This window comes from Sceloporus occidentalis, unplaced genomic scaffold (genome assembly GCF_023333645.1).
Source record: "Sceloporus occidentalis isolate IW3139 unplaced genomic scaffold, rSceOcc1.0.p SCAF_4, whole genome shotgun sequence".
Lineage (NCBI taxonomy): Eukaryota > Metazoa > Chordata > Lepidosauria > Squamata > Phrynosomatidae > Sceloporus > Sceloporus occidentalis.
Genome location: NW_028316984.1, coordinates 131,870,335 through 132,001,680, shown reverse-complemented (window position 1 = coordinate 132,001,680; position 131,346 = coordinate 131,870,335). Strand labels below are relative to the sequence as shown.

At 40.7% G+C, this 131,346-nt stretch overlaps 1 protein-coding gene across 4 annotated transcripts; it reads right to left on the bottom strand.

The window, feature by feature from the left end:
• Positions 1-16,607: 16,607 nt before the first annotated feature.
• On the bottom strand, positions 16,608-97,789 carry LOC149314623 (zinc finger protein 862-like). Of its 4 annotated transcripts, XM_089521499.1 has the most exons (8): positions 97,403-97,789; positions 72,500-72,597; positions 71,932-72,035; positions 64,243-64,505; positions 63,811-63,878; positions 46,685-46,872; positions 27,820-28,464; positions 16,608-27,157 (listed from the first exon to the last, which is right to left on the bottom strand). In XM_089521499.1, exons 1-8 carry the CDS (start codon positions 97,631-97,633, stop codon positions 24,996-24,998), a joined length of 3,759 nt encoding a protein of 1,252 aa, XP_089377625.1. In that variant the 5' UTR covers positions 97,634-97,789; the 3' UTR covers positions 16,608-24,995. The 4 variants fall into 4 exon arrangements, with proteins under 4 accessions (XP_089377625.1, XP_089377627.1, XP_089377626.1 ...); XM_089521501.1 differs by lacking the exon at positions 27,820-28,464; XM_089521500.1 differs by lacking the exons at positions 72,500-72,597; positions 97,403-97,789 and adding an exon at positions 66,403-66,479 and having other exon boundaries at positions 71,932-71,999.
• Positions 97,790-131,346: the final 33,557 nt, after the last annotated feature.

The following is a 131,346-nucleotide window of genomic DNA, read 5'->3' as shown; positions in this document are numbered from 1 at the left end:
TGATCTTGCAGCAGGACAACAATGAACAGAAAAACAACATCAGTTAAAACACTCGTCAATTTAAAACGACAAATTACATATATACATATTAAAATGATCCATGCTTAAAATTAATCATTTAAAATAGATAATTTAAAAATCAACTGGATGGATAAGCCTGCCAAAAGCGACTGGTCTTCAATTCTGTTTTAAATTCAGGCAGCATATTTAGCTGCCAAATCTCTCCTGGCAAGGTCATTCTACCATCTGCGGGTGGCTGAAGAAAATGTCCTTTGGCTGCCAGTTGCCAATCTAGTCGTGGCTGACTGGAATAAATGTCCTCTAGAGGACCTGAGCAAACAGGGCAGATGATATGGGAGGAGGCGATCCTGCAGGTACCCTGGACCCAAACCATGTAGGGGTTTAAAGGTAATAACCCACACTTTGTACCTTGCCTGGAAACTAACTGGCAGCCAGTGGAGTGATTTTAATATTGGTGTAATATGATTGCTCCTGGATGTCCCAGCAATCAATCTGGCTGGCATGTTTTGAATTAGCTGAAGTTTCTGGACTTGGTACAGAGGTAGCCCATGTATTGCACAGTGCAGAAGTCAAGCCTTGAGGTTATCAATGGATATGCTACTACCTTTAGGTCCTCCAGCTGTAGGTAGAGGCACAGCTGGCATATCAGCAAAAGCTGATAGTAAGCACTCCTGGCCAGCACATCTATATGAGCTAATATTTGGAGAAACAGATCCAGAAGCACTCCCAAGTGCAAAAACAGTCTTTCGGGGGAGTGTAACCCCATCCAGGACTGGTCAACACACTTCCAAACCTAGGTTAGGACCTTTGACAGTAAGCATCACTGTCTTGTCTGAATTTGTTTTTCCTCATCCAGGCCATTACCTAGAATCATAGAATCATAGAATCGTAGAGTTGAAAGAGACCTCAAGGGCCATCCAGTCCAACCCCCTGCCATGCAGGAAATCCCAATCAAAGCATACACAACAGATGGCCATCCAGCTTCTGCTTAAAGACCTCCAAAGAAGGAGACTCCATTACACTCCGAGGGAATGTGTTCCAATGTCAAACAGCCCTTACTGTCAGGAAGTTCCTCCTAATGTTGAGGTGGAATCACTTTTCCTGCAGCTTGCATCCATTGATCCGGGCCCTGTTCTCTGGAGCAGCAGAAAACAAGCTTGCTCCCTCCTCAATATGACATCCCTTCAAATATTTAAACAGGGCTATCATATCACCTTTTAACCTTCTTTTTTCCAGGCTAAACATCCCCAGTTCCCTAAGTCATTCCTCATAGGGCATGGTTTCCAGACCCTTCATCATTTTGGTCGCCCTCCTTTGGACACGTTCCAGTTTCTCAATGTCCTTTTTGAATTGTGGTGCCCAGAACTGGACACAATATTCCAGGTGGGGCCTGACCAAAGCAGAATATAGTGGCACTATTACTTCTCTTGATCTAGACACTATACTTTTATTGATGCAGCCTAAAATTGCATTGGCCTTTTTAGCTGCCACATCACACTGTTGACTCATGTTCAACTTGTGGTCTACATGGACTCCTAGATCCCTTTCACATGTAGTCTCATTCAGCCAGGTGTCCCCCATCCCATATCTGTGCATTTCATTTTTCTGCCCTAAGTGCAGTATTTTACATTTCTCCGTGTTGAATTTCATTTTGTTAGTTTTGGCCCAGCTTTCTAGTCTATTCAGGTCATTTTGAATTTTGATCCTGTCCTCTGGAGGATTAGCTATTCCTCCTAATTTGGTCTCATCTGCAAATTTGATGAGTATGCCCCCAATTCTGTCATCCAAGTCATTGATAAAGATGTTGAACAGCACTGGCCCCGGGACAGATGCCTGTGGGACCCCACTGGTCACTTCTCTCCAGGATGAAAGGAGCCATTGTTGAGCACCATTTGGCTTCAGCCAGTCAACCAATTACAAATCCATGTAACAGTTTCCTTGTCTAGCCCACATTTTACAAGCTTGTTTGCAAGAATGTCATGGGAAACCTTGTCAAAGGCCTTACTGAAATCAAGATATACTATATCCACAGCATTCCCTTCATCTACCAAGCTGGTAATTTTAACAAAGAAAGAGATAAGGTTTGTCTGGCATGATGTGTTTCTCTGAAACCCATGTTGACTTTTTGTGAATATGGCATTGCTTTCTAGATGTTCACAGACTCTCTGTTTAATGATCTGCTCTAGAATCTTTTGTGGTATTTAGGTAAGACTAACTGGACAATAATTGTTGGGGTCCTCTTTTTTCCCCTTTTGAAGATGGGGACAACGTTCGCCCTCCTCCAGTCTGCTGGGATTTCTCCTGTTTTCCAGGAGTTTTCAAAGATTATTGCCAATTGCTCCGATATTACATTTGCCAGTTCTTTTAATACCCTTGGATGTAGTTCATCTGGTCCTGGAGACTTAAATTCATTTAGATTAACAAGGTATTCCTGTACTATCTCTTTACTTATTCTGTGCTGAAATTCCCCTTTTCTGTCCTCTGCTCCATTATCCTCAGGTTGAGCACCCTTTTCCTTTTCTGAGAAGACTGAGGCAAAGAAGGTGTTGAGTAATTCTGCCTTTTCTCTGTCCCCTGTTAGCATTTTGCCATCTTCTCCACGTAGTGGCTCTACCTTCTTCTTCCTTTTGCTGCAGACATATCCAAAAAAGCCCTTTTTGTTGTTCTTAACCTCTCTAGCAAGCCTGAGTTCATTCTGTGCTTTACCTTTTCTGACTTTACCCCTACACATGCCTGCTATTTCTTTGAATTCCTTTTTTGTGATTTCCCCAGTTTTCCATTTCTTATACATGTTCCATTTAAAACTTAGCTCAGTTGAAAGTTCCTTAGTCATCCATCCTGGTTTCTTGAGACACTTCCCATTTTTCTTTCTCATTGGAACTCTTTGAAATTGTGCCTTTAGTATCTCCCTTTTGAGAAAGTCCCATCCATCTTGAACTCCCTTATCTTTTAGTATTTCTGACCACGGGATCACCCTCAATATTTCTCTAAGTTTACTGAATTCTGCTCTGCTAAAGTCTAGAATGCGTGTCTGACTATGCCTGGCTTCTCCTTTCCACAGTATAACAAACTCCAGGAGAACATGGTCACTTCCACCTAATGATCCCACCACTTGCACTCCATTAAGAAAGTCATCCTTGTTGGTTAGGATCAGATCTAAAATAGCTGAACTCCTTGTTGCGTCTTCCACCTTTTGGACAATGAAATTATCTTCGAGGCAAGAGAGGAATTTGCTAGACCTTGAGGATTTGGCTGAGTTTGAATTCCAGCAAATATTAGGATAGTTGAAGTCACCCATCACTACTACATCTCTCCTTTCTGAGTGTATGATCATCTGTTCTAGAAAGACATCATCCAATGCCTCCATCTGACTTCCGGGTCTGTAGCAGACTCCCACTATAACATCCTTGTTCTTTCCCTCCCCTTTAATTTTTATCCAGATGCTCTCCACCTGGCTGCCAGTATTGATGTCTTGGATCTCTTCACTGGTGTAAATATCTCTGACATATAGTGCTATTCCTCCTCCTTTCCTGTTTGTCCTTTTCCTCTTAAAAAGGTTATACCCCTCTATTTCTACATTCCAATTATGAGACTCATCCCACCAGGTTTCAGTGATGCCTATTATATCATATTTGCCTTGTTGTACTAGGAGTTCGAGTTCATCTTGCTTATTTCCCATGCTCTGTGCATTATTGTAGAGACATTGCAGACCATGGGTCCCCTTTACTTGCTGCCTGTGCAAGTTTTTTTTGCCTCCCACTATTGGGTCCTTGTGCTTTTTGTCTTGTTTCCTCTATGTCAGTTTGACTATTTTCTCCATCCCTTTCGCCTTCTTTAATATTGTCTCCCTCCCCCACGAAACTCAGTTTAAAGCCCTCCTGATCAAATTCTTGAGACTGTTGGCAAAAACATTTCTTCCAACTGGCGTGAGATGCAACCCGTCTGTTGCAAGAAATCTCTTCTCATGGAACTGCAGCCCATGATCGAAGAATCCAAATTGTTCTCGGCAGCACCATCTGCGGAGCCAGTTGTTCACATCTGCTCTTTTCCTCTCCCTTCCTGGACTGTGCCCTTCAACTGGCAGAAGAGACGAGATGACAACTTGTGCATCCATTTCTTTCAGCTTCCTCCCAAGCGCCTCGTAATCCCTTTTTGATGTTCTGAAGGCTGTGTCTTGCAGGATCACTGGTTCCCACATGGACCAAAAGGAAGGGGTATTGGTCAGTAGGTTGATGACCAGTCCTGTCAACATCTCTGTCACATCACGGATCTTTGCCCTGAGGAGACAACACATCTCTTGAGACATCTTGTCAGGCCTACAAATCACTGCTTCTGTACCCCTCAGCAAGGAGTCCCCCACTACAACCACACGCCTCCTCCAAGGCTTAGCAGCAGCTGTTCCCTTTGGTGGAACTCTCAGGCTCCCCTGCTCTGTCCCTGAAGTCTGTCCATGCTGCTCTTCCTCACCCTCCTTGATAAGGGAAAGAGCTTCGAATCGATTCTCTAGCTGCAAGCTCCCAGAACAATCCCTTCTTGGCCTACCTCTCTGTGTGACATTCTTCCAGCTGTCAGCCTCCTGTGTATGTGAAGTGACATCCTCCGCCCCAGCAACTTCCTCTGTGTGGTACTCGTCCAAAACCGTTGGTTCCATTCTGTCCAGGAAATCCTCTTGCTCCCTAATATGCTGAAGTGTAGCTACTCTGGACTTTAGCTGCTGGACATTCTCCTCCAGGAGTGCTACCAACTTGCACTTGGTGCATGTGAAGTTCTCCACTTCTGTAGGCAAGAAATCAAACATCCCACAAGTGTTGCAGGTGACTGCAGCAGTTCCCTCAGTGTCCATACTGAGAGGTCTTTAGTAATCACTGAAACAGGACTGTGGGCTTCCTCCTCAAAAAAATCCTCTGGTAAACACCAATGTTAAGGGCCCTGATGACCTGGCCTTTTCACCAGTCTCTGGCAGCAAACTCAATCTACTGGGAATATAACTTTATAGGAATGTCCTGGCTGCTAGCTTACACTTAAAGGCAAGGTTCTGACTCAAGTTTTGCTCCTAACCCAATGCCACTGGTGTAGATTTGTTTGGATTAAAAAAAATCAAAAATGAAAAATTGCGTGCCTAACGGCGCGTGGCTCTGGGAGGAGTTATATAGTGCTAGTCTGTTAACTTCGTCCCCTAGTGACTCACAGATGTATTCATCTTCCAGGTATTCATTCAGAGGAGACACGCTGTCCTTAGCTGAGGCTGTTTTTGAAGGCTTGGAGAAATATATTTGGGTGTCATCATGATACACCCTACCCCATGCCTCTGGATGATCTTTCCCAGTGATTTCATGTAGACATTGAATATCATTGGGGATAGGATGGCACCTTGTGGTATGCCATATAACAGCTCCTTTTTTGAGGAGCACTATCTCCAAGCATCACAATCTGGAACCTGCCTGAGAGATAGGACCAGAACCACTGAAGCACAGTGTCTCTGATTCCCAGCCCCCCAGGCTTTCCAGAAGGATTGACCATAGTATCAAATGCCACTGAGAAGTCCAAAATCACCAACAGGGACACATTCCCCCTGTCAATGCTCAGGCGAAGATCATCCATTAAGATGACCATAGCAGTCTCAACTCCGTATCCTGCTCTGAAGCTGGTTTGAAATGGATCTAGTTAATTTGTATCATCCAAGACTGTCTGGAGCTGGAAGGCAACTGCTCTCTTAATCACCTTATTCCCACCTTCTCCCATGTTCCCACCAGACGTGCCAATGAAAGTAGTAAGACTGAGAGAAGGCCTCAAGCCCAGGCAGATTACAGCTCCCACTGAGGCATGGATCACAGTAGTTGGAGGGAAAATCTTCTGGTTTCCATGTCACAACATGGTGTAGGTGGTGCATCCACTCTGGGTTTTAATCTGAACTTTAAAATAAGCTATCCAAGGTGCCAAATCCTGTCAGCCCCACCCCCCCCCCCCCCCAAATAGGTTGAGCTATTTAAAATTCAGAGTTACAACTAAATCCCAGAGCAGATTCATCATCCAACTGACATGGGAACCCCTCAACATCACATCTTTTTGAGCAATGATACTGCATAAGGCATATACAGTTGTGATCTAGCTACTGGATGAGCACTGCAGTTTGATACACCATCTTTCCTGTGTAAGCTCATCCTGTGAGACCTTCGTACTGCATTAATTCTTCATCTAAATATTTGCATAGCAATATACTGACAATTGCTTTTCCTATTGCTTTAGCTGGGAGCACTAAGATGGGAGATTAATTGGCATCATTATGTTTGCTTCAAAAGAAAATAGAGAGAAGAGCTCTGGAAATCCAATTGCTAGAGTCATTCCCTGAAAAAAGATAGGTGCAATACAGAGGCAGAGAGACCTTCATTTACTTCTTCATGTTTCAGTTTTTAATTCCTATGAAGAACAAGTAAATAACAGATACATCTTCTAAATGAATCACTGTGATGTAGAAGCTGTTAGTATCAGACCTAGAATATATGAATCTGCTGAATAGATTACAGTTGGCCCTCCATTTTTGCGGGGGATCCATTCCAGACCCCTCCTGCGACAATGAAGGCTCACACTTATTCAATCCCGACAGGCTTGAATGGAGCATGCCCATGGGCGCATGCGCCATTGCATATAGTGGAGGTCATATCTGCACATTAGGAGGGGTGACTGTATTATAAGCATGATTACTTCTAAAGGTGCAAATTGATTGGGGATTTTTGAGGGGGGTAGTCACAAAGGGAAACGAAAAGGCTGTCCTTCCATTAAAAAAAGAAATGCAATTGTCCAACATGCCCGGAAAGACCACCTGCTGGGGGACATGTGTGCAGACCTCATCCAAATTATTATTTCTATTCTTTGAAATGACAGATTGTTTTACTGCCAGTCTTTCTTGTGGAGCAATTCAGTTGTTGTGACCGTAACTGCCAGACAGTGTGGCTGAAACAGAAATTCATTCTGGGCAAGACAAAAATATAGATGTACACCCTCTTTTGTACTCTATATAACACTTTTCCACATTAATAATGTACCATACTGAAAATGAAGCAGTAACAATACACAGGAGCACTGATGCTTGGATCAGATCAAAGCACAAAGGCATAGATTTTTCATGCCAAATTGTATTTATACATTGCATGATAGGTGTAAGCACTTGGGTAAAATTAACTAACTACAAGGTGGTTTCATTTTGGCAGAACATGTGTCTGTAGCCTTCCAACACTGTCGTAAGTCAAGCACTTTTTTCTACATTAATTGGTTCTTTCTATTCTTGTTGGCTACAGTGAATCATAGCCAGCATTGTGGTGTGGCTCCCATTAAATTTAGTTCATCAAAACACCTGCCCATACTAGATTCACTTGAACTTACCAGTGTTTTGTATAATGACTTGTCTTAGTTTTGTTCTACAACAAGTTCATCTGCCATTTGTAAAAGTAAGTGCACAATTATGATGTAACACTAGCAATGGAGAGGTGGAGAACAGTTGTCAGCAGGAGAGGAGGAAAAGACCATGTTGGTCATATTTACCAGCTCATTTTCACTATATAAGGGCAACAAGGTGATTTGGCTTTGCCTTGTATGTGCAATTTTGAAGATCAGTTTAAGAGATGTCTGAATAGATCTTATTTCAGAAATATGCACATGCACACACACAGTTTCAAAGGTTTTCTCTGACATATATAAATGACTGTAAATAACACATAATCCTCAGCATTCATATCGGCCGAGAGAGAGACAGATCCCATTGATTAAATCTTTCAAATTGTATATTTATTGTAAAAAACAACAACAAATATTTGTTGTTGTCATTGTATTCTCTGTCCAAAGCACAAGATAAAAAAAGCATGAGACTTGGTATCCAATTTTATAGCACAAGAAAATCAATAAAGTTCAGCCATGAATAAGTCATACCCCAGTGGAATCGATGTGTTGTTCTGTTTATTTGGATGTTGTCTCAGCTTTCCCCAACACCACTGCAATACATGTAGTTGAAAGACTACATTTTAAATTATTCTTTTAATGAGTGGTTGAAAATCATCATTAATGTTTGATTATACAACCAGAGAACATTGCATCAATGATAATAAAAAAAACATAAACACAAGCAATACACAGAAGGACTCTTATAACAATAACAAAAATTTGTGATAGAACTGAAGAATTTTCTCAGGAAACTCTTCTGTGTGGATACTTAAGAGTTTATATTCTGACAGAAGAGAAGATTGACAAACCCTTACTCCATAGAACATTCCTGACAGGCTTTCTCTCCTATGATTCTCATCTCAAAGGAGGACAATGAAGACCATGTTGCTATCTGGAAATTACTGTAGTTCTCATCAGTGTTTTAGTTTAGTCAGAGAGATCCTAACAAAAGCTGATTTCTAGTAAGCTATCTATTTAATTCCCACTGTGTTCCAGTGAACATCAAAGAAGGAACAGGAAATCGAAGGACACAGGTATAATAAGAAATCATGACTTAAGGATGTATCCGCACTATAGAAGTAAAGCAGTTTAATACCACTTTAACTGTTATGGATTCATCTTGTGGAATCCTGGGATCTATAGTTTGGTGAGATACTCAGCCTGATCTGTCAGAGAACTCTGGTGCTTCACCAAACTACAAATCTCAGATTTCTGTAGGAGAGAGTCATGGCAGTTAAAGTGTGTTTCTGTAGAGTGGATACACTAAGGTTGCAGCCACCCTGTACAAATAATGCAGTTCGACACCACTTTAAATAGTGTAGCTCCCTCCCATAGAATCATTGGATTTGTAGTTGTACAAGGTCTTCAACCTTGTCTAACAGTCTTGTTGCCTCAAAACTACAAATCGCAGGATTATGTAGGATGGAGGCTTGGCAGTTAAAATGATGTCAAGCTGCAGTTTTATACAGTGTAGGTGCACTCAGCGTAAGAGGGGTGCTCCAAAGAAGAGATACAAGGACTCCCTGAAACAACACCTCAGGCTTGGCCAAATTGATCACCAACAATGGCCTGCCCTGGCCTCGCATCGGGAGGCATGAAGACGCACTATCTACGATGCTGCAGCCTTTTTTTAAAACTCATGCCGAATGAGTCTTGAAGAGAAACAACAACACAGAAAGAACCACAACTTGGAAACATCACCCAAGGAGACAGTCTGCTGTTTTTTCTGCAACCGGACTTGTTTATCTCAGATTGGCCTTTTCAGTCATCAATGCGCTTGTAGAAAGTGGGATGAGTCCTTCCTGAATCTTCATTTGCAAAGAAAAGCCAGAGAGAGAGAGAGAGAGCACTCTTAAGATTCATTCTACACATTCTAGAGTTCCTTTTGAAAAAAGCTTTCGGTAATGTAACTCTCTTAGATCCTATAATAGCATGCTGACTAGTTTCTATATTATGATTTAAATTAAATTTTCATATATATATATATATATATATATATATATGAGAAGTTCAAGCAGGCCTTACAGTGGGTATTATAGCATCCATCAAGGTAAGGAAGAGTCAATGTGATGTAATGGTTTGAATGCTGGACGAAGACTCTAAGAAACCAGGAAGTGAATCCCAGCTCAGCCCTGGGAATCCACTGGATGACCTTGGGCAAGTTACATTCTCTCAGCTCCAGAGGAAGGCAATGGTAAACCTCCTCTGAATAAACATTGCTAAGAAAATACTACAGTAGGGTTGCCATACATCAGAATTGAAGGCATATAACAATCAGGCTAGGGAACAATTTCATTTTTTACAGTAGACATGAAATATCTTTATGGGAGCCAGCATGGTAAGGGAAATCCCTAATTTCACTTTTTACCACCATCCAGAAACTTGCAAGGTGGCCTCAGCAACCCCCTATCAGGAATATATGGCTGAAAATACTGAACTGCTTCGTTAGATTGTTGCAAGAGTTGCTCACAACATATGTGAAAGCCCTGAACACTCAAAGCTTAGCTTGCTGACTAGAGATCTTCAAGCAGAGACTGGGCAGCTACATGTTGGAGCCAGTCTACCTCTGGATGTCCTGCATGAAGTAGGGAAGTTGGCTTAGAGGACCTACAAGATCCCTCACAAATTTTGATTATATAGCTCTAAGACTATTATTACTGTTGCTGCTACTGCACCAGTATATTAGTACAAAACAAAACATCCGTTTAGGTATATTTAAAAGTGAACTTGCTTTGCTCCAGGCCACCCTCAGAGGAATCCCCATGAAATATGTGGCACAAACATACATTTTTGCAACTGAAAGAGATCCAGAAGTTGGACAACTCCTATGTACAAGTTCCAATTTGACCAAAGTCATATTTTTTGTGTGTGCCTTCAAGTCTTCTCTAATTTATGGCAATCCTAAGGCAAACCTATCATGGAATTTTATCGGCAAGATTTGTTCAGAGGGGATTTGTCTTTGCTCCTTCGGAAACTGAGTGTGTGACTTTCCTAAGGTCACCCAGTGGGTTTCCTTTGCCAAATGAGGATTTGAACCCTGGTCTGCAGAGTCATATTCCAGTGCTCAAACCACGATACTACACTGGCTCGCTAACCAAAGTTAAACCATCTTAAATTCAAGTGACTCCAAAGGAGAAATTCAAGCATTTTCTTAATATCAGTGAGTCTGAAAAGTCCTTAAAGTAGGTTGTGACAAGGAGGAGTCTACATTTCCAACCCTGATGGAAATGGCTGTCCCATTGACTGTAGTACATTTAATTCCTCTTCCTGTTGACAAAGCATATTTAGTGGATTTGTCACAAAATCCTGACAGGAAACTGTTATATCATTTCAAAATAAATAAAGAAACATCCTGGTGTGCAGTGCCAGCCTGCAAAAAATGTCTGTAGGTGGCATGCAGTCTACAGGCTCACTTTGCCCATACTTGGCATAAACTAACAAGACTGGTCCTTCAAGTCATGTCATTTACAGAATATTACACAGCCTGGATGCTATGATCGCCTGAGAGAGTTAGGAATCGGGGGCACTGCGCTCCAGTGGTTCCGTTCCTACCTCTCGGGTAGGTTCCAGATGGTGCAGCTGGGAGACATGTGCTCTGATAAGAGGGCACTTACATCTGGTGTCCCTCAAGGAGCCATTCTGTCTCCCATGCTATTCAACATTTACATGAAACCGCTAGGAGAGATCATCCGGAGACACGGGGCGCGGTGTTATCAATATGCTGATGACACTCAAATATATTTCTCTGTGTCTCTGACTGATGCAGTGACCAGGGATGGCACCTCTCCTCTAGATGCCTGTCTGGAGTCAGTAATGGGCTGGATGAGGGAAAACAAACTCAGACTGAATCCAGAGAAAACGGAAGTACTTGTGATAGGTTCCCTGGGTCCGGGTTTGGAGATTTGTTCACCTGTCCTAGACGGGGTCACGCTTCCCCTGAAGGACTCTGTTCACAGTCTGGGGGTGCTCCTGGACTCGTCGCTCCAACTTACATCTCAGGTGGATGCGACGGTCAGGAGCGCCTGTTATCAGCTTCGGTTGATACGCCAGCTGTGACCCTTCCTGGGCCGGGGGGACCTTGAAACAGCGGTACATGCTCTGGTAACCTCTCGTTTGGATTTCTGTAATGCGCTTTACATGGGGCAACCCTTGTACCAAACCCGGAAGCTGAAATTGGTTCAGAATATGGCAGCAAAACTGGTCACTGGATCTTCCAGGGCCAGCCATATAACACCGGTACTTAAAGATCTACACTGGCTGCCTATTCGCTTCCGGGTGCAATACAAGGTGTTGGTTGTTACCTATAAAGCCCTAAATGGCTTGGGCCCAGGGTACTTAGAGGACCGTCTCTCTCCATACAATCCGCCCCGCACTCTCAGATCGGGTGAAAGACATCTTCTAAGAGTTCCAGATGCGAGACGAGCCATCACTACACAAAGGGCCTTCTCCACCTTGGCCCCTAAGCTCTGGAACTCGCTCCCCGACGAGCTCCGCTCGACCCCCTCCCTAGACCAATTTAAAAGAAGGCTGAAAACACATCTTTTCCAACAGGCATACCCCCAATAGCCCTGTTGTGATTCCTCTCCCCCTCACTGTTGTTATAACTGTTGTTATATTGATATTACATCCTGCTAGCTTGGAATTGTTATTGTTATAGGCATTTTTATACTATGTATTTGTGATTTTGTGATTAACGTTTTTATTGTAATTTGTGTGTTGTTGGATTGTAAAATTCACCACTGTAACCCGCCTTGATCTCTGGAAAGGCGGGCTAGAAATAAAGCTTTTATTATTTATTATTATTATTATGACCCTGAATCTGCAAAAATTGCACAGGGATATTGGAGATGTCTCATTCATAACGTCACCATAAGTCAAGACTATGACAGTGGAGACCAGATTTTGAATCCTTACTCAGCCATGGAACTCCACTGGCTGATTTTGGGCAAATCATGCTCAGCCTCAGAGGAAGGAAAAGGCAAAATCTCCTATGCACAAATCATGTCAAGAAAGTCCTGTGATACGTTCATTAGGGATACCATAAGTCAGAAATGGTTTGAAGGCACACAATAATACATGATTTACAGAACTTTAAAGTAGACACTAAAGATAATAAAGACATTGAGACAAAGATTTCCTGTAGTCAAAGATTTCAGTCATTAATCAAAATAGAGGGTGCAGTCAAGAAATCAGAAGAAGGCTAGGACTTGGAAGGACATCTATGAAGAAAATAGAGAAGATTCTGATGTGTAAAGATATATAATTGAATGAAAAATTTTTGAATAATTGAATACCGAGGTCAAGATTGTTCATGCCATTGTATTCTCAATTTCAACGTATGGTTGTGAAAGCTGGACAGTAAAGAAAACTGAGGAGGAAATAAACTAATTTGAAATGTGGTGCTGGAGGAGAATTCTGTGGATACCCTGAGATACTAAAAGGACAAATAAATGGATCTAGGAGCATACTGAGTCTGAGCAATCTCTGGAAGCCAAGATGACTAAATTGTCTGTCATACTTTGGACACATCAAGAGAAGGCATGACTCACTAGAAAAGACAATAATTTTTGGCAAGGTGGAAGGCAGTAGGAAAAGAGGAAGACCACATTAAATATTGATAGACTCAATAAGGAATTGAGTTTGCAAGACCTGAATGGGTTGTTAATGTCAGGGTGACTTGGAGATCTCTCATTCATAGGGTCACCATAGATCAAAGTCAATTTGATGGTAACAACAAATACATTTATATACAAACAAGTATGGATGGTGGATTTTATTTTTTTTATTATGGCTGAGGAATATTTAAATGGATTTAATATCAGTTAAAGAATAATTATCAATTACATTCAGCAAATTTTTAACCTATATTACCAATGTATTGCTAATTATTAATATTATGTGTAAATTTACAGCTCTATATAACTATAGCTTGATAATAATAATAATAATAATAATATGCATTTTCTTAAACTAGAAAAAAAAATTAATCCCCCTCTCAGAACAAATCAAAGTGCATTCTGCAAGCTCTTTGTTGTTGTTATTTGCCACCAGGTCAGCTTCAACTTATAATGGCTCTATGAATGAGCAACCTTCAGTCTGTCACCAAGAGCCCTGCTCTGGCCTTGCAGCTTCCATTCATTGATAATGGGGTCATCCCCCTTTTCTACTGCCTTCCATTTTACTGAGTATTGCCATCTTTTGCACTGAGTCACTTCATCTCATATCTTCAGTTTAGTCCTTTTGGCTTCTAATCAAGCTTCATTTATTCATATACTCATTTATTTGTCTTTATGGGAGTCTACGGTATCTGTAGAACTCTCCTTCAGCTCCATATTTTCAAATGAGCAGATGCTGTCAGTTTTTTTCACTGACCACCTTTCACAACCAACCATTCCTTACATGTTGTTTTATTAAATACCTTTGTACTATTTCACAGATATCTATCTATCTATCTATCTATCTATCTATCTATCTATCTATCATCTATCTATCCATCTATCTAATCTATTCAGTATCCAACAATTTCACAAAAAAGGTTGATGAAAAAAGCAGGTGTGTCAAAAAGCAGTGATAATGCTATTTTATATGCATATACTTCTTTTCCTAGCAGGAACAGTCATCACTGAAAGAGATCATCACCAGAGGATAAACTGCTTGTCTGATTTCGCAAGCTTCTTTTCTGTTCTCCCTTTCCACCTTAGACAGACACAGTGTTACTTTGATAGAATGTTTTATTCTTTAGTGGAATAGGACCCTTCAAGGCAGTTTGAGAGAGAAACAATTTAATCATAGAGAGTGCTGTACATTAAGAACTGTGCAAAGAAAAACTAGATTTAATGTAACAGTCTTTGCTGCAATATCTTAGTGACTAAATGTATTGATGGAATAAAGGATTGTGTCAGTAAGAGATTGAGTAGATGAAATACTATTGTATTTTTAACTCCAGAAGCACAAATAGATTCCAATCAGGAGGATTATGGAGAACCAAAAAGGTAAAAACAGACTTCTGCTGGTGAAAAAAAAAAAATTGGTGGTTCAATTTCGTATAGGTCTAAGTGCTGATCTGAAGGTCTTCCTACTGTCAAAAAAAAAAAGTGTTTGATTTTAAGAAATGTGCTTTCTGGATATATAGAGACTACAAGTGAAAATCCTTTTCCATCCCCGCAGCCCAAAATTGCAAGGAAATCTTTTTCCAAAATTCTCCTACACATTCATAAAATCTAGTTAGACATGCATACACATGATTTTCCCCTGGGATGCATGGATCTGCGGGTGCCATGGGGGGTTCAGCCCTGGCATGGGTAGATCAATGTGTACCATGGGGGATTCTCCCCTGAGGTGCATAGCAACAGCTGATGTGCATGGCCACACCTCCGAAACCTTGTGTAACCAGAAACATGCATATGTGCATCATATGATTGACATTTTTTTTAAAAAAAAGTACCAGGATGGTTCAAATACGTTCAAGATTGAGAATCCATTTTGTTCCATGGCAAAAGTAAGTGTGAATGTAAATCGTGTTAAATAGACATGGTCACATGGAAGCATTCTATAATGGAAAATGTAGTGTGAACTTTGTTTTAGTTCAAATTGATTCTGTGATCCCAGATCTATTCGACTCAAAAACTGGGTTAAATGTAAGTGTGAATGGCCCCTAATACAATAGGCTTTCTGCAGCCAGTGTCATTCAAAGGATTTGGAGCACAACTGCTATCATCCCCAGCCAACACTGGTCAAGTTGGTTGGACATGATATGTGTTAGAATCATAGAATCACAGAGTTGGAGGAGACCACAAGGGCCAACCAGTCAGGCCCCTGCCATGCAAGGAGACACAATCAAGGTACTGTTGACAGATGACCATCCAGACTCTGTTTAAAAACCTCCAAAGGATATTTCACCACTCTCCGAGGCAGTATGTTCCACTGTGAAACAGCTCTTACTGTCAGGAAGTTCTTCCTTGGCTGTATCCACACTGCAGAAATAATTTAGTTTGACACCACTTTAACTGTCATGGCTCAATGCTATGGAATTCTTGGAATTGTACTTTTGTGAGAGATTTAGCCTTCTCTGTCAGAGAAGTCCTTGGTGGACTGGGAACAAATTTTTCAAGGACATCTTTCACCCCTTTACAGCCACAATTTTTCAGGGGAAACAAGCAAAGAGCCACATGATACCACTCTTACATTGTATCACTGAATTCCCACAATATCACAGATCCATTATTGAGAGGACAGTATCACCACTCTGAATGGTTTGAGAAATACTACGTGTGGAAAGTGGGATATAGATTGTAAAATAAGTAGAAGCCTTTGCCCAGAGGACGGCTATGTCTTTTCCCACTCACATCTGTAGCCTTCATAATGAAAAATTGGGAAGCCTACAGTGTTGTGGTCCTTTTCCATTACAGCACTTGTAACTTGCTTGACCGGGAAACTAGAAAACAGTGTCCCTAATCATTGTGAAAAAGTCTGTTCTGTGCTACAAAAATACTCAAAAACCCCTGTTCTCACTGTTGTAGATAGTCTGCACATGCAATGAGAACAGGAAAGATTGTAGAATGCTCAAGTGAAAACAAAGTTCTTCTTACTTGTTTTTGTTGGTAGGGTCCTTCAAGTTGTTCCTGACTTTTGGTGACCCTAAGGCAAACCTATCATGGGGCTTTCTTGGCAAGATTTGTTGAGAGGTTTGCCACTGCCTTCCCCTGAGGCTAAGAGCATGTGACTTACCCAAGCTCACCCAGTAGGTTTCGTGGCAAAGCTAGGAATTGAACCCTGGTCTCCAGAGTCATTGTCCAACATTCAAAAGCACTATGCCATGCTGACTATCCTTACTTGGTGGTAACAAAAAGGAAGCACAGTTGTTTTGGCTGCTGACATGGATAATAATTTGCCAAAAATGCTAACAAGGTGAGGAAGGAAGTAAAGTCTCATGTGAGAGGATGGACAGTTTATGCTTGCATATGGGACTGCACATGACTGAGATGAATGAACTGCTCAGAGGGAAAATTAAGAATGCACTCTGTTGATGTTGTTCAGCAGGTCTCTCCAGCAGAATTTGAAGCTTCCCTGTTAATGTAATGGAAGATCTTTGATATAAAGCCACACTTTAGCCATCTTGATAAACTGAAGATTTTTTTATTAATAATCATCTTACAAGTATAATATATGACAAAGCAAAGTTTTTGTGTACATACTATGATATATCAACATAGCTCTATTCGTATCCAGTGTCCTAGCCCCTCTCACACAGGTACTATAAAGCATAGTCCGCAAATTAATAACATTTTAAAACATTGTCAGAAAAAGTGTGATATTAACATTTTAATACATATGTAATAATAGATTTCTAAATTGTTCCTCCCCTCCCCTCCTTTACATGTGTGCATGGTCAAACTAACTGTTTGAGACTGGGCTTGTGAAGGGAAGAGGTGGCGGGAAGGCAAAACATGAGGAGGTATTTTCACCCCCTTGTACTTGTAAAGTGAGTTATGTGAGGATGCCTGAAGAGGAGAAATCCAGCAGTCCTCCTTGTTGCATTTATACAATTACAGTTTGTGTGATGTGCCTCCCCAGTGTTGGCTGGGAAGGCTTTCTATACATGAGGTGCAGTGCTTGAGGGATTTCAGTACAGCGTGAGAGTGCTTTGTTGGCAGCATGCGGGCCAGAGAAGAATCCAGTAGCCATGAGAAGGAAACTGTTCATGAGGTTTAGTCCTGAGGAAAACATTTTCTAGGTAGCTGTTCTTGTATGGATTGACACTCTACAGTCCTGAAGCATATGGGGTTTCAGGTAGGCCGGGTTTGTAACTGAGGTGGGTTTCCAGAGTTGTGTGGTGGCAACGCCCTGATGTATCACAAGAGGATAAACAAACCTCTGTCACCAGAGGTGTGTGGCACAAGTTTGCTCAACATAAAGCTGCACAACACTAGTGCAGTAGTCGCTTGATTGAAGGAAAACTATGTCCACATTTTCCGCTCCAATCCCCCAAATAATTATAGTTATCATAACAACAACAAAAATTGCATAAGGTATAACATAGTGCCTGGATGATGGAAGTCCAAATATTTTATTCCCTCCTTCCCGCTCCGAAGCATCTCATGCAATGCAAATTTTAGGGTACCTGCCATACCAACAGAAAAAAAATGTTCAGCTGCAGAATTAAAATGGCTTTGTCCAAATCTGAGCAAAGAAAGGGAAAGTTCAGTTCAAAGACCTCCTAGCATGAATTGCACAAAAGCTTGATCAGTGAAAACTGTGGTTGGATCTGGAACAAATGTGTGATTCTACTAGTCATATTTTAAAGGATAATATTACATTAACAGCATTTTGCCAGAGTGGTTCAGTTGTGATGCCTCAAGCCAGAACAACTGAAAACAATTCAGCATTCAGGGTAGTGTTCTCTGATGACAGAAGCCCTCTGTTCATTCTAAAAACCATTTAAAGGGTCAGTCAATAACAATGAAAAGGTAGCTGAGTTTTCTTAAGAAAATGTAACCAAACAGGATGCCAGTATAGAACCAAACAGCAATGCAATTTGCACATACACAGAATGTCTGCATCATGATTCCCCAGTTAAATACATTCACCTTTTAACATTGCACTCAGAATTTTCTTCTTATGCTATATCCGCTCTCCAGATACTATTCTCTCCCTCATTTTTGAGTCTCATTATCTTTTACAAATAAATACTGTATTCCTATCCTAGTTGCACAAACATAAGTGTCACTGAAGTCAATGGGACTTGGCCATGTGCAACTGACAACTGTATTCCACTCAAATGTATCCTACCTTTCAGTTTGCTAAATACAAGGCAATACCCATTACGGGGAACACAAGCTGTATTTTCATTTGCAGTTGGTAAGTAAAGACAGAAAGTGCACAAGTGGATCAGAAAGATATAAGCTAAAGTGAGAACATAGGCATCTACAGCCTATGTTGCACCAAAAGGTACATGTTCACTGTCATACATCACAAGATGTCCCCAGTACTGCTACACTGGCATTATTTAAAACATTGACAATCGTGCCAGTATCCTTTTTATACATATACCAAAATATTTTCTTTCGATAGGCAGACATTGGAGTAAGACTAAAAGCCACACCTTTAGTTGTCTGTGCTGTATGCCTCTCACATAAACACAGAACCATCCTTTACACCAGTTCTCTAAATCTATTTATATCTATTGATCACATAGAAATATATAAACATACTGTATAATATTATTGTATATAGTGACAGACAGCCATGTGAATTAATTTTACATGGTGTGGTCTACTGTATATGAATTGTTACATGGGACATACCATACATAGGCTATAGGCATAGTCTAGCCAAAGTTTAAGTCTTTCCTCCCACTGATTTCAATGGCAGAACAGAGCATGTGCTCAAGACTCTTCCTCTAAAATCATTGGAGCCCTAAAGTGCTCAGCCTTGGCCAAATCATGCCCAGTGAGGGGACAATCCAGAGAAAGTTGGGTGAGCTGAATACCAGCTGAAAGCAATAGGATTTTAAAGCTCAAGCCCCATTGACTTCTTTAGATTGCACGTTATGGGAGAAAGTATTACATATATACAGTACACCAATTTCAAGCAGATACATTCTACCTGCCTGCAAAGGGAAACAGGAATTGCATAGATATTACTGGCATTGAAGTATTACTGAAGTGAAAGTACAATAGTTGAGGAGCAGAGTTATGTGTTTCTATGGGACACTTTTGTGGTTTGAGTTGAGGATGGAGTCTGTTGTTTTGTCATTTGAACTGAGGAACAACAATAGTCATGATGGCTGGGAGATTCTGGGAATTGTCATCCCAAAAAAGTAACTTCCAAGACCTGCAGTAACCATAGGGAAAATGGGTGCCAACTCTTTGCTACACAAACACCAGTCCTATCATACTAGTAGAAACCATGATAAGTAAAAACATAATCAGAAAGTCGAAGGCTTTCATGGCCGGCATCCATAGTTTTTTGTGGTTTTTTCGGGCTATGTGGCCAAGAAACTTTTCTGGAACATGGCCACATAGCCCAAAAAACCCACAAAAAACTATAATCTGAAAGATTTCTTCTCAGTCATGTTTGTGCTGTGGGATCAAAATGTCTGAATAGTCTCTGAGAGCCCATTCCAGTAAAGGTGCAAGCAGCAGGCATAATCAACACAAAAATCAGTTTTGAAGCAGTGTCCAAACTAGCCCTCTATAAGAGGACTTACTTGCCTTTTCCATGCATGTGTCCTCACTGTGCTTTTGCAAATGTAGGAAAAAACACTTTGGTTTCCTGTTTTGTTATGATACTCCCTGTTGTGTTTGGCTTTTGGCCATAAGAATTTGATCTCATGCTTTACTGGTAGGCTGCCTGTATGGTGATATCTGTATGTCTTTAGTATGTTTTGTCCAGATGCATACATACCACTGTGGAAGAGCCTGAGTTAAAAGACGCTCGAGAAATCTGCAATCAGTCCTCAATAAGATAAAAGTCTCAGTAAGGAGTCAAGGTTTACAGAGTGATATGCACAAATTAGTCAGTTAGGTGCTGAACACAATAGAAACACTTGATTATAAATGGTATCTTTTTATCATTTAGAAATATAAGAGCTCACACATTCTTAACAATATCTTCCCTGAACATAATAGACTGATTCATCTGGTTTCTGAAGATGGACCCTTTTATCTCCTCCTGACTGCAAAAAAAAAAAAAAAAAAAAAAAAAAAACCTATATAAGATATTTTGATTAAGAACCATGTAGGCCATTACCAGCTGAAAAATTAATGTTCTCTCGTGCTCTTGTGCCACCCTAGACATCTATGAATACTTTAACAGCTGATGCCCTCTAGTGTACTTTATTTTTACTGCATTTTTCAACCTGTCTTTAGCTTGGTCTGATTTAACCTGCAACCAAATAGTTAGAGCATAACAACTGAGCTTAAACAAATATTTGATCCAATATGACTACTGAAAGCTATACCCCTCCAAAAGGCAATGAAATCCTGTTTTGCCCAGCAACACAATGATTTCACTCTAATCCTTACTTACCCAGCATCTCCACACAGCTGGCTATCAACTTCCATATCAAAGGAACTCTTTATCTGATCCAGCATTGCTGACATGTCTCTCACATAACAGATCAAGTTTGACCACACAATTAAGTCTGTATGTTAGCCATTTGATAACTGACGAATCCCACCCCCCCACTGCAAAGGGGCAAGAAGAAAATTGATACTACAGTATTTTATACAAGACTGTGGGTTAGATTCTTGGGTCAGGATGCAATCTTAAGAGCTAGTATACGTCCACTAGCATAACAAGAATTTCTCCACTCCTTCCTTCTGTTTCCCCCTTCCTTAGTGCTGCCCCAAATCTGCCAAAATCAAGGGCAGCTCCCAGCCCTTGAAAGCAAATTTTGAATGTGTCACATGGGGTGGAGGTGAGGGAGCTTTATATTGACTCAAATGATGGCTTCACTGGTGTGATGATGATGTGCATAGAACTGATTTCAATGGACCCAGAGTTTTACTTTAGGAATCTATCTTTTGTGCTCCACTAAAACAAGCAATACTTGACCACCAAGTATAACATGTTTTGAAATGACAATTTTGGAACCCAGCTGTGGAAACTCATCATCTGTCCAAAAGAAAGACAATTTTTGTAACCTTGCTAAGACAAGCCTGTAAATGTAAACAGACTCCAAAAAGAGCTGTGTAGTTTTGACCCAAGTTATATTAACTATTTCCACATGGACAAGTAATACTTATTAAAAATTGCAGTGCCAGAAAACATAGAATACTGTATGATATAGCCAAAGTTAGACAAGATTGGTTTCAATGAGAGTAAATTAAGCACATGATTGCTTCTTTCACTTAAACTAAGGAGACTTGAAATTGGTTAACTTTGGCTGGATTATGCCCTGATTTAGTTACAGCACAGACAATTTTTTAAAATGTGGACTGCTCTGAAACTCATGGAAATGGGAACAGAAGAAGATTGCAGTGAATTACTTTTCTCTTCTTACCAAGTCTTTCATTTTATTATTCTTTCACACAGACAATACTCTACAAATCATTTAATTTTGTGCCTTCTGCAACCCATTAAGCCTTGGGCCTTAATCAGAGTACAAGAATGTGTACCATTAGTGTCCTTTACTAATTACCAATGATAAATAATTACTACAGTTTTCATGAATATTAACTGAGTAGTATCTTACTCTCCTGTCATAAGCCAACAACTTGTGCTCTAATTTTTTTCTCTTGTTCAGACTAATGAATAGCCAAAGTGAAGTGCAGATTAGTTAGTGCTTGTCATGTTTGGGAGGAATGGAACAATGTTTTAAAAACTATGCAGTTTATTTTGAAATAATAACTTGCTTCTTAATATAAATCACAATTTTGTCTTCTTTACCTAGTCTACCATAACACTAGCACTTACAGGAAGGGAGCCCGGCAAAGTATAAGCCATATATATAATTATCTTTAAATATTTTTGACTAGAAGCTCTGTTATTTATCTGAACCCTTTCAAAGTCAGCCAGAGAAAATAATTCTTTTAACCATATCATGTGTGTATGGTTGGACTGTACATAATTTATAGGGCCCATAAAATGCTGAAACATTGGCAGTAAGGAAATAGGGGAAGTATTCATCCTTTTCATAGGTTGTTATATAATCAAATCAGCCAACTGTTGTGCCCTTTTTGAGTAACTAACAACTACCTTTGAGTTAATATTGCTGATGAAAAAATACTAAGCTGACTGGACTTTTCTCTGTGGACTAAATTATTACTGGCAATGCTTTTTGCTCACTGCCTGTAATATGCAGTTGCCTCTGACCATATCAGTGCTCTTCAAATAACTACAGTTAACAACACTCACAACTATGTCGCATTTGTATTCCCTGATCAATCTTCTCTCCTCGTCAGTCTCTCTTTCTACCAACACCCCAAAGGAAATAGTGGAGAATGACATTTTGAAGTCCAGCTCAAACTATTGCTTGTGAAGTTGAAGGAGAGAGACACTACTAGAAAGCAGACCAGGGGCCAACCTCTGGGCTTCTTCTCCATGAAGGTGGGGAATGGTGTGAGAAGGCAGTGCATGATTCCTGGCCAGGTAAATGGATTTTTCAACTATAAATTGTTGCAATCTGCTCCAGGTACATTTTTTTATAGAAGTTGTTGCAATCTATACTTCATGATATTTGCTCCCTGTCTTTGCTTGCCTCAGCTTATATTCTATCTCCTGTCACTCCCCCACAACCTATCCCGGTATGCCAGTCAGTATCACATGACAGAAGCAGAAACATTTGTTTTGTCCAGTTAGGTTGGACAAATATTTGCCACATCCCATGTTCCAACTTCCACAACCTTTACTTTTCCTTTACCTCTTATTTTCCCTTTACAATCCTTACGCTGATGTACACTTGTTACAGACAACTCACTAAGGTCTAATCTGCACTGCAGAAATAATGCAGTTTCACACTGCTTTAACTGTCATGACTCAATGCTATGGAATTCTGGAATTTGTAGTTTTGTGAGCTATTTAGTCAAAGAGCTCTGGTGCCTCAATAAACTATAAACCCCAGAATTGCAAAGCAGTGAGCCATGGCAAGTAAAGTGGTGTCAAGCTGCATTATTTCTGAAGTATATGCAAGTCTAGAGTTGTAGGTTTTCTCTTTTTTAGAGCGGGAGACAACAGTACATATTTTATAATCTCATGGAAATGGCATGAAGGCACTGTGCCCTCTATCCCTACTTCTTTTATATACCATATCAACGTTCTTCTATGCTTTCTTAAAAAAAAATGATGAGTCTCGAGTCCTGAAAACAAGAACCACATATGTAAGGGGACAATGCTAAATTATTACTAGAACAACGAGGGACAAGAAGAATAAAAATAGATGCAGCAAAGGACACCGGTGCAGATATACTGTAAGAGAGACTGCTTTAACAACATGCTACATAATCACTGAAAACATACTGTTTAAAAAATAAAATTATATATCTATATAAATGAAAAGTGATCATCTAGCAGCAATGGTTCCAGAGATACCTTAGCACCAAGACCAACAGGAAGGGAGTGGGAGAGATGGGGGTGTTGGGAAGGAATACAGAAAGGTACAGTGTAACTGACATCATTGTGGTAGGTATATCCAAAACAATGCAGACTGGCATGAGGTTAATCCCTCTGGAAACATGCCATCCTAGTAGTTCTTTGGGGCAAAAGGATTCTGCTCATTCCTGTGACCATTTAGCGCTATTATGGTAGTGCTCCATGGCATAGTTAGCATGACATGGTACAAACAGCTGTGGAGATTTTGTGCTCATCTGGGCTTATTTGACCTGAAGCAATGGAGTTAAAAAAGGATATCTCCACAAATGTTTTTATCATTTCACCTGGAAATCTTATTTTTGTGCACCTGCCCAAATGTGCAACCTTAAAAGAAACCATTCACAGGAATATACCATCTTTCATTTTCCTTTTGCCAATGGAAAATCAAATCTTAGTCAAATGAGGATATGTGAACCTCTCAAAGGACCTTGCCATGTGATAACAACCAAAGTTGGTTCTTGCATTGATACTCCCTGCCACAAAATATAGCAGGCATTTCTTTCATTAAAAAAACCAAACAGAAGACACAATTCATTTATGATTATAAAGACCGAGGATAAATAACATAAAATTAGCATACATATATTTTAAGCCAGTGAGTCTCTACCCTATTATGGCATTAGATTCACTGGCTATTTAGCTTCCACAGCAGCCCAGGTTTTCAGTAAAGAGTTTCAATTACTTTTCTTATCCCCCTACTATATAAAAATATAAATGCAAAAATAATCCCTCCCCCCAGATTTCCCATCATCTGCATTATGTTATTTTCATCTGAACATGCTATCAATATTGTAAGGTATATGCCTTGTTACTAGAATTGTCACAGGAGATCTGCTTTAAGCTGAAAATGCCCACTGGAGTGTAATACCAAAAGGGGGCATCACAAGCTAATTGACAGAAATAAGCAACAAAAAAGTTAACCAGATCATCGGAAGAATGAGTAAGGAACCACTCTAATCTAGATAAAGTTAAGGAGTTGGAAAGAAGCTCCAAGGCTTACACAAAGGGCTCAGAAATCCCAGTGATCATAAGCAAAGGCATGAAATGGCTCAACAAGTGACTAACAACAGGGAAAAGGCAGGTAGAAAACAGACACACACACACAAAATTACAGTGAGAAGTAGAGTGACATTGGCCTGTGAAGTTTAGCTTATAAAATGAATCAGTTTGAAAATGTAGCCTATGGCCTCAGCACATGTTTCTGAAGAATGAAATGTTGCCACCTACATTGCAGCTGCCATGGTTGAAAATGTCAATAAATGTTAAGTGTTGTCTTATTCTTTAAAAAATTCCTCTTAGCTTTCATCTGATAAGTTTAAATTTTCAGTGTGGCGTTTACATACATACATACATATATATATAATATATATTTCATATAACATATCAAAGCTTAGAGTATTGATTTTTTAAAAAAATTCAACAGCTTTCTAAATGAGAGGCGTTCATTGCTAAATATCAGGATAAAATTCTGATCCATGGTCCATGCTCTGCAACATTGGTTTTTGATCCAGGGAGGACATCCTGCTAAGCATTTCTGCAGACAGTGCATAACTATTGCTAGATTTCTCCTCAAACCAACTATCTAATGCTCTCTTGGCTTCAAAGTTGGCAATAGGTGGTCCATTAACGGCAATTGTCAAAAGGTCACTGAGCTGCTCTAGGGTAAGACGAGAACGATTGTTTTTGCGCACTCGCTGAAGGGCATTGCGTCCCTTTTCACAGCAGGCTGTTGAAGTGGGAAGGACTTTGAGGATCTGGATTATTTTATTTAAAAAAGGAAATCTCTGCCTATATTTACAAATGTGACTGATTAAATCTTTAAAGCCATTTTTGGTATAATAATCCACCTTGAGTTCTCGCCATTCCATCAGCAAACTCCCTCTGGTGTCCATGCCTTCTCTGATGATGTCAGTGGAAAAGGTTGGCACTGCTTCCAGATGTTCAAATATTTGCACCATATCTTCCCTACCATAGCCCATAAGCTCCTCTGCATTTCTTGGCCAAGCTGTAAGGTCAAACACCTGGCATGCTTTCACAAATGCCCTGGTGCGGGGCTCAAACCTTTGAGCAAGAATGACCTGGGTCTTCTGGCATATCTTTTCTCGAATTGACTGGAATTTGGCTTCAGCCACCCGTAAGTTTTTCACAGCAACACCATTAAAGCTTTCACGGAAGTTCTCCTCAAATTCCTGTAAATACTCACCAGGGGAATCTGCCAGCCTGCTGATCTCTTGGATAGCCTCCTCTATTTTATCATCCACTTGTGACACAAGGAGGTATTCACCTTGGAAGACAAAGGCAAGTCGTGAAAGCACAGCAATTACATCTAGCAAAAAATATATCAGCTTAATTGACTGGTAGTCCATAAGGAACTGTAGGAGAGCCAAGGCAATGGCAGATGCATCTGCTCTTTGTGTTTGCCCACTGACATCTTTGAGATGGGCCACCACTTCCAGGTAATCCTTGATCAGAGCATTGAGGACATTTTGCTCCCCAATGATCCATTTGACTGCTCTAATGTCTCCCAAGAATTCAGTTTCCTCACAGAGAGTAGCTGCAGTGATCCTCAGTTCACACATCAACCTTGGGGAGTAACGGTAAAAACTGAGTAATTGCTTCAGGTTGTTCTCCAGCTCCTCCAAACATGGAAGTTCTTTCCCACTAATTGCATCCAATACCTCCAAGTGTGGCTTGTGTACCATAAGGGGTAAACAAAGCAACCAAGGCAGAGTTTTTCTGATTGTCATGTACATGTTAGCTCTCAGGCTAGCAGTAATATTAGCACCATCTACTCCCAAACCAACACTTGGCCTTTCATCCTGAAGCCTTATTCCCAAGGAGGAGAAAGCCCTATCTAATGCTTGAATGTAACTATCTGTTGCAGAAAAACCCAGCTCTTGTAGAGAGAGAAATTCAGTGGCTGGTGGGCCATCACTGCTGATATACTGTACATAAACTGCAACTGTGTCAGCAAGTAGATCGTCACTCTGCCCATCCAAAATGATGCTGAGGAAGGGAGACTGCCTGACCCGTTCAACTAGATCCTCTCTTAGAGCTCGAGCAATATGATGGATTAGGATTTGACAGTCGCCCTCATTCATATACTGATCCACCACTTTGAGTTCACACTTCCTCAGTAGTTCTGCAAGAGGTCGAAAATCACAATAGGGCCGGCCTTCCATAGCTAAATGATAGGCTGTGTTGAAGAGCAAAGTCATATTGCGGCACATCTCTTCTGTTTTCTCGGGGTGCATCCTGAGCCTGTAGAGCTGCAGGCACTTCTTGTGGAGGTTGCTCTGGCTATGAAGTTTTATAGTGTGTATCTTAAATTGCTTAGAGCCAATGATGAAGGCTGAAGTCCGAGAAGATTGCACCGTGTACTGCCGGCAGACGTGGCACCACATTTCATTCAAGGTAGGGGAGTACCTCAGAAACCAAAACTTTTTTAACCATTCTTGTTTGAAGCGTCGAATCCTCCTGGTGACGGCAGACATCTTGGAGGGCTCATCTGTGGCTGTTATCATGTCATTTGAAACTGATTCATCAGCTGAATCTACCTCCTGGTCATCATCCTCCATGATGGTGGGAACAGACATGATGGTTTCTGAAGCTGCACAAGCATAACAAACAAACAAAAGAGAACAGGAAAATGTTTAAGGTAGAGTTCAAAAACAAAACAAAACAAACCACCCATCCACAAAACAGCAGGACAGCTACTACCCCACTTAATATGTATCCTTGGCTACATATGGTTTTCAGCAAAACGGAACCTATTACTAGAACAAAGTTTGGTTTATAAACATTTTGAGACCTTTTGATTTTTAATATCACAATTTCAAATACTTCAAATACAGGGCAGCAAACCCCAGTCTCATTCTGGCTACTTTCATGTTCGCAAAAGGCATCAAGAAGATACACAATGAAAGAAAATTATAAAGTTCTTCAAAAATAAAGATACACTGAGATTAAGACAGCAGATTAAAGAAAAGATTCCTTTAGGAAACAGAAAAGGGGGAGAAACCCATTATATATTTCAGACACATCATGAGCCATTATATTTCACACTTAGTTCAGAAAGCCAGTCATACATCCTAAAGAACAGCATGCTATTCTTTCTCCTGTAAGGGAAAGCATCAAGAATACAGCAAACAAATTCGCTGCAATGGAATTTTTTTTATTGAAAATGCACAGATTACAGTAAAAATACATAATTGACAAAAAAGACTTTCCTTATATAGTGCTTGCAGAATACTTTTATTGTGTGTAACTCACCTGCAGGGTATGAAAATGCTTGGTACTCAGGTACCTGAGGAGGTAGCAAAGATGGTTCCACTAATTTGCCAGATCTCAACATATTTAGTTCAGCCTGCAACTCACGAATCTTCTTCTTTAACCGTACACAGTTAGGACATAATGAAGTTGTTGGCATACCGAGGGCATCATCATCTATTGATGCCAGAGAGAAATCAGTGGAACTGTTCATTTTAAAGGATAAGGGTTCTTCATCTTCCAGCAGGCCAGTTTCTTTGGACACAGAGAAAGAGGAGCCACGGGAGACCTTCCACTCACCCTCATTTCTGCTTCCACTGTGTTTTGGAGAGCTTTGTTGAATATCTGTTCCACAATTCTCTGAGGCATGTTGTGCTTGGAATCTGGAAGACTTTCTAGTGGAAGGAGTAGAATTCCTCGTGACCTTGTGCTCTTCCATCTTTGTTGACTCTAGAGAAGCCTCTAGGACATCTTTAAAGATGAGATCTATTTTCTTTTTCTTTGCTTGAGGTTGGGATATACCTTCTTCAAAGCTGCGTTTGTAGGGACTCTTCCCTTGCTTTGATGTGGTGAGCTCAAGGGGATAGCTCATATCCTCTTGATTTTCTGTATTTCTTTCAGCTCTTTCCCGTAGTGATTTTTTATCCCCTAGAAAGACAAATCAGGAGTTGGGGTTATCAGTGGGATTTGTGCAACATTCCATATCCTAAAGGTAAAGCAAAAAGGGGAGGGCCAATTTTTGTATTTTCATCCAAATAAATAATTACGATTAAGGAAACTTACTAGAATAAAAGTTCAAAAAACCTAAAAGTGCAGAAGATCTTTTAAAAGTCAAACAATGTCTAGACAGACATAGAGAAGTCAGCCTTAGATACTTGGAACAGAAAACAGACTATATACAGTTTGTTTAACATAACAGACAGCCAACTTGTGCAGGAATAAGACTAAAATGTTCAGTCTGTTGGCTCGAGAAAAGTGTAATAGTATCTTTGACTTGGTAAAAGGTATCAGGTAAATGGTACATGACACTTGAGATCCATAGATTCCAATGTGAAACAAGTACACTTGAAAGACCTTTTCACTCTTGTTCAAAGAGACATGAGAAAACAAGGAGATTATAATCTCATTTCCTATATTGCTTATTAGCAAATTGAGATACAACATGGTGAATTCCAAGACTGGGGCCTACAGCAAGTTACAGAAGATTGCTAAACATTATGTCCTTTAGCCAAAATTCATCAGAAAGCAGAAACTTTATGCATACTAGCAGTAACATAAAACAATGGGAATAGCCATATATCCTTACCTGGAAATACAAAAGATGATGTGTTTGGCTCAATTTCCATCTTTCTTCTGTCTTGTAAATTACTCCAAGAATCAAGAGCCATGGTTGCTTTCCAAACAAGATGTTGTTTTTATATTGTTATATGCAAATATTTCATTTTAAAACACTTTTGTGCTTTTGCAACCACAGTACAATAAATGTGATATTTCACAAGTTGGCGCCATAATTCTGAACAATTTCAACAATGGCCTGGTACAGACCGGCTTTGCGGCAGCCTGGGGCCAAGATTAGGACTGGGGAATGTGGATTGTCTGCACGCTCCACGCTCTCCCGGCACCATTTTGGACGCACATGTGTCCACATGCTGTGCCTGCCAATGACGTGTCTTGTGTTCTGTGTCCAAATGGGGAGGCGCACAAGAGACGTCACCACACCGCTCCGGGGAGCTAATGGCGCCTTGGCCGCAGCATGGAAAGGAGCTGCTTTTCACAGCTCCTTTTTGGGGTGGATCATCGCTGCACCCGTGCGGTTGGTGCAGCAACAATTTGGGGCAGAAAGGGGCGGCGTCTCGGCGCTCCTTTCTGCCCGTCTGTATCCCCCCAGTGTCTTCTGTTTGAAATCTAGACTAAAAGAAAAGAATTGTGTCTCCACAATAGCTCCAAGATTGCAAAATGTAGATTCCTGAAATTTGGCAAGCAAACTAAAGAGATCCAAGGGAATGCATTTCCTGGTTATTTAGGTCATGAAATTGGTTAATTTTAATTAATTTAGCCTGCCATGCCATTTTCATAATGATGACAGAATTCTTAACCAGCCGAGAGAAAGCTGCAGTCTGGCCTTGCATATTCATTTCTTCACAGGGCCTCTAGACAGGGAAAACACCATGCCAGCTATGACTGATGCTTCTCCCAACCTTTTAGAAAGGGTTGTGAAAGAGATAAGATTCTGGATCCTGGTAAACGAGAGGAAGAGAAGAGTGAGCAGAGGGAAAGGATGAATGAACACCATGGGAAACAAAGACTATCAAGAAAGAAAAGATGTAAAAGAGAAAGAACAGAAAAAAATTGTACTGGAGCAGAGGGGATGAAGGAAGAGAAAGAATATCAGCATGAGTAAGGAGAAAGAAAGAACACTGTGCTTCATAGGAGAACACCAAGGTAGCTGAGTAGAGAGGAAGACCACCTGGCTGTGTGGCTGAGGGGAGCGAAACAGCTCCTGGCGGGTGGAAGGGAAAGAGCTCTGGGATTTGTGACACTGTGCTGGTATAGCTACACAATCTCATTATAAACATTTATCTCTATATGATGGCAAATATTGAAATCCTGTTATAGAAATGTAAATGGTGGCATGGTGGTTAAATGCCGATACTGCAGCCACGAGGTTGTGAGTTCGATCCCAGGGCTCCAAGGCTGACTTTTTCCATCCTTTCATAGTTCGGTAAAATGAGTACCCAGCTTGTTGGGGGGAAATGAGCTTACAGATGGTAAACCATTTAGAGAGTGCTGAGTTCACTGATAAGCAGTATACAAATGTACATGCTATTGTAATTGCTATTGCTAAAAAAATGCAACATTTGAGTCAGGTCCCATACCTTTAACTAACCTTTGGGGGATAAGACCTAGACTGAAGTCATCAATTTGGACTGGAAAGATTTTCCCCATTCCTATTATAGCTTAATGTTCTTAGAAGACCCAATAGAGTAGTTAACAAATGGGATTCTATTCCCATGCTAAACATGGAAAGTAGTGTACATAAATCTTTAATTTCACACCATCACATAATTTGCTGCCAGATATTGAACTCATCAATCTGAATACCATAACTTTTATTTAAACAGAATTTCCAGCATCTGTGGGAGTTAAAAATACATGGGAACATTTAGGGCCATTGCTTGATGAAAAAAGTGAAAGGTGGGCCATGGGGCATAGCAAGATTTCTAACAGGCAGTGGTGATGCGTATGGCTTTCACTATGGCTATAGCAGCCAAACAAACAGAATTGGGGGTATACTTATCACATTTGCAGATGACACCTAATTAGGAGGAGTAGCTAATACCCCAGAGGACAGGATCAAAATTCAAAATGATCTGAACAGACAAGAAAGCTGGGCCAAAGCTAACAAAATGAATTTCAACACGGAAAAATGCAAGGTACTGAACTTAGGGTGGAAAAATAAAATGCACAGATATAGGATGGGTGACACCTGGGTGAACAAGACTACATGTGAAAGGGATCTAGGAGTCCAAGTAGACCACAAGTTGAACATGAGTCAGTAGTGCAATGCGGCAGCTAACTAGGCCAATGCAATTTTAGGCTGCATCACTAGAAGTATAGTGTCTAGATCAAGGGAAGTAATAGTGTCACTCTATTCTGCTCTGGTCAGGCCCCACCTGGAATATTGTGTCCAATTCTGGGCACCAAATTTAAAAAGGATGTTGAGGAACTGGAGTGTGTCCAAAGGAGGGCGACCAAAATGGAGAAGGGTCTGGAAACCAGGCCCTATGAGGAACGCCTTAGGGACCTGGGGATATTTAGCCTGTAGAAGAGAAGGTCAAGAGGTGATATGATAGCCCTGTTTAAATACTTGAAGGGATGTCATATGAGGAGGGAGCTAACTTGTTTTCTGCTGCTCCAGAGACTAGGACCCGGAGCAATGGATGCAAGCTACAGGAAAAGAGATTCCACCTCAACATTAGGAGGAACTTCCTGACAGTAAGGGGTGTTCGACAGTGGAACAAACTCCCTCGGAGTGTAGTGGAGTCTCCTTCCTTAGAGGTCTTTAAACAGAGTCTGGATGGCCATTTGTCAGGGATGCTTTGATTTAGATCTGCATGGCAGGGGTTTGGACTGGATGGTCCTTGCGGTTTCTTTCAACTCTATGATTCTATGAAATGAAGGGAAATATCTAAAAGGACAGAATCCAGTCTTCTCCCTTTACTGACAGAATTATTAGCAGAAACCAGGAGGGGCCCCCACTACACATACATGCACATACATGCACATACATGCACACGTGTGCCTTCAAACCTTTCCCTAGAATGCTGGGAAACTCCCTGAAATAGGTCTTAGGATAACACAGAATGCTACTCTACCTGGGGGATGGAGGAGAAAGAAAGTCTTATGATATTAAGGAATAAGTAATTATGTGCAAATGTTCTCCATCTGCATGAATTACAGAAAAACTGTCAACTTGACTAAAGGTTTTCTTTGATCAATCAATCAATCATATATACATTTATATATGGAAAAAGTACTATTTCTGAAGGAAAGGAAAGCACCCTTTCTTTGTTTTTTAGATCATGCTTCCTGTTCTGGAGCCCTCCAGGTATTCAGGAGTATTACAAAATACCAGCCCTGATGTCTGTGATAGTTGGGAACTGTAGTCCAACATGTCAGCAGGGTGTGGGGTACTGAAAGATTGTTTTAGTTCATACAAGCACTTTCTGCAGCACCTTAGAAATGCTATTTCCTCATTTTGTGATCAAGATGAAGGAATGACTTTTCTACAGTGATTGCAAACACCTAGAATTTTAGTATGTTCTTCTATACATTGTTTTATGGATTACTCTGCCATGAGATGCACATAGGTCTCATTCCCAGAGTTTTTTTTAAGTGGGCATTAAAGACCGAGATGTTCTATTTTTAAAAGACTCAGTAACGACTGGAACAATTTGGACTTTAAGGGCAATTTAAAAACATTTAAAATGAATTTATGATCAGTTTTATTTTATACCTTGGGGATTTTTACTGCTACTTTTACTTTAAATTTTTAATGCTATCATTCTTAATATTTTGAAAAGTGGGCGCTTGGTATCTACTGGGGTTTGGTCCCAGGACCCCTTTGGATACCAAAATCCATGGATGCTCAAGTCCCATTGTGTATAATGGTGTAGTAAAATGGTGTCCCTTATATAAAATGACAAAATCAAGATTTGCTTTTTGGACTTTATATTTTTTGGAATATTTTCAAGCTGTGCATGGTTGAATCTGTGGACAAAAAATACGGGTGATATGGAGGGCTGACTGTAATTTTTTTTAAAAAAAGTGCTACCTGACATACTTGGTAATTTTTCTTTTCTTTTTTTTAATGCTAACTAGCAACTATTTTAAGGATATAAACAGTATACAAAACATGTTACATAAATAAATAAACCACCCAAAAAACAAGGACATCTTTTTAATCTATCAAAAGGTAGATTCTATCAAGGAATTTCAATGATTATTGGATTAAATGTGCTTCTGAGAAGATCACATGCTAAATGGTGCAGCCCTAATTCGTGCTTTTGTTTTTGTTTGGCTCTTTTATGCATGGGATTTTAGGTTTTGCTGGAGGCAACCATATGCAGCCTTTACACTCAGCATGGTCTAAACTGGAGTAGTTGCCAGAGATGGGGGAGAACCTCCTATTATATTTTATCAAATGCATGGCACAGCCTTTAAGAAGCCAGTTATACATAACAAGCTTCAAGGTCTTATTCTTTGGCCCTCTAGATGTTCTAAAACAGCTTCCAGAATCTCTCTTAATAAATAATAATAATAACATTTTTATTTATATTTCCCGCTTCTCCCTTCAGATCAAAGCGGGATTACAGCAAGTACATATATAATTTGGAATACATCAATCAAAGAAAAGAAAGTAAAAAAGGAAGAGTTGTTACAGTATTGCTCACAATCATGAGGATCAAGTCATCATATTCAGGTGTAAAATATTATTCAAAATCAGATTAAAGGAGATCAGTTGGATAGGCCCGCTGGAAGAGATCCGTCTTAGGCACTTTTTAAAAAGGCTTCCAAAGAAGTGATAAGACGGATCTCTTCCGGTAAGTTGTTCCAAAATCTAGGGGCCATCGCAGAAAATGTTCTACAAGGGGTAGTTTTCAACCTGGTTTTAGGATATTCTAATATTTTTGTTCCAGATGTTCTGAGAATGCAGGGTGGATTATGTAGGGAGAGGCGTTCCTTTAAGTAACTCAGGCCCAGGCCATATAGGGCTTTATAGGTAATAACCAACACTTTGTATTGTGCCCAGAAGCTGATCGGCAGCCAATGTAAAGATTTCAATACTGGTGTAATATGCTCTGATCTCGGTGTTCTGGTGATCAGTCTGGCTGCACCATTCTAGATCAGCTGAAGCTTCCGAACCTGGTACAAAGGTAGCCCCATGTAGAGCGCATTACAGAAATCTAAACGAGAGGTGACTAATGCATGTACTACTGTTTCAAGGTCTCCATGAGCCAGGTAGGGATGCAGTTGGCGTATCAGCCGAAGTTGACACCATGCACTCCTGGCTATCGCCTCCATCTGAGATGTCATCTGTAGAGGCGAGTCCAGGAGTACTCCCAAACTGCGAACTTCATCCTTCAGGGGAAGTGTGACCCCGTCAAGAATGGGTTGACACATCTCCTTCCTTGGACCAGGAGCACCTATCGCGAGCACCTCTGTTTTCTCTGGATTCAGCTTGAGTTTGTTTTTCCTCATCCAGCCCATTACTGACTCAAGGCAGGCATTCAGAGGAGAGATGCCATCCTTAGTCACTGGAGCAGTTGGAGACATAGAGAAATAAATTTGGGTGTCATCAGCATATTGATAACACCACGCCCCATGTCTCCGGATGATCTCTCCCAGCTGCTTCATGTAAATGTTAAAAAGTATGGGGGACAGAATGGTGCCCTGAGGGACACCAGATGTCAGTTCTCTTTTACGAGAACAACTGTCCCCCAGCATCACCATCTGGAATCTGCCCGAGAGACAGGAACAGAACCACTGAAGTACGGGGCCCTGATTTCCAACTCTCTCAGGCGTTCCAGAAGGATACTATGGTCGATGGTATTGAATGCCGCAGAGATGTCCAAGAGCACCAACAGGGCCACACTACCCCCGTCGATGCCCAGATGGAGATAATCGACTAGGGCAACCATGGCAGTCTCAACTCCGTATCCTGTCCTAAAGCCAGTTTGAAATAGGTCCAGATAATCGGCTTCATCCAAGACAGCCTGGAGTTGGAAAGCGACTCCCCTTTTGATCACCTTGCCCAAGAATGGTTGTAAAGAAACTGGCCTATAGTTGTTCCTTACCAGGGGATCTAGAGAGGGTTTCTTTAAGAGTGGTTTGAAAGTGGGGGCTTTTGGGAATGGACGTCTTAACCATCTGAAGGACCAAATGTTATGAACCACTGCTGTAGAATACATGCACATCCTTCGTGTTTTGATGTTTCTAATGGCCTGAGCTTTCAGTTTTTTTGGTGAATAAAAAAACCTCTTGTACTTAGCAGTTACTTGTAGTAAAGGTGTATCATCTTTATCTCATGTTCCAAACACATACATGTTTTCACACACATAAACAAATAATAGTGGGGCTGAAAACAATCCCATTTCTAAGAGGGCACAGTAGAAAGTACAGTGAGCCCACACCATACACAGGCTCCTTATAGGTGGCTTTCAGCATATGCTGAAGCCACCTGAGAAATGGGCAAGTGCCCCACATGCACGCATTGCCGCGCAGCAAGCATGAGCCCCATTATATCCAATGGGGCCTGCAAATGGTGTGTGCGGCCACAGGGCGCGCACACAGCTGCACAGCAAGCATGAGCCCCATTGGATATAATGGGGCTCAAGCTTATGCATTTTTTGCTTTACATGGGGGGGGGACGTATTCCCCGCGTAAAGGAAGGACCCACTGTATTATCTTTTACCAAGTCAAAGCATCAAGATAGCACTTATATGTGTTGATAATGGGTCTTAATTATGAATTTCAGACTTAAGTGAACTGCTGCTTATCCTGGTCTATGCCCATTTGTGACTCTGCTGTAAACAAAAAAGCTCTTGATAACCTTAAGTGATACATTATCTAGATAATTAAATGAAGTTTTTATGTACAGTGGGACCTTGTTATCCACTGGGGTTTGGTTCCAGGATCCTCCGTGGATACCAAAATCCATGGAAGCTCAAGTCCCATTAAATATAATAGCATAGCAAAATGGTGTCCCTTATATAAAATGGAAAATCAAGGCTTGCTATTTGGAATTTATACTTTTTTCTTGGAATATTTTCAAGCTGTGGATGCTTGAATCTGTGGATAAAATATCCGTCAATAAAGAGGGCCGACTGTACTCTATACTTTTGAAGATGTAGTCAATACCTGCCACTTGATGTGTTCATGAGTTTGCTCCTCTACCAAAAAAAGAGAATCTTTGGAATTCACTTGTAAAATATAGAAAATTGCAGAAATGGTGCAACTTTCAAACATTCTAAGTGAAGTTTCTCTACTACATCATTGTAAACCCATCCAAAGATCTCCTTCCATTTCAGATGAACTATTGCAAAAATACATTTGAAAACAGGATGCTGAAGTTGGGCAACATATAGCCCTCTGGATGTTGTCAAAGTGGAAATCCCACTTTATAAGTGGCCTTGCTGAATAAGGCTGATGATACTGGAATCCAGCAACATCTGGAGGGCTACAACTGGATCATTTGTTTTAGTGGGAATGCTATTTTGATAGGGCAAATTACAGAGAATTATATGGTCCAAAATATCACTCGAATAGTTTTCAGAAAAATAAAACAGAGAACCAAAGCTGCTGAAGTCAATCAAAGTGTGCTTTAATCTGAATATGCTTTCAAAGGGTGGGTTCATTCCTTTAACAGAGACAAGGCTAAGAGACACCCCTGAAGTATAGCCTCAGAATTCCTTGGCTAAGGCATATCTAAAGAACAGAGAGAGAAATCAGGAACAAACAAGGGACGGTTATTTGTTCCTGCTGGGAGAAGGTACAGTAGGAAACATAGCTAATAAAGTAAGAATTAAAATGAGGTTGTCAGCAGTATTTTCTGTGTCAGAATAAATGTTATGCTTTATCTCACACACAATGAGGATGGCTGGAAGGAAGATTAATGTGCACAGGAATATTGAGATAACTGGAACATTTCCATGCAAAGTGATAATATTGTTTGGCCACCTGTGTCTAGCAAAATGCCACTGGGTTATCATCCACTGTACATAGTGTGGTGGAAATATTCCTTGTTGAAATAAAAAACTATAGAAAGATGGAGTCACCTTTGTCAGCCAGAGAGATGGTTTTTGAAATAAAGGCTTGGAGTTTAGAGAAAACTAGAGCAAAGGAATAAGGAGTGCATCTTGACCTGGATGGAAGCTGGCACCAGTAAAAAAGACATAACATAAACTACTGAGATAAGGACACATAGTTGACATTCAGAAGCAAGGTTAGAAGGAAGGCTACAGGAGGGGGTAAGGAGTGATGATGCAGTTTTAATGTATGCATGTATTTCTGTTCTGATTGTAAGAATTCTGTATGTTTAAATTGTAATTAGCCAATCAGGTGTATTGAAGAAGCTTCTTTGTCTTGAATAATATAAAAAGAGCCATTTTGTCTTGTTCGGGGTCTCAGCTTTTGGAACTTGAATTCCACTGAGTTCATTGTTTTCCTTTGTCGACAATTGGAAATAAACTTATGGATTTTCAATTACTAGGTCCTCTTGCCAATCCTTGCTCTGTCAGTCCTAGAAATTTAAGTTTCCTGAAATTTCTGTTACATATTTGGCGAGCCAGGCAGGAGTAAAGGCAAGCAAGAATTGGCAAAGAGTGGAAGAACTTATCTTCCTGCAGGCTCTATGTGTTTTTGGCATTGAGCGGACCCTTGTGAGAAGGCCCTGGCGCCATCCAACATTTTGATTGGAAGGGCTGAACATAAGGATTGGCTCAGTGGTAGGAACAGAGTTTAGCCTATGTGAGACCATTTAGTAATCTGAAAATTCACTGGGGGAAAAAGGAAAGGGGAAAAAATAGAAAAAGAATCATCTCTTCAGGAACAGGTAAAGTATAAAATATAGGGAAAAGTGCACTAAAAAGGGAGCCTCGTTGACCGGTCCAAATCTTTGGATGCGAGTGGGAGAAAGGACCCCCTCCCTGTGTTAGCTGAGCCAGTAGCAAAGGTTCTGCCCAGAGAAGCCTTCTTGCCAAAACTCAGGAACCGGGCCCCTAGGGAACATAAGCAAGGAACTGGGAACTGAAAGGAGGTAGATTGTGGTGTAAGTATTGAAATAGCTAGAAGTTAGGTGCTGGTGGAGAGTTGGAGGAGAGCATTGGTCTATTGTGAGTATAAATTATGGTTGTGATATTTTGTTTCATTCTGTCTGGTTGTGGTGGAGGCTTCAGTAAAGACTGTTGAGCTCCAGTAAAGAGTAAAACGTGGGTATATAACGTGTGGAATTTGTCTGTATGTAGTGTCTGAGATTTGTGGGTTTTGCAATCTGTCCAGTGTGTACTATAGTGTTTGCGCCTGTTGAAATTGTGCTTGTGGTCTTTTGTTGTTTTGTGTCTAAGAATGGCTGAGGGAGGTAAAACTCCTTTGGATTACATGGTTGGTCATTTTGATGAATGTTTTAGGAAAGGCATGGGGAAACATTTGAAAAAGGAGCGATTAATCTTTTTGTGTAAAGATGTTTGGAGTCAGATTTTGCGAAATTGGCCGAGAGAGGGTAGTATAGATATTGACATTGTCTTGCAGTTGTATTCTAAAACATTGGAGCCAGAAAGAGGGTTACTCAATGATTATTTGTATATTTTCTATTGGTATAAGGCTAAAGGAAAAAGCCCACCTGGGTTGAATAGTTGCAGAGAATTGGTGTTTAAAAAGGATGAGAGATTAACTAGTATTAAAGAAGCTGTGTTCAAGATTCAGATTGATTTGGCCCAAATTGTGGAAGAGATAGAAAAGATAGAGATAGACTCTGTAGAGAGAGGTGCAAATCAGGGAAGAAGGCCCCCATATGACAAGAAAAGAGGATTTTGAATTAGCTTTATGTGTTAGACAGTGGCCAGGAGCAACCCAGAGGTAGAAACTTGTTGTTTGGGGAAATTGAAATTGTTTAAATTATAAAAATTGGAAATTGCCTTTGTGTATATTGTAGATAAATTTTGGAAAATTGGTGTTTTAACTTGAGGTTTTTATGATTTTAAATGATCAGTGCCTTTGGGAAAGTTCTGCCCTAAATTTGAATGTATACCCAAAGGAAAATCTAAATTGAATATTAAGCCTGTGCCTTCCCAGAGACATTGCAAATTCTTTTGTCAGTGAAAGTTTTAAGAAGATGGGCAGAAATAAGTGCTTTATAGTGGTGTTGTTGTTATGGCATAGTAATAATAAAATAGTGAGTTTTAAGCTTAGCCAGTAAGCTTCAGCTGTGGCCTGATTTTGTGAACTGGACTGTGGTTGGAAGTTGATCTAAGAGTGGAGAAAATTGTGAGAAAGATAAAAGAAAGTGTTTGAAGGTATGAGGATGTGAAAATGATGGTGTGTGAAAGGAGAAAGCTTATGGAGCGAGTTGATAATGGTTTGGATAATGGTTGGAAAATGTTTACAGAGGAAAGTATAAACAAGGTTTGAATTGAAATTGAAGGCTCAAGAATGTTGCAGAAGGTTTGAGTATGTTTAAGTGGCTGAGAAAGATTTAGAAATGGGTTTGGTGCAGATGGACAAGTGGTTTGAGTTCTGGCTGGAGTTAGAGAGAGAAAGGGGGGTTAGGGAAAGCCCACGGTTTGCATTTTAAAACTTTTCCTTTGGCTAAAGCTAAAGCAATAGTAGAAGCTATGTTGGAAAGAAAACCTGGAATGGAGTTTCGTGTTGCCAATCTGGTGACTTTCACACCAACATGGGTACTTTTCAGAGCTTTTGGTGTGATTTTGGTGATTGGTTTTAATAGTAATTTTGAAAGTTAAGTATTAGGTGAGTTTTGGCCAAACGTTTGGGGAATTATCTTCGAGAGGTGAGAGGTTTTTTCCTGGCTGTGGCTAAAGGAGATGGAGCAGCAGCACAGCGTTGTAAGTTCAAAGCTTGTTTTTTAAAAAAAAATTTTCTTCCCCTCTGGCTGAGATTTTTGTAGACTATTTTTAAAGGCAAAGGATTTTTTCTTAAGTTCATAGAATAGATGTTGTGCTTTAGACTTAGATGAAAAAATAGTAAATGTCTTGTTAAGGGTGATCTATGAAGATGCTTGTTAAAAGAGATTGCATTAAGCTGGTTTGTTTTTCTTTGAGTGGGAAGTGTGTGTGTGTTTGTAGAGAGAGTTCATATTACATCAATAGCAGCCAGACTGGATTCTATCTGACCAGAGAATGCAAGCTTGTTTTTGATATTTTTAAATTTACAGGCAAGCAGCTTTTTGCTCAATATTTTGTTTTTATTTTCTGGCCTCAAGATGCTCTCATGGGTTTTTAAAATGAAGTTTAAGTTGTGCCTTTGGGAATTTATATATGTTTTTTTAATGCAATTGTTTTTAGTGAAGACCAAAGAGACTTTTTGTTTTTGAATTCTCCATTGTGCTTTTTGGATTTTAAATTATAAACCTGCAATCTTCTGATTGGCAATCCAGCTAAATTATTTTTCCAATTAAAGTTGATAAGATTAGTGTGTTAGGCCTGAATTCTTTTGAAGCCTGGGGAAAAGTTAGGATGTTTTGGTTTTGTAAGGCTACAGCTGTGCTAGGCTGAAACAGCTGTTGCAATCATGAGCATTTGCCTGAGGCCATGCAAAGTTTTGGTTAGAGTTGGTTTATTTTTTATTTTTATTTTTTGAGTTTTAAGTTGTGATCCATGAGTTTCCTGGCCTATTCCCTGGCCTTTTGAATTTTCGCTTTTTCTGAATATTGTGTGCTTGTTTTGTACTTATTTCAACTGCTAATTTTTGAGGCCATAGCTTTTGTATTTTTGAGCTCAAAGATGCCTGCAAAGTCTTGCCAATGTCATGTTAAAATTGGTTTTTTTAAAATCATTTTTGTTCCTGGTTTTAATTTTTAATTTTGCTCTTGAATATTTTGATTTGTTTTGATTCTTGCTTATTGACTGCAATAATTGTTGTTTTTTTTGTTTTAAATTTCTGGCCTAAAGTTTTTGAAATGATTTCTTGTTACAACAGACGCTGAGAACTATTTTTATATTTTTAAGTTTTGAGAATGGCCCATCCAAGAGGTTTTTGTATATTGTTTTAGCTTGAATTGTTATTTTTATTTTTTATAATATCTAAATGTATTTTTGAAAGCACTCAAAGTTTCTTTTTGTGATTTTGGAACCCAGAGATCGAGAATATAATTGTTATATTCTGGTTAATTAGTGATTGTCAATTTGATTTACACTCATTGAAATTTATAATTTTTGTTATTTTGAAAAAATAACATGGCGAGCCAGTTGATCCTATGTTGAATTATTATGTGGTTCTGGAATGGAATAAGGAACGATATGAAAGTATTAAAGAGATTGGTATTCTATTATATTGTAGCAAGAGAAAATTTGGAAACATTTTACAAATTCAAATTCTGGTTTCCACTGCCAGATGTAATCAAAATTAATCAAGTTAAATTCAAGCCAGCATGTATGATCCTAATTCCAAGCTAGAATATATCATTTTGGCCTGAGAGGAGTGACTAAAAAAAAAAAGAGCATCAACTGATTTTTTTGAGTCTTGAGTAAAAAGTAAAGAAGTCACTCTATCATAGTTTTGTTTCTTCCTGTTCCCTGTTCTGTTGTCAAACTGTTGTGGATTCAAATGAGATAAAGCTGTGAGTACATTGGGTCAGAGTTAAAGTTTCATATTCAGTATGTACATGTAAATGCAGTCTGTAAAATTAAGGTTACATATGTTTTTTTTTAAAAAAGCATTCAAAAGGTCCAAAGATGCAGGCATAGATAAAAACCTAAAGCATAAAGCGCTCAGGATGACCCAAGAATGACCTAGGGGATCTGTTGTTAGTTAGAGTTAGCAGTGAGACATAAATTCTAGAAGAGAAATATCTTAGCAAAGCCTATAAGAGGGGAGTTAATGAAATGTGGCTAAAGTATACCTTTAATGTATTCATAACATTCTAATAACTTGTCAATTAGTATTTTTCAGTTTTTTGCTTTTCCTTTGCCTGGGAAAAAGGGGGAGCACAGACAAGAGGAACGAAGTTTAAGCCCCACTTACAACCGGAAGCTGAGTGGGCTCTACTTCGCCATCAATCAAGAAAAGCTAGGCTGCACCTTTCCAGGGCTTCAGGTGCTCTACGCCAGCTCCTCTGAAAGAAAGATTTCAAATGCTCTCTATCACCCCGTTTTCTCTTTTATGATTTCCTATATGTTTGCTATAAGTGATGCACAAAACTAATAAAAAGAATACACATACAGGTGCATGTCCCATTTTCACACCCCGGAAGCTGAAATGGGCACCACCTTGGACTTCAATCAAGTTTGAGCTGAAGCTTCATCAAAAGAATTTTTTATTTTTTTCAGAGACATTGCCTCTTTTTCTTGTCTATATTCCTTGTTTGTGTTCTCTATTCATGTTTCTGTTTGTTGTCTGAAGTTTTTATAAGTGATTAATGCTAAAAGTGATAAAGTTCAATCATACATATTCTCAAATCAAATCACATCCCAAGACATAAGCCTACATATACATGCACATATGTTCCTGACATAAGCAATAACATATGATTTTCACAATAAAGTTAATAAAGCAACCCTATTGAAAAGAAGAAATAAGCTCATCAAGCTCCATGATCAAAGACATAATTGTGTTTGTCGTCAGGATTCCTATTGTTAACTGTGGAATTGGCATAAAATTCAAGTCAAGCATGGTAAGTTTTTTCTCAGGACGCTCTTTGAAAGGAGGGAGACTTTTATACATCTGGAGATAGTCTTAAAGTGTGAAGGCCAGATCTATTCTGATTAAATGGCATTACACAACAAGAGCTATTCCATAGTGATCTCCCTGAGGAAACGTGAGATGGAAGATGCCCCTGGAGTGGAGGAACATCTGAAACATGGTGGCACCCTGGGCATTCCTATTCTGTTATGAGAGTAGTCCAGAGAAGCATAGTAACAGTTGCTTGGCAAGAGTCTGTAACCAGGCTAAAAATTATAGTTTCTCAATGAGAGGTGATTCTGACAGCAGATACAATATTCTTTATAGTGGAGTTTTCCTATTGAATCATGAAACAAATACACAATACATCACTATTAGAAGATTAGCTTGGTGGCAAGAGTAAACTCCAGAGAATCAGATCCAACAAAAGTGTCAAAGGGTTAAAAGCAATGAGAATATGTGTGTTTAACTAATGCTATACACTGTCTTTCTGAAATTGGACCGACTGGAAGATGTTATTGCCTGGTGATGGTAAGAATATTAATATTTTGGTAACTGCTAGACAGGTTTGTTTTGTTCTGAGTTTAGAGTGTCATATAAACATAGTTAATAGTTGATAGTATCATGCAATATGAATATTGATGAAACATCAAAAGGGGGGAATGTGGTGGAAATATTCCTTGTTGAAATAAAAAACTATAGAAAGATGGAGTCACCTTTGTCAGCCAGAGAGATGGTTTTTGAAATAAAGGCTTGGAGTTTAGAGAAAACTAGAGCAAAGGAATAAGGAGTGCATCTTGACCTGGATGGAAGCTGGCACCAGTAAAAAAGACATAACATAAACTACTGAGATAAGGACACATAGTTGACATTCAGAAGCAAGGTTAGGAGGAAGGCTACAGGAGGGGGTAAGGAGTGATGATGCAGTTTTAATGTATGCATGTATTTCTGTTCTGATTGTAAGAATTCTGTATGTTTAAATTGTAATTAGCCAATCAGGTGTATTGAAGAAGCTTCTTTGTCTTGAATAATATAAAAAGAGCCATTTTGTCTTGTTCGGGGTCTCAGCTTTTGGAACTTGAATTCCACTGAGTTCATTGTTTTCCTTTGTCGACAATTGGAAATAAACTTATGGATTTTCAATTACTAGGTCCTCTTGCCAATCCTTGCTCTGTCAGTCCTAGAAATTTAAGTTTCCTGAAATTTCTGTTACAATAGGGATGTAGGAAGAGTCTTGCTGAGTGAGATTAAGGGTACATTTAATCCAAACTGTTTCCCCTCAGTGGCTTGTCAGAGGCTTCCAGGAAACTTATAACCACAGCAGGAAGAATACCCTGGGATTCAGAGGACACCCTTGATAGACCGGTTCTCCCAGAATTCTTCAAAACTCATTTAAAAATAATTAAGCCAGATTGCCTAAAATGTCACCATATTTTGTGGCAACAAGTTTCATCAGAAATGCTTATCTGTAAAACATCACTTTCCTTTTGTGAACTGAATTTTCTACAAACTTATTCTAAGTGACTCAGTGTTCTAATGTTATGAAGAAGTGAGAAAAGTCCTCTACCCACTTGCCTTATCCCATTATCCCAACAGTCATTATAAACATTTCATTATCCTATTCATTATAAACCTCTCCCAATCTGCTTATGTGCTATAAGAATATGGAGTTCCATATTGTCCTTCACTAAATGAACTGAAACAGTTTTCAGGATGCTGATGCCTTAATTATTATTTAGAGGGAATTGCTTCAAGACATCCTGCCATGATGAAGCAAATATTGAAACAGTAATGTGTATGTGTTTATGTATGTAGACATGACCCTAGCTTCACACATTGTGCATGCCAGTTCCTAGCATCTCTTACTCTATAACTTACTGCATGGCATATGCAGAAATGGAGATGGCCCAAACCAACAGTATTCTGTGTACTGTGAGGGATTGGTCTGCCAAACTGTACCTTTTCAACCACCATTTGCTTTCTGCACTTCTAATACAGCAACTTCTTAAGGCTTAGTGCAGATATGCCCCATAAGACATAATGATCTGCCTTAACCTGAGTGATACGATATGCCTGCCTAAGTTCAATGTTGACTGGCAACAGACCACTAGGATATGAACCAAATAAATCCCAGCCACCTTTTAATTGAAAACATCAGAGCTGGAACCTGGGATTGCTACTGAGTTACACCCCTGCTTAAGATAGTTATTACACAGAAGCAGGGGATTCCTTTAGATTGAACTGTCTTAGCTGTTTAGATCATTATTTTTCCTTTAGCTTTGCTGCCTTACTTCCTGTACCACAGAATGAAGCATGTCTAACAACTTCAGAGGAACCAGATCAGAGAACAATTAAGTGGGCATATGTAGTATGGGTAGAAGGTAGAACAAACTTGCTATATGGTAATGTTCTTATGTGCATTTTCAAGCAGCCCAGAGCATTCTGACCTCCTGAATCCCCATGCCCTTTACTTGGGCACTTTGGAGCAATGCCAGGCAGCTATTCACATATGTATCCCACTGTGCCACCTGGAGCTACTAGCAGCGTAGTTTACTCCAGGGGTGAAAATGAGGTGCCTGATGTTGATCACATGGCTGGGGACCTTGTTTTGATCTCAGAGGGAGCAACCTACAGCATCAGCACCAGTTGGTTCAGCAGGACACACATGTGAACTGCCACCTGGTGTTGCTCTGGAGGCTTCCAGATTTTCTTATAAGATCAAAGAGTGAAAGGTGAGGTTTTTTAAACTGTGTTAAGAATGATACTGTATGTCATGGGTTCAGTGCTGAACTGGCCATATGTCATCTGGACAGTTTGCACCAGGATCAGGGGACTGGATCCTGCTGTGAGGAGGTTGGGAGGATGTGGTATTTGGCCCATGCAGACACAGACACCGTTTCATATTTCAGGACCAATCTGTACATTACACTTCTTTTACAGCTCCAGTACAACATACTTTATACATGTGAAAAATTTCTAACAGTGTGTGGAAGAAGCAATCAGAGGGACGAAAGGAACTCCACAGCTTAACCTTGTTTCTCCAACATTTTCTCCCTCACCAATGTTCATAACTGCTAGATTTGCTGGGAACTGTGAAAAGCACATCTAGCAATTCTGATCCCTGCTTGAGCATGGAAGGAAAAAGCCAAAGGTTCCTGAAAAGGCCAACAATTCCTGAGGTGGTATCCTAAGGCTAGTAGAGACAGATATATTTGAGGAGTTCTCTGTTACTCCTAATGAAGAAAGATATTAAATATTACTAGGCCAAAATGCGCTGGGCTAATTGCAAGAATAAAATAATCTTTTAACAGCCTGAGACTTTGTCTCTTCTCTACATCACTCCTCCTGCACATAGAGACACTATTTATGGAAAGCCTGGAGTTTCTACTAGTGACAAAAACCCCAGGATTGGCCCTCTTCCCTGCAAAGGTGAGCTATGATCATTTACACACCTTACAGGCATTCCTGTATATATTACGTAAACCTGTCCAGTGTCATAATAAATGTTATTGTCTGTTGCTCTTTGTCACATATAAATATAGTGGCAAATTTAAGTTTTCTACCAGTGAAATACATTTTATGAGAAGCTGTCTGGACCGGCCTTTTACACTGGAGCAAAGATGACATAACATATCATGAGGCAGAAAATCCAGTGTATCAGAGAACATCTCTTTCAAGTCAGTTTGCCTCCTGGCCTCCTAGGCAAATATTAAATAAAAGCTATCAACACACACACACACACACACACACACACACGTTCATAATGAATTTGCTTTCGCTGGGATGTCTGCTTATTTGAGTTAGCTGTCTGACGATGCTGGATTTTTTTAAACCCTCTTTGGTTTATGTAAATAGGTTTTTTTTCTAAAAAAGATACCTGCATGCCTAGCTTATAAACGTACTCAGGTGTTTTGTTTTAAGCAGTGAGAATGAATAAAGGAAAAACACCCACCTCTTGTGAGGTTTCTGTTGATGGTCTCCTGAGACATGCTGTGCAATCTCTTCATATAATCTTCGCTGTACCAGACCCTCAGCCTTTCCCCTGGCCTGATGTCCCGACAGGTTCGGAAGTAAATCTTCTCACTGTGCTGGAAGGCCATCAGATTCTGTTCTCTCTCTTCTCGGGAGATGGCCACATACCTGAGGACAAGGATGAGGCAGGCATTGAAGCTTAATAGAAATTAAACAAACCTTAGCCACAGTTGCAGCAGGGGTGACCTTCAAAGGAAGCCACAGATACAGGAGTGTCGGATGGCATGAATAATGACATGCAAACTGACAGAGCTATAAGAAAATAACATGCACACCTCAGGAATATTAAATGATTTCTTAAAACTCATCTAGGCCTGTTGTTTCTACTTGGGAAGAGACTTACCCCCTGTACACACTGGCCACAAAGGCCGGATTGGCAGCGGAGTCAGGGTGTAGCATCAACAGGATGCACACCCCAGCTCTGCCCCCAGGGAGGCATGATGCAGCACCAAAGAAGCGTCATAAAGCCACGCTGCCATGACTATTTGAGCCAATACAGGGAGAGGCGGGATATAAATAAATTATTATTATTATTATTATTATTATTATTATTATTATTATTATTATTATTCCAGCCTTTCCAGGGTGCAAAAGGAGCCACTTTATGTGGCTCTTTTTTGCAGCCTGGAAAAGCTAGATCGGGGCCACTGCATGCGGTTGCCGCAACCCCAATCCGGCAAAAATGGAGGTGCCTGCAGGCCGCCCTTTAGGGGCTGTCTGCACAGCCCCTTAATTGTCATCAGCACTGAAAGAATGTGTCACCAACCAAAAGTGTATGCCTTTTACTAAAAAGTTTACAGTGGCTTAAAATAAAACTAGTGCCTCCCTTGGACTTCTCTTGCCACTGCATTCTTAGAACCAAAGGTGCTTTCCTAATTGACCACTGCGTGGAATTGCTGCTGTAAGGTAGTCATTTCAAACCTCTTTCATAAAGCATCTGGCAGTGAGAAACCCTCAACCATCATAAAAATAACATAAAAATAAGGTGGGGGGAGCACATCTCATTTCCCTCAATCATCTCTTTCTTTCTGTGTTACCAGAGGCATCTAACAGAAAGAGACAGCTGTGGAAATACCTGGAAGTATAAGGAGTAAAACTGTGTTAGACAGTCATGCTGTTGCCATTATACCAGTGCAAAACAAATGGAGAGGAATGCCCATCCAGTGAAAAACTGATTCTCACAAAGATGGATGCCACGCTCATAACTTCAGAAAATCAGTTATCTTTCCTTTTACTAGGCCACCAAATTAACAGCAAAAATGATTGTTGTATGCTTTTAAGTTGTTTCTGACTTATGGGGACCCCAAGACAACCTTATCATAGGGTTTTCTTGACAAGATTTGTTAAGATGGGGTTTGCCTTTGCCTTTCTCTGAGGCTGATTTGTCCAAGGTGACCCTGTTGGTTTCCATGGCCAAGCAGCAATTCAAATCCTGGTCTCCATTTCACTGCAAAATCTTCCTACAATTAAATCTGATAACTGATTGATGATAAGACCAGAGGAACTATTCTAAGTTGCATGGGGAATTACTGAAGGCCAGAAATTCCCCTCCCCTGCTTTGATTCATCATGACATTCACAGGTATTTGCATTTTGGTAATCTGCATGCTTAAATCATACACAGAGTTGGAAAAGTAAAATGCAAATGAAACATTACAGATTCTCAAACATTCTAGTTTTATATACTGAATAAAAGAGATTGCTAGAAACAGAGAGTATTTTGGGATTTTAAGAGAGGTCTGCTAAAGATTTAATTGAAATTAATGAGGACTGTGCACATTTATGTACATAGCTAAATAAGAGGTGAGCAGGGGTATTACTTCACTGAAAGTAAGAGCAGCTCCTGGGAATACTCCATTTTAAACAACGGGAATGGTTTTAGCTTTTACCCCCAATGTAATTTATCATATTTTACACTGAATACTTTCATTTCTGGTAAACATCTTTCTAATATGTGCATGGGAGTCAAATCTAATACTAAAGCTTGTATTATAATGAACAGTTTTGGGTGGCAGAAATAATTAATTACAGTGCTAGAAAAAAAAGAAGCAGAAGTAACTACTACAGACTTTGAACCATATTTATGTACTGAGTAAAAGAGAATGTTAGAAAACCTTAGCACTTGTCATACTCAAAATGGATATAAACACTTAAGAAGACTATGCATGTATGGACTACACTTATTTCCCAACAACAAACCAAGTTATCTTGTGCTGTGGTAAAATGGATTTATTCTATACATGCAATGTGTGCTGAGGCGTTTATTCATGTTTCCATAAGACAGCCTTTTTCCTTCTCAGGTTTTGAACAATTGTTAAGGAGGAATGTACAGAGGCCAGGATATCAGTGATCACGGAAACAGCATTCACCAGTTTCCCTCACTGGGCATGTAACATACATAGGAAAAAGTGTATAAAAATTGTTGGGTAAACCACAAAGAACACAGCAGCTTCTGGATTTGCAGTTAAGCTTTCTCATCCAGCTTCAATGCCACACATTGCTACGCCAGGGTAAAAGATAACCAGGGAACAGATTGTGCGTATTTCCAACTAAGTGAAAAAATTTCAAAAACCACTCTTTGTTTCTGATACAGAGTTTTCATGTTATTGTTCCTACTGGGTAAACTTGGATCAAGATGGGCAACTATGGACTTTCAATCAGAGGCATTTCCGGGGGGTGGGGGTCCAGGGAGAGTGGACCACACTGGGTGACACCTCAGAGAGTGATGTTTGCCTTCCAGTGTGATGTGCACCCCAGTTCCTATCTATGGGTAGACCGGGACACCCAGAGACTGAAGGGACTAGGAAGAACCTGATCAACCCATCTGGAAGTGGCAAGGAGGCCAGCCAAGACACTGTTGGCAAGCCACGGCAAACTCCTGGAGGCTTCTCCCAATGCCGAATGGTGTCTGGACACCTTTGGAACTTGCAAACAAGGAAAGGAGACTAGAACAATCTGGAACACAACAGCCCCTTTGGGTGCCCCAGTCTTCCAGCTATCAGCGGCAAGTAGATGGAGTCTTTCTGTTCCACAGGGGCCCAATCTACTCCTGAGGGCCAATTGGTCTGGCACCTCTGAGCCTAGGGGTGACGGCATAAGTTACCACACTGAGGTGACACTAACCCTAGCGATGTCACTATTTTTAGTGAGACTAACACGTATGGCCAATGGTAAGGGATTATGGGAGTTGCAATCCAAAACAAGTTCCCCATCCTGACTTAGACATTTAGAGACAGGAATTCCCCAACCAGGTTTTGTTTTTTTGGAGTGTGTGTGTGTGTACAGCTTTTAAAAATGGAAAAAGAAAAATGAGAATCTTAGAATCAGTTCAAAACCTGAGAGAACACCTCTCTAGGAATCTCTAGGTCCTCCAACTCAACTCTGTGGCCAACATCCTCCAGAAGCTGATCATGCTAGAGGACCTAAAAATGCCTAAAGAAGTGTTTTCTCTAGAAATTTCTAGATCCTCCAGCTTCCAGCAGAGTCATGCAGGAGGACCTAGAGATTCCTAGAGAGAACATACTAATAAATTCCATGAATAAACAAATCCGCAAAAGTCAAAGCTGCAAATGAGGAGGGCCAACTGTATATGTGGCACATCCCCAAAACCTGATTCAGAAGAAGCCTCTGATACACTCTGATGTAAGTTCCTCATTCAATATACTTATCTATGTTTCCTATAGCACTACACAGAGCTATAGTTCAGATCCTATGAGATAGTTCATAGATAAGAAATCTAAAAAAAATGGTAACTTGAATTTGAATTTTTGTATAACAGTGAAAACAAGTACTGTTGTATTTTGCATGTAAAAATGAACCTAAGGAACAGGACTGAATATTACAGGTATGCTTTACTTAACAAAATTTATGTTTTCCTGGGCTTTACTTCTATAACAGAAACTTTGGTACTAGAAGTAGAAAAAATATGGAAAGAACAGGGATAAGTTCCTACCCCACAGAACAGAAGAGCAGTTCAGTATGTTACAGCAAACATTTTATTCAAAACTAACATTTTGCAAATGTGAAATGAAACAACACAGTCAGGTAAACCTTGCATACATAAGCAAACAAACAAACAAAAAAACATATTTTGAATCTTCTAGAGAGCCTTGAAAGCTTCTTTCAAAATGGTTCCGGAGATGATTTTGCTTTCTTTCAACAACCTTAACTTTTCTATTGATCTATTTTGGTGGTGAAATTTATAGATGTTTTTATGTGTTTCAACATGCCAGGGTAACTGGTGAGGCAGGCTAATCTGCTTTCCCCTTTTCTTTCTGTTTTGCTTTTCACGCATGGTCCATAAGTGGAGGCAGTTATTTATCTTGCCTGTTGTACGTAAACACACAGCTACAGCAAGATCACCTAGAGTATAATCCCATTGCTTCTGGGTCAATATTTATTGCATTGTTTACTGCAGACATGCTACTCTGACTCAATATTGTGATTCAATATAAGTCTGTATTTCTCTAGCCCTCTTTCACCTTCCTCCCAAAACCAATGCTTCAAAAACAAACAAGCAACCAACCAAATACTTCCATCTATAGAGAAGACAAGAAAAGGGAGGTTGGGCTGGGCTCCCCCCCGCCCCCAGGATTGTAAAAATCAGTTTCTTTGCCAGAGGCATTGTTAACTAAAGTATGGCCCCAAAGAGACAGGCTAAAATAAACCTGCTTTGGGTCACTTTGGAGATATGCTGTTTAAGTGACACAGACATCTTAAGGGTCCAGAAGTTGTGCCAAAGCTGCGCTTCAGTCCTTAGGACTGGAGCATGGCTTTGGCACGGTTTCTGGCCTCTTAGAATGCATGCATCATTTAAACAGCATACCACCAAAGTGACCCAAAGCAGCTTTATTTTGGCCTGTCTGTTCAGGCCCTATGTCTGCATTAAGGACATTTCTAACCAAATACCTTTCCTTTGCTTACTGTTGAGAAGTGAAGACTTATTAAACAAACAAACAAACAAACAAACAAAGTGTAACAAAAAGATCCTGAAAATTATGTAAAGCCAGAAAAGTATCACGTGTGGTTATTTGGGGGAAGGGAGAATTATGAGGGATGCAGAGCTAAATGTCAAACCTTATATGTGTCTGATTTTCTCCAAGCCCATCTTCAGACACACATGTGTCAAGAACAAATGACCAACAAAGAGTCTGAGATTTAAGTATTGCATATTTATTGTTAACAAAAATAGTCATAAAGATAAATTTCCATGATATTTAAATAGCATCAGGATAAGCACAGCAATATAATCAAACGGGGCACTTAAACATGCCAAATTTTTAAGCCATCACATACAAGTAAGCATCCTTAGTGGGATTATACAAAGAAAACATTTCATAGAGCAAATAACATATCCCATGTTGCTAATTTCCCACAGAAAATAGTAAATTATGATATCTATTATGAAGTTGAAGGCTTTCAGGGCTGGCATCCATAGTTTTTTGTGGGTTTTTCAAGCTGTGTGGATGTTCTGGAAGAGTTTATTCCTGACGTTTCGCCAGCATCCGTGGCTGGCATCTTCAGAGAATGCTGGCATAGAAGTGAGTGTGGTATATATACTGTGTGACCCTTGGCCTTGCCAATCAACAACAGACCAACATACAGATTAACATGTAAATCACTTCCTCTCAAACAAGGGTCACACAGCATATACAGTATAACCCACTTACTTCCATGCCAGCATTCTCTGAAGATGCCAGCCACAGAGGCTGGCAAAATGTCAGGAATAAACTCTTCCAGAACACAGCCACATAGCCTGAAAAATCCACAAAAAACCTATGAAATTTATTCATCTATTAATATCATATTTCTCTCTATATTAGTATTCTACTTTTCTCAAATCTAGGGGTTTCACTTATACTGTTTTAAAGCAGAGCTTGTAAAAGTTACTTTTCAGGACTACACCCAGAATCTCCCAGCTAAAGGATTTTAGGAGTTATAATCCAAAAAAACATAAATTTGCAAAGAATTCCCTTGACAGAAACAGCCCAGATCATAATTTAATGTATTACTGAATAATGGTGAGGAGAGTGATTCAAGTACCAGAAACCCCAGAAGCTCCAATTATCCAACCCTCCGTGGTAGTTGAGAATGCTAACTGCTTCAAGTATGGCTGAGTTCTCAACAGCAATTCATCAAGGAGGATAGTTGTGAAGACTGCTCCTGTACTGGCATTGACATCACTTTACAACAGCTTAACATGCAAAGCAATCTTGGCAGAGCAACTCAAGACATCAGGGGTGAGTTACTAATGTCATTCCCAGTTATTTAACCCATATAGCATTAAAATGCATATGATACTGTTCAGAGTTAATAAGCAAAATGCCTGCTCCATAAAGCTAACTATCTAAATAGCTTTGCAATTTGCAAAACTTACTTTGTAGGTGAAATGCCTAGATAAGACTTCCAGATTCTGTGCATTACTTCTTTCATGTTAATTTGCAATTAACGGATGCTGTAGCTGGCTCAAAAGTTACACAAATACTTAATTTCATTGAATCATGCAATCATGATACACATCTTAGGTCACATGGATATTTTTTTTCTATCAAAAAGCAGTAACACTACAGATGAGTTGTTTCCTCTATTGTGCACTTAAAGTCAGCCTAGCCACAGTTTCATTATGTTTATGTTATCATGCTTGCTACAAACAGGGCTTTAAGGATTATGCTTTCCTGCTGTTGTGCCCTAAGGACATTATCTTTTGTATCTCAGTTTTGTGGTGAGCCATTATATATACGTAGCAGGGGAACAGATGCAGGTATGAAGCAGGTTGTTCACATGCAGTTTCAGTATTTTATATTATAAATAGATGCAATAATAATTTGATTCCAAAAGCCCCGTGAGGCCAGACTGAGACACATTTCTGATATATTAGGGTTTTGACAACTTTGGGGCAATGTGTGAAAAATTATGTCTCTGTTTGCCTGTCACCATCTTAAACAGTAAACAACATAAGCAGGCAAATCTGTGCTATGACAAACTATAGACTTGTATCTGTGTAGCCTACAGTATAAATAAAACAGGAATTCAGAATTCAGGAGAGCAAAAGTGGCATCACAAAATCAGTATCCAAGATTGCTCCCAGTGCTTTTACAGAAGCAACACATTCCAGTTCTCACAGGCAATTTTTGATAAATCACAGTACAGCATGCAATAGCCAATAGATAAACTGCAATAATAGTCTCTTGAAAAATTGCAGTTACAACCAAAAAGGTCAATAGGCTGTCCAGTACCAACCCTTCTTGAAGACATGTTGCTTAGCTGTTAAACATATGATTTCAGTGAAACTTGTTTTCAGTAACTGTTATGTCTAAATTCATTTTTATATATTACAAGAGTACAAGATTACCTAAAGTAGATGGCATTTTTCATAACTGCTTTTGTGCCACTTTGACAACTGAGAAAAACAGTATAGTATTCAGTATGATGAGTGACTGTTTCCAAGCTTGAAGAGATGATCTTTGCTTTTTAAAAAATATTTTCTATATAGTTACACTTCCTTTCTTTTGCCAGAACCTATGCAGTTTTAAGATTCCCCAAACCTCAGTTGACCATAGCTAAGGCAAAGAAAGCAGTCATATTTAAAAAAGCTTCACTGAAGAGATCAAAAGCCTATCTAATCTAGTCTCCCTTAGTGGCCAAAAAAGAAAGCCTTCTGCATGAGCCTTTCATACCTGGGATGATACATATCAGAAATAGAGCAGAAGTAGAGCAGAAGGACAGGTAGCAAAATACATTTTGTGTACTGCTCAATTATTTTTAAGTGCAATTAGTTTATTACAGCAAATCATGAGTAATGTTTCCTGAGCATAAAAAGTCAAGGAAAGAAATTTAGAGGGGATACAGATGGGCGGCTTGATGCTGCCCGTCTTTACCCTTCGTCAGCGCTGCACAAACTGCACTGCACGGTACCGACACACTCCCTAAAAAGAAGCCGCCTAGAGCGGCTTCTTTGAGGAGTACCATAATTACGCTCACACATCCTGATGCCACTGCTTCCCGCGAGCACTGTTTGGACATGCAGATGCCCAGACATCATCATCGTGTGCCCTATGTGGGCGGGGCTGTGGCAAGATGGCAAACAGGTGCCACTATTAAGGCTGGGCGTTTATGGACGGCCAGCCCTATGGAACCCTTAAATCTGCCCCAAGACGGCACTTTTTGCCGGTCTGTATCAGGTCTTAATTGGTTTTAATTAACCTGTGATTTGAATGCTGGACTATGACTTTGGAGATCAGGGTACAAATCCCCAATTGGTCATGGTAATCCACTGGATGACCTTGGGCAAATTACACTCTCTCAGCTCAGAGGAAGGCAAAGGGAAACCCCCTCTGACCAAAGTTTGCCAAGAACACCACATGATAGGGGCCTTAGGATCAGGAATGATTTGAAGGTGCACACAGCAGCAACAACAACAACAACATTCCAATGCATGTTCTACAAGCCAGGTGCTATGTTTCCAAGTTCACAGAGCAAAGCCTACAGTTGAGTTCCCATAATTTATATCACTCTTAAGGGGAACTCTAACTGACTTGCCCCAATAATCATACTCAGTAGTATTTCTTAATACAAAAGCAGCTAAACATTGTTTCTGTTTTAATGATGAGAACTAGAAACGGTATTTTCTCTTCTGTGACCTAGTAGTCCGAACAAGAGGAGTCTGTTTAGAATAACTTTGGTTAAGCTCTAACTTGAGTTCAGAAGGGCTCTTTGATTCTGCTGTCTGCTGGTTCATTCCCTGCCTATTGTTAGAGACCTGACTATTATTCACACTTTGAAGCTCATTCTTGATTTGAGTCAAAGTCTGGCACATCTGGCTAACCTGTCCACTCAGGTCACACATCCTCTGGCTGATTATATGCATGTTATTTGCCATGTCTCTGTGGATTGCCACCAGCTCTTGATAGCACTGCCTGAACAGGTCAGTCTGTTGGATATGGGTGTCAAGGAGCTGATGGCCTAAAAGTGGGCTTTGGGCACATGGCTGATGGGCCCTACTGGCAGATGGGGAACATGAATTTGTCTGCTTTAGGTTTTGCCTTTGGTTAATAACATCTGAATGATCCAACAGAGATGAAGAATGAAGAAAAGAGGGCATGGAGAGATGATCAGTTTCTTCTGTACCCTTCTGTAGTGATGAAAAACCATGTTGACGCGAGGGGCCTGGGATCTCCTCACCTTCATCAGCTTGGGGAAAAAAACCAAGAACACCAGATTACTTATATGCAGATACTCCTTTAAAAATTTCTGTTTCAACAACTTCAAGAGAAATCCACAATAAACTTGGCATTTTAGTAAAACACAGTCTCTCCCCAAAACTATTGGCAGTTTCTGGTAATGTGATATAATGCTCTCATGTGATATAATGCTTGCTTTTTAAGAAATACAAGTCAGTAAACCATGAGAGAATTGATCTGGGACAGCATATGATGTAGTCAGGTTAAAGCTGCAGAGCCAATTTAGCTGGGACATATCAGCGAAGGGGAGATGGGGAGGGGAGAGATGCCCAGACAGGCAGTGTCACTGTGAACAGGGTAGAGATTTCTAGGACAGTGCTTCTCAGGCTATCTGATGTGGAAGAACAGCAGTTACTAATTTCCAATGTTCCAGGAGACAGCAATAAATGTGTATCAATTTGTACAATTGTTTCTTTCTTTCCTGGAAACATGGCAAAACGCAGCAGCCAATGGTTCAGAGATTAGCACTGATCCAAGGATCATCACTTTCAATAGCAGTGTTCTAGAAAACTATTATCTATTACATAATATTAAAATATCATCATCTCTAGAATACTATTACTGAAGCTCCTTTTTTGCAAAATGTATTCCATTTTGTTTCACTAAATGATTGTGTATTACCGTTTTTAGGCCACTAGGCTTTTAAGCCAGTAGGCAAAGCAACTTACTATTTGGGTTGCAAAATTATCAAGAAAAGAAGTAGTAGCAATAGCATGTACATTTCTATACTGCTTATCAGTGAATTAGTACTCCTTAAGGGTTTACAATGTGTTAGCCAACTGCCCCAAACAAGCTGGGTACTCATTTTATGAAAGGATGGAAGGCCGAGTGGACCTTGGAGCTCTGCATGGGATCGAATTCACAACCTTGTGGCTGCAGTACTGGCATTTAACCACTGTGCCACCAGTGCTCTTTCTGCAAATAAAGTCCCTTATATTTGCTGGAGTTAGGGGTACAGGACCCCTGTTAATGTGGGAAAACTGCAAATAACAAAAACACTATGTGTTTACCTGAGAGAACACTTCTCTAGGAAGCTCTAGGTCTTCCAGTGCAACTGTGTGGTCAGCATCTGCCAGACACTGACCATAGAACAGCACTAGAGGAGCTACAAATGCCTAGTGGAGTGTTCTCTCTAGGAATCTCTAGGTCCTTCAGAGTGACATTTGGTTAAAGTTGACCACAGAGTTGCACTGGAGGATCTAGATATTCCCAGAGATAACATATTAATAAAATCCGTGAATAATCAAATCTGCAAAAGTCAAAGCTGCAAATGTGGAGGGACGAGTGTACTTCTAACACATAAAACGCCTACTACTGTTAGAATATGATTATAACAATAAGGTCCCAGAAGCTTCAGGGTTAGTAGCAATCACCATTTGTGTTTGCCTTTCCTACTGGAGGGACTTGCATACTTAAGCAATATTTCCCATTACTTTTAAAGGTCTAAGGTTCCAAAAGCAAACCACAAATTAGTGACAGAAACTTTGCATGCAGAAGTTTCCTGGTGTTACCAAATAAAATTGGAGAGACATCTGACTGATGTTTCTGACAACCACAGAAGTAGATAGGACTCGACAGACAGTATAAAAACAGCTAGATACACAATGGCTAAAACCACTCAAAACCTACAAAACCACTACAAATGCACCACTGTTCTTCCTGAATAAATAAAAACTTTTTACCACTGTAGTATTTTGTAGCCTTTTATTTTCTCTATCAAATATAATCCAGAACAGCAGGTACATCAATACAGAATAATAAAAAGAGTAAAGAGGTACTGGGTCATACTTCACTAGAGTGTTCAGAGCTAGAATTATGTAGGCTATGCTTAACATCTAAAATTGCTAATGGTCCAGGCTACAATGAGGTATAACAGACCACAGGACTCTTTGCCTGCTCATGCTGTAGTATCAGTCTTCCGTGTACCTAATCGAAGCTTCAAGTCCTAGACCAGACCTGGGAGCATCTGTGGTTGTGTGACCTCCAGCCTAGCCCACAATACTGCCATACATGTGCAGGGCAGATCACAGAAGACCTAACTTACAGTGCAGTCTATGTTCATTGAGAACCTACCACAGATTTGGTCCACTATATTAATTACTGTATGAAGTACATTGAAAATGTATTACAGTCAGACCTCCATATCCACAGTGGATCCATTCCAGATCCACCTCCCCCCCGCCAGCGTGGATACAAAAATCCACACATACTCAAGGCCCTTTAAAATGAATGGCACAAACACGCTGCCATTAAACAAAACTGGGGCTTGCCATCCACAGATGGTCAAATCCATGGATGGCGAGTCCGCCAATAAAGAGGGTGAACTGTACTTGCTGTATCACATACATTTTTGTTTTCATTTTAAAAAAAAGCAATGAAAATGGTTTGGCTCTTATACATGTGGTGCTTGGTCTAATAGTACAGTTGGCCATCCATTTTCACGGGGATCCGTTCCGGACCCCCTCCCCCCGCCCGTGAAAACAGAGGCTTGCGCTGATTCAAGCCCCATAGGCTTGGATGGAGCGTACCCCCATGTACACGGCACAGGCTGCACACCTGATGCACACGCCATTGCAATTAGCGGAGTTTGCCCCTCCGCGTATATTCAAGGGTGCGGCTCTCAAATCTGTGTATTAGGAGGGGCCACCGTAAAGGCATAAATCTAGATCTAGTGATACTTTGAATAGAATCACTGAAAACAGTGAGACTTAAAATTAGTTACATGACCTTTCATTTCAGTGGGTCTACCTTAATTCTTACCAAGGCTGAATCCAACAGATAAATACTAGATAATATGCTCTGAGTAAGATCTCTGAATAAGATGCTCTAAACTACATGACTACATTTAACATATGCATTCATTTGTTCATTCATTCATTCGTTAATATAAAAATTCTTGACAGGGAACGAGGCACAGACCTAGAACTAACCACGTGAGTTGGGAATGTGCACCTGCATGCTAAATGCACGGTGCCTTGAAAGATCATGGGAATTACACTGGCCACCCACATGGATTATGTACAATATGGGCAACTCACATGGTTTCTCCTTTGTACAGTGCTGATCCAGTATAAACATTGCCACATTTATGTGTTTCTAGACTAACCCCTAATGATGGACATACTGAACTACGTAATGGTAAAGACTTAGTTCAACTTTTAGTTTTCCTTCTTTGTGTGTTTGTAAACTACATTTTTTTTTACATTTGCTGTTCTATAGTAGGCCCTTTGTATCTGTGGGGTATCTGTTCCGGATCCCCCTACAGATGGCAAAAAAAGCAAGACCTCACGTCCCGTTGTTTGCAATGGGTTTATGCTCCTGCCTACGCCAGAGCGCATGGGAGTGCGTGCCCATTGCAAAAGCTGGGGCTTGCTGTCCGCAGACGCTCAAATCCACGGATGGCAAGCCTGTGCTTGGCATGGGTGCACTGTACTAGGAGTTCTACTTTGTGATAATTTGACTAAAGAATTATACCTCATACTATTTTACTCAAGGTTTATTCAAGATGCACACAATCTATTAAGAAAATAAGAATGGGAATAGCAACAAGGTAAAAAGATCAAGTGCAACAGGAAAGACTAAGCAAAAAAATACAGCTAGATTAGCTTTTGTGTTACAGATGGTTTTTGATCAGAACTGATATGTGCAGAGGGGACAGATGAGGAAGTAATACTTACAGCTGGTTGATGGGCTGTCAACCACGTCCAGATCCGCTTTCTGGAAGCCGTGTGTGTGGCATGACGAGTGCAGCGTCGACTCGATGGCTCTCTCGTGGGCGGTCAGGACAATGGCCGAGGGCCTCCCCGGGCTGCTGGGACTGGAGAGGGACCTCTGCATGTATACCAGTTTGTCTTTGGTCCTTCTCTTCATGTCATCCCATCTATGCTTAATATCTTTTACAGACCTGGGGACGTTGCTCACCGATGTGATCTTTCTGGCTATACCTTCCCAGATCTTGTCTCTGTCTGCATGGGATAGACGTATTGTCTCCCTTCCAAACAGCCTGGCTTCGTTCCGTGTCACTTCAGTGACCAGAATGTCCAATTCCTCCCTGGAGAATTTGGGCTTCCTCTTTCGTTCATTCATGTTCCTTGGGTTCAATATCCCACAAAGCATAAATGGGTAAAAAGAAATCAATGGGAAGTACCCATACTACTACAAGTAAGATGCACGACCAGATGTACATAGTCCCAGCTTGGTAAGGCGCCTCTCCTCTAATCAACATAGTGCTTTCCACTACACATAGAAAGTAGTAAATATTTTTCTCCCAAATAGCAGTCATCAGAGTTGTCTGTGTGGCAGTGGAGATGGGTGGGAAAAGATTCATGTCATTTGTACGAATTGTAACCTTTGTACAGTTCCTAATATTTTTGCACATGTCTATTTTTGTATTTTATTATAAAATTAATAAAAGTATTTTTAAAACGTACAAATGGAATGATCATTTTTCATTCAGTCACACCCACTCAAGAGTAATACAAAATTCTAACTGGCACAATTTTGGAGATTTACAGCTACAAGGTACATTGCAAACCATTAGCATGCAATCATGGCTTCAGAGCCTTTAGTGGGTTATGTATCTCCCTATTATATAATGTAAATAAGCAAACTATTCTGGATTCTTACATTTTAGAATTTGACAGGATTACTAAATCACTTTGATATTTGTTTGCATTGCAAAGGATGAAGAATCTCATCTTTATCAAATAGTATCTACAACATCCATAATGCGCTGAGTAGAATACTTGCATTATGTAAAAGAATTTCTCTAGAATAGAATGGACAAACAAATTAGTACATGATAAATTTATTTTGATTCTAGATGATTTAGGTAAACTGTATTTCATATGTTGTAATGACTGCAATACTTGATATTCTTTTGAAACTAACCAATGGCTACTAGGCATGATGGATATATATTCCCTTCAGTACCAGATACAGGTATGCTTCTAGACTTAAGGTCATTACCTGAACCCTTGCTGGGCTCAAACTAGGTGGCATTTAAACCCCACACCCATTACTCCTGAGTACCCAAACACTCACTGAAACTTTTTGTAAATATTTTGAGGCAAACAAAGTTCCAGAGTAGTAACAGAATCTTCTTCAGCTGTTTGTAATCAACTAGTGAAGGTATAACATAACTGCAGTGCTTTGAGGACTGGGGAGGTCTTACATGGATGCTTATGCCCCCCCCTCCAGTTTTAGCTTTAGGCATATTCATACAAATGGCTAAATATGCATATCTAAAATGTTTATCTCTCTCTGGAGCAAATTTAAAGAAGTCAATCCCCTTAACCGTTTGTGATAACCCCCCCCCCCCCATTACATTGATTAAAAGGATCAGAACAACCATGATTGGGTTGATGAATTTCATGAAAAGCTCACAGACATCATTATGGAACCTCCTCCTTTATCATTTCAGCACTGCTCTGAAGAGCTAACATTTAAGAGGATGCTTAGCTCAAATTCTTCATGCTCAGTTCAAAATTCACTTCCAGATTCAAACAGTGATTTATTAAAATATTTTAAAAAAGAAAGCAGGGTACATTTTTCAATTATTCTGTCCTTTTCAACTTTTTGATCATCATAACTGAGGTAAGTCACAGCACCACAGTCTCAAATCAGGCAACTTTTCGAAAAAGAGCAATCTCAAATACTGCATTACTGTACATGTATTAATCATCAGACATGGTTATGGTATTTCACTGAGGGATGGGGAACCTCCAGTCTACCTCTGCTAATCCTAAAGAATCCACCAGCCAAGTAAACAAACACTTTCTACTTCTCGTGGGAATAACTGGCATGATTTCCTTTATGTCCCATCTCCCATTTCATGGCTGAAGTGGCGGAATCTTCTCCAGTTATAACAAGAGATTATTTGAGAACAAGTAATGAGACCACAAACTAAAAATGGAATTAACTGACCTTCAGATGCTACAGTCCAGACAACACTGTTTCTTATAAATACTAGAACACATAGGCAAGTTTTGCATAGCCTATATTAAGCATTATAATATTAGGCTATCTTTTGAAGGGGCAAATAGAATAATTTGCAGCTGGCTTCCTGATTCTGTCGCCTTCTAGAGAAGCCAGGGGATGTGTGCTCCCTGACTATTCCACTGCTTCAAGATGTTGTACGAATGAGAAGGGAAAACATACTATTTCTATCAAATAAAAGTGACAATAGCCAAACAATCCACCAAAGGTTGCTCAAGAAGAAGAATGCCAATTACTGTTTAATTGGCAATAATATATGTTACTTTAACAGCTCTAATCAATCTTCTCATCTCAAGACACTTTCCTATCTTTGAGGGTTCCGAGCCTTTCTTTTGCTGTTGTCTGAAAATGGGATTAGCAGAATTTTGTAGAAATTAATTCCTCAAGAAAATGCACAAGCTACAACATGGACAAAACAGATATTAGCCTAATTCTGTATTATGTTGCTGTCCAAGAGAACAATATTTGAGTGTCAGTAAATTTTAGGACAACCAAATCAGAAATACATATAATATAAAACATACTTTATAGTACTCAGTGTTAGAAGCCACTAGGCTTAGATGTTTGTATGTTTGCTCGTTTATTTTTTTAAAAAAGAATCAGACAATCCCATGGAGAATAGGTTTACCAGCATTACTGTGTTAAGGCAGCTGTGGTATTCTTCTTAATACTATATGACTGAGAAAACCACAGGAGATAGGCATTGCTTCCAGATCCCATTTATAAGCTGCCAGCTGATGTTGGAAACAGAAAGATGGACTAGGACTCTGATATGATATAATAATTAATCAGACAGTAAAAGTGAACTCATTCTTTAGAAAATGTGAATATGAGGTTGTATTTTCATTCTTGTCCTGTTTGTGGACTTCCTGTAGAAAACTGGCTCGCCACAAAACACTGGACCAGACCAGTCTCTGGAGACATCCACATACTCCTTTTCTTTTTTTAAGCATAGATAATCTGGATGAATGTATACACTCCAGGGTTACTGAAACTGTTATTTCAGCTGAAAAACTATTTTAGCCAACTTTTTATTTGGAGGATTTGAGGGGTCAAGTTTGACTCCATGGTCACATGTTTTCATCCAAATTAAGGACACTGTAGAGATACCGAAAACTTTTTTCTCTGCACAATTGGATAAATACAACACTGTTCTTACTATCCTCAATGTGTTAGTTTTGTTGTTATGGATGTCCATTTGTCTGCAGTGCAGACACTGAAAGAAAGAGAGAGAGGGAGAGAGAGAGAGAGAGAGAGAGAGAGAGAGAGAGAGACCGACTTTTTGGAATACGGAAACAGTAGCACCACCACATTATTGGCCAATTTGTGTGTGTGTGTGCGTTTTGTTTGCTTTGAAGAGAAGGAAGAGGCATTTAAATAAAGTAGGAGCACATGTTACTTTTTGCAAATGTTAATGAGAAGCCTTTGCAAAAGCTACTGAAAGGCCTTAGATGGACAATGAAAACTACAGAGGTTAGAAACAGACAAAAAATACAATTTTTCCTAAACTGCCATGAGCAATAGAGTTACTATGGAAAATATATTTAAGCAGTTTTTAACAAAATGAAAAGTAAAGAAAGTGAAGGAAGATGCAATTTCTTCTAACTCCAAATGAAACCTTACTAGTGAGTGCAGAAGAAGCAGACAAAATATTTTCTCTTTTCAATGATAAAATTAGAAACCAACTGTTTCAATATGGTAATAGTAATTTCCAAAGAATCAACCAAAAGACAGAAGTAATATGTATTGTTCTCGCTCTAGACTGCAAACAGCAAGGTGAGAAGGGAGATATAAATGAAAACTAGACTCACCTCATCCAATTTGATGTAGTTTCATCTGTCCCATCTATGGATTTGTAGCGGTTGTTCTTATCAACAATCTGAAAAACAAAAAAAGAGGAGGATAGGCATAACCAGAATAAGGAAATGAGGCAATTACCTTTTAGTATCTTAGACATTGGTTTCCATTTATCTCCTAGATAGAATCAGGTGATGACTGGTAAAAAGCTTAAAGAACTGTTTACTTCTAAACGACAGTTTTAAGCTTGATTCAGCAATATAAAAAACCCTAGATTCCCAAGTTTGCTTTTCCAGTACACATACTTCAATGTTCCACTGGCTATACAGCTACTCCTGTAACCTGAAAACCACAGGCATTGATCTTTCAGCAAAATTTTGAAAGGATCTATACAACCAACTGCTACAAGAATCATACCGCTGGGAAAATGAGAACAGAATACTAACCAGCCAAGAAAAGAATCCAGCTGATTTGTCTTGACTGGAGAGTTTCCCTTCGTATGGTCCGAAGATATGCCCTTTGGGAATAACCTCACCCACGCAGCGCACATCCCGCTCCCCATTTGGCTCTTTCACCACTTCCATGCCAGGTGGGACAGTCAGTGCAGCTCGATCAGGGATGCCAATGGGTACTGGAGCATCTGACACAAACACGGGTGGGCCATGATTTGGACATTCATCCACAAAATACTCCTGGCAGGACTCACAAACTGTAGGAGGGGAAGGAAGAAAGAGGAATTATCTTGGCCCAATAAGATATCAACAGATATTAATGAGCGTGCAATAATTTTTGTGGGGACTGATTTTCACATCAAAGCTCTGTGGTGCAACAATTTGCCATCAAACTTGTAGGCAGGTTCTGTGAAAAAGTGTAACCAGTTTCTAGCCTATTACAAATCCAGAGCCATTGGAATAGGGGAATATGCAAACTCCAGCTTGGACCAAGCTAAATGATTTCAGTCAAACCCTAAAAATTATTCAGGAAAGCAAATTAATATTTATAGGACACAAGCATAGTTCAAAGAATCAAAGAATTGAATGGAACCCAATCCAACCATTTCCCAGAAGCAGGCTAAAGTGCCTACCATTTTCCGCACAAGTGGTGGCAGGGCGCGGTTTTCCTTTCCTTACTAAACAGCAGCCAATGCCAGAGAGGCATGGCTGGAAGTGAAAGATGTATTCTTTTGGTCATCCCAGACACCAGACAACATTCTGCTAAGACAGAAGAACCCACAAAGCAGGAGCCTTTATGGTGTCTCACATACAGATATACTTCACTTAACAAAGTCTCTGACAGTAAAACTCCTTTTACCAAAGGCTGTTTCCATCTGCCTAGCCCACTTCTTTTCTCCTCATCCTATGTTTTAGTAGAATTGGGAGAATGGTTAGAGAAAGAGACTTTTGATGTGTGTCCCAGTTTGAACTGAGAAGGAATGGGATGCTGTTCTAGCTGATCTTATTGTAGCATGGAGTGTGTGGCTACAACAGGGAAAATAAACAGCAGCTGCCTCTAGAATCCCTTGCTGAGCACATATGAACAAAACCAAGAGGAGAAAAAAAGCAGATAAATCTGGCTCACCAGGTTAGCACAGATCTATGAATTTGGCCAACTAGATAGAAATCATACGTAAAGTGGGTTAATGAAAGCAAAAGCCACCCAGATAATTTCTGTAATAAGCCTTGAAGTGTTCTCTAGAGAGTTTTGTGTTGTTTTTGTTTACTTAACCAATGCTTACCTGACCTGGCTGTTTCACTGCACATGAGCCCTCCCAAGAGTCCTGGTGGTGCAGTATTAAATGCCTATACTGCAATCACTCAACCATAAGGTTGTGAGTTCAATACCAGCTAGGGACTCAGGGCCGACATCCTTCTGAGGTTGCTAAAATGAGTACCCAGCTTGTTGGGAGCAATTAGCTTACACATTGTAAACTGCCTAGGGAGCGCTTAAGTGCACTGATAAGCAGTATAGAAATGTAATTGCTATTGCTATTGCTATGTGTATACTATTAGTTTAGAACAGTGGTCCCCAAACTGTGCTCTTTAAAGGATTTTGGACTTCAGCTCCCAGAATCTCAGACTATAGGCCAACGTGGCTGAGGCTTCTGGGAGAAGAAGTCCAAAATCTCTTAAAGGGCACCATTTGGGGACCACTGGTTTAGAACAATAAGCTTGCTAAAACACATTGAATCACTCTTCTTTTCTGTGATGTAGGAATCCATCCACAGTCTTTCTATGTTGTTTCTGCTTTGTTGTTGTTAAGGTGGTAACTCCCAAGAACACACCTACTTCATTAACTGCAGTATACTTGTATCACTCTTTTCTAAAATAGAGATTAATGCACAGAGAAGAAATATGAAGTGGATCTTATGCAGAGAAACACAAAAGGAAGAGTACAAGATTCCCTTTACTGAGGTTCTCTATGACTCCATCAAGTTAATATGGCTTGTTTTACATCTGGCATAAGCTCTTTGGTCACCTGAGATGCAAGGGATCACATTATTCCCCCAATGTTAAAGCCATATTCCCTAATCACCACCATCCACCCTCTGTCTCATTCTGGAAATCTATTCAGATAATGTGTGGATGATAGCAGTTAAACCAAAATACCTAGCATTGAGAAAATGCCTTCTCAATGCCAAACATTGGTGTGTAGGTGTCCTTGGAGATTTTCAGTGTTCACAGTACTGCCAATGGGTGCCCAGATGCAAAAAAGAAAAAAAAAGGCATGCTAGGGTCAGCCCTGTGCAGGCCAGAAAGGTATTACACACACACACACACACACACACACACACACACACACACACAGAGAGAGTTTTGCAAAAAGTGCTATTTTATTGTTGCTGTTAACTGCTGTCGACATCGGCACATGGAGATCCTATGAATGAGGGACCTCCAAGTCACTCTTTCATCAACAGCCCTGCTTAGCTCTTGCACCACTGAGGGCTGTGGCTTCCTTGATTGAGTCTATCCATTTGGAATGCGGTCTTCTTCTTTTCCTGCTTCCCTTCACTTTACCAAGTATCAGTGACTTCTTTAGGGAGTTATTTCTTCCCATGATGTGTTCAAAGTACAACAGTCTCAATTTAGTCAGCTTGGCTTCTAGGGAGAGTTCAGGCTTGATTTGTTCTAATACCCATTTATTTGTCTTTCTAGCAGTCCACAGTATTTATAAAACTCTTCTCCACCAGCGTATTTCAAATGAATTGATTTTCTTCCTATCAGGTTTCATCACTGCCCAGCTTTTACAATCATATATAGAAAGTGGAAGTACAATGGCATGAGCAATCTTAACTTTAATACGCAATTATATATTTTTATACTGCAGGATCTTGCCTAGTTTCTTCATAGCTTTCTTTCCAAGTCCTAGCCTTATTCTGATGTCTTGACTGCAGCCTCCATTTAACTCCAATGACTAAACCAAAGTATGAAAAATCATGAACTACTTCAACACCTTCATTTTCTACTTTAAAGTTATGTAATTCAACTGTGGTCATTATTTTTGTTTTTTTAATGTTCCACTGTAAACCTGCCTTTGCACTTTCTTTCTTGACTTTCTTAAGTAATCATTCCAAGATTTTGCTATTTTCTGATAGTAATATTGTGTCATCTGCATATCTTAAATTGTTAATGTTCCTTCCTGCAGTTTTTGGCTTCCTCCATGTCTAATCCTGCTTTATGTATGGTATGTTCAGCATACAAGTTAAACAGATAGGGAGATAAAATGCAGCCTTCCAGACCCCCTTTGTCAATTGGAACCATTCCATTTCTCCATATTCTGGCCTGAAGATATCCTCTTGTCCTGAGTACAGGCTACACATCAGGACAATCAAATGTTGTGGCACATCCATTTCTTTAAGAAAGGCTCATACGTTTTCATGAGCTATACAATCAAAGGCTTTCCTATAATCTATAGAGTTCAGGGCAATTTTCTTCTGAAATTCTTTAGTGCTCCATTATCCAACATGTGCTTGCAATAGGATCCCTAGTAGTTCTTCCTTTCCTGAACACAGCTTCAACATATAGTACAACATACAGTATTTCTTGCTCTAAGTATTGTAAAAGTCTTTGTAGCAGAATTTTGAGCATCAATTTGCTCCCACTTTGCATGGGAAATTAATGCAGTAGTTTACTGCAATCCCTAGTGTCCCCTTCCTTGGGGACTGGAATGTACTGTATATTGAACATTTCAATCTGTGGGCCATTGTTTTGTTTTCCATATTTTGTTGACAGATTTTAAATCGAACTAGAGTAGCTTCTGCCTCTGTAACATTATGTATTGAGTGACATTAATATATACAAATTATTTAAAAATTTGAACTAGAAATTAAAATAAGGATTCTAAGCATTATAGAGAAACAAATATTCCAGTTAGTTTCCACGGTGTATATTAATTAGTGAAAGATAAAGAATTAGGCTTGAAAATTAACTTGGACATATATATATATTAGACCCTTTCAAATTGGGGGATTTGAAATCTGTTACTCTTGAAAACATGGAAAATTGAATTCGGGTCTTTGTGAAGTATGCTGAGTGAGAAAGATGAGATCCTGATACTAGGATCTTGACATTTTGGATCTGTTAAGATACAGGGATGAGGCTATATCTTTTTCTCATTTGTTATCTAATTTGGAAATCTCTTTGATAGGATGATCCTGCTTTATGATTTTGTTCTGCTTTAATTGGGGTAGCATAGATTACTAATGCCAGTCTCAGGGAATGTGAACATTATAAGTAAACTACTTCTGTGTTTCAAGAACACATAATGATTTTGAACGAACCACTGATTTTGGGATTTGGGCAGACTCCAATTCTTGTGCAAATTAAAATAAAAGCTAGTTATATTATTGAGTTCTCTGCCAATAACTTATATTTAGCTCCTTTGTGGCAGCATCTCGTTTCCTAGAAAGATTAGAGTGTGCTTCTGTCAATGCCAGTAAATGGAGCAAATGACAGGAGCTCTCTCTTGACTATACAGCACTAGTATGAGGGTTAAAAAACACATGTCATAAACAAACCAAGGTAAAAAAAAAGGCAGGACTGTTTTCTCTGATATCTGTGTCCATCCATCAATAGTCCTATTCATCAGGAGGGCTTTAAACTGAGTTCCGTAGGGAAGGGAGACAATATTAAAGAAGGCGAAAGGGCTGGAGAAAATAGTCAAACAGACATAGAGGAAACAAGAAAAAAAAGTGCAAGGACCCAACAGTGGGAGGCAAAAAAACTTGCACAAGCAGCAAGTAAATGGGACCCATGGTCTGCGATGTTTCTACACTAATGCACAGAGCATGGGAAATAAGCAAGATGAACTTGAACTCCTAGTACAACAAAGCAAATATGATATAATAGGCATCACTGAAACCTGGTGGGAGGGAAACAAAAAGGATGTTACAGTGGGAGTCTACTACAGACCCCCAAGTCAGACTGAGGAATTGGATGATATCTTTCTAGAACACAGCCAGAAAAGAGAGATGTAGTAGTGATGGGTGACTTCAACTACCCTGATATTTGCTGGAAGTCAAACTCAGCAAAATCCTCAAGGTCTAGCAAATTCCTCTCTTGCCTGGAAGACAATTTCATGGTCCAAAAGGTGGAAGAGGCAACAAGGGGGTCAGCTATTTTAGATCTGATCCTAACCAACAAGGATGACTTGGTTAATGGGGTGTAAGTGGTGGGATCATTAGGTGGAAGTGACCATGTTCTCCTTGAGTTTGTTATACAATGGAAAGGAGAAGCCAGGCATAGTCAAACACACATTCTAGACTTTAGGAGAGAGGATTTCAGTAAACTTAGAGAAGTATTGAGGGTGATCCCGTGGTCAGAAATACTAAAAGGGCAGGGAGTTCAGGACGGATGGGACTTTCTCAAAAGAGAGATACTGAAGGAAAAATCTCAAACAGTTCCAGTGAAAAAGAAAAATGGGAGGTGTCTCAAGAAACCAGGATGGATGACTAAGGAACTTTCAACTGAGCTAAGTTTGAAACGGAACATGTATAAGAAATGGAAAAAGGGGGAAATCACAAAAAAGAAATTCAAAGAAGTAGCAGGCATGTGTAGGGGTAAAGTCAGAAAAGCTAAAGCGTAGAATGAACTCAGGCTTGCTAGAGAGGTTAAAAAGAATAAAAAGGGATTTTTTGGATATGTCCGCAGAAAAAGGAAGAAGAAGGAAACGGTAGGGCCACTGCATGGAAAAGATGTCATAATGCTAACAGAGGACAGAGAAAAGGCAGAATTACTCAACACCTTCTTTGCCTCAGTCTTCTCAGAAAAGGAAAAGGGTGCTCAACCTGAGGATAATGGAGCAGAGGACAGAATAGGGGAATTTCAGCACAGAATAAGTAAAGAGATAGTAGAGGAATACCTTGTTAATCTAAATGAATTTAAGTCTCCAGAACCAGATGAACTACATCCAAGGGTACTAGAAGAACTGGCAAATGTAATATCGGAGCCATTGGCAATCATATTTGAAAACTCCTGGAAAACAGGAGAAATCCCAGCAGACTGGAGGAGGGCAAACATTGTCCCCATCTTCAAAAAGGGGAAAAAAGAGGATCCCAACAATTATTGTCCAGTTAGTCTGACATCAATACCAGGAAAGATTCTGGAACAGATCATTAAACAGAGAGTCTGTGAACATCTAGAAGGCAATGCCATAATCACAAAAAGTCAACGTGGGTTTCAGAGAAACAAATCATGCCAGACAAATCTGATCTCTTTCTTTGATAAAATTACAAGCTTGGTAGATGAAGGGAATACTGTGGATGTAGTATATCTTGATTTCAGTAAGGCCTTTGACAAAGTTCCCCATGATATTCTTGCAAACAAGCTTGTAAAATGTGGGCTAGACAAGGCAACTGTTAAGTGGATTTGTAACTGTTTGACCGGCCGAACCCAAAGGGTGCTCAACAATGGCACCTTTTCATCCTGGAGAGAAGTGACCAGTGGAGTCCCACAGGGCTCTGTCCTGGGCCCAGTACTGTTCAACATCTTTATCAATGACTTGGAGGAAAAAATTGGGGGAATACTTATCAAATTTGCAGATGACACCAAATTAGGAGGAATAGCTAATACTCCAGAGGACAGGATCAAAATTCAAAATGACCTGAATAGACTAGAAAGTTGGGCCACAGCTAACAGAATGAACTTCAACATTGAGAAATGTAAGGTACTGCACTTAGGGCAAAAAAATGAAATGCACAGGTATAGGATGGGGGACACCTGGCTTAAGGAGACAACATGTGAAAGGGATCTAGGAGTCCAAGTAGACCACAAGTTGAACATGAGTCAACAGTGCGATGCGGCAGCTAACAAGGCCAATGCGATTTTAGGCTGCATCAATAGAAGTATAGTGTCTAGATCAAGGGAAGTAATAGTGCCACTATATTCTGCTCTGGTCAGGCCCTACCTGGAATATTGTGTCCAGTTCTGGGCACCACAATTCAAAAAGGACATTGAGAAACTGGAGCGTGTCCAAAGGAGGGCGACTAAAATGGTGAAGGGTCTGGAAACCATGCCCTATGAGGAACACCTTAGGGAGCTGGGTATGTTTAGCCTGGAGAAAAGAAGGTTAAGAGGTGATATGATAGCCCTGTTTAAATATTTGAAGGGATGTCATATTGAGGAGAGAGAAAGCTTGTTTTCTGCTGCTCCAGAGACTAGGACCCGAAGCAATGGATGCAAGCTGCAGGAAAAGAGATTCAACCTCAACATTAGGAGGAATTTCCTGACAGTAAGGGCTGTTTGACAGTGGAACACACTTCCTCGGAGTGTAGTGGAGTCTCCTTCCTTGGAGGTCTTTAAGCAGAGGCTAGATGGCCATCTGTTGGGGATGCTTTGATTTGGATTTCCTGCATGGCAGGGGGTTGGACTGGATGGCCCGGGTGGTCTCTTCCAACTCTATGATACTATGAAACCCCATTTTGATGACTTCTGAAGCTGAGCCTTATTAACAATGTATGCAGAGGATTAAACTATGTGCTTCCATAGGCCTAACACAAACCATATTCCATTACTTGGAAAAGAGGGGACCTACTGCTATGCAGGTAGAAGTGGTGGGATTCCCAGTGAAACTTGTTCCTTCCTAAAGATTTAAGTAAAGAACAGACAAATCAGTAGTTCATTCAAGAACAAGAAACTTACACCAAAAATCAACTTGATGAAAACTCTTTGACATGATTAAATCTTGCTTTCCTTTCAGCTTTTTAGGCTCCGCATCCACAGACTGGGAGTCAACCTTTCCAGAGCTGAGAAGGAAACAAAAGAGCAAAAAAGGAATGTAAGAGTTTGATATTTTAATATAAGAGTTTAATAGAAAACACTTTTAAAAAGTTAACAATTTTCATACATAAGGTAGATTTTGTTATGCTGTGTTACTTTAATCCGTCACTGTGGTTCTTCAAGTCCCATTGTTTTCCCTACATAACAATGTACATATGTAGAAATCTCTCTCTACAGACACTAGTGCAAATGTCACATACAGACACAGGGAACTGCTGCATATTAGGGTGCATGTTTTTTACTCAGAATGAAACCAAGTCCAAGGGGGACTGTCAGGTGCCCTACAAAAACCAAAATCTTACACTGAATATATCTCAAAATGCTTTGCAGCATGCAGAAAACCATGGAAAATGCACAGGCAATGACTGAGAGACAAATATACGTGAAAAGGGATTACATTGAAATATCCAGGCTTAGCGTATCCTCTTACCAAAGTTGCCCATATTCCTCTTCCCGGCATGGAGAGCAGGGTTCTGCCTTGATAGTCACCATCTCCGCCAAGCAGTCATTCAATTTTTCACTCATGTTCTATAAGAAATTTAAAGATGGATTACAGAAAGGTAAATCATTTTGGAAATGGTAGTTCTCACATCAAAACAATATTTCCATAGTGACATTGGAAGCTGTCTTTATACTAAATCAAACCATAGATACATGTGGTTCAGAATCGTCAACTTTGATTGTCAACAAACAAGTCTCCAGTGTTTTTGGCAGGGTTTTTCCTAAGTCACAGGTGAAGATATTCCAAATTCCATGGTGGTCTCTATCCAAGTATTAACCAGACCAACCTTGTGTAGCTCCTTGCAATCTGAATACTTCAAGGTGTGTCCAATGGTATGTTGGCTCAAATATTCCAAATATCCCTAATGGGGACACCTTTCCTGACAAAATAGGGCATTGCACTGGCTCTAACATGACAAGCCACTTATTAGTAAATGAATCCAATGCTAGGGGAAAGGCACGATATAAAATAAATAATCAAGTAACTTTTTGGCGTACCATGATGCAGTATCATCTTTTTTCCAATAGATCAAATTCAAGTAGCAAGCTACCTGGGGCTACTTTAATTTGGCAGCTAATTTTAGGAAGTATTTAAAAACAGACCAGCAAAGTGCTGGGCAAATTCTTCACAGGAATACTGCTATGTGGATATTTAAAAAATAAAATCTGTTACAAACAACAGGGTAAGTATCACCCATATACTAGGCTGATGATTGACTGATTCACTTTTGGTTTTCTTTTCGGTTTTTATTGGGGGGAGGGGGGAGAGGCAGGATACGAATCACAAACCCCATGTTCCTGAAGGCGAATTGGCCTTTTGAAGTGATTATTCACCTGGGGGGGGGGGAGAAAAGAAATATTTTGGGTATACGTTTTCTGGGGAGTTTGTGGGTGGGGTTGGGAGCAACAAAAATGAATTGGAGCTGAATGCAGATCACTGACTGCATTCTGTATCCCTATTTTAAATCAACAATTTAATCAAAGAAATTCTATTGACTTCTGGAGCAGTTACGCCATGAGGTGTTTTATACCAGCAAAGGGATGAAATGCAATTTCATACAACTTTTGATGTTACATTTTAATAACACCTTAAGCCATGTTAAATGTCATTCAGAAAGTTACACAAATAGGGGCAGGATGCATGTTAAAGTTAAGACCAGTCATGAGGTTTAAAGCATTATTGTTCAATAATGATATAAAAACATAGAATATCAACAATATTGTTTTATGGAATCACAGATTGTATTTCTACTTCTACTTCAAAATTGTATCTGTATAGGAAACGAGCAAACATAATGCAGAAAGTATTATTGTGTATATGGCAACTGCATGAAGTTCACTGTGTTTTCTTATTACACTTAAAAATTTCTTATCAGGTTCAGTTCCTAACAGAGTATTTTGCAGTTTTTAAAAATATTCCTTTAACAGCTCAGGAGTCCCTGCAGTATAGCTCTTTCCCATATCACTTGGTAATATGGGAGACCACCGTCACCAGAGATCTATGCTGTTGCTCTTCTCTATTATTATTCCTAGAAAGAGTAACAGCATAAAATGAAGTATTGGTATGAAGTCATCCCATGTAACTGCAGACTTCTAATGTTATTGCTTTGTCTGGAAAAGAGCCACACCACTGTGCCTCTATCATATGTAAACCATAACAACAATCTATTTCTAGAAATTTGGAAAACCATCTGAATTCAGAAACATCTATTTTTCTAATTTCAACATAAGTAAATTACAGTACAGTCAGTCCTCCATATCCATGGATTCTGCATCCACAGATTCAACCATCCACAGCTGAAAATATTCTCTAGAAAACCAAACAAACAAAAGCAGAAAACAAAAAGAAGGAAACCTTGATTTTGCCATTTTATATAAGGGACACCATTTTACTATGCCATTGTATATAGTGGGATTTGAGCATTTATGGATTTTGGTATCCATAGGTCCTGGAACCAAACCCAAGCTAATATCAAGGGTCCACTGTATCATTCTGTAAGCAATAAAGTTGCATCAAGTTCATCTGTGCTCTTGCTTATTTCTGCCTCCTTGTAAACTAACAGCGAGTTCATAGTACAACTTAAATTCTTCTGGACTATTAAATCTTTCTTCTGGACTAATAAATCTTTGGACATGTTTGCAGTCCTTTTAGGCACCCTGCATCCACACAGGTCACTTTGATCCACGATTCCCAGTCTAAATACTACCCATACTATCATATCAGTACTCCTGGGATTCAGTATGCTTTCAGTTTCCTTTTACAAGGGTGACCAGATGTCATAATCCCAAAGGAGGACAAGACACCGCAAAATATAGAACATTCAAGAAAAATATAGGACATACCAAAATAAAATCTAAAAAGACTAATATAAATTTACATTCATGCCTCTTAGTCATGCTCAACATAGAGGGCATTTTGAAATTCATTGAAATGGATAGACAGAAGGTTGAAATGTAGGACATGTCCTGGAAAAAGAGGATATCTGGTCACCTTACCTTGTACATATGTGTGAAAGAAAAAAACAATAGGGGAAGTTGGGGCTTGAGTTCTTTAGGGGTATCATACTGAAATTCAAACATATATACCATATTTCCCCAAAAATAAGACACTGTCTTATATTTATTTTTCCTCAAAAAGACACACTATGGCTTATTTTCAGCGGATGTGTTATTTTTATTAAGTATGGTACAATAATCTACATGTATTCAAATATAGTTAAGTTGTCTTCTTCTGTAACATCGTCATAACTCTCAAAACCCGGAATTCCATCCTGAATTTCTTGTAACTCCATTTCCTTTAGAACCATTGGCCCCAATCCTTCCGTTCCTGTCCCTCCCCCTTCTGTTCTGCACAGGGGCTATCGCTATGTCTTATTTTTGGGGTATGGCTTATATTGCACAAATGCTTAGAAACCTTGCTATGGCTGATTTTATGGGTTTGCTTTATTTTGGGGAAACAGGGTAAGGACAACACATTCCTCAAAATTATACCTGTTGCTCTTGGACCTCACCACCCCCACCCCAATCTATAGAAGAATATATAGAAGACCTTTTTGCCACAGACACCTCTGTAAACTGGTAAGGACTGGTAAGAGCCAATTCAAATATCCATTTAGGCGAGCAGCACTTGGGACAGTCTTGGAGGAGCCACTCTCTTTCAAGCATCACACAAGTAGTTGATAAAATGTGCATGTGGGGGGAGAATTAAAGTAGGTGGGACCCTTTATAATGATTTCAAGTACAGTTGGGCCTCATTATCTGCAGACTTGCAATCTGCGTATTTAAGGATCCATGCGTGGATGGCAAGCCCCCATTGCCCCCAATGGCGGCGAGTGCACGCAGCTGTACTGCCATTAGGAACAGTGCCTGTTGCCCCTAGTGGTGGCATATACACAGAACAAAAATGTCATTAGGGACAATGGGACTTCAGGTAACCCCCATTGTTTGGGGACAATAGGGATTCACCTGAAGTCTTTCTTTCTTAATTGTTCCAGGTCTTTGCTATATTCTCCTAATATGGTGTCATCGGCATATCTTAAATAATTGATGTTCTTTCCTCCAATTTTCATGCCTCCTTTCTCTGAACCTAATCCTTCTTTACATATGATATGTTCAGTGTACAAGTTAAACAGATAGGGAGATAAAATGAAGTCTTCCTGACCCCTTTTCCAACTGGAAACTATTCCATTTCTCCATATTCTGTCCTGAAGATGTCCTCTTGTTCTGAGTACAGGTTATGCATCAGGACAATCATATGTTGTGGCACACCCATTTCTTTAAAAGCGATTCATAATTTTAAATTATCTACACCAGGGGTTCCCAGCCTTTTTGACTCACGGAAACCTAAGGGCTCCATGGAGCACAGGCTGGGAACCACTGGAGTTCTCAACCTTTTTGACTTGCGGAGCCCTAAGGGCTCTACAGAGCAAAGGTTGGGAACTGCTGATAAACACAATCAAACGCTTTGCTTTAATCTAATAAACATAGGGTGATTTTCTCCTGAAATTTTTGTTGTGCTCCATTACCTAACCTATGTTTGCAATAACCTGTTTGCTCTAAAACCTGCCCTCAACTTATACATGAGATTAATTTATAGTCGAGCATATACGGTATGTCTTCTCTTGACATCTGAGATAGCATAAACTTAGCAAAAGAAAAAAATCTAAAGAATTCACACTATTTCTTACAAATGCAAGATAGCGGTGATGCAAGAAAACAGACTATATGAAAAAAAGGCCTCTATTCATGCAATTGCTTTTGAAGGGAGTTGCTTCCTCCAGGATCTCCAAACAGTATATGCAAGTTTTTGAAAAACAATTCAAGGCAGAAAAGTTTGCTGCAACTGTTCCAAAAAGCATTATGAAACTACAGTAGTCAGAATGTATGATATACAGTGGTATGATATATATGTGATATACCATATGATCTAAAACCCTTCTGAGCCACAATTTTAACCTCTTGCAGACAGCTACAGTCCGTATTATTCAAAGGCAGCAATATGAATGTATAAACACTTCACATTGGTGCCATTGAATATGGGTTATGACCGTCCACTTTTTTTTGCGTCTGCGGAAGCCCTGGAAGCAAGGCCTAGTCAATATGGAGGGCTCATTGTATTCATATCTAAATTTTCCATTTTAAAAATCAAATACTTTTCCATGTTCCTTGCCCAACATTGTGCTGTCAATCTCTTTCTTTTCAGCAATTTTGAATCTGTTGTATTTTGGAGTGGAAATTGTGAGAAGAAACTCAAAACAACCCATCCTTTCTACTGAATAGAAACTGTTTATTTTCCAGGAACAACAGCTACCACAACAGACTTCATGGGTAGTGAGATTCATGGGTAGTGAGATTCTTACTGCAGAAACAACCATCAGAAGTGAATGTTTCGGAGAACAGAGAGCCTGGCGAAAAGAGAAAACTGAAAGGCTGGCAATTTTTGGCTACAGACACTCTATATCCCCACCTATGCATGATAAACAAAACTTGAATTATGCTGAAAATGAACAAATGTTTTTGTTTTCATCTTAAGGTTTCAAATATGCCCCAACCACAAGGCCATCAAGTATTAAGCACTGAAGTCAAGCTTGTAAAAAATAATAACACTAGAAGGTGTACTCTAATTAAAATGAAATGTAGTAAAATGAATTTTAAACAAATGATTTGTTTTAATAGTGTAGTAGTTTACTTCCTTTTTAACTGTCATTTTTGTAAGTTATTAATTGTACTGTGTTTTTAGCATATGTCAGCATATGTATCAAGTGGATAACAAATTTTCATACACAGGTGCAGGTACACCAAAGTTGAGTCCTGCAGCATACAAAACATACATATTAAACACACTATTTTATTAAGTTTGTGAAATCTTGGGTTTTGGAGGGATTCCACCATATCTGGAAATTTCACACAGTGAAATGCACTTGCTTGGTCAAAAGAATTAAATTATGAGCCTTCAAGTTGCCTGTCAATTTATAGCGATCTCATGAATTTCACAGGATATTCTTAAGCAAGGGATACTCTGACAATGTCTTTCTTGAATAGCCTTCTGAGATGAGATACTATCTTATTCCTTCAAGGTATTTAGACAATTTCATGAACATTATCTCTGTGTAAAACTTTAGAGGAAGAGAAGAATCTTTTGATAAAGAACCTACAATTTTAGAATTTTAGAAAGCAAAGTGGAAGCTGCTCTCAAAGCACTTGGAAGAAATAAAATCACCAGAAACCAAAATAGCTATTTAACATCTACATGAAACTGCTGGGAAAGTTGTCTGGAGTTCTGGAGTAAGATGTCACCGGTATGGTAATGATATCCAGCTCTGTCACTCCTTTCCACCTAATTCCAAGGAAGCCGTTCCTATCCCAAACTGGCGTCTGGCAGCTGTGATAGACTGGATGAGGTCAAACAAATTGAAACCTGAACCGGATAAGACAAAAGGTGCTCCTGGTCAGTCGAAAGACAGATCCAGGAATAGGGATTTAGCCTGTTAGATAGGGTCACACTCCCCCTGAACACTCCCGTTTGTAGCTTGGAGGAGCTTCCGCATTTATCTCTGAACACTGAGGCCCAGGTTTCAGCAGTGACCAGGAGTGCTTTTAAAGCTAGTGCACCAAGTGCACCTGTTCCTGGAGTCAGATCTGGTCACAGTAGTATATGCCCTGGTTATACCCTGTTTGGATTATTATAATGCTCTCTATGTGGAGCAACCTTTGAAAAGTGCTCAGAAATTTCAGCGGGCCCAAAGAGCTGCAGCCAGGTTGTTAACTAGTACCGGCTACAGGGAGCACAAAACTCCCTTGTTCCAACTGCTCCATTGCTTGCTGGTCCATTTACCGGGCACAATTCAAAGTGCTGGTTTTGATCTATGAAGTCCTAAACAGCTTGAGTCCAGGTTTTCTGAAGGACCATATCTCCCTTTATGACCCCACTAGAGCAAATTCATCAAAAGAGAGGCCCTTGTCTCTGTCCCACCTCTCTCTCAGGCTTGTTTAGTGGGAATAAGGGAAAGGACCTTTTCGGTGTCTGCTCCCAGACTCTGGAACTGATTTCTTAAGAGAGGCCATGATGGCCCCATCCCTGCTCTCCTTTTGGCGGCAAATAAACATACTGTTGTACCATCAGACTTTTTCAAACTGACAAGGGTTGGGTTATAAAAACAGTGTAATAAAGTTTTTAAGTTTTGTATAGGGTTTTAATACAATTTAAATTTCAGTGCATCATTAACTTTTAAAACTGTTCAATTGTTTTTAAAATTTTATAATTATACATATATATAGACACACACATTTTATTAAATCATTTTAAAATCACTATATGGAATCGTAAAATACCATAACATGCGTTGCCAAAAAAATTCCACAACATACACCGTCTCTTACTTTACACAAACATATAGTTTCAAACTTACTCATTTTTAACTATACAGTCTTATGATTTTAACAATCAGTCATTACTTTGACCTATTTGGTGATGATGGCCATCCACTACTTCCCTCTTTCAGTTCCATCCACTTACTACCTGTCCTTATTCCCTTCTTCCTCAAAGCACTTTCCCTTTTCTCCTTTCTTCTCTTCTCTCTCTCTTCCCTCTCCTCTTTCTCTCTCTTCTCTTTTACCTTCATTTCATTTTCAAGTCCTCTCATTCACCCTCAGTTCGCTTACTCTTCATCTCTGTTGCTCTTCTAGATTCACTTACTCAGACCCTCAATCACTTCCTTGATAATTATACATTTTACCACTTTTGTATTGTTTTTAAATTGTATTGTTTTGAACTGGCTGTTTGCCACCTTGACTCCCTATATAGGGAGAAAGGGGGATGATAAGTAAATAATAATAATAATAATAATAATAATAATAATAATAATAATTGTCTCAGAGAACCCTAATAACAGGTAAAATTGCCCCCAAATTCCTAAAGGGAATTGGGTCACAAAAAAATTGACCTCAGGGGGCCAAATGCAGCCCATACTTTGCCCATTCAAATCAATTCTCTTGCTTCTTCAGGAATATTTTGAAAACCACCATAACTTTACAATGATGTAATTTCACAGAATCATAAAGGTGGAAGAAATTACAATCCTCAATATGACATCCCTTCAAATATTTAAACAGGGCTATCATATCACCTCTTAACCTTCTCTTCTCCAGGCTAAACATATCCAGCTCCCTAAGTCACTCCTCACAGGGCATGGTTTCCAAGCCTTTCATCATTTTGGTTGCGCTCCTCTGGACACATTGCAGCTTGTCAACATCCTTGTGGTGCCCAGAACTGGATGCAGTATTCCAGGTGAGGGCCTCACCAAAGCAGAATAGAGTGGTACTATTACTTCCCTCAACCTAGACACTGTACGTCTACGAACACAGACTAGAATTGCATTGCCTTCACATAATTGACTCATTTTCAACTTGAGGTCTGCTAGGACTGCTAGATCCCTTTCACCATGGATTGTTGTCAAGCCACATGGTTCACCAGAAAAATGTTATTCTGTGCTTCTATGCTCTGACCCACAAGAACACACACCACTTGGCAGTTAGCTGTGAAGAATTTGCAATGTTTAAACCTGCCTCAGTTTTAAGATCCTTAGGAGAGGGCTTTATTTCGGTCCTACCACTGCCCAGCACCTGTCTGGTGGAGATATATGAGAGAGCCTTATCAGTGACAGCTCCCAAGCTTCCTTAGAAGGGTAGACTGGCCCTCTGTCTTCTCCCTCTGCTAGCAGGTAAATACCTTTTTATTTAGACACATGACCAATTGGTTGTGCCAAAAGGTCTTTTAATATATTTTTATTTTTATGTTTTAAATGCTTTTATACAATTTCAAATAGTTATGTTTTAATAGAATGGTTTATTTTGTAAGTTAAATCTTCATTTTTATTTAAATAATAAATTTTAATCATCATTTAATTTATGCTGTGATGTTGGGAGAAAGACTATGTAGAAAGCAAGCAAATGAACAGTAACTTTGTGGTCTGATTTGCAATACATATTCACCCTACCTTATCAGTTCCACCTCATCATTCATATTTTTCTGCTTGTCATGTGTGGAAATCAGCTGAAGACCTAAACTATGCAAAGTGTTTCTCTGATACGCTTTTTTATAGTTAGCACTGTCACATCCACATCCACATCCACACACACACAAACCCCACTAACTTTGTCAATGCCCTTTTAACTTTGCCTAGCATTATCTCAATGCCTGTTATACAGTACATTTGACCCAGGTAGGCAGATTTTGCAGCTACAGGTGTTAATCCAGTTGTAAATTCCCATCTAAGCTTCTTGCTTGCTTACTCCGGGCGTCCTGCCACACACTCAAGAGGGAATCACTACTGATCATAAATTTCTAGACTCGACTTAACCTGCTGGTTTTACAAACAGAAAAGTATTGTCTTTTTGTTGGCCTATGGATGTTAGGAAGCCAAACTACTTCTAGCTGTTTTAACAAACTGAAGTACTACAGAGATGGATAGATGGATAAATGGTGATACCATATATACTTGTCCATATGTCAAAAAATTTAAGCCCAAAATTGTGCTCCAAAATCCTAGGTAGACGTATATACGGGTCAATACAGTAATACTTCTCCGTGAGCCTTGGGAAAGCTATGCAGAAGGGAGGGAGGAGACAGAGGAAAGAAATTGGAGTTTCTGTCCCTCTTTTTGCAAGCCATCAGCCTTGGGGAAAGGAGGGAAATCGGAGATCTCTGTCCCCCTTTTTGCAAGCCATCAGCCTTGGGGAAAGGAGGGAAATCGGAGATCTCTGTCCACCTTTTTGCAAGCCATCAGCCTTGGGGAAAGGAGGGAAATCAGATGTCTCTGTCCCCCTTTTTTGAAAGCCATCAGCCTTGGGGAAAGGAGGGAAATCAGAGATCTCTGTCCCCCTTTTTGCAAGCCATCAGCCTTGGGGAAAGGAGGGAAATCAGAGATCCCATTTTTGCAAGCCATCAGCCTTGGGGAAGGAGGGAAATCGGAGATCTTTGTTCCCTTTTGCAAGCCATCAGCTTTGGGGAAAGGAGGGAAATCAAAGGTCTCTGTCCCCCTTTTTGCAAGGGGGGAAAGACAGGAAATTGGAGGTTTCTGTCTCCCTTTTTGTAAGCCATCATCAGCCTTGGGGAAAGTTGTGGGGAAGGGTGGGAAATCGGAGGTCTGTATCCCCTTTTTGGCAAGCCATTAGCCTTGGGGAAGGTTGTGGGGAGGGGAAGGAAATTTGAGGTCTCTGTGTTCTTTTTTTTTCAAGCCACCAGCCTTGCGGAAGATTGTGGGGAAGGGAGGGAAATTGGAGGTTTGTGTGCACATTTTGCATGCCCAGACTGTGACGCTGGGAGAAGGAGGGAGTGAAGTGGTGTTTCTCCCCCACCCTCCATTTAGATTCTTTGTTACATGTCCCTGAGTTTGACCCTCGACTTATCCATGGGTCATATCAAAATCCATGATTTTGTCCCCCAAACCTGTCCTCACCTTATACATGAGGTCGACTTATACATGAGTATATATGGTACTCGAATTATTTTCCCACTGTTGCATTTATATGAGCACAATCATGCGGGCCTCCAAGTGTGTAGCAAGGCCTCTGAACAAAATATCAGGAGTACTAGTAGAAGACCTAGGGCGGTGTATTTGTTTGAACACTGAACAATGACTTTGGAGACCAGGGTTCAAATCACGGCTCGGCCATGAAAAACCACTAGGTGACCTTGGGCAAGTCACACTCTACCAGCTTCAGAGAACATCAAAGGCAAACCCCTCTCTGAATAAATTTTGCCCACAAGAAACCCTGTAATACAGTGCTTCTTAAAAGGTGGGGTAAGACACCCCTGGGAAGTGCAAGAGGGCGCAAGCCCTGGAAGCCCTGTTCCTTCTTCCAAACTTTTTCAATATGTAAAAATTATGCACAGGGTGAGTTAAATATTGAATTTACTTAAATAAAACTGTTATATTTTTAACTATGTTATTTCCATATAAAATGTTAAAATACGAATATACATGAATGAGCAAATGAAAATATAAATACCAAATAAACAAAATATTTGTATTCATATACTAGGCTGAGTGGGGGAGCATGATGTTCATAAGTAGATGTAAAGGGCCATCCCAAGGATAAAAAGTTTGAGTAACACTGCTGTAACAGGCTTGCCATAAGGCAGAAACAATTTGAAGGCACACAGAAACACCAGCAGGTGTGAGAATCTTATCGACTCAGTAATGAATTGGTTGATTTTGCTTTATGTTGAATGTTTATGTTTAATAGTTATGAATAATGTTTAATGGTTATTAATATAATGTTATAGGATATATATGTGTATCTGAATGATGGGTGGTACAAGATGGAAAAAACCAAACATTGGCTGGTACTTTGCGTTAAACATAATTACCTAGTTGAGGACTGGACAGATGCATGGGAGATGCTGTTTCCCATGGCAGAGTACTGTACAGAGTAAACTGAAAGTAATAAAGGGTAGGTGGGTGATTAAGATGATTGGTACACAGAGTTGTATTGATTTATAAACAAATTATAAAAAAGATTGCAAAACTGTAGGGTGAGTTAAAGAGAATATTGGGCTTGTGAATGGAAATGATAGCAGTTCTGTCTGCAGATGCCTTGCTGCTAATACCTATGGTTACTGGAATAAAGTTTTACTGTTTGAATCAAAGGAGGCTGGTTCATTGAACTGTGGGGGAAAAAAGTAGTTCTTGACAGAAGTATTAGTATTAATTTCATTTATATGTTGCTTTTCTCCTGGAATGGGGCTCAAAGTGGCTCACAGTGTAGGCAGGGTGCCTCAGGCTTGGAGCAGCCACTCACAACAATATTTTCTGCTTCGATTTAGCTTGCAACTGCATATACAAGCATACCTCATTCAAAACCTCTGACAGAGAAGCTCTTTTTACAAAGTGTTTTTACAGGAACTTAGCCTAAATACCCTAAAAGTACCAGATCCTGTCTGATCTTGGAAGCTAAGTTAGGTCAGCCTTAGTTTTGATTTATAGTATCGTACACACAGCCTAAATGTATCTAAATGTCCACAATTTCATGTGGTTAAAGTGAAATTTTTTAAAGATATCAAACCTTTGAAGAAAATGTTAATTTTTTAAAAAAATAAAATCCTGAGGTCTCTCCTTTTCTGCTCTCACTGAGACTTGCTCCACTCACATCATCTCTTCCACTGAGCTCCAGCATTTTAAAGGGATGCAGGTGAACGCCATAGCCCACTTCTGCCAAAAGGCAGATGTTTAGAGAGCGATGATGCCATCCTTTCTCAGGGTGTCACCTGATGCAGCTCACACCCCGTAATCATGCTCCTGCCACCAATGAGTACCAGTTGCTGTTGCTTTTATTTCAGAGCAAGAAACTAGCAAAACCATCCCTAAGTATTCCTTGCCTACAAAACCTATGCAATTCAAGGGGCTGCCATAAGTTGGCAAGCGATCTGAAGGAAGATACACACAGAGACACTAACTGTAACTTCTTTGCTGCATTGGCTTTGGAACAATGGTGAAGGGGGGCTGGAAAAAGCCAGATTTTGCAGTGTTTGGTCACAGTAGCATGTCTGCAGTAAATAATGCAATAAAGCTTGACCTGGGAAATAATGGATTCTACACAAGGTGAAACTGCTGCAGCTGTGTGTTTACGAACAACAGGCAGGATAAACAGCTGCCTTGAGAATCACTTATTGAGCATGTGTAAAGAGTTGAACAAAAAGAAAGGGGAAAAGCAGATTAGCCAGCTCTCCTGGCATGTGTTAAAAAAGCAGATCTATAAGTTTATCCACCAAAATGGAAATTGTAAGAACAGAGAAGGCTGCTGAAAGGGGGAAAAAACAAAAATCTGACTTGCACTTTGGAAGGAACTTTCAAGCAGTCAGCATCAGGAGGAACTTCCTGACAGTAAGAGCTGTCTGAGAGTAACATACACTTCCTCGGAGTGTGGTGGAGTCTCCTTCTTTGGAGGTTTTTAAACAGAGGCTGGATGGCCACCTATTGGGGATGCTTTGATTGTGAGTCCCTGCATGGCAGGGGGTTGCACTGGATGGCCCTTGTGGTCTCTTCCAACTTATGATTCTATGATTTCAATCATTACAAGATTCAAAATGCTTTTGTTTACTTTTTTGCTGTTAACCACCCTCAAGTTGATCTCGACCCATGGCGACCCTCTAGATAAGACATCTCCAAGACTCCCTATCCCGCTTAGTACCTGTAGACTTATACCCATGACCTCCCTAACAGAGTCCATCCATCTATCATGTGGCCTTCCTCTCTTGCTGCTAAGAAACTCTCCTGTGATAACAAGTGTGACACATGAAATGATTCTGCTGAACGGCACACTGGGGGACTAGAGGATTCAATTTATATCCGGAAGGTTTAATGACAGCTTCTCATTGGCACTATTGAAACGTGATTGCCTTTCACACGTTTGCAATAGTGCTAATGAAGTGCTGTTGGCAAGTCATTGGCCTGTTCTACAAGGGCCTTTGCCACGCCCCCAGTACGTCCTAGGGGTTGGCCGAGGACACAGCGTCCAATAAGGCCTCACCCCTAGGACATACTGGGTACGTAAAAATGGCGGCGCCCTATACACATGGACGCCGCCATTTTGATGTCGGGGAAGCTTAGCGTCTGCATGTCGTGGTGCAGTAATGACGCCGCAAGTGCGCAACTGGCGCCTTGCGGCGTCATAACCACACCGCAAAAGAACCCACTTTTTGCGGGTTCTTTTTGCTGTGCCAGGGAATCGTGCGGTTTGTCCGATGCGGTTCCCTGGCGCAGCAAACACGGGCGCCGGCAGAGCACCCTTTTTGGGTGCTCTGTAAAGCGCCATTAACGCTTTTTTGTCATTAATGAAAAGTTGCACTAGCACGATGCTTCGATGACGGGACAAGTACAGTATTGTGCACGATGTTCTGTGAAAATCTTCCTACAATTGTGCAAACATGACAAGAGCATAGAGCTTTTCTCGTGTTTCTTATCCCCATGTGATAACCTCCTTAGTCCTTCCCTATTATTTCTATCTCGGGTACCAAAGTTTTTAGGAAAGAAGTGGCCCAGGAATGTCTACTTCAGGGGTAGGCAACCTTTTTGAGCCGGGGGCCGGGTTGCTGTCCCTCGGACAACTGGGGGGCTGAAGCCGGGGGTGGAGCTTCCACCCTCCAGGGGTGGAGCCGCACACAGGGGGTGGAGCTTCCACCCTCTGGGGCGGAGCCGCATGCCAGGGCAGAGCTTCCACTATCCGGAGGCGGGGCCACATGTCAGGGGCGGAGTTTCCACCATCCGGGGCGGAGCCACATAATAATAATAATATTTGCAAGAAGCTACTAGGGCTGGCAATGCCATAACACAGGAAAAATGCATGCACACTGTCTCAACCCAGAAAAGAGCAAGCAAGTCCATGTGGGGGGATTTTGCAAAGAGAATACCAAAGGATAACAACAACAATAATAATAGCAATATTTGCAAGAATGGAAGCAACTAGGCAAGGCCACAAAACATCAAAAAATGCATGCCACTGTCTCAGCCCAGAAAAGAGCAAGCAAGTCCATGTGGGGGGATTTTGCAAAGAGAATACCAAAGGATAACAACAATAATAATAATAGCAATATTTGCAAAATGGAAGCAACTAGGCAAGGCCACAAAACAGCAAAAAACGCATGCCACTGTCTCAAACCACTTTCTTTCTCTCCTTTCCTCCCTCCCTCTCACTCCCACCCTCCCACCCCCTCTATCTCTATCTCTCTCTCTTCTCCCCTCCCTCCCTCTCTCTCTCTCTCTCCTCTCCCTCCCACCCTTTCTCTCTCTCTCTCTCTCCTCCCCTCCCTCCCTCTCTTTCCTCTCCCTCCCACCCTTTCTCTCTCTCTCTCTCTCCTCCCCTCCCTCCCTCTTTCCTCTCCCTCCCACCCTTTCTCTCTCTCTCTCTCCTCCTCCTCTCCCTCCCTCTCTTTCCTCTCCCTCCCACCCTTTCTCTCTCTCTCCTCCTCTCCCTCCCTCTCTTTCCTCTCCCTCCCACCCTTTCTCTCTCTCTCTCTCTCCTCCCCTCCCTCCCTCTCTCTTCTCTCCCTCCCACCCTCTCTCCTCCTCCCCTCCCTCCCTCCCTCTCTCTCTCTCTGCCTCCTCCTCCTTCCCCCCCCCACCCCTCCATTTATAGGAGGGAGGAGGGAGCCAGGAGGGAGGTGGGCAGCGCCCATTTGAAGGCCCGGTGCGGCTCCTGGAGCCCCGATTCAGGGTTCCAGAGGCCCGGTGCTGCTGCTGGAGCCCCGATTCAAGGCTCCAGAGGCCGCATCGGGCCTCCCAGAGGCCCGGTGCTGCTGCTGGAGCCCCGATTCAGGGCACCGGAGGCCGCATCGGGCCTCCCAGAGGCCCGGTGCTGCTGCTGGAGCCCCGATTCAGGGCACCGGAGGCCGCATCGGGCCTCCCAGAGGCCCCGGTGCTGCTGCTGGAGCCCCGATTCAGGGCTCCGGAGGCCGCATCGGGCCTCCCAGAGGCCCGGTGCTGCTCCTGGAGCCCCGTTTCAGGGCTCTGGAGGCCGCATTGGGCCTCCTAATGGGTGCCACCATTTTGCCCTTCAAAATGGCGGCGAAGTCTCGCGTGACCTTTATGGTTGTGCGAGACTTCGCCGCCATTTTGCAGGGCAAAATGGCAGCTGGAGCGGCCGAAATCAGCGGTGATTTCGGCGGCAGGAGGGACTGGGGGCCGGCAGAAAGGCGCCCGTGGGCCACATCCTGCCCGCGGGCCGGAGGTTGCCGACCCCTGGTCTACTTCATAAACTATTTCATAAACTGAGGTATTCTATAAACATGTTGGAGTAGCTGTGTTGGCCTTTTAATAAATACAAACAAAAATCCATCAGTGATATCTTTATTGGCCAACCAAAATGCACAATATACTTGTTGCAAGCTTTCGAATCTCCACGGGCCTTTTCATCAGGCAAGACTCATGGTGACCCAATGGATGAGATATCTCCAAGCCTCCCTATCCTCCACTGCTCTGCTTAGACACTGCAGATTTGGGCTCTTGATTAGAGTCCATCCATCTGGCATGGTCTGCCTCTCTTTCTACTGCCTTCCACATTTGCTAACATTATCCTCTTTTATAATGAGTTATGCTTTCTCATGATGTGGCCAAAGTATGACAACCTTAATTATACCTGTACTCTTTTTAATTATACATATTGTTTCTCAGTGCTTTAGTCTTGGCCTCATCAGCCATTAACAAAATAAAACATAATTATATTGTGCAAAAGTACCCAGAGAATTCTTGGTCACACAAGGTAAAGAAATTCATGACATTATGAGATCTGCTGGTAAAACTAACAAATAGCTGCACTAAATTTTCAGTGGAGAGTGGCAATATATGTTGAATTACTCTTTTAAGAAACATGAAGTTTTAGCAGCACACTACAGAGCGCATTAAAGCAAATACTATATGCAGTACCAAAATCCTTCCATGTGGCTTGAAATTGTGTGTATATAAGTCTCCACCATATTACAAATACACTATAGAGCCGTGATGGCGAACGTGTTGCATGCGTGCCACAGGTGGCACGCGGTGCGATTTCGCCAGGCACGGGGCGAGGGAGAAGGTGGAATGAGCGCGTGCCCCTTCCGCCTCCTCCCTACCATTTTTGGGCCTCCCGCTGTCTCTCTGAGACAGCGGGAAGCCAGAAAATGGCGCCTGGGAGGAGGAGACAGAGGCGCGTGCGCGTCTGTCTCCTCCCAGCCCTCTTCCCTCCCGGCTTCCCTTCGCTCCGCTCGAAAGGGTTCCATGGAGCCCTTTCGTGCAGAGCGAAGGCCGAGGAGAAGGGGGCTGGAACACATGCCCAGCCTCCTCCTCCTCCTCCCGGCTTCCCTTCGCTCACTGCGAAAGGGCTCCACGGAACCCTTTCTCGGCAAGCAAAGGCCGAGGCGGAGGGGGCTGGGACGTGTGCCCAGCCTCCTCCTCCTCCCGGCTTCCCTTTGTTCACCAAGAAAAGGCTCCACGGAGCCCTTTCTCGGCGAGCAAAGGAAGGGCGAGGGCCCTTTTGCCGGCCTCTGAGGGCCCCAGAAGGGACCCTTAGGGGCCGGCAAACGCCGGAGGACAGCACGCCGTCCTCCACGGCCCTTTTGCCGGCCTCTGACGGCCCCAGAAGGGACCCTCAGGGGCTGGCAAATGCCGGGGGAGGAGCCAGAGGGTCCCTCCCTCTGAAAAGGGGATGGAAGCCCCACCCCCTGGAGGGCAGAAGCCCCGCCCCGGCACCTAGCCCCCATCCTGGGGGTAGAAGCCCCGCCCCTGGCACGCAAACTGAAAAAGGTTCGCCATCACTGCTATAGAGGATCTTATTCAACCAGATCTCTTTTGGGTTTACTTCTAATATTTTTAACTAGGGGCAGTACAGACAGGCAGCTAGAAGCCGTCCCTGTAAGCCCTGCATCTTTGCTGCAGCATCCTCATGCTGTAGCACAGACACGCTCTCCGTTTTTCTGCATCATAATGGCTGTGACGCAGCCCTATGACACCTCTTCCGCCGAGAAGCATCTGGGCACTTGGATGCCCTTACATCATGAGGCTACGCAATCTAACGACCCAAGTACCCATACCCAATTACTTTTAACACATCCTCTCTCTCTTTTTATTTCCCTTCATTCATAAACTTTCTTTTCCCCAATAGACCCTAAAACCCAATCATCCTACAAATGCACAGTAGAGAATATTAGCCCAAATAGGATTCCCAGGTAGTAATTCCCCTATCCAGCCACCAATTATTCTAGCCAGCTTAGCTTCTGCACAGGTTCCATTAGGCCACAGCTCAAGTCTAACCAGAGCAGAACACACAGGAGACTCTTTACAGGTTATCTTCTCTACTATATTTTTTTGCGGGGGGGGGGGGGTTGTTTAACAAAATCCTTGGGTTTTTTTCGTCTGATGTATATGTGCATGTGAGTTTGGATATGATAGGTAATTATGTCATCTTCCTGCAGGTGTACTCCCTCACATTCAGCAAAAGGTTTCTTAGGACTTACATACATGCAAGAAAATAGGACAGAGAAGAATATGATGGATTTCCCCCCTTCTTTTAACTTCCCCTTGATGCACAGTGAAATAATGCACACTTCTGATTACTGTACAACTTTATACTTGATCCTAAAGTATGACATTACTGGTATACTGAGCTGTGTATGCATTCCTGTATTACCAGTAAAACCATGAATCATAGAATCATAAGAGTTGGAAGAGACTACAAGGGCCATCTAGTCCAACCTCCTGCCATGCAGGAAATCACAATCACAGCATACCCGACAGATGGCAATCCAGCCTCTGTTTAAAGACCTCTACGGAAGAAGACTCCACCAAACTTCGAGGGATTGTGTGCCACTGTCGAACAGCCCTTACTGTCAAGAAGTTCCTCCTAATGTTGAGGTGGAATCTCTTTTTACATCCATTGTTCCTGGTCCTGTTCTCTAGAGCAGCAGAAAACAAGCTTGCTCCCTCCTCAATATGACATCCCTTCAAATATTTAAACAGGGCTATCATATCCCCTCTTAACATAAATAATAATAATAATAATAAAATATTTATTTATATTCCTCCTCTTCCTTTTTGGGGATCGTGGCGGGTAACAACAGAGTTTAAAATACAAGTAAATAACAACAAGGTCTCCCCTCCCCCTAACCCACCCTCCTTAAAATATAAATTTGTAAAATGAGATCAAGTAATACAACACTATAAAATATCAAAGGGGCGGCCTGTACCCACCCCTTTCCCCGACGGATCAGGGCCTCAGCTGCCACAGCGGCAGCCCTGAGGCCCCGATCCGCCGCTTTTCCAGGCCATGGGAAGCCCCAGGACACCCCTACAGTGGCGGGGAAAGGACAAAGGGGCCGCTTGGCCCCTTTCTCTTTTGTGATGCTGCGCAGTCGTGTAAAGGCTGCGCCAGCACCACAAACCCAGGAAGGAGCTCCGTTTCCTGCGCCATGGAAAGGGCGCCAGGATGTCATGTCTGCACCACCCCGTTTGGAGGCGGCGCAGTCATGACATCCTAATAGCAGCGCTGTGTACATACTAGGGTTTGGTGGTGTCTAAAAGAGACGTCCCCGAGCAACCCTAGTAAGTACAGAGTACGTACTAAAAGGCCCTTCTGGAAAGGGCCAAAAAAACATTGTTCATTACACGGTGACAACAAAACATAGGAGCACATATGGACAGGTTTCTTCATTCATGACCTAGTCAGTCTGGATAGGCGAGCTTGAAGACAATCATTTTTACCACCTTCTTAAAAGCCTAATTGGGGATATTTGGTGGATTTCTTCAGGAAGGTTATTCCAGATTTTTGGAGTGGCAACAGAGAAGGTTCTTTGAGACATTGCCACTAATCTAGTTCTGCTCGACTGTAAGAGATTCTTCCCCGAAGAGTGGAGTGTGTGGGAAGGATTGTATGGGAGGAGGCGTTCCTTCAAGTAAGCTGGACGCAAGCCATGTAGGGCTTTATATGTAATAATCAACACCTTGTATTGTGCCCGGAAGCTAATGGGCAGCCAATGTAATGATTTTAGAACTGTTGTAATATGGTCAAATTTAGATTTTCCAGTGACTAGTCTGGTTGCCATGTTTTGTACCAATTGAAGCTTCCAGGTGTGGCACAAGGGTTGCCCCATGTAGAGCGCATTACAGAAGTTGAGATGAGAGGTTACCAGTGCATGTACAACCGTTTCTAGGTCTCGCTGCTCCAGGTAGGGTCACAGCTGGCGTATCAGCCGAAGCTGATAACAGGCACTCCTGGTCGTCGCATCAACCTGAGACGACAGTTGAAGCGACGAATCCAGGAGTACTCCCAAGCTGCGAACACAATCCTTTAGGGGAAGTGTGACCCCGTCCAGGACAGGTAGACTTATCTCCATATCCGGAGGGGGGTTACTTATCATGAGTACCTCTGGGTTTTTTTTTGATTCAGCTTAAGCCTATTTTCCCTCATCCAATCCATTACTGACCTCAGTCATTCATTAAGAGGGAAGACACCCTCCTTGGTCGCTGAAACAGACCGAGACATAGAGAAGTAAATATGGGTGTCATCAGCATACTGACTTAACCTTCTCTTCTCCAGGCTAAACATCCCCAGCTCCCCAAGTTGTTCCTCATAGGGCATGGTTTCCAGGCCCTTCACCATTTTAGTCACCCTCCTTTGGACACGCTCTAGTTTCTCAATGTCCCTTTTGAATTGTGGTGCCCAGAACTGGACACAATATTCCAGGTGGAGTCTGACCAAAGCAGAATAGAGTGGCACTATTACCTCCCTTGATCAAGACACTATGCTTTTATTGATACAGCCTAAAATTGCATTGGCTTTTTTAGCTAGCGCATCACACTGTTGACTCATGTTCAACTAGTGGTCTACCTGGACTCCTAGATCCCTTTCACATGTAGTATCGTTCAGCCAGGTGCATGGTTTCTAATAACACAGTGTTCAGTCACATTTTCATTCTTCAACAGTCTTAACGCCAATAATATGGAAACAGCATTATAACTATAGTCAAAGAATTATTGTATATATCAGTGAGATGCTGAAAATAAAAGTTCATCAATATGTCTGTAGAAACTCTTGTTCCTCTTTTTAGTTCATTGACTTATAAATGCCCTTTGAAGTAACAAGTTCAGTAATTTGTCTTATTAGTTCTTTCCTCCATTCGCATCTTCTTTGTTTAGGGATGGCTGGAGAGGTCAGTAGTACATACATTTTAAACAGACACCAGTTTGTCTGTGCTTCTGCTCTCTTAAACTTACACTACTGTTCAAAATGCCAAAGAAAAGCAGTCAAACTGGTTTAAAATTGGCCAAGTGGCAACCTAGTATATATTAAAGACAAACACTGTACTGTGGGCATGGTCCATTAAAATTACCACTATGCTCATGATTTACAGCTCAGACCAGCACTACATCTTTCAAGCTGTCCTGCACAGCTTTCTCATCATATATCCACTTCCTAACTCTAACCTGCACTATACCAGACTCACACTCACCCACCACCCAATTTCCTTTCTAATTTCTTTTTAAAAAGGGGTGGACTAGAATGAAAGAAGAAAATTATGCGAAGAAAGGTACGTATGGTGATGCTGTGAACATTACCAATGAAGTAATACTGAGGGAGCTGAAGCAATTACAAAATTTATCTAGGGCTTAAATACCGTATTTTCCGGCGTATAAGACGACCCCCAATTTTTCCATTTAAAATATAGAATTTGGGATATGCTTGCCATATAAGACTACCCCTCTTCCAATATTGAGGCCTGGGAATCTGGGAGCAGGCCGGGCACGTGCCGGCTTCAGGGGGCCTCTGTGAAGGCCTGGAAGGCAAGAGGAGGCCGGCGGTGAACATGACGGGCCACGGCCCGGGGCTCCCTTGTGGACTCTGTGGAGGCATGGGCCTCCTTGGAGGCCTGGGAAGGCGGCAGCAGGCCAGGTGCGCGCTGGCTTCAGAGGGCCTCGGGAGACCTGGAAGGTGGGAGGAGGCTGGTGGTGAACGCGCCAGGCCGTGGAACAGGCCGGGTGCGTGCACCGGGCTGCGGGGCTCTCTTGCAGCCTGAGCAGGCAGGGCTTAACCCAGCATATAAGACGACCCCTGCCTTTTGACAACATTTTAAAGGGTTAAAAAGTCACCTTACACACCGGAAAATACGATAAGCAATGTTCCCTTTTCACTGCAACTCGAAAGATGTGAGAATATTGTTTATAAGGCCTCACCAAAGTGAAGGAATCTGAACAAGATGTCACACCTGATTTTACTGAAGAATTGGACATACCAGTTGGTTTCTAGTCGACAGGAGTAGCCCTTTGGAAACACCTTCTATTTACAAAAAATACAATGAGCAGTGATGGATATGTTCTTTGGATCACACACTATACAGTAAGGATATTAACATTCCTTGATTGCCACCATATCCTGTAGTCACTTTATTAACATGTCTTGCTTAACAGTCTCAAAGGATACAGCAAGATTAACAAAACTGATTGGATGCCCTGCTCTTTATTAAATCTAGATTCTGAAAACACTGACCAAATCTTGAAGGGCACTACTATGTTCAGTTTTGAAGCCAGACTGTCAATATAGAAAGGTAATAGTATTCACATGCAATTTAATGTGCAGGAAAATCCCTCACTCAACAACTTCCCATCATAAGAAAAGCTGAAGATACGACAGTGGATCGAGATAGAAATTCACAGAAATCCATTCGATTTTTGCATGTACATCTATGTGCCCCCATGTTTTAGAGCAACCCCATTAGTTTCACAGGATTTTCTTATGCAAGGAATACTCAGAGGTGGTTTTGCCATTCCTTCCTCTGAACCATCCTCTCAACCTACAAAGTTTGCAGCTTTAAGGTTACCCAACGTTTATTTGGGGTTAATTTTTTGTTCAGAGAGGGTAAAGTGTCTGAGACTGCACTTTTTTTATGCTAATAAAAGCCACTCTCTTTTTTCTTCTTTACCCAAATAACCAGCCCGCTGGCAAATAAACAAAAACAAAGAAGCAGTATAGGAATTATCATTCAATATACAATTCTCAAATAAAATTCCTAGAAAAATACTGCATACTGGGTTATCTCTATCCAGAGGGCAGGAAGATGCTCTAGAAAGAGAAGTACCATATTTTCCAGCGTATAAGACGACCCCCAACTTTTCCAGTTAAAATATAGTTTGGGATATACTCGCCATATAAGACTACCCCTCTTCCAACGCACACCAAATAAAAATTAAAAAAACATCTGATTTTAATTCAAATGCTTATGACATGCAGGTACTTAGCAGGAAAACTTGTTGTATACAAAGCTTGCTTGGATTGGTCAGGTCTCCCTGCCTGATCAGCCCTCTCTATCTCCAAGACTATCAGAGCGGTAGCGCAAACACAGCAATTTTTTCCATACCCTGGGCGTCCCAGACAAGTGCAGATTGCTCCACCCTTCCCTTACAGCTTCCCGGTGAGGCGCCCCCTCACTTTGTCACCGGGACTGCATTAAGTCACTTCTTTCCACGAATCCTGGTGAGTGGATTTTTTTCTACCGTACTTGTACAGAGCCATCCCTGCTGCTTTCATATGGTTGCCACATACGGTGGGGATGAGGCCGTAGCCGTTTTTGAGCTCTCCCACCACATGCGGTGACCGCAGATTCTCCAGTCCAGCTTGGAAGTTTCAGCACCCACCCTGTAAGTCGACACCCAGCGTATAAGACAACCCCTGACTTTTGAGAAAATTTTCCTGGGTTAAAAAGTAGTTTTATACGCCAGAAAATACAGTAGTTGAGCTGCAAAGGGAGGGGAATACACCACAATAATCTGGACACATTAAACCCACCAAATAAGAATCCCCATCAAAGTAAGGTCAGAATCCTATTGTTAGTCCCATCTAGAACAAATGCAATGAATCAACTCTAAATAGGAAACCCAACAGTGATGCTTTGATTGGGATTTCCTGCAAGGCAGAATGGGGTTGGACTGGATGGCCCTTGTGGTCTCTTGCAACTCTATGATTCTGTGATTCTACCTTCAACACATATGGAAAACTCACTGATTCAATGGGACTATTGTATCTGGGACTGGCAACAGAATTAATTATAGGCATGACTTTGCAACTATCTGCCTACCATTTATTAAAGGTTTTTGTTTATGGCTCCTCAGCTCAACAAATAAAAACATTCCTCAAAACCAAACTGAAACATTTTTAAAAGTTTAAACAAGTTTTCATTCTACACTACAAACAAGACGAAGTAGCATAAAATATAATATTGCATAATTATTTATTTTACTTGAAATGAGAACCTAGCAGCTACATATTAATTTTATAACTCAGGCTAAAAAGTCGCAGAATGATAGCGAATATTGACTTGTTCAGTATTAGGATTGTCTAAAATTACTGCAAAAATAAATACCAAGAACAAATAAAGAAGTATAATTTGAAAAATTACATAAAATTTTGGCATTAAAGAGAGATTAAAGCACATTTAAAGAATCCTGCAAATAAAGTGAAAATGGCGAGTAACTGCATGAATGATTATCACACACAGTTGTGCAAATAAAGCGATATCGGAAATGCAGTCACCGAAAGTAAAAAGATGTGTGTTGATGTTTCTTTGTGACCACTTTTCTGTGAAGGTTGGGCAAAAACATTTCGTGTAATTATGCAATTTTTCTGGGATATTCATGGGATAAACCCTTGATCTCCTTCGTCTGACAAACTCCATAAGTGGGAAATGACTTGAAGGCATACAAAACACACAAAATGTATTTATTTAGTGGACTTATATACTGGCTTTCTCTCCCAAAAATGGGATTCAAGGCAGATAAATAAATAAAATGATAAAACAATAACACACTCATTCTTCCGTATTTGTGGCTTTGATATTTGTGGCTTTGATTATTTGCAATAGATTTGATTAATATGTCCTCTCTAGGAATATCTAGGTCCTCCAGCGCCACTCTATGGCCAACTTTAACTAAAAGTTACGCTGAAGGACCTAGAGATCCCTAAAGAGAATACTCTACTAGCCTTTGTAGCTCCTCCAGTGCCGTTCTAGGGTCAGTGTCTGTTGGACTTTAACCATAGAGTTGCCCTGGAGGACCCAGAGATTCCTAGAGAGGTGTCCTCTCAGGTAAAAAGGTGGTGGTGTTTTTGCTATATGCGGTGTTTCTATCTCGACGGGGGTCTTGTGCCCCTAACCCTGGCGGATATGGAGGGACAAGTGTATATAAATGAAGCGTTCAAGGGTGGAGAACCCATGTACAGCCGTTAACTTTAAAAATGGGGCCGACAACAGTGTAAAGAAGAAGCCTCTGAGGTAACTCCCCTTATCCCCCCTCCCCCACAAACCCCTGATTCCAGTCAGATGCCCCTCCGCCCCTCCATTGACGCCTCTTGTCTTAAATACAAAACCCCAATGCACTCACAACGCCCCCCCCCCCCGCGCGCGCGCCTCTCCCCAAAGTCACTGGCTCTCCTCCCTCCGCCCCGCCCCTAACGTTCCATCCCCGAACGCTCGCGGGCTCCCTCGGACCCTCATTGGCCCGCGCCGCTGTCACTCACAGCAGGAGAGGAGGGGGAGAAGGTGAAAAGGCAGCAGAGGCGGCAGAAGGAGGCGGTGGAGGAGGAGGAAGGAGGGCGGGGAGGAGAGAAGAAGGGGGGGATTTCTTGGTGCTCGCCCAAAGTGGGGGCCTCCAAGGCGGCTACTTACCTGCCTGCGTGGCCTCGCCCTCCCCCTCCCCCTCCTCCGTCTCCCTCACTGTCCCAACGGAGCCCCCAGCGTCCCCTCCACCACCGTCCCCTTCACAGCTCTCCTCCCGCAGCCATTTTCGTGGCCACCTTGGCTACCGAAGGGCTGACTCACCTCCTCCTCCTCCTCCTCGTCGTCGTCGTCCGGGGGCAGCCGGGCTCTCCCCGCGGCCGCCCTCCTCCTCCTCCTCCTCTTCTTCCTCCTCCAGCCCGGCTCGCTATTCCCAGGCGAGGAGGAGCCCTGGGGCCCGGCCGGGCTCGGTGGCTTCTGCGGAGGCTCCTTCTGCTGCGGCGGCTCCCTCCCTCCCGGCCGTGACCACCATCTTATTAGCACAGGAAATGACATGGCGAACGGAAGAGAGGGGCGTTCGGGGGCCGAGCCCGGGGACCCCCCGAACCGGGAGGAGGAGGAGGGAGAGAGCGAGGCGGGCTGGCAGCCAGGCCCGGCCCCGGAGCCCACGGAGGGGAGGCGGCGGCGGACTGCCCTCGACCCCCCCCTCCTCCTCCTCCTGGTCCTGAGGCAACCTCTCGGCCCCCGAAGGCCCCCTCTTCCCCTCAGCCTCCAGGAGCGGCAAGCGCCGCCGCCCGCCCGCCCGCCCGCCCTTCTCACAGACCCACTCGGTCCTCCTTTTCCAGGACACGTCCTCCATTTCTAGCCTCCGCTCCAGGAGGGATTCCCCAAATGCCCTACGCTTAGAACAGGGCTGAGAAGCATGGGTTCCTATCGGTATAATAAGGCTGCTGGCTTTTGTTTTCTGCCCCATGAGGGATTCCCAAGACTTTGAGCAGGACCAAGAGGCATGGATTTGGGCTGTTATTTTGTGTCCAGGAGGGATTCCCCAAATGCCCTCCGTTTTGAGCAGGGCTAAGAAGAATGGGTTACGTATATATTAGTATTAATGGCTTTTGTTTTCTGTCCAAAAAGGATTCCCAGAATGTCCTCTATTTCGAGCAGGGCTAAAAAGCATGGGTTCATATTTCTGTATCAGTGTTCTTGGCTTTTCTTTTCTGTCCAGGAGGGATTTCCTCCATTTTGAGCAGGGCTAAGAAGTCTGGGTGTATATTTATATGTTAGGGTTACTTCCTTTTTCTGCCCAAGAGGGATTCCCCAAATGTCCTCCATTTCAAGCAGGAGCTGAAGACCATCCTGTTCAGAGAAGCGTTCCCAGACATTGCGTGATTGTCACTTGCTACCTGATGTTCTTTTTGTTGCCTGTTTTACTGAACCATTTCCTGTATTGCTATGTGTTTTATTTGTATTATCCTATCATTTCTTAGATTGCGTGCCATAGGCAGGTTTACTCTTTTACATTTATTGTTTTTATGCACAGCGCTGTGCAAATCTACAGTGCTATATAAATAAAGGATAATAACAGGACTAGGAGGCATGGGTTTCTAGGAGCATCTTTACTTTTATTTGGTATTATTTGAAGGTCCTCCATTTTTCAGTGCCTTGTCCTCCTTTGTGGTGAGGACACATCTGCTCACCCCACTGGAGAAGAGGCATTCAGCGCTCCCAGGGCACTTTGGTTTGTAAATTGATTAGTATTTTTTTCCCTCCTCTTCAGCATCTCCGCTTCCTGCTCTCCCCCAACTCCCAGGCTAATACACCAGCCTGGATTTGAACGTTGGACTACGACTCTGGAGATCACAGTTTTCCAGCTGGGTGACTGGGCAAGTCACACTCTCTCAGCTTCAGAGGATGACCCTTGCAAAACCCTTCTGAAGAAACATGCCAGGAAAACCCTATGTTAGGTTCGCTTTAGGGTCACCATGAATTAAATATGACTTGGAGACACACAGCAACAACAAATATTTATGGCTGGTTCTGGTGGAAACGAGTCCGTTTAAAGTGAACAGAGCACACAGTCTGCCTGGCACTAATTCTTAATTTGTTTGGTTCTGTCCATGTGTGTTTGTTCATTTTGCCTTCTTCCCCATCCCATTTTGATTTTGACCTTATGCTCTCTGTTAAGAGTATGATGAGCTATAAGAATGTGATAGTTCAATTCAGAATACATGTTTTCAGAAATTTCTGTTGTGTGCCTTCCAAGTCATTTCAAGCTTAGGGTGACCCAAAGGCGATTTTCAATGGCAAACCTCCTCTGGACAAATCTGCCAAGAAAACCCCATGACAGGTTTATCATGGGGTTTTCTTGGCAGATTTGTCTGTAGGAAGTTTGCCATAGCTTTCCCCTGACACTGAGAGCATGTGACTTGCCCACGGTCACCCAGTGGGTTTCATGGCCAAGCTAGGAATCAAACCCTGGTCTCCAGAGTCATAGTCCAACACTCAAAGCACTACGCCATGCTGGCTTTTTGGAGATAACTCTGGCTTATTTCATTACCTTTTACTCATAAGTTAACCTGTGAACCCATACACACTCACTTAAAGGGACTTACTTCCAATTAATCACACTTGATGGTAGACTGAAGCTATGCCAAAATGTTAGGAGTGGATGCATTAGAGGAAGAACTGCCCAGGTTCAAACCATAACATGTCCGGATAAACTAATGGTTATTACCATGCCCCTTAGCAGTGAATTGCATACTTTCAATTAAGCATTAAGTGCAGATACCTCCTTTCATGTTTAATTGGCTTTTGACAAATTGATACACATGTTCGCCAAGTAGGAATGGTACAATTTGTACACGGTAGAGACTGATGGTAGAATCACTGCTGACAGGCTGTTCCTGTTTCAAGACAGCATGGTAGCGGTGTCATATTCTCAGTGCTACCCACATGGAACAAGAAGACTAGCATAGAAGGGAGAGGGCTCTGGGACAGTTCTCTATTTCTCTACAAGGAAGAGTGCTTTTGTGGTTTGCAAGAAGTCTACCATTTCAGTTTAGAAACCATAGCCCTGAATTTGTTTTTTATATATTTTTATTAATTAAATTTAACTACATTAAAATAAACAAAACCATTAACAAAAACAGCAATGAACAAAAAAATGGAAAGAACAAACAAGGGGAAAAAACCAAAGAAATATTTACACTGACACTTATAGTGGTTATAACATAATACAGGTTGAGGCGCAATGTTATGGAGGTCTGGGAATTGTAGAGTGCATCTGCATCATATGTGGGCGCATTATACACTGCTTTCATGCACACTGCACTGCACACGAGCACAAGCATATACGCTTTTTGTTTTATGCTGGGGGGGGGGGGCAGAATGGATCTGCCGTGTAAAACAAGGAGGCACTGTAGTTATGGCACCAGAGCTCTCTAACAGAAAGTTAAATGTCTCACAATTACAATCTCAGAATTTCATAGCATTGAGCCATGGCAGTTAAAATGGTGTCAAACTGGATTATTTCTGCAGTGCAGATGCAGCCAGAGTCTCCCTTATCTGGAAATACCTCCACTGTAAAAACTTTTTTCATGAATGACTGAAATAGTGATGCCTTTCCTTTCTGGTGGTTCAATGTACACTTGTTTCATGCACAAAATTATTACAAATTATTCTATAGAATTGCCTTCAGGCTATGTGTATAAAGTATCTATGAAATATAAATGAGTTTTGTGTTTAGACTTGGGTGCCATCTCCAAGATAACAGGTATTCCAGAATCCCCCCAAAACAAATGCAAAACACTTCTGTCTCAAGCATTTTGAATAACGGAGATGCAGTCTGTTCCAAAGTCTCACCTCCAACTATGATTTTTTAAAGTATAAACTACCACTTAACTAACCCTAATTAGCAAACCTTAAAGTAACTTACCCACCTTTGCTGCTAGAGCAGACATTTTAACAGTCAATCCTTTATTGGAATTTCAGTATTTTTCCATTTCTGGGTGTGTCACAACCTTGCTGCCATGGTCATATATTGCAGTAGTCTTCCATGTTTCTTCTCCATCTGGTCATCCATCAGTTACAATAAATGCAATCTGAGTTTCCATTCAGTATTAATCTTTATTTTGCCATGTGTGTTAGTCCAAAATCTTTCAGCTTTTTCACAAATCCACCACATATGGTAAAATGTCTCAATATGTCGTTTACATTACTAGCACACTAGAAATGTTCTTAAATATTTTGCCAATCTTTCTGTAGTCAAAATACCAGTTGTATATCATTTTATAGAAATTCACTTAAAGATCATAACAAAATGTAAATTTCAAATCATGCAACCACATTTCCCCCACTTTTCTATCCCAAATTATGTGCCAGTTTTATCATGCAGTCTTTAATGTGTTCCTGTTCCATCTTCCATTTTAACAAAAAGACATTTTACCCATCAAGTGCTCATAATCTGTGTATAACTGAACTTCAAATTCAGATTTATTAGACTCAAAACCATGGATTTTTTGTCCAATTTAAATCTATCAAAATTTGTCTTTAATATCATTGTAAAGTATAACCCTGTGATGCCAACTAATTTGATTTAATTCTATATTGATTTTGATCATATATTAGATCTTGATAAGTGGATTACTTTTTTGCTGTTGTTTCTTTTCTGTAAAATGTTTCTTGTGCTGAATCCCACAAAGGCATCTTTGGACATAACAGGTTTGTATTGTTTTTTTTTAACATATATTCCAAAGTTTTAACAAGGCATGTCTCTTCCAACTATGATTCTATGATCTTGTAAAATATTTTTTTCCTTAGCCAAATCTCAACAAGTTCTGCCATTGGTTAAGTTGCATCTCATCCGGACACCACCACCACCACCACCCCCCCCCCCCCGCGTAAGGCGAATTCTGCCTATGTTCAAGCCCCATTAGAAACAATGGGGCTCGGGAGTGGCAGCACGCGGGGCGCCATGGGCACATGCGCCCATTCATTTGAATGGGACGTGCCGCCCCTTGCGCCCTGCGCGCTCCCCACAGCTTGAGCGCATATGCTGAAGACCGTGTATAATGCGGGCGCACTGTAGTCTGAAATAATAACATTCTCAATAAGTAAAATATTCATTTTAATCAGGGAAATTCTCCTCAGTGACAATTTCAAATTTTATCCATATTTGCCCATCCTTTTAAATTTCATTCCATATCTTGACATAGTTATTTTGACATAACATCTTTGTTGTGGTGATACCTAAATATTTCACCTTTTCATAAAATCATAGAATTAGAAAACTTTGCCATCAATTGTATTTGTTCTTCTTTTCTCATATTTTTTGTTAACATCATTTTCTTTTATGCATTTGAGGAAGTAAAGTCTACAAAAGCTCATGCTTTCTTTCTTTCAGTTAGTCTCAAAGTTGCTACAAGATCTCTCTATGTACTGATTCTACAGTCTAATACGGCTATATTTTTGAATTCTGTCATTTTGTTTTATGTTAATCTTGCATCTCACCAACTTTCCGAATTCTTTTAATGTCTCCAATAGCAAATTTATATTCCCTAATGGACTGCCCAGCACTAAATCATCAGCAAATACTTTGAATTTATAACTGTTTTGAAATGGTTATAGCTTTAATATGTTTGACATGCCTTATCACCCTATTTAATGCCTCAAGGGCAAAACAGACGAGAGGGGAGAGTGGGCATTCTTGTCTTTTTGTATTTGACATGGTTTTATTAATTCTCCATTAACCAATATTTGAGCCTGTTGTATATCATAAATTGCTTTAATCCAGGTTTTAGTATGTGTACATGTTATTTGTCCATTAAAATTGATGTGTATTTTAACAGGTGTTTTAACTGAAGTTGTTTATCTGTTAATTGTTATTGTCTCTGCCTCGATCCATGGAAGAGGCAGTTGTTGTTATTATTATTATTATTATTATTATTATTAAAAATATTACCAAAATGCATGGTTTCTAGAATTCCAAATAGAAAAGTCCATTCAAATTGTCAAAAGCTGTTTCAAGCATTTAAAAACTAACAAACAAAACATCTCCTGCTTCTTGTTATGTCTGTCCAAATATTCCAAAATAACTAAGATGCATCTGGTATTATCACACAACTGTCTTCGGTTAAAATAAATAAATAAAACACTTAGTCTTTATGAATAAACTGTAAAATCTCCATCAGTCTTTCTACCAAAATCATTCTGAACATTTTATAATCTTGTTTCTCTTTTGGAATTAATATAATTGTTGCTTCTTTCTATGTCTTGGGAATTGTCCCCTTCTAAAGAGTCAAATTCAGAGTTTGCTGTAAGGGTACCAAAAGCTTTCTTCAAAACTTTTATAGTAAACTGCCGATATGCCATCCAGCCCAGGAGCATTACCTGCCTTAGTCCTCCTAATCTCTCCCTGAGTTATTGAAGCAGTCAAGATCTGTTTTTGCAACTCTGATATTTCTGGTAAATTCTCTTTAGTCAGATACTCCTTTATCTTTTCCATACAGATCTGTTCTTTAATATATATGAAGAGGAATGATATCTGTGAAAGACCTTTAAAATATTTACATTGTCAGTATATGTCTCAGTCTCACCTTGTATCTGTACTGTTAATTTTTTCTCTTTTTTCTATCAGCTTTTGACAATCTGAATGGACTTTTCTCTTTGGAATTCTAGAAACCATGAATTTTGGTAATAATAATAATAATAATAATAACTGTTATATGTTAACCATCTCCTAGGCTTATTTCCAAATTCAAAATTATTTTACTTTGTACAACATATCTTTCTCTCAGTCTCTGTGTTAACATATGGTAACTTTCTCTGTAACCTCTTGATGTGATTACCATATATACTTGACTATAAATTGATCTCATGTATAAATCGAGGACAGGTTTTGGGAACAAAACCATGAATTTTGATTTGACCCATGTATAAGTCGAGGGTAAAATTTAGGGGCATATAACAAAGGATGTAAAGAATGAATCAAAGAGAAAACAATACCAAAGAACTTGCAGAATTCCAGCAGACATAACTATCTATTCTCACACTAAAGGTTGGATGGATGAGAGACTAGAAGGTGTCAATACCTTTAGGGCAGATTACACTTTTGCCTTTCACCACGGTATGGTTCCTTTATTTATATAAGAGTTAAAGTACTGTACTTACATTGACCCATGGATAAGTCGATTCAGGTTTTTGGGGTGAGTTTTTTGACCAAAATTTTTAGACTTATACATGAGTATATATAGTAATTACCTCTTTTTTCAAAAGTGATTTCTGTAAAACTAGATCACCGCACTACACTCTTATAGCACTGCTATTCCATTTTAACTCCTCTGGCTGCCTCCTGTTGCATTCTGGGATTTGCAGTTTAAGGAGGGGCATTTAGAATTTTCAGCCAGAAAGCTCTTAGGCCTCACTGAACTACAGAACCCAGAATGCAACAGGAGGTAGCCAGAGCAGTAAAAGTACAATAGTAACTCTATAGGAATGTACTGCAGTCCATCTTCCATTCTTCTGCCCTACAGAATCTGCTGCATTTTTTCTTGTCTCTTTTTTTTAAAAATAATAATAATAAATAATAAACTGTTTATTTATAGCCCACTTTTCCTGGGAGATCAAAGCGGGTTACAATTTACAAACAGTATTCATATAAAAACCACAACAATACATCAGATTAATTAAAAGCAGAGTAAAAATTTACAAGATAAAAAAAACAACAACTCTGTATTCAGTGGAATAAAACATCTTCTCATAAATGTACTATTTACATTGTATACTATACAGTGCGCCCCCTCCCCCATGTAAGCTAAATACTGCACATGCTCAAGTCCCATTCAAGTGCATGCTCAAGTCCTATCCGAATGGGATGTGCCGCCCCACGTGCTCCCGCGTGGCTTTGCGCATAAGCTCAAAGCTGCGTATAGCGCACCCGCGTATAACATGGGCACACTGTACTAACATCTGTACCTATATCCAGATTGTCCTCAATTTTTTCTCCAATTTCTTTTTACATTTTCTAAGAACTTTCTCATTCTGGTGAAGAATTTCATTAATCCTCCAACTTCTGAAAAAAACCTCTCTTTAAAGTGAAAGAGGATTATGGATTAAAATTTGTAAAAGTCTTAGGCAGGGCCTCCATTTTTGTAATCTGACCTCCCACAGTCTTAGAACTAAAAAGCATAAATTTTTGGAAAAGATCAGTGCCTTTAAGGGAAAAAAATATATTCTTTAGCATCACCATACATCAATCTCCATGCATCAACTAACCTCATGTTTTTCATTAAATTGAAAAAAGATTTTGGCAGTTTGCCCTCTGAACCTTCTATATGTTTCCCAGAGGTCCTTTCTATTTTCAGAAAAATAACTTAATTCCAACCACGCCCCAAAGTCACCAGTTTTCATAAGAATACTCCAACAGATTGGCCAATAATAATAAAAATATCCAACCCTGGGCATAAACCCCCTACAATGAAACCTTTGAGTTCCCTGTATATCAATCTGAACCTCACCCCAAAAGAACCTACCTTTGTAATCTGCATTCTCATAGATTTCATCTTTTCCAGTAATTTCTATATAATATTTGCTGATTTTGAAGGCAGTTCCATTGATCCTCTTCTATCAGGCAGTTTTGTCTTAGATCTGGTCCAGTACTCATTATATCTAAAGGAGCACACAAAAAAGAAAACTATGGGGCTTGACAAATGGGCAGGTCTGTGCTGCCCCTTTTACCCCGCATCGTTACCGCAGCCACCAAATGGCGTGGCAACGATGGGCTTCCTCCTGGGAGCAAAAAGAAGCTGCCGAAAGCAGCTTCCTGGAAGGGGTACGCCCCAATCACGTCACTTCCTGCCAGCACCATTTGGGCTTTGCCAACGCTTGCACCATCATGGTGCCAGCCATGTGGAGGGCGGCAAACCATGATAGTGGCGTCCTCATGGACTAGGGCTGCTGGGCATCTAAATGCCCAGCCTCATCTAGCCTTGGTTCATGATGACACCACAAACTGCCCGTCTGTACAGGGCCTATTTTTGTTATTGTTAGCTGCACTTTCTTCTTTCAACCATCAGGGGCCATCCTATCTTTAAAAAAATAATCCATACAGGCTGTTTACACTACAGCATGCATCACAATAGCCCCTTTCCTTGTCCAGCTTCAGCAGCATAACCTTGTCTCTATCATGTTCAAAAGATAAACAGTTCTCTCCTCACATTTCTTATACTTATTTTTCTTAGTTGTTCTTATGTAATTTTGTCTTCTAATAATGTAAGTCCTTTAAATCTTCTAGTACATAGCTGGAAGTTTCCAGTGTTAAACTCTTGCTTTTAGTCAGAATAATATTTAACGGTTCCAAAGCCTATTTACATGTGATGTAAATCACATGTAGAAGTAAAATTGCCAGAAGCAAAGATCCTACCATTGAATTCAGAAAGCTGCTCTCATTTTCCATCATATAATTTTCTTCACTTATAGCCAAAACAGACAGCATATATTTGAATGCTGGATTGAGGCCGTGGCAACCACATGCCGCAACCCCAATCTTTTTTTTTTTTCAGGTGTAAAAAGGAGCGGCAAAATGCCGCTCCTTTTTGTGACAGAAAAAGGCTTTTCCACTGCATCGCTGGCTTTTCGTCACACTACCGGAGTACCGAAATGCTGCCTGCCATCTGGTCAGGCAGGCAGCGTGACGCCATCTTGGGGGTGTTGTCAAGGCGTGAGTCATCCAAATGCACATCCCCATGCCACCCCCAAGCCAGCATATTGTGCCAGTCTGCTTCGCCCCATAGCTTGTTTCCATCATCTGGAAAACTTAAGCACAGTGGCATGAGAATGGCACTCTTAGTCCTCTCTGTTCCACCTCAATCACTTGTCAGCAATGTGCCAAAATGATTGCCAGGAATGGAGCCTTTGGACACATGTGGAATATCCCCTGTGCTCTCTTTCATTCAGTGGACATAAATTGTCAGTCCAAAGTTCATTTGCTTGGCGATCACCATACTATATGTCTTCCCCTCTCACAGATGCTGACTATCACCATTTCCAGCCTGGAAGTCCATAGCCTTGAATTTGCAAGATCTGAGCTGGGCAGTTGACAACCAGTGTTCTTGGAGGTCTCTCACTCATTGGGTTTCTGTTTTTATTTTGGCTCCATCTTCCAAATATCCTCTTTGGAATGGTATAGCTAGTGAGACATATAATAGTGAAAATATGTTCATACAGGTTCATGTGATGGTGTAATATTTGCCACTTTATTTTGGATTTATATAGTAGTAAGTTCACCAACAGTTTGCCTTTTTTCATTTCTGTGCTATGTTGTTAATAACAGTACTTCCAAGATTCCACCCTGCCCTTGGTAGTACCAGCCATTTTAAATGCCAACCATGCATATATGTGTATACAGTTAGACCTTTCTAATGCCAGTAATCAACGGTAGGTTGCTCAAGTGCTGTAGGCTCCTTCAACCATCTGCTTTTAACCTGGGAGATGAAGGCAGGTGTGTGCTCTTGATTCTCTTCAAGGGGACGGGTAGGAAATCAGTGTACTCTGTTAATCTTTTTCACTTTTGCCCTCCTCTAATCTGTGGGGATTTCTCCTGTTCTTCAAGAATTCTCAAAGATTATTGCCATTGGTTGTGAAATTACTTCTACCAGTTCTTTTAATATCCTTGGATATAGCTCATCTGCTCCTGGAGTCTTGAATTCATTTAGAGTAGCGAGGTACTCCTGTACTACTTCTCTATCTATTCTGTGCTGCCATTTTCTCATTACATCCCCCAATCCTCGAACCTCAGGTTGTGTACTGTTTTCCTTTTTAGAGAAAATTGAGGCAAAGAAAATGTTGAGTAGTTCTGTCTTTTCTTTATTCCCAGTTAGTACCTGGCCATCTTCTCCATGCAGCAGCCCTATCATTTTCTTGTTCTTCCTTTTGCTGTGGATATAACTAAAAAAACCCAACAATTTTATTGTTTCTAATCTGTCTGGCAAGCTTAAATGCACTCTGCTTCAGCTTTTCTTACCTTCCCCCTGCATATACTGGCTATATGCTTGAATTCCTCTTCCGTGTTTTCTCTGTTTTTCCACTTTTTGTACATTTTTTTTAAAACAACAACTTTTTTCATTTGAAAATTCTTTAGTTAACCATTCTGGTTTCTTTAGACACCTCCCATTTTTTCCTTCTTATTCGAACAGTTTTAGTTTGTGCCTTTAGTATCACACTTTTAAGAATCTCGCATTCATCCTGAACTCCCTTCTCTTTCAGTATTTTTGTCCATGGAATTACAGCATGTAATTCCCTAAGTCTACATAAATTAGCTTTTTTAAAGACTAGAATGCATGTCTGGCTATGCTTGGCTTCCCCTTCCCACTGTATAACAAATTCCAATCTGTTGGGTATACAGTGGTACCCCGGGATACGAATTACCCGGGGTACGAATTTTTCGGGATACGAATAAATCCCATAGGGATTTATTGTTTCGGGTTACGAAGGTTTTTTCGGGTTACGAAAAAACCCCGGCGCTGTTTTAAATGGAGCCGCGGCAGAGCCGCGGCTTTTTTTCCATTAGCGCCTATGGGAATTCGGCTTACGAAGGTTTTTCGGGTTACGAAATTAACCGCGGAACGAATTAATTTCGTAACCCGGGGGACCACTGTACATACTGTGTAATATGGATGGGAAACAGTATGAAAAAAAATCACTGACTAGCCTCACAGCATCACAGAGCAGAACTGAGTCTCTAAGACAAGAATGCCTGATATATTTAGTTGCAGGATCTTTGCTCAGAGTAATTGGCTGCTTTCTGTTTAGAGCTTGGAAAACTTACTTTTTAGACTGCAATGGTCAGAATCCTCCAATTGCCATGCTTGCTGGGAGATTCTGGGTATTCTGAAATAATCAATTTTCCACACACCGTTCCTTCTGGTTTTCTGTGGCTATTAACAAAATTGGTAAATGTAGTGAGATATGGTTAAAAATGCTTTTGTCTCTAGTGTCATAAGTTTGCTATCTTGTGGTAACTCTTACCAGCCACAAATGTTAATTTCCAGCCAACTTTCACTCCCCAAAGCAGAGGGATTTATAGCCATTACAACATTAGCACAGGAAAAAATCTAAGAGATTTTCCAGATTTTTCTTCTTGCTCAGGAAGAAGGGGGATATATGATCTTAAAAACTGAAACATGTTGAGAATGTTGTGAACAATAATTTGATCATTTTAAATGTTTAATAACTGACCCTGTCTGGAAGGGTCTATTACAAAAAAAGAAAAATAGACTGTAGCAAGTATCTGAAGGACAGTACTAATCCAGTCAGCCTCAACAATTCTGTACATTGATGCTTGACTATCATTGTATCAAATGGAAACAATATAAAGATCTGAGTAAAAACTACTGCAATGCTTGAATATCAGATGGTTCAAAATATATATATTAAGGTATGAAGGAAGCATAACTGGTATCTTTCTGATGGAAAAAGACTACCGTATGTTGTTGTTAACTGCCCTCAAGTTGACTTTGACATCTGCTGACCTTGTGAATCAGGCACCTCCAAGATTCAGGGCCATGTCCTCTCTAGTTAAGTCTATCCATCAGGTGTGCAGTCTTCCTCTCTTACTAGTGCTTTCTAATTTTTCCAAGTGTTGTCATATTTTTAATGAATCATGCCTTCTCTCATGAGATTTCTCTCATCATTGTGGCCAAAGTATGACAACCTCAATTTAGTTTAGCTTCTAAGGAGAGTTCAGGTTTGATTTGTTCTTGTATCCATTTGTTTGTCTTCTTAGCAGTCCACGGTATCCATAGAACTCTTCTTCAGTATCACATTTCTAATAGATTTTCTTTCTATCAACTTTCTTCACCATCCGTCTCACAGTCTTACATAGTGATGGGAAATACAATGGCTTGGACAGTCCTCATTGTTTATATCTTTGTACTTTAGGATCTTGTCTAGTTCTCTCATAGCTGCCTTTCCCAGTCCTAGTCTCTTAATTTCTTGACTGTAATTTCCATTTCAGCCAATGATAGATCCAATGTATGGGAAGTCCTTAACTATTTCAATTTCCTCATCGTCTATACTGAATTTGTGTAACTGCTCTGTAGTCATTATTTCAAATTTCTTAATGTTCAACATTAAACCTGCCTTTGCACTTTCTTCTTTGACTTTCCTTAGTACTGGTTCCAAGTCTTTCTTATTTTCTGCTAATATTATGCTATCATCTGCATCTCTTTATCTTTAAGCTATATAAAACAAAGTTCAAAAACTTAAACTACAGTCCAAGAGTTGATACCTAAAACAAAGTATTTGTTTAGAGAGCATATTCTTTACAATCTTACAAGTCCTAATCTAGTTGTCTTAAATGAAGGCAAAGGCAAACTATTTCTGAACAATTTTTGCCAAGAAAACCCAGTGATAAGATTATCATATGCCTGAAACAACCTCAAGATGGCAAATATAAAGTCTTGGACAATCATTATTTTGCTCATTTAATTAATTATGAATTATAGGTTGGTTTTAATTTTCTAGTTTGCTTATAATGTAATTATGATACATGGTTGTGCATAATTCTAATGCAAATGTATATACCATTTCTATTTATTGTTGGACAATTCTGAATAATTATTTTTTCCATTTGTATTATAGGGAATATGTTACCTCCCTGAGTTGGACTACATCTCTCATCACGATTCATCTTTGGCTGTGTTAGCCAGTGCTGGTGGGAGTTGTAGTCGAATAACATCTGGAGAATATTACCTTCTCAACCTTTGTTTTAGATGGACTGCCTACTTTAGCATACAATAACTTAGTAAGTTCTCCCTCTAATGCCCTGTGGAGATGAATGAGGGCTCAGTAAATACATTGTACCTGAATTACTATATTCTTAGTTTTTGTTTTGCTAATTTCAGCTACCTACTAGCTTGTCAAAATGTGCTCTCTCTTACTTCTCCTGAAGGATTCGGTCCTCAGTTTGGGTGTGCTCCTTGACTCATCGCTCTAACTGACAGCTCAGGTGGATGTGACAGTCAGGAGCGCCTGTTATCAGCTTCGTCTGATATGCCAACTGCGCCCCTTCCTGGAGCCGAGGGACCTGGAAACAGTAGTACATGCACTGGTAACCTCTCGACTGGACTTCTGCAATGGGCTCTACTTGGGATACCCTTGTGCCAAGTTCAGAAACTTAAATTGGTCCAAATATGGCAGCAAGATTGATTACGGGAACTTCTAGGAATGACCATATAACACCGGTCTTGAAGTCCCTGCACTGGCTGCCTATTAGTTTCCCGGCAAAGTACAAGGTGTTGGTGATTACCTTTAAAGCCCTACATGGCTTGGGCCCAGAGTACTTGAGGGAACGCCTTCTTCCCTATTGTCCGTCCTGCACACTAAGGTCCTCTGGAAGAAATCTATTACAGCCAAAAAAAATCTAGGTTAACATCAGTTTCTCAGAGGGCCTTTTCTATTACTGCTCCAAAACTATGGAATGACCTGCCGGAGGAGATCTGTCACATTCCTACTCTGACAACTTTTAAGAAAGCACTCAAGACAGATCTCTTCCGGCAGGCCTTTCCAACTTAGTTACCCTCTCCAGATATAAAGGTATTTGTCCCCTCATCTGTATTCTTCCCTGCCTATCTTTCTGCCTATTTTTAAAAATATTTTTAATGTTTTAATACTATTACTGTTTAATTCTGTTTTAGTACTGGAATTGGGGGGGGGGTAGGTCTAGGGTTTGGGTTTTTTTTAACTCTATTGTAATTTGATTTATTTTACTGTTGTAACCCGCCCAGATTCTTTGGCGGGATACAGATGGGCAAAAAGGGGTGTATTCATGACGTCATGAAGGTAGAGCCTTCAGACGGGCCTTACCTGAATGCCGCCATGAACACGCCCCCCGCACGCCCCAAGCGGGAAGAAGCGGCATTAAAAAGGTGCTGCTTTTCTCCGCTTCTTTTCCGTTTGATGCGCAGCTGCGCAGCTCCGTCTGTAAGCTGCTGCACCGGTACGCCAGAATTGCTACGCCGCTAATTTAAGTTGCCCATTTAAAAGCTCCGTGTCTGCTGCGTCGCATAATGAGTCGGGGTCCTGGAACATGCGCAGTTTGCAGTCAGGCTTTAATTGCAGTGTCAGCTGCCATGCAGGTGTGGAAGCTGCAGCACAGCTGCAGCGCATTTTGAGACTCCTAACCCTAACCCTAACCCTAACCCTAGAGCAACATGTACGCATGCGCTGCTTGGAAAGTTTGGACTTTAAAGTGAGCCCCTACACACATTCCTGTGCCATTTTCACCTAACAATAAAAACCGCTAAAACTGTAAATATTTACATATGTACAAGGGAGGTGATGGGGGATGGCAGGGGGACAGCGGTGGCAGCGGCGACAGCTGTGGCTGTGCATTGCAGATTCAGCAGGAGCGCGGGGACCAAAGGAGAGGAGGCATCCATGATGCTGGTGACACTGGCAAAGTGCAAGTGGACAAGGATGCCAACACCAGCTGATCACCAGCTGGCAGGAGACCACCATTGTTCTTGGGCAGAGCAGGGGAAAAAGTTTTAAAGGGGCTTGGGCACTTTAAATGTGCCCATAGGCTTTCTGCCGCAGCTGCGCATCCGCCAGCCGGCAAAGGAAAAAAAAAGCCCCGTTTTTGGCCGCCCGTGAGGAAGCTGCCTCTCTCTTTGCAGCGTCCTCCAAGGTGGCGGTTTGGAAACTGTGGGTCAGAAACGGCCCCAGGTGAGGCGTCTTCACTGCCCCCCATGTGGAAGCCCCATCTCCTGAGCCACGCCCCCGGGGCGGGCGGTCTGGAGGCTCCGTATTCAGCAGAATACACCTCCAAGACGTCTTCCCCTGCCCGTTTGTATCCCGCCTTTGTGATTGGGTGGGCTAGAAATAAATCATCATCATCGTTAGTATTACTTTCTCTTATTGTGAATCCAGTTTCTTTTTGGAAGACTTTGGTCATCTTTCATCTTTGACTGTTTATGCATGATTACATAAACTAGGGTCCAGTTTGTTACCTTTTGCAAGGAATAAAGAAATCATTTTTAAAAACAAATAATTAACATGAATTCTTAAAGATCTCATTTTAAAAAAAATTACCCTGATTATCATCAGATCTCTTGGCATGATTCTGTGCCATCACTTCAAGCCATTAGTAACACAGTTCTGGCACCCAAAAAGAAATTATTAGGGGGGAAATTTAATTTGCTGTGTGCTTTGCCTGAAACAGAAAGCTAAAGTAGAAAGAGAAGCATATTAGCAAAACAAGATGGATTTGGTAAGAAGAAAATTATATTAAAAATACTTTCCATAGTCATTGTGTTGACACTATTGTTATATAATTAGATGATTCTGTCATTCATGATCTTCCATACAGGAACTTGGCCCATTATTTTGTTTATTAATGGCACATATTCTAGCTAATAAAATAGCATAGTGGGTATCTGGTGAACTATATTGCTTCAGCCTGCCTGTGCCTATGGCACACATGAGACAGTTCAAGAATAATCTGTAGAGCCTTCAGTGTGAAGGCTAATACATGGCTAATTATTTAAGGAAGCTGTCCTATGCACACTTGGGAGTAAGTACAATTGAACTTAATAGGACATTTCAAAATAGATGTTATAGGACTGCAGTATACATTATGCTTAATATTGGTAACTTCTTATGTTCTTATGATGAAAGCTATCCAGAATATCTCTTATGGAGATTGTGTGGTTTTCTGTACACATTTTACTGAAGGGCATAACAAAGGTGGGGCATAGTCTTAATGTAACATAGCATGCAAACAGCTGTATAGTGCTGACCAGACTCTGAGACCATCAAGAGAGGCCATTCTCTCAGTTTCATCACCATCACAAGCATGGTTGGTGGGGACACAAGACCCTAAGCTCTTGAAGTCCCTTCCTAGGGACACCAGAATGGCCCCCTCCTTGTTATCCTTCTGTCAGCAGGCTAAAACTTTTTTATTCAGACAGGTTTTAAAACAAAGTTTTAAAAGAATAGGCTGGAGGTACTGTATTGTTTTAATTGTACTGTTTTTAAGCACTTGTATTTTTAAATTGCACTTTATTCTTTTAATGTGTGATGTGTTTTAATATTCTAAGTTTAATTCTGTTTTAAAGCTCTATTTAAATGCTATGTTTGCATGTTTTTAATTGTATTATTCTTTTTAATTGTGAGCCACTTTGAATCCTATTTTTTGGGAGAAAGTGGGAATTATTGTTATTATTGTTGTTATTACAGCCGGGACAGGCAGAGTTCAGATTTCTGAGATCTACTTTATTGCAGGCCAACTGGAGTCAAGTATCTTAGGCAAGAGGTACATCTTGTAAAACTAAGGAATGTGGTACCTCTGAACACTGACTCGGACCAAGAATTTGTTTTCAATTTCAGAACTGAGCTCATAGTGCAGTCATGCAAAAATCCAATACTGGTCTCCCACCACAAGCTTTTCATCTACCCATCTACCAGTAGATCCTTGTCTACATTCACCCACCCTCAACATAATATTATAAGGACTGGTACTACATGGCCTCAGTACAGATATTTGGAAAGACACAATCTGTACATGGGTATTAACTCAGTAGACATTTATATACAAATACCATGGGCTGTGCATGCTGCAACACATTTTTAAAACATGTTTTGTGTGTCCAAATGGACACCCTCTCCCAGTTATCAGATGCTCATTAGAGACGAATGCACACATGCTATTCGACAATAAACTAAGAACACAGATTCACAGTAGAAGTTACACTCTCTAAAGTTGACATAACATGTCTAAATGTATTTGAATCTTTATGTTTATTCCCCCCGTGTTTGTTTGTTAAATCACTTTCTCATCATTCTGAGTGCCAGAATTTTATCTAGTTGAGAAGTTTCCACTCATGAACCATTGGAAGTAGAAGAGGGACACTCAATAAGAATTTCTTTTTAAATGCCTTTGTATGCTAGGTGCATACACAGTGGATTGCACACAGTTGGACATTAGCAAAAGAAAATAAAGCTTAAGCATAAAGAATATAAAATGTGTTTTATACAAATAATTACACTAGGCCTTAGCACTCTCAGCACTCATTCTCTCCTTTGTTTCCTGAGAGCAGTGACAGCAAGGGAAGGCTGAGGGAAATCATTGTGGTTTGCCAAATAAAAAGTAAGGAAATGCAATAGAAGAGTGATTATTGGATTTTTTTTTCCTTCACAATATAGAAGGCCAGTTCCAGTGGCATAGTTTTTGTCATGCGAGAGTCAGGACAAAGTTACTGGGAAATATTAAGAGGAAAAAAAATAGAGCAGGCAAATTGGTCTGTTTCATAGGTGGAGAAGAGGGAACAAATCCCTGATTGTTCAATAAGGAGGTCATGGAGATCAATATGTTCCAGAGTCTTCTTTTCAAAAAATCATATTGAGGTAGTCACTTGTCATGTTGCGAATAGTTTGACTCAAGCTAAGGTAATTTTTGGAACTTTGGAAGTCCCACTGCAGAAAGCAATTACAAAAATAAGTGATTGGATTGCAGGTTGATGAAGTAATTGCTCCAAATTCTGTTTTAGGATTCCCCCCCCCCCCCCGAAGGGTAGTTTAACTGTGGACTTACAATTCTCTACTAGAGACCTCTAATGGTTTAGTTCAGGAGAGTGGGCTAAGTTATCTCCCTATTAGATAATTCTCAGTACCTCAACAAACTTCAGGTTCCAGGATTCCATAGGATAAAGATATCAGCAATTAATTTTGAATCAAAAGGCTATAACTTCACAGTGCAGTTTCCTTCAAAATATGCTTTCTTCTTTTTTGCCATTGCTAAGGTGTCACACATCCCAGGGGTGGGTTAAGTGTGGCCTCCCAGAACTTGTTGGATTGCAACTCCTAGCAGCCCTAACTAGGGTAGTAAGTAATACTGGAACTTGCCATATATGGAGGGACAAACTTTGCCCATCTTGGAACCTTAAAACATATTTATAGCTAACTGCTACCCTCAAGAAGAACATACTTTTCCCATCAAGTATAGGAACACAGTAATTATTTATATAGGAATCATTATGAAATTTCTCTTCTCTTTCACTCTTGTATGATAAAATGTGTTAGCTGGAATCCTATTGGTTAGTCACAAATAGAGTAGACCCACTGAATATGATATTGAATTGTCTGTGAATTAACACATAGCTAGATCCCATTAATTGGCTCCCTTCTAGTCAGGACTGACAATAGGATTTAGGCCATTATAATATAAACCAAGATCTTTCTGAACATAGAAACAGTCAATGTGTAAGAGGAAATCGTTAGCAGTCTGTGAATGGCCTAGGGGCAACTATAGAAAAGGCCCTCTCTTGTGGCCTTATCAACCATGCTTGTGATGGTGGTGGGATGGAGAGAAGGGCCTCCCCAGAGGATCTCAGAGCCCCAGCCAGCTCATACAGGGAGATAGAATCATAGAGTTGGAAGAGACCGCAAGGGCTATCCAGTCCAACCCCTTGCCATGTAGGAAATCTCAATCAAAGCATCCCCGACAGATAGCCATCCAGCCTCTGTTTAAAGACCTCCAAGGAAGGAGACTCCACTACACTCTGAGGGAGTGCATTCCACTGTCAAACAGCCCTTACTGTCAGGAAGTTCTTCCTAATGTTGAGGTGGAATCTCTTTTCTTGTAGCTTGCATCCATTGTTCCAGATCCTAGTCTCTGGAGCAGCAGAAAACAAGCTCGTTCCCTCCTCAGTATGACATCCCTTCAAGTATTTAATCAGGGCTATCATATCACCTCTTAACCTTCTCTTCTCCAGGCTAAACATCCCCAGCTCCCTAAGCCGTTCCTCATAGGACATGGTTTCCACACCATTCACCATTTTAGTCACCCTCCTTTGAACACATTCGTTTTTCAACATTCTTTTTAAATTGTGGTGCCCAGAACTGGACGCAGTATTCCAGGTGGGGCCTGACCAAAGCATAATAGAGTGGTATATTACTTCCCTTGATCTAGATACTATACTTTTACTGATGCAGCCTAAAATCCCATTGGCCTTGATAGCTGCCGCATCGCACTGTTGACTCATGTTCAACTTGTGGTCTACTTGGGCTTCCAGATCCCTTTCACACGTAGTCTCGTTCAGCCAGGTGTCCCCCATCCTATATCTGTGCATTTTATTTTTCTGTCCTAAGTGCAGTACCTTACATTTCTCCCTGTTGAAGTTCATTTTGTTAGCTGTGGCCCAACTTTCTAGTTTATTCAGGTCATTTTGAATTTTAATTCTGTCCTCTGTGGTATTAGCTGCTCCTCCTAATTTGGTGTCATCTGCAAATTGCTCCCAATTCTGTCATTCAAGTTGTTGATAAAGATGTTGAATAGCACTGGGCCAGGACAGAGCCCTGTGGGACCCCACTGGTCACTTCTCTCCAGGATGAAACAGAGCCATTGTTGAGCACCCTTTGGGTTCGGACAGTCAACCAATTACAAATCCATGTAACAGATACATTGTCTAGCCCCCTTTTCACTAGCTTGTTTGCAAGAATGTCATGGGGAACCCTGTCAAAAGCCTTACTGAAATCAAGATATACTATATCCACAGCATTCCCTTTATCTACCAAGCTGGCAATTTTATCAAAAAAAGACATTAGATTTGTCTGGCATGAGATAGGGAACCTTACCGCACAGGCTTCGTGGAACGGAAGAAGAACAGTCCAAAAGGGGCCGGGAAGGGAACAGAACAAGTGGGGGACACATTTTACTGCACATGGAAGTCCCTCACTCATTCTGTTCCCTTCCCTTCTGTTCCCAATCCGTCCCAGAGGAGGCAATTTCCTCTGGAATGGATTGGGAATGGAAGGGAATGGAAGGGAATGAGTAAGGGACTTCTGTGTGCAGTAAAATGCATCCCCCACTCATTCCCGGCCCCTTCCATTCCATTCTCATTCCGTTCCATGAAGCCCATGTGCACTAAGGTCCAGAGTCTGACAAATAGTCTGGACTTGAGCCATATAACATGCACCCTTCCTCTCTTTCTACTTCCTTCCACTGTTCCTATCATTATTGGTTTTTTTTTTTAAATCTTTATTTCAATTTCTTCATCTATTTTAAAGTTATGTAAATAATAAAGTAACTGAGTCTTGTTATTTTCTGACAAATCAGTTCTTCAAGCAAGATGAATTTCAAGATTATAAAAAAGATGGGGGAAGATCCAGCCTATGGGGCTCCTTCTGCAATCTTATGAAGACAACTTAATGGGGTGGATTTTGCACCATCCTGGCACAGAAACAACATTGTCTGCTTAAATCCTAAATCCTACACTCATATACCTAGGATTCATTAGTAATGAGCTCAGTGAAACATTCTTCAAAGTAGACATGTGTAAAATTGTAAATCATCAAGCATTCTACAGAAAGGTAAAATAGACTGACTTTGCCTGGTACGTATCATTTGTGTTTTCATTCAAAGAGAGTGTTCTATTGGGATTGGAAATTAGCATGGGTTACTATTCTGCAAAGTTGAAGGGGAGAAAGCACTGTGAAATGCTGAAAAATGACAGATGTACTTCAGGGTTTTGTGGAACAAAACCTAGTTAAGCCGTGTTGTTGTTAAAAAAGGCTTTTATTTGTCCTGCTGACATGTTTTGGGAAAACCTTCTTCATGAGCTGATTCTTCTGTTTCTGTTTTTTCTGTAGCCAGAGTTTCTAGCATTCAGTCCAGAAAAAGAGAAACAAGAGAATCAGAAGAGTTTTTTTCCAAAATGCATCAGCAGGACAAAAAAAGCTTTTTTAAACAATGGCATGGCTTAACAATGTTTTGTTCCACAAAAACACCGATGTGCGTCTCCCATTTTCCAGCTTGCTTTTATAGAGGCGAATTATCTGAACTAATTGTTAGAATATAAAACTTTATACTTCCTAAAGTGAAGAAATGTTGTGCTAGTGATCTTTTAAAAACTGCTTACATTTCAGAACCTCAAGGTAACCTTGTTGGTTAATTTGATATTTTACCACCAGGGGGCAGAGTAGCTCTTTGACTAGCTACACCTCCCTTCTCTACTCATCCCCTCAGCTCAAGTCTTCACCAGATTAATTATCTTCATGATACTGGTATCTTATCTCATGAAAAGCCACTGTTGACAGCAGTATCTAGCAAGGGATGTAACTCAATAAAAAACATACCTGACATACAGACGGTGAACAATTATATGTAAAAGAAAACTTGGTTTCAGAGGTAGGAATAGGTTTCTACTCCAAAAAGAAAAGCTGTTCAATATATTTCAGCAAACCTTTCATTCAAAACTAAGCAATATGCACATCCTACCAATGGAAAAGCTGCTTAAAAACACCTCTAGCTAGATGGAGGAGAGGAAAGAAAAAGTGGCTGGGCAGGTGTAAAAAGACTTTGGCCCTGTACAGACTGGTGTTTTGCACCTGTCTGGGACCAAAATTAGAGCTCGGTAGGGCTGGGCATCCACACGTGTCCAGCTCTATTTTTGGCGTCTGGGCACCATATTGCCATGCTCACATCCACACGAGGTGTGCAGTGAGGATGCATGGGCATCTGAGCAGCCAAACAGAACTCATTGGAAGCAGCGGTCTCATGGCATGTGAGGAGCCACCTAGAGCGGCTCCTTTTTAGGGAGCACATCCATGCCACGCTGTGCTGCTGGCATGGCACTGATGAGGGGCAAAAACAGGTGGCATGGGGCCACCCATCTGTATCCCCCCATAGGGAAAAGGAGCTTCCAAAGGTGTGACTATAGTAAATTGTCCACTACAAGAGCAGTTGCTCAAAAGCAGCATTCAGATTTTTGTTGTTCTGTGGTAATTACTACAACCAGATGATTCCTTCAATTTAATGAGAAAAAAACATTTACTTCTGAACTGTGGTCTGATCTGCACTACAGAAATAATGCAGTCTGATTCCGTTTTAATTGTCACGGCTCCACTCTATGAAATCCTGGAATTCATGTTTTGTTGTGGCACCAGAGGTCTCTGACAGATAAGGCACAAAACTACAAATCTTGGAAGTCCATAGCATTGATTCATGACAATTAAAGCAGTGTCAAACTGCATTATTTCTCCAGTGCAGATTAGACCTGTGTCACAGGGAGGAGGCTACCACTGCATGGGCATGTACTTAGCAAACATGTATTTGTTTGGTACATGGTACATCAGCATACAGAACTCATAGGAACCTTATCACATGGCTTGAAAGTCCCCATTTTAATTGTGTTAGTCTCAGTCAAGACCATTTGAATTACTCCATTGGATTAGAGGAGGGGGAGGGGCTTCTAAAAGCTGCCATTTGCAGCTTTTAGAAGCAGTAAATAAGTGGTATTTTTAAAAGATACAATATCCATTTTTATTTACTGCAGAACTGTTGTGTATGTATTTATATTTTAAAAATCTGTCTTACCCTTCTAATGTATATGCATCATTCCAACAATCAGACTATTATCATAAACCAACAATATCAACAAAGTAGCATGGAGACCAGCAAAACCAGCAAAACTGTTCTACAGGAGAACAGTCTGCCACAGACTGGTGTCTACTAGAAGACAGAAGGTGGTAAAAGAGGGGGCCACCTGAGCCTCACAGCACAAGGCCTTTCACAGATTTAGTGCAGCAACCTGTATTTTGTCATAGCCAATGATGTGTTCATAGAAATGGGCAGTGTGTCTACTGGGACGGGAGGAAGTAGCCCTTTAGCTGTTTTTGATCCAAGCCATGTAGGGGGCTGAGAGTGATTACTTGTACTTTGATGCTAAGAAACTAATTAATTACAGAAGTGATTTTGTTTGATTGACTATAGGTGCTATTGGTTCTACCAGAAGCCATAATGCCCACGGCAGTGGCCCTGAAATAAGCTTCCTTTATTTAAAAAAAAACCCCATAGAAAGACTCATTGAAAACCAGCTTTCATGAGCATGCTTGAGGATTCATTGGCTGCCTTGCTTCGATATTCATGAATGGAGATTGTGTGTATTGTGAAATATGGCTTTCAGGGACAAATCAATCAAGGCTCCTTTTTAGGAGCTCATTCACTCTACTTCAAAAATGATATGAAATTTTTAACCACATCATTAGCTGGAAAGTGAATTCTAAGCAGGGATTTACTGGGAAAATTAATCTTTTCAAGGGAAACAAGACTTTCTCTCTTGGTTGAAGTGTGGGTGGTACTGTGTTCTATGACACTGAAAGATTGAGAATAAGATAAAGCTTAGAGAAGTTATCTTTTGGGGCTACAACTCCCAAGTAGGTGACATAAATTTCTCTCTTTATTTTTTCCATAACTTAAGTGAGATGGGAAATTTTTATTATTCTTGCTCCTCTGTGGAGACCGAGATATTTCAGCTTGGTTGCCCCTTGAAGAGAAGCAAACAATTCCTGACAAATTCCCAAAGAATGAGAGCTATAAAACACTCAGCCGGCTTTCCCTCCCTAACTCTTCTTGCAATTAGTGGTGTGAACCATAAAACTCCATTCGCAGTGTCTAATACAGAAGGATGGCTGATGTTTATCTTTACAATGTTATTCCCTTTCCCCCTCCCCTCCTCTAATCCAATGGAGTAATTCAAATGGTCTTGACTGAGACTAACACAATTAAAATGGGGACTTTCAAGCCATGTGATAAGGTTCCTATGAGTTCTGTATGCTGATATACCATGTCAGGTGCACATGCATACATATTACTGTATGATTTGAAGGTATAATTCAGGGGTAGGCAACCTGTGGCCCGTGGGCCGGATGTGGCCCGGCAAGGCCTTGGGACCGGCCCCAGCCCGGTCCTGCTGCCGATTGCCGACGGAGCCTTTGGCCTATCAGGAGGAGGTGGGCAAGGGGGGGCAAGCAGCAGGCAAGGGGATCAAGCGGCAGGCAAGGGGGGCAATTGTCTATAGAAGCCTCCAAAACATGCATTTATATTAACATTTTTTAAAAAATAAGCAATTTTTTTAGCATGTCTTCCATATTTTTTTAAAAAGTGTCCTCCATTTGAAATTTTTATCCTACATTTGTCCCGGTTTATTTATTTATTTAATTTTTTTTAAAAAAAATATTTAATTATTTATTTTTTGGCTTCGGCCCCCAGTTGTCTGAGGGACAGCAACCCAGCCCCCGGCTCAAAAAGGTTGCCTACCCCTGGTATAATGGATCTTTGAGTGATGGCTGGAGAGTGTCATAAAGCACTCAGCTGTCCTTCCCTTCCAAAGTGTCTAACAAGGAAAGATGGTCTGTGTTTATCTTTAGAATTGAAATCCTCCTTCTTCCTCTCCCCTCCTACAGCTGTGTAGTAATTCAAATTGTGTCCAGAGACACACACAATTAAAATGAATGTCTTGAGGCATGGTTAATTTTATTGTTATTGTGTGCCTTTAGGTTGTTTTCAATTTACGGCAACCCTAAGGTGAACCTATCATGGGGATTTCTTAGCAAGGTGAAATTGAAGGCTTTCATGGATGGCATTCATGGTTTTTTATGGGTTTTCAGGCTATGTGGCCATGTTCTAGCAGAATTTATTCCTGACATTTTGCCTGAATTTGTGGCTGGCATCTTCAGAGAATGGTGACATGGAGGTGTGTAGCATTGGCTATTTGGCACACTTACCCTGGCACCCACTCCAACAGCCTTTCAGCCAAGTTCATTTATTTTCCTAGGCTTTTAAACACAATTTCTCTCATTTAGATTGTCCCAAGACATTTTTCTGGCTTGAAGTAATAAAGAAAATGTCTTCCCTTCTTGCAAAATCAAGATTCATAAGTACACTAGGTCAATTTATTTCAGCATCTGGCATATAGAAACCCCCACAAGCACCTCCAGTGGTCAGCCACAGAAATTAAAATCACTATGTGATAAACAATTTGGCTATCCTTTCATGAAACCCAAAAGCTGCCTGAGGGAATTGCTTCATTCTGCCTAATAGTAGATCTGGCCTTGCATGCTATTTTTCCCTACAAGACTGTGCCCTAAGCATTACAACATTTCCATCAAACAAAGAGCAACATGCATATATCATAATTCAAAACATTGCTCTCAATAATTACAGAGGGGTGGAAATCATATACTCGGCCCCTTCCTTCTATGAAACGCCTGTTCTCCAAAAACATTTGAACTGGTTTCATCCTGTTACAATGAAGTTTTTATTTTATCCACTTTAAATGTTTTTGTTTAAAATGTGGTTATTTTTGTTGTTACTATATTTTGGTTAGCTACCCTGGGAATAGTAATAATGAATGTTTGTGTGTCTTTATATGTGTACAGTCACAGAACCACACACAACCACGCACATACATGGATACTGGCTGAGGAAGGCACATATAGAGTGAATATTGTTGTTGCCATGCACTTTCAAGTTGACTCTGATTTTTGGTTGACCCTGTCATAGGGTTTTCTTGGCAAGATTTATTCAGAGGAGGTTTGCTCTTCATTTCCTTGTAGGCTTAAAGCATGGCCCAAGATCTTCCAGTAGATATCCATGGCTGGATCAGAATTTAAACCTTGGTCTCCCAGACATCTAGTCCAACCCTCAGACCTCTACTGGCTCTTCCTGGAAAAGAGCATAAAAACGAAAGGGAATCAGTTTTCCAATGAATCTATTTTCCCTTGTTTTCCCTCCTCTTGTCCAATAATTTTTATAGTATTAACTGCATACTTACTGTATATAATATTTCAGCTAGGCACCATTTCAATTACCACAAGAAATTAAGGGATATGTGAACAGCCATTGATAATATGGATACAGATAAAGTAAACAAAAGACACTCAGGGCCCTATCACATGGGGTTAAAGGAGAATCTTACCTTTCCTGAATTCAGTGGTAATTCGTGAGGCAGCCAGTTTCTATCATGAATAGATTGCCACCAAATTGCCACCCAGGTCCATCCCCTATGCAGCCAGGGTGATCTAAGCCACTCCTGTGGCCATTTTTAGAAGTCAGAAGCTTTCAATTCCACAAATGTCCACGGAAGCAGCTTAGATGACCCTGGCTGCATCCAGGATGGGCTGAGGTGGCGATTCGGTGGCTATTAACCAGCTGCTTCTCAAATTAGCACTAAATTCAGGAAAGGTAAGCCGTTCCTTTTACTCATGCGATAGGCTCCACAATGACCCTTATTTTCATATACTTGGTTGTAATTACTGAAAGTGGCCAGAAGAGGGAAGTGTGGCTCAATACAACTTTTAAGTGGAAGCAGCTGTTAGATTTTCTTCACCATTTGATATCTATGTAAATGATTCATTGTAACTAAATTTCTCAGAAATATCAATGTTATTAGTGCTAGTTCCAGGAGCATAAATGTCTCCATTATTCAGGTAGGAAACTGAGTCACCCAGCAATTCTCTAAGCTGGAATTCTTTACTGGATATTGTCATAGTGAGAGAAAGACAAAGAAAATAGGAGGTTTCTTTTAATTAGACTGTACTTATACTGACAACATAGGATTGTATCCCATGGTGAATTTTAAATGTGGATTGTTTTGTGTATATGCTATTTGTCATTTTTAATTTATGTGTTTTAACTGATGTTCTTGTTCCCTGCCTCGATCTGTGGGGGAGAGGTGGGGCAACAACAAAATTATTATTATTATTATTATTATTATTATTATTATTATTATTATTATCCCCACCCTCAGATAGAGCAGTTTCTGTCAATAGGAAAAGGGAGATTCAAAGCTTCCAGGACAAGATGGTGCTGAGGAGCAGACCATCATCTCTTGGGGGAAAAGTTGGTGGAATCTCTTCCCAAAGATGCAGGGAGCCAATTCCTGAGTCAGAAGATATGTCAGGGTGTCCTTTTAATCCAAGAGGCTGGTGCAGGTTGAACGGACAGTTAAGGCTGGAGGCAACTCTGCACAGAGTTCATAAGAGAAGACTCATTAGGAACAGAGTTCTCCTTTGCAGTGGAAGAATCTCCTTCTCAAGAGACACTGTGCTGAAGCTGAGCCTGGCAGTGGTGGTGGCAGGCAGCTCAGCTACAAGAACCCCAGATCTAGGATGGAAAGAGTTGCTGAAAATAGCACCTGTATCTGACTTTTGTCAGATGTTCCTAGAGACTCTTGCTTTGAGTGACCTTTCGGTGCCAAAATTTGAACCTGCTTTGATCTTGCTCTTGGACTTCTTGCACCTAGCATGATCTCTGGTTGAATTTAATTGGTTTGAACTCTGGTCTGCTTTTACATTCTAGTTGTGGATCATCCTCAACTAACTCGAGGATCTTTAAATTTAATTGTCAGAAAAATAAATAAGAAGTATATCTCCTAAATTGTCCCATGATAGCAAAAGTGGTAGTTCCTGAATTCTTAAAGGGTTATTTGTTCTGGCTTCCAAAAGTAAACAAAATTCAGGTTTGACACAGAATAAAATTAGAACTATCAAATTTTTCACAGGGCAGATTTAACAATGAAAACAAATGCACTTTGAATAGAAAATGGCCATGAAAGCAAAAATAGCAGATTAATTTAGAGGATATTATTTGTAGGTTCTTATAGAACTGTAAACTTTTAACCATAATTTTTGTTATAACATACCAGTTTTCTCATAGCAACCTATAACAGTAAAAGAGGATTATTCATATGTGTTTTTTCATAGCTGCAAAACTGTGAGTCATATATGCTATTTAAATGATGCATGGGTCCTAAGAATCCGGAAGCTGCACAAAAGCTGCACTCCAGTGCTTAGGAATGGAGTGTGGCTTTGGTGCGACCTCCGGACTCTTAGGACCCATGCATCATTTAAATAGCATATCTCCAAAGAGACCCGAAGCAGCTTTATTTTGGCAGTCTGTAACAGGCCATAGTCTCCTGAAACTCGGCACGGTTACCTATGTATATACACCATGGGGTTATTTTGGTTTTTTTATGGATTATTTGATTTTAGTTAGTTCAGATCTGTCTATAGCCTGCAATATCAGTTTTACTCTCCAGGTGGCCATACTCCCCAGAAAGAAAGCTGGAGGCAGACTTTAGATATTCATCTTTCCACAGGACCTATAGACAGCTCCATTGTCAATTGCTTCTGCAGGGCTCTGTACTTTGGACACAAGAGAAAGCAAAGGTACTACTGCCTGGTAAATGAGCAATTAGAAAGGATGAAACACTGGGTTGGACAGAGAGAAAGACCAGCAAGAGAGTCAATAAAGGGGATAGCACTGGGGGAAGGAACTAAGGATTTTCTGAGGGCGTATCTAATTCTGCTAAAGAATAAAGTAAAAGTTTTGGAAATAGAAGGATTTTTTTAACATAGCCTTTTATGTTCAATATTTATAATGCTGAACATAACCGTGGACATCATAAATATAAGTAACATCAATAGTTATAGGTCTCTATGTGAGCATGCATGCCTGTGCAAGCTCACATCCTGGCCAATGTCACATTCCAGACCTGTTCATTCCTCCATCTTCACAGACTATGAATATAAGTATATCCTAATTCTGCAAAGTAAAATAAATGCAACCACACTGAATGTATAACCTAAATGAATTATGCCATCTGTATGGTTACGTAATGCAAAGGCATCTTGTAGCATGAGCTGTATTAGATTTCAACCTACTTCCTCAGATAAATGCTCAAGTAGGCTCAAGTCTGTGAAAGCTCATGCTACCAGCTTCTTCCTTTCAGTTAGTCTCAAATGTACTACATGATCCCTTTGCGTATTGATTTTCCAGGCAAATATAGCTACATCTTTGAATTCCCTCACATATGGTTACTTAACGTATTGTAATCACAAAGTGCTGCTGCTATTCTTATTTTGTAACTTAAGCTTTTGGGAAATATGTTATATTCTTGGTGAAATGCAAAGGATTAGTATGACCAGATAAATCAATAGCTTCCTGAAAAATTGCAGGAAAATTTTCATTGCTCATCTCCCACTTAGTTATGCTTCAAACAATTAAGTAAAGAAGGTGGTTCATGGACTGATCTTCAGCACTGAGGGATCATAATCAGGGCAGCAGTCAAAGAAAGCATTCATTTAAGTTAGCCTTGAGGAGTGTGCACCACTCCAGCTGTCATTGGACTGCATCTTCCTTCATTCTTCACCATTGTTTATGCTGGCTAAGACTGATGGGAGTTACATGTCATTGGATTTAACCCTGCTTCTAATTTAAAATGTTGTACTAAATAAGAGGAATCATGTGTGATGGGCTTTGATCAGGGATGGCATTATCCTTGAGAATGGAAAAGCTTGATGGGGTTTGCCATGATATTAAAAACAAGAATGGGTGAGAGATAACAGGCAAACTCCTAATCAGAGAGGAAAGGATACACATCCAGGGATGACAATCTAGTTGACCTGGGTCCAAGCCACCACTTTCACTACCAATGTGGGAAATGTCTGTATTAGTGTATGTGTGAGCATTGGGAGCATGCAATGATGGGGAACAGGTGGCACCTGACTGCATTATTAACTAAAGACTGTTACTATAGCTTCCCAAAATAATAGCACCCACCTTCTGATTCTTGGATTGGCGAAGCAACATTGCATTATAGAAAGGGAGAAGGGTGATTCATCATCCTTCAGTAGATTAGCAGCATGGCTATTTTATTCCCCAGGAAGTATCTTAGGCTGCCTAATTGTCTAATTACCTTGATATAGGTCACCTTTAAGCATGTGGCAGTTGTGTCACCACTTTGTATAACTGTAAGAATTTTAAGGTGGCTGCCTTTTATGTTTCTGATTCCACATCAGTCTCCCAAAAGGGAGGAATTTCCAACCTTGTTGGTATGGCAATCCACAAATCCAAACTTATCTGGTATCAATTTATACTCATAGATCTATTCTCACGTTAATTTTGGACCTTCAATCTTTGGCTCCCAATGCTTTCATGTGTTTTAACTAAAGCCATTACTAGTGAACCATTACTAGTGGCTTTCAGGCAAAAAAATTAACACCCTTATTCATGTGGAATTTGTTAAAATATTTACAATACTTACATAACTGTTTAGTCTTCTTTACTGGAAATAAGAACACAAATAAAAATTTCTAAGAGTTCAGAGATAAGAACCAAGATTATTTTGGTTTGGTTATTAATCCCATGACCTGCTTGCACAGGTGCTGTGATTTGTGAACCACAGGCCAGGAAACATCTTAGTGGACAGCTAAATTCATGATGGTTAGAAATGTTCCTTCTAATTTTTGTGTTTAAAAAATTCAGCAGATCACATTTCTTTTCATTGTGAGTCTGCAGATGCCTGTGAGACAATATGTATTCTTCAGTACAGAGGGCTGCCTTCTTTTTAACTCTCTAATCTATTTCCCAGACCGCTGACATTCATTTCTTACCACGCCAAGACATTTAAGGCTAGTGTCAGTTACATCATACAAGCAGGGATTGCATACCCACTGAAAACATCCATATCTTTCAAGAATCTATCTTCCTCTAGCTATTTCATACTGGTATCCTTTTAGCCTCCTCTGCTACATTGGCTACAGTAATTCCAAAGAGGTGGTGGGAGAACTATGGAAGGGCATGGTGTGCATCGGGACTCAGTCTTTCAATCTAGTGTACTCTAATGATATAATGTGCACAGAAGCTATTAGCCAAAGTGTGGATTACATATGTATACACTTGGCCCTCCATATCCTCAGATTCTTTATCCATTGATACAACAATTCATGGCTTGAAAATCATATATTTCAATAAGCAAAGCTTGATTTTGCTATTTTATATACGGGACACTGGAGCATCCTCAGATTTTGGTATTCATGGGGATTCCCGAGACCAAACTGCAGCAGATACCAAGGGCCCACTATACTTTATGTTTGATTGTTTATGCCCCTTCTTCTAATCATAGGAATGCTTTTCAAAATTTAGTATTTCCTTCCTCTTTGAATTATTATTCCATTTTTCTCTTGTTACTGAAATCAAGTCATTCCTTGATTCCCAGCTGTTCCTATCATTGTCTATATAAGGACTGAGGAGCATGTGGCCCTTCAGATGCTTTCATTGACCCCAGGAGGCATAGCCAATGGTAATGACTGATGGGAGCTTTGATCCATTAACATCTGGAAGGCCACCCTTTCCTCAGATCTGGTTCACATCTATTCCTTCAATAGTTTTCAGCTTTTTCATGTGCCATCAAGATGGCTCTATTAATGAGACCTCCATGAGACCCTGGCTAGCATTCATTGTTGCAGTTACAGATCCATAATTGAGAGTTAAGGATCTGTAACTGCTCTGTGTTCAGTAAGATTACATACTCTTACTGAGAGACCATGTAAATACCACTCCAGGGCACCTTAAGAGCCAGTAGCATCCAGTGCATTTACCTGACACTGAAAGCTAAGGACAGTCTGGGAATTCTGTTGGTCTACCGTCCACCCCGTTGGCTAACAGACTCCTTGGCCGAGCTGACACAACTGGTCTCGTAGCTGTTGTTGGAGTCTCCAAGGCTTCTTGACCATGCCAACCACTACCATGTCAGGATGCACAGGGAAGCCATTGAAATCCACAAACACCTCTTTCAACAGGAAAGAGGAAACCCTTAAAGTAAACAAGGTCTGGCTACCAGTCCTGAGAAATAGCAAGATGAAGACTCAACAAATGCAAATGAGAAATCTTCCAGGGTCAGGGGTTTCCCAGCAGACAATGAGCACTATCAAGCAGACACCAATCCTCTTTTGCATACCCTTCCACCCTGAGGCCTGCCATTAGCAACAGAACAATACACATGCAAAGCACTCCTGCCTTTCCACGTCACACAATATATATACCCAACTCCTTTCCAGGCAAGCATTCTCTGAAAATGCCAGGCACAGATGCTGCCAAAACGTCAGGAAGAAACTCTACTAGAACATGGACACATAGCCCGAAAAACCCACAAAAAACTATGAATGGATCTTCTTTGTCTGATCTGACTGCTAGCTCTTAAAATGGTCTGGGGTGGTGTGTGCATAGTCTTACAGTGAGACTCCATAGTCTTACTACATACAGAGCAGTTACAGATCCATAAGTCTAGGTAATGAATCTATGACTGCAAAAGGTGGTTCTGTGGTAACCTGTAACCACAGAAGGTGATCAGGAGAGATGGGGAAGACATGCCCTTAGGGTGCCTGCTCATTGTCCACACAGTGGCTGATAGCCAGACATTATCTGCATGTTTACACAGTACTGATGGAGATCCACCATGCTCTATAAGAATCTGCCTTCCACAGCATCAGACTACTGGTCCATCAAGCTCAGTGCTGTCTGTACTGACTGGCTGTAGCTCTCCAAGGTTTCAGACTGGAAGATATTTCTCAGCCCTACTTGTAGATGTTAGGGATTAATCTAGAACTTTCTTCATACAAAGCACATGCCGTACCGGTTCCTAGTAAGGATATGCTCCCCCCCCTGCCCCTTCAGCAACAGTGGACAGTTGCAGATGGAGATCTACATCAATAGCTTCCTGCTTAAACAAATTTAAATTTTAAGAATGGCAGATTTGGTAAAGTACAGTAACATCCAAAAACCCCAAAACAGCAATACCTTTATTGGGTCAACCAAAATACAGAAAGTATTTGATTTCTAGGAATATGCCTGCAAGTTTTTGGCTTTGCTGAAATTCTATCCACACTTCCTTGGGAGCAGGCTCAACTGAACTGTATATGATTTATTTCCAAATAAGGTTTCATAGGATTGGTCTTAAAAGTTCTTTAGGACTGGACACATTTACTACATTTATTCCACTTTCTGGGTATGGAACAAACTAAACTCTTCCACAGATTTAGAAAAGGAGCAATGTATTCAAGATTTGTTCTTCAGATAATATACTTGCATGAAAATTGGGTCGGCAGGAAGAGTAGGAGAAACACACAGTATCGCTATAAAGAAAAAAGGATGAAGGCCTTGCTTGAGATTTTTCAAAGTTAGAGATTGAAACATGCTTCTCCCTCTGAGCCTACTGTAAATAGGCCATTATAGTCCTCTGCGCTTTATTATGATTTTTTTTTTTACAGGGCATCTGTAAGATGAGACATCACACAGCAGAGCCCCTGCTGTGCATTAGTTTAGTAGAAAGAAAAGGTTATCTATAGAGTCACTAACACTTTTCTTCCCACTGCTGAACTTAATTGCCAGGGAGAGTCACCTGCCAAAATGCAAACTCTGACGAAATATCTAAGACTGGTATGTCTGGTATAAGAGCCAGTAGCACAGGTTGATGTTATTAACCATTTCTTAAGCTGAAAGCAAAACCATGTGAGGTCTGACAGCTGGGAGAAAGAAATCACATACACATGAAAATGGCCATGCCACTGTCTTTTGTTAGACAGGCAGCTGGTGACACATTCTTGCAATTGTCTGGGCCTTGTTTCAGAATGGAGTGGCAGGTCAAGGGAGCTTG

Bases quoted from the DNA above. Each gene is read 5' to 3' on its own strand.
- LOC149314623 (XM_089521499.1), bottom strand. From the start codon at position 97,633: ATGTCATTTCCTGTGCTAATAAGATGGTGGTCACGGCCGGGAGGGAGG. The intron at 72,036-72,499 runs GTAAGAGGATAC...TTTCCTTCTCAG, and splicing joins GAGGAATATGGGCAACTTTG to CTCTGGAAAGGTTGACTCCC. The intron at 63,879-64,242 runs GTTAGTATTCTG...TTTGTTTTTCAG, and splicing joins CTGGATTCTTTTCTTGGCTG to ATTGTTGATAAGAACAACCG.